Below are 144,179 nucleotides of genomic sequence, written 5' to 3' on the forward strand. Positions count from 1 at the left end.
TTAAGAATAAGCTGTAAAGAGTAAACAGTATCAGCAGAATTAGTTTTCTCAAACACATGGTTCAGCTGGGCTGGGGACATCTAGTTTCCCATGGAAGCAAATGGTGATATCAGATCAAGGATAAAGAAAGGGATATGTATATAAATGCCATAATTTCCTCAATAAATAGAGGCCAAATTCTGTTGTTAAATCAGCATATATATACTGAGTTGTGCCATTGCAACCACTAGGATTCCACACAAGTTTTCAGTTCCTGCTATCCGACAAAGTTTTCTTGCTTAAACAGTTCACAGTGGCACTGAGGTGAAGAATGGTCGAGGTAGGATCAAATACACTTAATTAAGGCTTCTCGAATGTTTAATGCTAAGGTTCTCCTAATTCCTTATATATTCATTATGGAAATGAAGTGCCTTCAGAGACCTCCAGAGTGGGAGTGCTGGCTATACCAAAACGGGGGCCTAGGAAGAACTTCCAGGTGCAAACACGTAACTCAGCCACAGCCTTTTCTTTCTCTGGGAAGGAAATCCAGGTATGTAGGTTGGAAGGGGGCTAGCAGTGACCCCTCTCACCTAGCCAAAAGGAAAACTGGGGCTGAGAGGCCCCTGCTCTACCGGCCTAAATTCAGCTCCACAGGGAAATCGGACATGTACCTAAGGAGAACCTGATCCCATTAGCAAATACATCCATCTTTCCCATCAATTAGATGTACCGCTTTGCTCCAAGATGAAGGAAGTTGAGCACAGCCGCTACCTTGAAGATCAAACTCAGAGTTCAGCCTTGCATCTGAACAAGCAAAGGACACCTCTCAATGCAATCCTAGAATTATGCTGAGATATCTTCATCTAAACATTTTAATGCACTTTTTTGACAGAAAACATTTTCATAACTACATATATTTCTTTTATCATTGAAATGCTGTACATGGGTTGCCTGGGTTTTTTTCAAATCAAATCCTTGTGTAAAGTGTTCCCATTTTTAATCTCCTTCTCATTTAAAAGGGTTTTTTTTCTAAAAGGAGCTTGGCTTTCATTTTTTGAGAGTCTTTTGAGATTTCCTTTTTTAAACTTCCAACGAAGATGATATTTTTAACAAGCAGTAATTATAAAACACAATACCTGATAGCTTCCCAGACAGATGGATCACAAGAGAGTGTAATTGGAGGTGGGTAGGAAATTACACCCCTACCATTCACAGATGCCTCTGTTCCTTAGACAGAGACACGTCTTCTGATCCTTGAGAGCTCTTTAATCTAACAAGCACATGGGGAAGAAAATATCCTGCTTATTTCTACATTGAATGTTGTTGACTACAGCTCTGTCAACCAGTGCAACCCATTTCAATCAGGTTTTAGACAGTGGATTTTGACAAATCACTGCCTATTAGAACAAAGTTGCTATTGGAACAAGTTGCTAAACGGAGTGATGCATTTTCCATTATTTATCCAGTCCTGACTCAAAGCCTCTATCTTTCTAAAATATGTGCTGTGGTTTCACCATAAATCGTTATGTTGGGAGCAGTTTTCATAGTACAAAATCTATGGCTTGTGCAAGACTATTCAGAACAGGAGTAAATTGGCCCCCTCTTCGCAAGCAACTTGGGACCATGAACAGCAACAATTTTTTGATGAGTTTTACGTTCCTAAGTATGAAGGAAGGACACGAGGCTGCTAAGTCACTCCAGCATTTCTGAACATGCCTAAGTCATGGCTGACCTAGGAGTAATCTTTGGTGTTTCTGGACAATTCCTTGTTCCAGAAATAACCTGTTAAGTTGTATGATGAAAGGCTGACCCCCACCCACACAGAAGAGCACAGAGGGACGGGGGAATCACAGAATCATGGAAACATGGAATTTTTCAGAGTTGGAAGAGACCTCTAGAGATCATCTAGTCCAACTCCCCTGCTAGAGCAGGATTGCCTAAAGCACATTACTCAGGACTGCATCCAGGCGGGTCTTGAAAGTCTCCAGAGAAGGGGACTCCACAACCTCCCTGGGCAGCCTGTTCCAGCGCTCCGTCACCCTCACTGTAAAGAAGTTTTTTCTCATATTTGATCGGAACTTCCTATGTTCCAGCTTGTGCCTATTACCCCTCATCCTGTTACTGGGAACCACTGGAAAGAGTCTGGCTCCATCCGCCTTAAACCCACCCTTTAGATACTTGCAAACATTAATAAGGTCTCCCCTCAGCCTTCTCTTCTCCAGCCTAAAGAGTCCCAGCTCTCTCAGCCTTTCCTCATAAGGGAGATGCTCCAATCCCTCAATCATCTTTGTTGCCCTACGCTGGACTCTCTCCAGTAGTTCCCTGTCTCTCTTGGACTGGGGAGCCCAGAACTGGACACAGTACTCCAGTTGTGGCCTCACCAGTGCAGAGCAGAGGGGGAGAATGACCTCCCTAGACCTGCAGGCCACACTCTTCCCTATGCAACCCAGAATTCGTTGGCCTTCTTGGCAACAAGGGCACATTGCTTGCTCATGGGTAATTTACTGTCTACCAAGACCCCCAGATCCTTTTCTTCAGAGCTACTTTCCAGCAGGTCCATCCCTAACCTATACTGGTGCTTGACATTCTTCCTCCCCAGCTGCAGGACCCTACATTTGTCCTTGTTGAACCTCATTAGGTTCTTCTCTGCCCAGCTCTCCAGCCTGTCTAGGTCATGCTGGATGGCAGCATGGCCCTCTGCGGTGTCAGCCATCCCACCCAGTTTGGTATCATCAGCGAACTTGCTGAGCATACACTCTGTCCCCTCGTCCAGGTCATTGATGAATACGTGAAACAATACTGGTCCAAGTATTGACCCCTGGGGGACACCACTGGTTACAGGCCTCCAACTCGACCCTGCTCCATTAATCACAACCTTCTGAGTCCTGTCACACAGCCAGCTCTCAATCCACCTCACTGTCCCCTCATCTAGTCCACACTTCCTCAGTTTCATAAGGAGGATGAGAGACAGTGTCAAAAGCCTTGCTGAAGTCAAGGTAGATGACATCTGCTGCTCTGCCCTCATCTAGCCAACCAGTTATAACATCATAGAAGGCCATGAGATTGGTCAAGCATGATTTACCCTTGGTAAATCCATGTTGACCACTTCCAATAACTTCCTGCTCTTGAACATGCTTGGATATGACATCCAGAATGAGTCGCTCCATTACCTTCCCAGGGACGGAGGTAAGACTAACTGGTCTGTAGTTCCCTGGGTCCTCCTCCCTGCCCTTTTTGAAGACTGGAGTGATATTGGCCTTCCTCCAGCCCTCAGGCACCTCTCCTGTTCTCCATGACCTTTCAAAGATGATGGAGAGTGGCCAGGCAATAACATCTGCCAGCTCCCTCAGCACTCGCGGGTGCATCTCGTCAGGGCCCATGGACTTATGGATGTCCAGTTTGGCCAAGCGGTCTCTAACCTGATCTTCCTCTACTGGGGAAAACTCTTCCTCTCTCCAGACCTTCCCCCTTGCCTCCAGGGCCTGGTATTCATGAGGTAAGCCCCAGTCAGAGACAGAAAACCCTGTCCCAGCCACCCAGGGCTGTCGAGAACATCAGCCCCATGGGTTGAGTGAGACCTAGCACCGTGAGTCCATGGGGTGGCTCTCTGGGGCACCAAACAGACTTGGGGGGGGGTCCCTGCCCTGGGGGGTAGGGCTCTTTATGGGATGCAGGGGAAAAGCATGCTGGGATCGTGCGAGACTTATTATGGGGTGTTTAGGGGAGGAACCAAAGGCTGGGAAAGGGAGGGACTGATGTATTTTGGGAAGGAACAGATATGGGAAAATAGAGGGAAAAAGGCATCAAAGGGGTCAGCTGCACATAAAAAGGTTTCTGATCAATATACTCGTCTGGCCATGCTACGGTCCGTCCTATTTTCTTAATAAACTCAATGTCTAACTCTCTTATGAGAGTGAGGTCTCTCTTCTGTGTACATAAGGAGGTCTGAGTGCAGCAACTGGAGTGGGGCTGTGGCCTTGGGACCTCACTTGTGCATGTGCGCCAGCAACTGGGGAGATTGGGATCTAGTCTGAGCCCAGCTGTTGGAGGGATCCACCTTGTAGTTATATACACCTATATGTTCCTACCAATGGACCTCCATCCTGTTAAGCCAGAGAAGGCGATGAGATTAGGTCATTAGAGCAATCTGCGTTTGCATATTTCCATCTGCTTTACTTTGCATTGCTTTTAGGCTGTGCACATAGGTACACGTGTGCATTCACGTGCCTACTGGGAACACATGCTCAGTGTCGCTGCTGGCTGGGCCAGGGGTTGTGGAGCTGCAGCAGCCTCCCCTCTATGGGGCTACTGGTTTTGGCAACTCCTAACATAAGCCTTGTGGATATTCTCAGGCAAAGTTTGAAATTAAGAGTCCATTATTCTTAAATAAATTGTGAAATGTCAGACTGAAATAAAACATGAGCTGTGATGGCCATTAGTACAGGAACCATGGGGAAAGTAAATAACAATACCAGATCCTCTTAATAAAAGCCACAGTATCTCCATTTCCAGCTCAGTCTTGAGCTCCTCTAGCAGTGAAAGAGATAGACACAGCATGGAAAATGACGGAGGGAAAGCCAAAAAGTAAAGGAGGAGACATCCTGGGAGGTCTGAAGGCTGTCAGCTCTGCCAGGCCAGAGGACAATTAGATCGATGTAAGGCATATTTGTAAGTGTCCTGACCAAGCAGATCAGCCTTACGAGGACATGGCGCCCTCCCAAGCCACTGACACCCGCTGACCCAGAACAGAGGCAATCAGGGAGGCACGCAGCAAGCAAGAAACATGCGCGGAAATACACAACCAAGCCCAGAGCGGATGGGATGACAGCGTTTCTCCTCGTCTCTCCCTTCACCAACATCAAACACATCCAAGAGGAAGCATTTCTAAAAATATCATTCACAAAATTAGAAGACAAGGGGGAGGAAGAGGAACAGAGGGAGTATTGACAACGTCAGTAGGACAGACAGACATGTAGAGCACTGCCAGTCCCAATCAGAAACTGGTCCAGACAGTCTTTGTTTGTTGGGTTAGTTGTTTGGTTGGCTTGTTTGTTTATCTTAATAATAATAATACCCTGTGGGTTTCTTCTTCTTCACCTTTTGGGTTTTGAGCCTTGAAGTTTTTCTCTCAAGCTTTTCTTCAACAAACTTAAAGCATTGCTTAGAAAATTGCCTCCTTCTAATACAAAATGAAACCTGAGGTTCTCCTGCGCTCCCAGGAAATGACACTTAAAGAAAATAATCATCATCAAGAGCCACACAAGAAAATTGCCCCACCATCACTTTTCCAAGTGACTACAGGGCAGTTCAAGTTCCTACAGGTCAGGTGAGGAGGTTTCCCCTCCCCATCCTCTCCTTTGGAGAAAAAAATCCTAAATGCTCAGCTGTGTGGGAAGATTTAGTTTTCCTTAGCTATGGGACAGGCACGGCATGAGGAGAGCACAGAGGTCCAACGCTGCCCGCACAAACTCCGCTGCGAGTCATGGACTTGGCAGGGCAGAAGGATATTGCTCCTCAAGTAGATTTGCTGTTGCTATAACCAGGAATGGGCTGCAAAGTGCCTGAGGCAAAATAGCAGGATCCCTAGGTTTTAAGGAATGTGTGTGTACGCTGAGTATATAAACCAGATCTGACATCCAAAGCGGCAGACAAAATTAAAAGAAAATGAAAAGAATGCTATTTATGACAAAAAAAAAAATCACTTTAAGATTAGGAACAAGCAAAAGAGAGACGGAGAACTATATAATCCTGTTGCCTTGTCTCTTCCAGTGTTTTGAAACAGCAACAAAACCAGCTGCGACACCAATGTTTAAAATGTAGCGTGTGCCCCAAAGGCTTTTACGGTGCCTGTTCACGAGCGGGGTTAAGCTCTACTGCAGCGTAGCCAGATTTATCACTTCGGCCAGTTACCCACGGAATGAGATGTATGTACCCGAGAGATCAAGTATTACAGCCGATCAGCCACTCCTGAAAAAAGCTGGCCTGACCAAACAGATTGAAAGCTCGGCTGCTGGGCGGTAACCTGCTTGTTAATTACCCTTTTCACAACTGACTTAAATTTTCATTATGATTATCATACCATTCCCCAGCTTTCCTGGGTGCCTGCACCCTCTGTTGCTCTGGGGACTGCCCCACTTGCAGGTGGATGTGGGGAATGGGAACCCACCACTGCTACAGGGCTGCCAAGTCTCAGCATGAAGCCAGAAGCTGTGTATTAAACCCCGGTACACGATGCCTTCTGGGGGCAAGAGCGGCTTTTTCTTAGTGTTTGCCCAAGGCCTCGATCCCAGGAATTAACGGCGGTTAATTCAGTGGTGTAAATTAGGCACTTCCCGCTCTCTGCCCTGGCCACGCATCCTCCTGCCAGACCCCTGGTGACTCCTCCTTGGGAGAAGATAGGTTTTTCACCTCTGTGCTCCCAATTTAAGCTGGTGACCACCAGCTAACACCTCCTGACTCCAGTGTCCACTGGCTCTCACTGATCTGATGCAACAGAAGCGAATGTCCCCCAGCTGACAAGGGTACAGCAGCAGCACACAGCGCTCTGCAGGGCAAAGTCATGCAGGCCAGCTTGCCGGTCTCCTGCCAGAGTTCCATCCATCCCCAGGAAGGACCTCGCAGTTCCCTGTGAAGCAGCAAACCCAGCCAACCAAGACCACACTGAGCTGGCCTTGAAGTCCAGCTCCTGTGAAACTTTATTTTTATGCTCATATGGTTAAAAAGAGAGCATCCGCCTTCCAATTTCCTGTCTGCAGCCACTCTGAAGCTGGCCCATACTGTTTGAACATATTTTTAAAAAGTTAAATTAAAAAATTCCTTCATTTAATACACAAAAATTATTACAGATGCTGAAAGGTTTCTAATGTTTCACCTGAAATGCACACGGTAGATTAAAACCTTGGACGCAATGTCTGAATTAATGTAGATCATCGAAAAGAAATAATCGCTAAATTTAAGCTTATACAAGGAAACTATTCAGCGAAGGTGGATAATTGCAAAACAGGGCGTGTAGGACTAGATAGGAACACAGAATCTACCTCGGTCACTTATCAATATCAAAGTGCTTGAGACAGAGGCGATTGTTTCAGGGAATATATGTAACAGCACATAAATCCTTCTTCTATAATGTCTCCGGTGCAGCCTAAATTCGTAAATAACAGTCATCCAGCTCAGCATCGCTCCGGGGGGCCCATGGGCAACCCGCAACCCATAAGGCACCAGAAGGTGGTCGATGAGCTGATTGCAGAAAAATAATTAAGAAACTAAACCAAAACACACACATGCCATCCCACGCAGTTGGCAGGTGCTTATGGCAGTGCCTGCCCACAGGCACCGTTCGCTCCCTGGCTGCTGGTGCTCAGATCAAAAAGGTTTGTTGGTTCTTTGATTTTAAAAGCTTGAGAAATGTTCGTTTAGCTTCTCTGAAACAGGGCAGAGCTGTGATTTTGGCTCCCAAAGCCTGCGCTTTCTCCCACCGCAATCAGAAACGTGCCACCTCCTCCCCACTGTCCCTGCGCCATGCAGAAACTACCAGCAGGATTTTCCCTGGTCCAAGCTGCAAAATCCACATCTTGAGTCAAATATCCTCAAAACTCTTCCCCGCCCTGCTCCCAAACCCCCTGGTTGGTAGCATTAGCAGGGGAGAGGACTGGACCCTGCCGCGCTGAGGTGCCCGGTGGGCAGAGTTACCGCTCCAGCAGCGATGCTGCTCCATCTGCCCTCTGCGGGACCAGCCCACCCGCGGTCCCCTGCCCGGGAGGAGCAGGACAAGAACTGCCTGAGCTGAAGGGTCTCCAGTGCAATGGAGTTAAGCCATAGCTGCAAGCAGAGGGATGCGGCTCGTCCAGTAGTTTAATAAAAGGTGAAAGGATCCCATTATTTATAAATTTGGCATCCTGACATCACCAAACGAACGCAAAGATTGAGAAATAATAACATATAAAAAATATTTTCAAGTACTACAAGACCTCACAGTTTTGCAGTGAGCAGTTAGCATGACCTGCCAGGAGTTATTGGGTATGCGCGTTTAGATGACTGATAGATTTTATTAGTAAAGCAGATTTTTCTGTTTCAAGATCTGTTCCAGCCTCCAATTAGGGGTATGAGAATGTTGTTTCTCAGCAATAAAGAAACCAGCATCTTATAATTGCTCAGACAGAAGAAAAATGTAGTTTGGGGATTTATTTTTTTTAAATGACCCTTCATTTAAAGAAAAGATGTGCTTCCCCCCGCCTACTCGTGTGCAGAACCAGGACCAGCCAGCTCCCTGTGTCTCCTTGTTTGGGGCTAACATCAAAAAATTGCCCGACGGTTTTTCTAAGAGCCAAGAAAGGCAGCTAGTAATCATGTGGGGTTGTGTGGCCAAAGGTACATAAACCGACTTCACATGGGACCAGCAGTAGATCAGATTGCATTGGGCGGAATGAAATAAAAAAATCCCAGAAGTCTAGTTTCTTTGGAAAAGTACCAAAACTGTCTCACTATACCAACCTGGCACATCATATGTAAAAAAGTGACTATTTCCTAGTACAGTATATGGGGTGTTTTATAGAAGTCAAAAAATCAGAATGGCCTTAGTTTGACATCGTAAACACAATATACTGTAATGTCATTGAGAGACTACTTGTTAACCTACTTGTCCCAAGATTAAATGCTGAAATTGAGCACACAGACCTACCTACGGTTCCCCCACCCCCCCGAGCACAGACATGCCGGAAAAAATCTCTTTGCCATACAACTTGGAAATAATTACAATAACTACGTAATAGTAGAAACCACTTCTGTTTAATTCCCTGATATTATTTACATCGGCCCAGAGAATTTAAAGAGCTGGAAAGCGAGGCTATGAGAACGACACCTTCCTGGGCAGCAGATCTTCTCCCTGTCTGCGCCTACAGCTATTCTCACAGAATCACAGAATGACTGGGGTTGGAAGGGACCTCTGGAGATCATCTAGTCCAACCTCCCTGCCAGGGCAGGTTCTGCACTGTTTCCAACAGTAACCTGTGATGACCAGTATGGCTGACAATACCGCACCATCCAGAAACCCCGTAAGATGGAACACGGCAAGTGTTGCACACAGACAGAGCCCAGAACTCACTCTAATGCTTTGGTCTATTGCTGCACGATTCTCCTGCTTGCTTTGGGTGCAGTTGTAGGCTTGGCAACAGGGCAGGAGGCAGAGACCTGCCGTTGAAGCCCCTGAGCCCACAAACTCCAATTGTTAAGGTTACTACATTCTTAATCTATTCATATATTTAGCAAGACTAGATTATCTTTTTTTAACAGGTTGCACCACATAAGGGAGTCAGTGCCTCGCTCCTGCTGAATTAGATATGTTGCCTCCAACGTACCTTACAGATCACCAGCAACCTGGAGGCAGGGATTATTTCTTTTTCAGGAATAAGAAACAATGATATTAAAAGGTGTTGCAGACAAAAAGCTAATATGATTTTATGCAAATAAAGGGTGGGTTTTTTTATGTAAACCAGCATTTGTTAAGATTATTTTCTCCTAGATTAGCTTGTAAACTCCGAAAGAAAAACATGGTGCCTTCACCCCTCATGCGAGATGCCTAGCCTTTTAGAGCTATAGAACATAAAATGAAACAACAGCGGTTAGATCTGATGACGCTTGCTCTGTCTCCAGATATTAAGTCACCAGGTGCCCATAGGCATGGTCCCCTCCCAAAAACATGAAAAAGCACTAGGAAACTAGTACAACCAACTGACCTCCTAGGCAGCACAGGACCTGAACCCAGACGGCTCTGCCCGCAGCTCCTGCATGCCTAGCTCTCAAAATAACTTTCTGTAGCTACATCCAAGTGAGGACAAATCAGTCAGGCCTGTAGGAGAGCTGCTCCCACAGTCAATGGTTAATAGACGCATGTAATGACAGTGGCCTTTCTTGCAAAAGTGATTCAGGCACCGAAAAGTCTACATTCTACTTATGACACTTGCTCCTAAAGTCCAAAGGTATTTCCGAAAATGGGAGTCAGACACAGATTTGCACATGCTTTTTTTTTTTTTTTTGCCTTGTATGGCTATTAACATGTAGCAATTAACTCAGCCGCATTCTCCTTGCTGCCGACTATCCCCAGCGAGAGTTACTGGGTCTCACAGTTTGCTCTCCTCGCTGCATTCCTCAGCTGAACCAGATGTCAGTCCCTTCCTTTCGGAAGGGCTGAAAGCTCATTCCAAGAGAGACAACGTCCACAGCCCTTTTTAACCTCTCCATGTCTGTCTTGGGTTTTTTTTTTCCTTCTCTTGTCATGAAAGGACAGAGCACCGATGAGCTTAACCCAGTACAAGGTTATCCAAGTTATCTGCTTGCCATTAGGTATCACCGTGCGGCGCTGAATTATTTATTCCAGCTTCCTAGGCAGGTGTGTGGCAAATTTCCATATAGCTTTAATGGGAATCAGATTGCCAGCTTCAAACCCAAATTCTTCATCTGCACCACAGCATGACTGTGAAGTGTTGCTGAGCAAGGGCGGGGTGAACAGCTATGTAGGAACAGACCGCACGGTCACAGCTGGAAGAAGTATGTGGGTCTCACTTAATAAAACTTGATAGAAAATATTTGTAGCTATACAAAAATATCGACAAAGCCAGCAGCATGATACACTTCATGTAACCGGCACGATTCTCTCCCTAGGACGGGCACGTACCATAGTTTGAAGCTTGATTGTCAGAGGGGACTCCGTTTTCAGAGGAGGTAGGAGTGCACACGCAAAGCACCTGCTGGTAGATGCAGCTGAGGGTGACACCGCTCGGCGAGGACGTTCCTCGCATGTGGACTTCCTCAGTTCCCATTTCCAGGTGGAAAGTCAGAGTAGCACATGCCCGGGATGAGGAGATGGATCTCATCTACACATAAAGGGCGTACAGAAAAAATGGATGACCCAGGACAAACCAGGTGGGACTCTCAACCCTAATGTGATCTCACTGGAGGTACCAGAGGCTATATTCATTCGACTGGCAGTCTGTGTGCACCTGAGCAGGTAACCCCGCGCCTTCTCTGCAGTCAGCAGAGCTCAGGGCACAAACGTCTCATCCAAAAGTAGGTGCTGACATCTGGTCCCCTGACCATCGCACACTTCCCTGAGAAGCTCTCAGGCGATCAAGTCCAACACAGGCAGCAGAAGCCAGCTGAGATGAATCGCGCTGTGGGCGAGTGATACACAAGCAGGTGGTAGCCTCTAGATGAAAGCCAGCTTGTGTGGCCTTATCAAAGGGCTTGCCCAGGCCAGCAACCGGCAACCCTGGTGGCACAGCAGCCAGGATCTCAGAGGTACCGGTACTGCTGGATCTGGTCGAGGAGTAGGTGGTGGGATGCTCCCTGGGTGGTGTCTCCCAGCAGCCCTTCCCCTGCCAAGTCAATTGCTAAACATTCATCCTACCCAGCCCACAATTAGGAAAGTTGCGTGAGGAGCTATGGGATGCACTTTCTGAGGAGCACCGTACTCACCTGAATACCCAGGGGAAAAAAAAAAAACAACAGAAAAAAAATCCCATTTCACAGGGAAACAACAGAATGCCTGTATTTATTCCCTGCCAATGTCAAACACGACTCAAAGCCAGATGTTAAAATAAAATGGCCTGATTTTTACTGCCACTACTACTTTGTGCTGATTTGGTCAAAAATAAAAACCCCTTAAAAACAAGAAAAAACTGCACAGCTCTGGAACAACAAACCAGATCAGTGCGGAAGAACAAAAAGTTGGTACAAACCGACAGCATCTGAATTTGTTTCTTTTAATAGATAAATGTCTGTGACTATCACAAAAGGGGTAGAGCCAGCAGTTTCACTGAAGAGTCCTCGACTGAAGGGTCCTCACTCTCCCTAGGCCTGCACAAACCCAACGACAGCAAGGCCAGTTTAGCTGCCAGTGGGGCACCGAGGGATGGCTGAGAACTGATGGCCTCTGTTACAGATGGGGAGAGGGGAAGGCTGTGCCCGGACACTAGCTGAGCTTGTGATGGCATAGTTTGAACGTGTGCCAATGGCAGGCGGACCTTTATCACAGCCGAGCAGACAAAAACATTCAGTACACCTGAAATCTCAGAGCTGTCTCAAATAACCAAGGCTGTAAATGAATTTAAAACACCTCTAAGGTGGCTTCTGTGGGCCCAGTTGCCCAGGATACCAGGCATCTCAGGTGGATCAAGTACTTGGGGGCAACCTGCATCTTAATTACTCACTTAAATGAATAAGAAAATAAAATCATAATGGAAAGAACAAGGTAAAGTTCCATTTTGGTTATTATTTCGATGCACAACACAGAATTCACTACCTGCCGCTGCCTCATCTGGATCTATCTCCAGATGAGGTGCTTCAAACCGTAACTACCCTTGCGAATTAACTCAGTGAGTTGCATATTGAAAATCGAGTGCAAAAGTGACGCGGAAGCTCTGCAATGCCATTAAAGCTTATTCAGAAAGAGACTCGCACACGTGAACAGACACAGCAACCACTGGACAACACAGGGTGGTGCTGGGGGATGTGATGAACACAGGGGCCTTAGTGAAGGAGTTGGGCTCCGGGTTTTGCAGACCTAACTGGCAAGGACACACTTGGATTCTCCAGGAGAAAGTGTCATCTGTGAACTAAATGACTACTACTTGGGAAAAAGTTTCCTATCCCACCAATTTCCTTTCCTTTTAGCGTTACCTCTGCTCAAATCTCTACTTTCTCTTCCCAGTTCACCAACACCGTCCAACTGCTTGCAGCAGACTGCTCGTTGCTGGCTCCAGTCTGTTCACATTCGTGATTTTTCTACCTAGTTTCAGCTTCCTCCATGCAGCTCTCCTCCCACTCAACAATATGAAAATCCACATTTGCATCTGCCTTTAATGTCTTCCTCACATATGGCCATTTCTTCAAGTCAGCTAATTTGCTCGGGCAAGTAAATAGCTCTGCGCCTTTCTCATTCCTGCCTTTTCCTCTCCCACACCAACTGACTGTCCTAAATGATCCCCCCTTTGCTTATCCTCTAAATGATCACTTTCCTACCTGTGCTTTTGAAACATAACCTGTTTCCGAGGCTAACCCTGCATCCCCATCTCCGGTGCCCTCCAACACACCGGGCTGGCCAAAGCGGAAGCTCTCGCTTCCCCCCAGTCCTCCCAGTAACCTCCATGTCCCCCTGCCGAAAGCGCAGCACTCGTGAAAATCCAAGTCTAGAAACATGGGCCTAAAGCCGATTTTTCAACCCTTCCACGCCAGAAAAGACCAATATTCTCAAATAACCACTAACTTTGTTATACCGTCTTTATAGAGTTCAAATTTCACTTCATGTCTTTAGCGAGACAGACTTTTTTAGGCAATCTGTGATGGGCGCTCAAGCTTATTAAACACCATAGAAAGTCTTGGCTCAGAGGTAGTAAAGATTTTCATGACCAGAATGGACAAAATCACCCTTGCTGAAAAAAAAGAAAAATAAGTTCAAAACAAAGGCCATTAGAATAAAACATCGTCGTCTTTTTTTTTTTTTTTCCTGTCGTCTGCTATTTGTGTTGGACTACAAAAGACCTGTTATTCCTGTATATATCACTCATCAGAGACAAACAGGATTCAGGCCTGAAAAGACCACAAGACAGCAGAAGACCAAGGTATCTATCTTCATAAGAGATGAGGTACCTACATGTCAGAGGTTTCTTCTCCCATGGGGCAGACATCTCTGCCCAGCGCCCCTCGAAGGCTGCTTGCCATCAGCACGTTCCATCCCTTCACAAACCACCTTCTTTTACAGACTGCCTGACCTGAGCCCACTTTTGACACTTGGGGAAACCCATCGTTTTAACCCATCAGCTGTTGACATTTGTTCTTAAGCAAAGGGAGTTATTTTCAGTTCTGCAATCCCCAGTTCTCTCCTGGCTTTTCTTTCTTCACTCTTTCCCCTGCTCTTATTTAGGAGCCTTTTCCTCAGTCATAGAATCACAGAATGGCAGGGGTTGGAAGGGACCTCTGGAGATCATGTAGTCCAACCCCCTGCCAGAGCAGGGTCACCTAGAGCAGGTTGCACAGGAACGCGTCCAGGCGGGTTTTGAATGTCTCCAGAGACGGAGACTCCACCACCTCTCTGGGCAGCCTGTTCCAGTGCTCTGCCACCCTCAAAGGAAAGAAGTTTTTCCTCATGTTGAGATGGAATTTCCTGTGTTCCAGTTTGTGCCCGTTGCCCCTTGTCCTGTTGCCGGGCACCACTGAAAAGAGCCTGGTCCCATCCTCCTGACAGCCACCCTTTAGATATTTATAAGCGTCGATGAGATCCCCTCTCAGTCTTCTCTTCTCCAGAGGCTAAACAGACCCAGGTCTCTCAGCCTTTGATCATCTTCGTAGCCCTCCACTGGACTCTCCAGCAGTTCCCTGTCCTTCTTGAACTGGGGATCCCAAAACTGGACACAGTACTCCAGATGTGGCCTCCCCAGGGCAGAGTAGAGGGGGACCAAGCACCGCAGCAGCTCATTCTCAATGCACACATGCACCTTCCCCAGCACCAGCCCGGCTGCTGCTGCTGCACCCTCCTTCCCACCACGCTCGCTGCCTGTAGGGAAGTGCTGAGTACAGCTGGATTTCCAAAAGCAACGCCAAATTGTGCTGAGAAACAGCATCGCTTAGCAGCACCTTCCAGCGCTTATAATGAAAAGCAATACAGGAACTGATGAGGTCTAAAAGATTAAAAAAGGAAAATACTTCTCTGCATCAGGGTCCCAATAACTCCTGGGAGATGGGTCCTGGCTTTTTTTGCCATGCTGAGCAACAGAGATGGAGGAAAGGACGAGCGGTCATCTCAGGGCACGGCACAGAAGAGGCAGTTATGATCTTGAGATGAGGAGACTTCAGTCAAAGGGACAAATAAAGTAATGAATTAGGGTATCCTGGTGGCAAAAGGGCTATTACACATGAAATAAACAGCTTTAATGAGGTTGTAACCCTAGATTTATAGTCTCATCTCCATGCACAGGACTTCAGGTGCGTAACTCCATTAGCACTAATGGGACGTGCACAATTAAAACCCCACACATCGAGATGAGAGTGCTGCTATTAAAATTGGCCACCAACAAGCTTCAGAGAGCTTCTCCCATTTAGCTCAGCAGAGCGCTCCCAAAGAGAGATGCTCATTTGTAGCTGATCTGATCACTTTGCAGGGCGGTCAGGTACAAGCATGCGCTGTGAATTCCCTGTACGATGGATACGAGTGTGTGGATACTCTATTTTGGGTGAGGTGTTACTCCCATCCCTGCACATACGCTGGGATATCAGCCATCGAAACAGGATCCTGCTCCCCAGGCACGGTCAGTAAAACTCTTGACTTCAGTCACCGCCTCCTCTCGCTTTCAAACCGGGGAGGAGGAGGCACAGACTTCCCACGCCGGGCATACCAAAAACCTGCCACTTCCATCTCTACTCCCTGGCACATCGTGGGGAACGAAGCACAGGCTGAGCAGAGCGGCCCAGCTCACAGATACATCCCATTTTGCCTGCGGGGATCTCAGGCTGAAGGCTGTCCATACCACCCGCGGTACAGCAGCGCAGAACTAGTCCAGGTAGTTGGGACATCACAGCAGCCCAACGAGGCGAGTTACCTCATCCCACTCAACTGCTTGCTCCCAAAGCCAGCTCTGGTCTGACCCATGCCCTGGCAGGGCAGGATTTAGCTCTGAAAAAAAAAAAAACAGCCTCTGGGAACTCAAAACCAACATGAAACCAGCACTGAAGATACTCTAGACTTTCACGGGGATACAAAAAAATTGCCTAGCACAAAAAAAAAACCACAGGACAAAATAGCTCAGTATTTTAAATCTATAAATGTCTCACCTGTATGTAGGAGCACAGCACGTATTGCTGGGCCTGAGCGGCAATACGCCGGCTGAGACCCCAGGACGCTGCTTGTTTACCTGCTGTTTAATAGTGGCACCGGGCAGCAATCACCAGTTGAAAAGGGCAGCAGCGTATATTATCGTGGTTTTTAGCAAGCAATGCAGACAATATTCTTGGAACAGCTTTCTCACCAGTGAGCGGTAAAAGCTGTTTAAATCTGAATAACGCCACGGTATAGCCGAGGGTGATGGAATAAGGTGCAGCGGCTGCGAGCAGAACCACACAATGATAAAACATTAAATACCAATATGACTTTAGATATTGTATTTTGCTCTCACGAGAGTTGTAATTCTTCAGATATATGAAGCATTCAGAAAAATGGAATTGAACCCTTCATCACACAGATATTTTTTTTTCTACAATATTAAAAATGTAATTTTACCGGAAGCCACAGGGACTATGTTCTTAATATACTTAAAGATTTTTACAAGCTATCATCAAAACTGACTGAAACGCCATACACATTCTTGGTCACACTTAAGTCTGGTCTGAAAGCTGTTCACTTTAGTTTTGCATTGTAATGTTCGTATTTGTAATACACACAGATTTCAACAGTATAAAATTTTGACATCATTCCTGAAAAGTCCACGTTCACAGAGAATCCAACAGTTTTACCATCAGTTTTAGTGGCAGCAGGCTTAAGCCCAGAAGTCTTAAATCTGATAGACATTAAACACGGAGAAAATTTGCTGGTTAATCTAATTTAGCTAACGCAAGAATATTCTCTACAAGGCCAAGGTTATTAATGGCAGCACAAGTAGCCACATTTATGCGGAGGCTACTTAACTTTTTCCATTGTAACACTCCGCTTCAGGATAACTTTGAACAATTCAGGCTAAACATTCCTGATGTTAGCTGTCTGACTAATAGGATCTTTTTTGGGAAGCTTTTGCTCAAGGGATTCAGCTATTTCCAGGACTGAGGTTACAGAAATGAAAAAAAAAAAAAAAAAAAAGGAGAAAAACTTGTTTCACATGAAAAGCTCTTGTGCTCCCATAAAGAAAAACAAGAGTTTTGATCCTCACCCTGCTGATAATTCAAAGAAAGACCAAGGAGGAAGGCTGAAAATAAATAATGTGATGAGCTAATTGCAGAATTAAGAGACATAAGAAATCAAAAGCAGGTGCTAAGAAGAGGGTAGGCAGAACAACCTTGTCTGCCTGGTAGGGTCACAAGGCCAGGAGGGTTCATCACATCTACACGTTTTGGCCTCACCAGTGCTCTGCTGTTTGGCAAGTAGCAAAGAAATCCATTAACACCTCTCCGTGTCAGGTATATAGGGCAGGTAATTGCATTGTGCTACTGGTTTCCACTCTCTTAGCTCGGAGAGAAGACAACTCCGCTTCCAATGCAACCTCAAAATACAGCCAGCACCGCAGCCTACACAGTTTCATACGATAAAACCTGCTTTACTAAACTTCGGAAATTTGAGCCCTCCAGAGACAGGAAAAACTTGAATTGTCAGCGCAATCTTCTTCCAGTTGCTCAGCACACAACCTTTTAATGGCCTAATCATGTACTATTTTCTCCATAAGATGTAATAATCAGGCAATTATACTTAGATTCTCCAAATTATATCAAGGACCTGCTGAGCATGGGCCGGATTGAGCTCATGAAGCACTTGAAAGGCTTATGACAGACACGACATCTGTCTTAAGGAGCTTACTCTCTGAAAACACAAAAGAAACAGAAGTGTTCCGTATTGCGCTGGAGGAGTGAAGTGCTGGGATTCAAGGACCTGCTCAGGGCGTTTATCCAGATCTACTGAATCCAGGTTTAGACACAGGATTCCCCGCTAGGCTCACGTCTGCATTGCCGGGCCGTTGTGAAGGATGAAGCAGCTCACATGCTTCCTATCAAGAAGAGCTGTCGTTTACGTAAGGAAACTATTCACCCACATCTACCAACATCTCTACGTACACTCTAGTAACAGGAGCGGCCAGTTCACAGCTACTGCCTGGGCGGCAGGCAGAGGTGGTGACAAGGAGAGCCCGTGGCTAGCGGGCCACAAGACAGGGAGAAGCGTCTCTCCAGGCATGGTGGTTTCCTCCTTTGGGACTGCTCAGCCCATAGTCCAAGTCGCCTTTTGTTCCTTCAATAAGGAAAGCCATCCTATATCATGTAGGAGAAAAGCAAAACCTTGGTTGTCCCAAGAGAGGAAGCAGCAGCCACCTACGAAGAGGATGAGAAATTTCAGATAGATGTCTAATTTGTACCACTTTAGTCAGTTATTTTAAGACAGAAGAAAAATACCATAAATAAACAAAAGAAGGTTCTTCTAATAATGCTGTGATCTAATGAAAATTCTTATGACTTGAGAAACATTCATGCCAACAAGTGCTATAGGATTTTACTTTTATGCCAGCACATGTAATTTGCAGACAGTCACAATCCAGTCACTTTGTGACCATGTAACTGGTTTAGTGCTCAATTCGGCAGCCTCTTTTCTTCTCATAGATCCCCTTATTTCCCTTCTACATTACAAAGGGAATGAAAATGTGTATCTTTCCCAAGCAGAAAATATTCCTTTCAGAGTAGGGATTCATTAAAGATTCATTGAAGTTTTATGAATATCAATTAGCGAATGGGAGAGTTTTTCATTTCCAAGTAGCTTGTTGAACTGCAACCTGTGCTGTCCCCCCTTGGACGGATGCTGGTGGTCCACGCGAACCTACAGCTCCCTCTTCGCACAGCCCCCGTGAGGTGCACAGCTGTTGATATCAGCGTAAGTAAAGGGTTATGTTGTGCTTTTCTAAGGAAACAGGGCTTGTGTAGTTACGCTGTTGCTTACACTCCGCTCCGATAACTTCTAAACTCATCGGCCAAGTTCAACGAGACAACGGATGGGTGGGCTGAGCCGCTGAGAGCAGACCTGCCCCACATGTGGGGCTGGAGCAGGCAGCCATGGAGAGTCCATGGCATGGCCCACCGGGAGCCAGGAAGCCCAGGCTGAGCACAGACCAGCACACGCTCCAAAGAGGGAGAGGAAGAAACTCCTGGAAGGAGCTGAAGATACAATGTGGCAGTTGTGTGCAGGAGTTATTGTGAACAGCTATTTGTGGTTGAACTAAAAAGACCAAAAAGCCACAAGAAACCAAGTCCATGACTGTTTGGGCTCACATACATAACACTGGAAAGTGCTCTTCTATGAATTGAAACAAGTTTTTTCTCCTCCTAATAGACAGTCTTACAACACGACTTCAGGAGTCACGTTAAAAATTATTAAATTGAATTTGACCTTGTAGTCCGTGTAAACAAGTTGTTAACATCGTTGAAGCTCGTAATTGCTAATCCTTTTGGAACTAGTTTTTCCATAGCTAGTAACAACGTATTTGCTTGACTACTGTGTTATGTTAAATGTTAAAGCAATTAATATGACCACGCTTTTTGCTTAAGGTAAGCTTAAAAAAAAAATATAAAATAAAAAAATCAGTGTGTAAGTCACATATTTAGTCCAAAGCAGAAATTGCTCAAGTGTTACAATCTTCTGTAAGACAGACTAGCCTTGATCATCCTACTGTTTACTACTTCTCCTAAAATATATAAATTGGTCGTTATTAGACTTCGCTTTCAGGCGTATTTGCCACCACAGTTTGAAACAGGCAAGCCTATTTACCACTGGTGCATTCCAGTTATATGTTTTCCTGCCTTAGATGCATTCTGCAAGCTAATAATTAAATCACTAATGTTAAAGAAGCCAAGTGAAATATTTGGGAAGGAAAAAAAAAAAAAAAAAGAAAACCAATTCTGTGACAGACCAAACCTGCTTTAAATCCTTCAGTGACTTCTTTAAAAAACGTCAGGATACACGAGCAAGCAAACATCGCACGTGGGACGAGACCCCTGAACCTTTTAATCAGCTTTCAACTTTCTAACCCATTGGATATGTTTTACGGGGATATAAAAGATTAAATCACACACTGAACGCTGAAAACAGGAAACATTTTTGTGTATAAGACTAAATGTGTATTGCTCAAATCCAGAAGAAAAAAAAAAAAGATCCAAAGTTCGATGTACTGTATGATATTCGAGGAACGCCACCCTCAGTAATGGTGACAGATTAATAAACTGATCATTTCAACTAGAATGGAAACCCTCGTCGCACGCATTCTTTTCATCTTATAAAGCTTTTGAAGTCTTTAGCTGTGTTTCTGCTGGCTAAATGCATTGCTACCCTTCCTTGCTTATTTTACTGACACCCTAATGCCTTTTAATATCATTGTAAAATGGATCTGGCCATTTTTCCTCCCATATAAATGTTTGCTTTAATTGAAATAAGACATTAACTCTTCTCTCGCTACGGAGCCTTTCGCCAAAGCTGTTGTTTTTAGAGACATCCTCAACAGCTCTGTGCAACGCGCCGCCGCTCGGCACGCGATGGGCCGTGTCACCAGCTACCTGCTCTGGCAATTAAAAGATCAAAAAATAAAACGCAGGCCCAACTTGGTGTAAACCTCTTCCCAGTTGTAAAGTTGGTACGAGAAGCTTCTGAATCGCTGCCTCTGGATTAGTCCCGAGGAGCAGCATTCCGCGCCCCTGCGTTCAGTCCCCGGCCGCTGAAGACCAAGGGCATGAACAAGTTGAACTGGGGGCCGCACGCGACACCGGAGCAACCAAAGCTTCCACCATGGGAATGATGTTCAGCTCGCAAAATGTAAAGCGTCTTTCCAACCGCAGACAAAGCTTTCCCGAAGAATTAATGGGAAAGTAAAGCGCAAAATGACAGAAGGCGCTGGATTTAGAGCAGCACACTCCTTTTGCTTAAAAATCAACAAGCTGTGGGCAAAATCTGAAGAAAATTAAAAGGAAGTATAAAATCCCGGGGAAGAAAATGCACAGGCATGGAAAATCACGAGGGAGAGATCTTTCACCCCAGGGCTGGCAAATTAGATGAGAAGCAGTTCTACAGAGAGCAATTCGATTCCTCTTACTGCACACATTGCACATATTTCGGCTGGTGATATTATTTGCATCACCAGCTCCTAACGACTTTTTAACGGAGCACCAGGAGTCCTTTGCCTACCAAGTGAGAACCATTAAATAGTGCCTGCTTCTTAAAGATGTCTCAGATTGCCACCAGTGATTTGTCACACCAGACGTTTATCAGAAGGGAAAAAATCAGGCAAGACTGACCAACGCGAAGAGTAACGAATGACTCCGCGCTCAGGAATTTGCAAAGCATAAAGAGCATAAACACAAAGATATCAGATGTTCTTTACAAGTGTCATTGGTTGCCATGGCCAATCCCATCCAACGGCTTTGTTAGCACCAAAAAGGCCATCTGACACCTCACCCGGACCTTCTCTGTCTGTACTCTGCTGTTGTTCACAGCTGCGCAGACGCTACCCTTTCTCACCTGGCAGAACCTTGTCCTCGCGCTGTTCAGCTCTGCACAGAAGTCCAGACGCTGGCAGGGCTCAGAGGAATAGAAACGCAGGTTCTAAAAAGTGTAAGTATTTGGGAGAACAGCATGCGGAGCTGAGAAGAAAGAGGACACGATAACCTTACGTAGAATAACTGGGGTAGAATAAAGAACGTAGAAGAACAGGTTTCCTCCATGAGGGCAGGCAGCGGCAGAATGCTCATAGTTCAGACGGAGTTCGGGCCAACTTTGAAAACTCCAAAAGGAGACAGGAACACCGGTACATATCTTGATGTCAACATAAGGGCACGCCAAGTATGTTTGGATTACAGAAAAACTCCCTCCTACTTGGTTTAATTTTCCTTTAATATTAATATAAAGGATTAGTCTCTGATAACGACAGTTAACCGTATCTGAGGAATTATACATATTTTCTTAGATAACCAAGTAGGTGATCCAAAGTTTAGCACCCTTTCCTATTGCCTGTCCTGAAGATAACCTCCGGGCTGTCAGTCTAACCAGACACACTTCAGGCTGCCAGAAAGGCTCAGAGATGAATCTCCTCCACTTTGCGTTGGGACCGAGTAGGAGCAGGCACCACCCATTACTGCGACCCCTCAGCGACAGCGTTATCTCGAACTACAGCAGCACTAACTTTCTATCTATGCAACAACAAGTTGCATCCACCCCAGCTTACACCAGCAAAGCCCTTATGTTTTGGCTGCAGATGAAAAGGGAGTTGGGACAGAGGATCCCACCCTCCCGTAAGCAGGCAGCCAGGGCAGTATGACCAAGCTAGGGCTAAAATTAAGGGAGATGGCACTTCACATCCCACATCGGCTCAAATTATTAGAGCATTTTACAAGTGGCAGGGGAACAGAGGCAGTAAATGTCACAGAAAAACTGGAGCTACACTGGTGAAGATCCCAAGTATTGACCACTTCAGCATCAAAACTAAAATAATCCCCCCCTTTTCCCTCCTTTCAAACCTCACTTTTGAAAGACTTGTCTAACATCTAGCTTAGAAGACTTGCCTGTAAGACTCAGGCCAATTAGTAACTTTTTCTCTTAGAAGGATCCTGCATCCTGGGCTGCATCAAAAGAACCGTGGCCAGCAGATCCAGAGAGGTGATGCTCCCCCTCTACTCTGCTCTCGCGAGACCCCACCTGGAGTACTGTGTCCAGCTCTGGAGCCCTCAGCACAAGAAGGACATGGACCTGTTGGAGCGGGTCCAGAGGAGGGCCATGAAGATGATCCGAGGGCTGGAGCACCTCTCCTATGAAGAAAGGCTGAGAGACCTGCGGCTGTTCAGCCTGAAGAAGAGGAGACTTTATAGCAGCCTTCCAGTACCTAAAGGGGGCTTATAAGAAAGCTGGGGAGGGGCTGTTTGCAAGGGCATATAGTAATAGGACGAGGGGCAATGGCTTTAAACTAGAGCAGGGTAGGTTTAGATTAGACATTAGGATGAAGTTCTTTACAATGAGGGTGGTGAGACACTGGCACAGGTTGCTCAGAGAGGTGGTGGAGGCCCCATCCCTGGAGACATTCAAGGCCAGGGTGGACGAGGCTCTGAGCAACCTGATCTAGTTGAAGATGTCCCTGCTGACTGCAGGGGGGTTGGACTAGATGACCTCTAAAGGTCCCTTCCAACCCAGCACACTCTATGATTCTGATTATAGTTCTGCACAAATGAAAAACAATTACAAAACAGTTACCTCAACGGAGACCTGCACGGAAAGCATGACAGAAGAGACGATGGCTAGATGTGGACTATGTGTATAACTAATGGCTGCAGGAAAGGTTTTCCCTCACATGCCCACATTTTGTCTCCCGTGTGCATGTGTGTTACCTGTGGACACATGATGGAGAAGGAAACACGGGGCAGAGGCCTTGCTTGCCTCTGCAATGACAACAGGCTGGCTGACCAAAAAGAAGTTCTAACTTCTTTAGAGGCGATTTTTAAAGACTCGTCACTACATTTTTATTAGTATACAGAAAAGCCTTTCACAGCCAAAGAAGGAGAAAAAATAGGTAGTGCTATGATAATTAGAAATGGAAAGGACATGTCTTACGGTGAATGAGCTGCCAGCTCCCTCACATTAGGAAGAGAACATGTAAAAGTGAAGTTCCAGGAATGTAGAGACAGTAGGGAAAGCTCACACTGAATCCAGCACAGAGACACAGCCCCATCCCTGTTAATTCCTAATCTCCACAGCTGTTGATTCTCAGTTGTAGATCAACAGCTCCAACTGACTCCACCTCCCTCGCCCGGGAGGTTTCCTCTAGGGATTTTTGCAATCGAAGACCAAAGTGTGATTCAGAACAAAATAGTCAAAATCATTGCCAAAGTCTACTTACACCTCACCTACTTTTGTATCTCATTTCCCTGTTTGACTCAAACCCATACCTTTAGAAGCCACAAATCTTTACTGAAGTCTTCCATACTTCTTCATAGGCTTTAACTGACATTTTGCACATTGGATTTAGCTATACACAATTTGCTGTTCTTGTTAAACTCTAGCACAGTAGAATATTACTGCCCTCTCTCTCACATTTACATCCTCAATCTTAAAGAACTAATTCAAACCCCACAGCTCGTTTTTAACCTATTCCGGGTATTTATTTTGCCAGCCCCTCCTCTGCAGACCTATGTACGATGTTCCTGCTGCTTCCTTCTACACACAGTCACTACAGAGTCAGTCTTCTGTTCCCAGTTACCCAGATCATCATTTCTTCTATCTCAAATGTCTCATCTTAGTCTCATTATCTGCTCCTACTTCTGTTCCCTGGTGGTTATTTTGGTGGTTCAGAAAACTAGAAAATTAACAGGGTCTGAATATTATTTGTCCAGGAAATGAACCTCAATCACGTGGCACTGCAGCGGGGTACTTAACTAATCTTTGATTTCAGGGAAGTTAAACGTAGGAAAGCTAACACAAAGGTTCCCAAAGTTTCCAAAACAAAAGGTCAGACTGACAATTTGCCAGATATGTGAGGGCTGAACGAAATTTGCATCCATATTTACGTAAATCCTGCAATCACTACCGTTTAGAGTGGAAAAGTTCTTAGTCTAACCCCCAGCTTTTACATACTTAGGACTTTCCAAAAATATTCACCTTAAAGGCTGAAATATTCCATGCTAGGTCCATACTTAGAGGATGTTTTTTTTATTTTAAAAGACCAAACCACACTCCTTCAGCCATTTTAGACTCTAGGAATTCATCACACGATGATGTGCAAGAACGAACTCAAGAAAAAAAAAAAAAGAAATCGATGACAGTGACACCTGTGAGTTGCCACGTACTAAATGTTTAAATTAGCATTCTTGTTAAAAAGTGAAGTAGCGTGAGTTGGGGAACAGAGGCGCATCTAGATGGCAAAGTTAATGCCGAGTGGGTCTGGTGTCCCTTTACACCACACCAGCTGCTCCAGGTTAGCTAACTTCCACGGCTTCTGCCGTGAAGACTTCAGTAGCGTCACTGGATTTCAATCCAGTTGGTGGTGGCGACAGAACCCGGGAGCACAGTTTAGCACGTAACACTACTTCTGCACGTTCCAAACGCAACGTCATGTCCTTCTTCTGCAAGATTAACTATTCCTTACCATTCTCATTCCCCTTTGATCTAGTTCCATCACCTCATCTTTTTCCTCAGCTCTTGTGACTTTTTCATTTTTTCTTGCTCAGAAGGATATTTCTGATACGGAAGGTCCGCGGCACCAGACTGTCCGAACAGATTAAAATAAAAAGGAGGAACTGCTCCAAGTGACTAGCACATTATGGTTGTAAGTTCTCAACCAAAACTGGGAAATCTTAAATTTCTTCTGTGAAGCCAGCTGTACTGAACATTTGTAATAATTCGCTTTTATTTCAGATTCCAAGTTAAATAAAATCTGTATTATTTGCTATGACTAAACACGAGTAACTGCCAAACATTTAGAAAACCTGAGTGACCACAGAAAATTCCAGCCCAACACGGCCAACAAATAAGGAAATACTAAAATATCATTAAAATTTGCCTTTATTTTTCTTACAGGAGAATTCTACACAAACCAAGGTGACTGTTTTACATGACTTTTCCCAATATACTGAATTTTCAAGAGGATCATGAACAGCCTAAAACTGTAAATAACTTTTCCTGTTGAGGGCTACGGCAAAATTTCTTCAGTTGTTGTAATCTTGGAGAGCCTGAGCCATAAAAAGCTTTCCCAGGTTCTGTGCATTGAACTCCTTAATATTCTGGCAGTAGGTATTAATTTGCCCTGTCAATAGGAAAGAAGAGTAAACCGTTGTCAGTTTCGAAATTCAGAAAGAGACATCCTAGAACATCATTTTTAAAAAGCCAAATGTGCACCAATCATTCCGGATTTACACAGAAAAGCAACCAAAACAGCTCAACTACTCTCCACTTAGGAATTTTACATTTCCAGTATTCCCAAATAGGTTTCGGAAGAAGAAGAAACTAAATTAGCAGAATAGGTAAACTGGTATGCTCAAAACCCCCTTAATTTTCCTACAATTCTATTACGTATACTATTTCTGAAAAGACATATGACAATAAAAAGAATAAACAATTCTTGCTGCTTTATTGGAAGCTTAATCACATTAATTGTTCAATTTAGTTGCTCTAAAAATACTTCAAGACTGAATTTCAGTTCTGTTCTTAGGCATCTGCTGTCTCTATTGAAATATTTGTAACAAATATTTTTCAGTAGCAGATTGAAAATTGTGGTACTCCTGTTTCACATTTTGCTAGCCTTTTTTTCTACCTAATATTTCACTTTATTAGCTATTTCAAAAATCATCAGGGTATGAAGACTTGTCAGTGCTTTACAAATCAAATGTGCCCATCAAAACATTTTTATACACGTACTGCTCAAGTTATTTCCCTTGTTAGCTAGGAATAGCAAAACATGAAGCCAGTTTAATCAAAATTAAGACTGTTTAGAAGGCCAATAAACTCTCAGTTTAATGCTCTATTTGAAAAGTTTTTAAATGCCTCCGAGACAAAAGAGCTAAGTTTTATTCTTTATCCACAAACTTTACTTCATCTAAGTTGAAGTGGATGCTTTCAATTCTTCCCTTGACTATGGTAAAAGAACAAACAAAGAGAGTGCTTTGGCTGAAAACTGTTTTTTCCTTTAAGTACAACAGTTTTCAATTCCTCCTCTTATAGGAGATGATTCATCCTAAACTATCACTTTCATAAAACACACGTGTACACACACACACACGCTTCTGTTGCATTTTTAAGCTATACTAAAGCTGAATGTTTAAATACGCTAATGCTGCTAGGATTCATGAACTGGTAAAAACTGTCAAAACAACAGTTTTTTTGAAAGACTCTGGAAGGAGCAATAAATCAAGAACTCTATTTCTTCTAAAAGGAGAACTTATTAGCAGTGTGAAATTATTAATATTAAAATAATAATCTCTTGGTCACTCCAAAATTTAAGAGTGGTACTTCAAATTCTTTCCCCCCCCCCCCCCCCCCCTTTAATGTCAAAGCACTCTTTTCTATACACTAAACTACCAGGACTTTGGTTTAATTTTCTCTCAGTACAAAACAAGGCGATAGCTAACTGATCCCAATGCCTGCTATGGTTAATCAATTTGCTCTCTCATGACGTTTTCCAGATCTAGATCACTTAAACGGACATCTAAGGTTTTCTGCCCTCTGTTGCCATTGTGAGATCCCAGATATTTTTACCCTTCCATTGACTAAAAATCAGTTGAGGGAAGAGCTGGGACACGAGTGCAGGGAGCAGCTTATTGCCTGCAGCAGTCGCTACGCCCATTCGCGCAGAAGGCCGGCTCCGTGGGGTATTTCTCCAGCTCTCCTTTAAAATCCCATTTCACCCGCTGCGAATGGAGGCAGGAAGAGGCTCCGGTTGCTGCTCCTGCCCTTTCCCATCAACCCAGGAGGCAGAGATGGTCAAGCAGAAGATAGGTACCATGGCAAAATAAGAACTAAAGGGATAAAGTCTCCACACATCAAGTTTAAAACTTTATATGGCCATTCTGGTTAAACACAATGACTTGCTTTCAAAAATCTACCTAAGTTCATATCTGCATGGGTAACATGCCTCTGTTACGTACCTAGATGGTTTAAAATTCTTTTATGTGTGGAAGCTTACTTTCTACCAGAGGCAAGGACTGCCTACTAACAATAAGGCTGTTTTTCTTAGCTACTTTTTTTATTTATTATTAAAATACTTCAGACACCAGGGCTGTAGATCACAGGCTGAAACCATCGCCTTCGACTAAATGAAGGACAGTTTTTGGAATACTACCAATGCCAAGACATCACACCATAATGGTAACGAAAAATTAAGATGCTTTCTAAGGTAACAGCTTCACTTTTTCCCAGCCTAACATTCATATATGAAAAGCTGAGTGGAAGAGGCTGCTAGAACGTTACCTGCAATAAGGAGTGACTCCATTCTTGGAGGTGGCTGTGGTGGCTTAAAAAGTTTATTGATGTCCTCCTCAGGAAGAGGGGCTTCTCCTCGGCTTTGACGCTGTATGTTTTCTTGCTGACGTCTCTGCTGGTACTGAAAATAAAGCAACAGAAACCGAATGCACCAGGACTTCCAAAGCAGTGAAAAGCTCTTCGCTTTAGATGCTCTTTACCCAACCAGCAAATATGGTTTTAAAAATTATACTTATTTAATGTAATTCAGATTATTTCAAATCATGCATACTTTATTTCAATTCATTGGTAATAAGCATTTCCCCCACAAGTTGTCACCTTAAATAAGCGAGGCACTGGAAAATTATGTGGTACTGACACGGTGGGGTTAATTTTAAAAGTTTTTTCATAAATACTGTGTCTGATGGAAAGAATACAGAATGGTAGATAAAGGCCTCCATTTCACCACACGAAAAAGGAAAATAAGGTCAGAATATGTGGGTATGAGACGCCTTTACCTCAAATAGTTATACAAACCAGAAATACTCAATTTTAAGCAAGTTAAAGGTCAAAACAATATTAATGTGAAAGGAGAAAAGAACTTGATTAAATAAGGTATTTTAAGACAAAAAATATTAAGCCTAAACTGAGAACTAAGCGGTGGCTGAAACAAAGCATAATGGTGCTTTTTTCCATTCCAGTTATTTAGATATTCTGCCATTTTGACGCCCTTTCTTTGTGGGTTACCAGAGGATATACTAGATTAAGGCAGGCCATTTCTTCATCTATTAGATAAATATTTGTTCTTGCAGAAGTACATACACTGAAAAACACGTACGTGAGATTTCGTACTGTATGTCACAGCCAGGAATTAGCTGTAAGGTTTGTCTATCGAAGCCCTCATATTCGACACAAGAAAAATCTTTGAAATAAACAGGCCAAAGAGTACGGGGTGTTTTCCCTCACTTACTTAAATGTATCTGTGCATAAGAGTCTGAAAACAGTTCATACTTGGTGGCATACTCAAATGAAGTAATTTTTTTTTCCAGTAGTAGTGACAAATACATGTTTTTGGACAATGTTAAAAATAAAATCTTAAATGCCCATATTTGTATGTGAATTGCATGTAGTTTCTTCTTTCTTTGCGTTACCCCATTCACTTCTCAGCAGTCTGCCTATTATTCTCTATTGAAACGGCTTGCTCTTAATCACAATTGCTCCATTTTAAAAATGAAGTTAAGACCACTAACTATGCCGCAATGAGCCACTACTAAAGCAGCTATAGTTAGTAAAGAAATGAAGTGAGACACCATGGAACCTACTCTGCTCTGGTTTTCAAAATAAATAGATCCCCTTGTTATTAACAAGAGCCTTTGAAGTGGATGCCATCTTTCTATTCAAATTAGGCAGCAAAGGAAAATAAATTTTCTGAAGATAACATGCGTGAAGCTTCTATGGCCTCAGGAATCACAAAGCCAGGAGAGACCACCGATCATGTGCTGCTTCCCTACAGTGTTCCCTGTTCAAGCTACACTTAAGTGAAAAAAGCTGATTTTGACTTTAAAATAGTCAGTGATGAAGCATTTCACATGAACCACAGGTGCTCTTTTTAATAATTAGCTACTTTGTGTAGCAACACCTGTAATATTTTATCTTTAAAGTGGCCTGGCCCATTATCAGGTGGCCGATACTGAATCTTGTCATATCTCTGCTGGATTAAAGAGTTCAAATTTATTTTTCATACAGGTACTTCTTGAGTAAGCAAGTCACTCGTTAACTTAATTTATCAAGAGAAGTTAATTGCGTTCACGAAGATCTGCTTTGCCGGCTTTTAAATCATTCTCATAGTGCTTTTTTCCATTTTACCAGCATTCTTCTACAATGAGACACAGTACTGCTTTATCAAACGCAGCAACAGCAAATAAAGTAATACCGTCTCCAAATCTCACAACGGTTGAGGCTGGAAGGGACCTCTGGAGGCCACCTTGTCCAACCCCTCTGCTCAAGCAGGGCCACCTAGAGCCAGTCTCCATACTCACTATTCTCTAATCAGGCTATTTTGGATTTGAAAGAGGCCCTTTGGCATCAGGAATTAAAAGTCAGCACCACACGATCAGTATTACTATCTACTGATACAAAACATGACTAAAACGTCATTTCTGATCAGAGAACAATCTGCTGTCTTTTAAATATGGACTACATTTCTTTATTTCCAGACATATGACTACACGTATTAAAACACGGTTTGTTTTGGAACAATTCACTTTAGTTTCAGCTCTTTCATTTCATTTATTAAACCTCTAATCCCTGTGTCCACAGCGTATTTATCAATGATTTTGGTTTATCATAAATCCCTATCAACAATGCAAAATAGCAAAGAAAGATCAATCCACACTACACGTCAGCAGAAGTGAATTCATTTGATAATTCCCCACTGCCTAGTACGTTTTATAAAGCTACTTAATGGATATGTTTGTGTAAGAATTTTATCTTGCTTAAATCCAAATTCATCTCTCTCAGATAACATCATGCAAACCTTATTGTGCGGAAAAGAAATACTCTCATTCAGGTTTTCCATGTTACCAACCTGGTGTTTCTGCTGCTGCTGTTTGCTCACGTTCCTCAGGTAGGTATTGTATTTAACAATGTCTTGGCTCATCTCATCCACTCTGTCCATCAGCAGCTGCAGACTCTTCCCTAGGTGATTACTGAAATACAAAAAACATTCATGAAAGAGTCAATTTATTAAAAAAACCCAACCAACCAAACAAACAACATTTAAAATTTAAAATTCATTCCAAGTCACTTGACCAGCATTTCTGCACTAATGGCACAGTTTGCAAATTTTTAAGTTCCTGGTTATTTTTGTTCATATATTTATTTGATGATACTTTACATGGCATCTCCTCCTCTAGCATCTTTGCCACCTTGCGAATACCCTATTTAAGTGTTTTGGTCTTTGCAGGGAACCTCATCGTTATGAAAAAACAATGCCTTGCGTGATTTTACTGATATTACAGATGCAGGTCAAACAGAGTCTGATACTTTTGTGATATGCAACCCCGAACAATGTTCCAGGAGATGTGTTCAAAGTTTCAAGTTTCCGCTAGCTTTTTCACAAATATTTAACTATCCCTCTGTGGGGACAGTTAAATATTCTTCAGAACTCCATCTCACTAACTGGTCTATCAAACCACGCCTGGAAGTTCAGCAGACATCACTTGATCTTAGCTGTTGAGAGGGAGTGCGGCGTCCAGTCCAGCCAGCTCCACATTCCATACCATAGGCAACATGGAAGCAGCTCGGCTGGGCGCGTCCAGCTCCAGTTATGCGATCTACTGCCTTGGCCAGACAAATGCAGTCTGTTAAACAACTTTTATTGTAACCATTTTTAGCAATGGATTCAGTATTTTGCAGGAATGTTCAACTCAAGGTATAGCTTCCAAGTTAAAGTTTTGGAAGTTTTCAGGTTGGTGCCCATGGAGACAGTATTCATCCTTAACGGTGTTTACAGGGTAGTGCAGTAAAAGAAGGATACTTACTGCTCGCTGTTGAGCCCTTTGATCAGAAGCTAGTTTGTTGGCTCAGATCTAAGCTTTACCCAGTCCTACTTGGCTGAAGACCAGCGACCCAAAAAGCTAAACTCCATCCTTCTCCTCAACTGAAACCCACTACTATTCGTGAGAGTTTCTTTCAAATAGAAATTGTATCCTTCAGTTACTGCTTCTCCACATCATCTGAGATTCCTTCTTCCTTTTACGATGCATTCCCACCGTCCTACAGCTTATAGACTGGGGAAACTCTAACTGGAACAGGCGGGTATAAAGTGAAAAGGGAACCACATACATAATACTATGCACATGCCTTTTTAAGAGTAAATTATGTCCCAAATCCATAGAACTCATAGCTGGAGACACAAGCTGGTTACGTACTGAGGCACTAGAGGATACCTGCTGAGAACGTAGCTAAAAACACCCTTACCTCCGAGTACTAGGACAACTATTTTACCAGCCAAGCTGCCTGCTCACTGAACAAAAGACTGTATCAGTAGCTTCAGACAACAATTTATTTACAAGCCAGAGTTTTAAATCTCAGCTGCGTACAGGGGCAGATGGTGAGGAGGACTTCAGCTACACAGCAGCAAGAAAGGCGCCACTATAATAATTATTTTTAAACTTCGTGGGGTTTTTTTAGTTGAACATTTCAAGCACATGATATTTAGAACTGTGGAATATTGCCATGGCTAGGGGTGTGCAGATTTTCAGTTTTTGATAGAGTTTATATTATACAGAGTTAGTGTTAGAACTGGATATTATCAGAAATGCCTGTGTAGGTACACACTAATAGCCTTGTAGGGTATGTGGACATCAGGAATACATAATTATTTTACAGATAGTGTCCATATGAAATATAGCTGGTTACAAAGAATGATTTTATGTGAATCTCTTTGGGACCAGCTTAGTACAGCAGAATACAGAAACAGAGAGTTATTGTTAGAAGTTGCAGTAATATAGTGTTTGCTCTCATTGCCAGGGAAACAAAGAGCTAAAAACAGATAACTTAAACAGATGTGAACTGAGACATGAAGTGATAAGTATGCTGTGAATACAGGACCAGTTTTTTCACCAGTTCTCATGTGGCTGATAACCTTCTTTGCTCCATCTCTTAAAAAAATAGAAAGACCAATAGGAAGCAATTTTTAAAAATGTATACATACAAAGTCTAAGCAAGTTTTATTCAGCTGAAGTTTATTCTGGTGAGATTTAGGAAGTTAAATCGCATTGCTCCAGTCCATAAGACTCATCACACACTTACTTATCCCAAAGGCTCTTTTAGGTACCTCCTTACCTTGCACGCTCCCCTACAGCAGATCTCAAAGATCATGCTGCTAGCTACCTAAATGCTCCCTACACATCAACCCAACTAAGAAATTAAAAAAAATAAAAATAAGGGTGAGGCATAAATGCTGCTCATATCCCCCTCAAGGCTCACTTTCTTACAAGGCTCTGTGCTAGTGAAATGTAGACAACGTGGAGCTCAGCACTTGCATTTGTTGTTGTTCTGAGGACAACGGTAATAACGAAACTGCATTTTCAATAGATGCACTTCAGTCAGCTGATTCAGCGAATGAGTCAAATCGAGTTTACGTGCAGATTAGCGAGTGGTGTAGACCAACAGGAACAGATCCATAAAGAAAAACAGCTGGTGCCGAGAAACCAGTGTCCATGCTACTACGTGTGTTTCACATGGGTTTCTTATCACTAGGTCTGACACGGTCCAGTGATCTGAAAGCCCATTAGTGGCTGAAGCGCAGTAGGTATCCCCCTGAAGTCTATTTTCAGTTTAGTTTCATCTGAAACAAGTCAGGTCTGAGATCACCCAGTGGTGATGATCTGAGCACACGCTTGAATTGAACTAAAAGACATAGCTTGACCTCGAGATAGCACCAGGAGACCACCACACTTCAGGTATCAGTGAATCTTCGTGGGAGAAAAATACCAGCTGCAGAATTGCTATCATACTAAGCATCAGCACGTCCACGCATGGGGACTCTGTTCTTTTTTTGGTAGAAATACAGATAATAAAAGGGGAAAAAAACAGAATGGAGCTTCTCCTGCAGTTAGGACAGTCCAAAAATATCTCTCATGTGGATTCTTATTCATCGAATGAAAAAATAAACTAATGTGAGAGCACTCCTTCACTAGAACTGTTATTAGTATCACTAATATTAAAATCAGGATCACCTGTAAAACTTCTACAAATTTATCATTTGCGACTTATCTATGTAGCTTAGATGACATAATCAAAAATGCCAAAAAAGGACAAACAAACGCATAAAACTCTCAAAGGGAAACAAAGTCCATTTAGAAAACAAACAGACCAGAAGGTATAGCCTGCAAGGCAACTTCTCGTGCTGTGTGGTTTTGCTGGAACAGCCTTATACTCGATGGGGTATAATCCTGCACCCAAAAGGGCAGATAGGAAATCAAGTCCTTGACACACGGATTACTTCCGATTCCTTGTTTAACCATTATCAAATATAAAGGTCAAATAATTCTGAGGGTGAGAAGTAGAAACCTGTGAACAGAGTAGCCTAATCTGCAGATGACAGTCACGGTCCTTTCTGTCTTGCTCTTCCCGCTGGCGAGCCTTGCATTTGGCAGTGTTAGAGTCCAGCACACACAGAAGGAGAAACCAACAACTATACGTTAACTAAACTCATGGATCACTCACTACACAAGGGCATCCTGTTAGGATACGGATATGGCTAAGAGACCTGAATCCAAGCCTCCCTCTTCCTGCGGGAACGCTCGTACCACCAGAGCCTCCCTGTGCAGATGTATTTTCAGGAGAGCAAAGGTGCAGTTTGCTGTTGCCAGCAAAGCCAGTTTAAGAGGTTCCAGCATCAGCATCTTCCTGCCTCTCCCTCCCCCTCTGCCCAAGGATTACAGCACTCTCAGCTGTATGGATTCAGCTGTTTGCGTGGGCACACTTCAAACCCTTTCAGTGAAATAGTCTACTGTAAATGCAAAACCACCCTCTGTTGGGGTTTCTTTTTTTTTTTTTTTTTTTAGGGAAGCTGAGGGAAAGGCTGGGAGGGAAGAGCGGGAGCCTGACTTTTTCCACCAGACTATTCCACAAAGCTATTTGTACTGCCATATTCTGAAACAGATGAGGGAATAAAAATCTTCGAGGGTGGGAGGGGTGTAGAGATGAAATGGGGGCAGTGGGGAGGAATGATGCAAGCAGCTGGGGCTGGAACCTCAAACTGGCTCCGCTTCTGTGGGATTCATAATGGGGAACTACACATGAAGCCCACATTTACTTCAGCATCTTTAATCAGGAAAGGACCCCAGACACACACTCGCTAAAGGTCTGAAATACCCAAAATGCAGCCTCGAGTCAGACTCCAAAGCTTCAAGGAGAGGCAGCAACTCCTATCGTTCTCGGCTTCCCGTGTCCTGCTCACTAGTTTTAACTCTCTCCACACCCAGCTTGTGGGCCTCAGCCTGCCCTTTTGGAGACGCCCACCTACCTGCGCTGGCCCGGGAGGGAGCAGAGGTGCCCAGCCTCTGAGATCTGAATCCCTGTGATGTACCCAGGCACCAAATTTTTTGAGTAAACAATTCTGAAGCTGGAGGTGTCCAAAACAGATGGTTCCCTAAGCTTGCCTACCATCACTGTAAACGGATCCCCTCGCTTACTCCATCTCACTTTGCTTGCACCCTGGCTAAGGAAGATGAGAAAAGGGAGCAGCAAGAGCAAGCGTAAGAAAACACTGTATCTGTCGCCTCATTTTTCCACTTCCCATCATCCCTACTGAGGTCCCTCTCAGTCACTGTTTTTTGGGAAAGGTGCCACCCTGCGCAGCGTTTCTCCTCCTGGTGGGAGCAGCTTTGGGTGGATTAGAGAGATACTGCTGGGCAAAGCACATCTTTTTGATTAAATATTTCTAAGGAACGCTCCCACCACTTAGCAGAACTTGTTTACATCTCAGCATTTCAGCCCGGGTTCAACCTGTGCTCTTTTTAAGAGGATTTTGTTTGAATGAGATATGTTAAGTCAGGAGTCCTGAGCTCCATTCCCTTTTCTACTCCGACTTTGATGTGTGCCTTTGGGCAACGCATTTACCCTCTCTGTGTCAGCTTCCCCCATCTGCAAATTAGAGATTTTCATAATTATCTTAATAAACCATTAAGCACATTGAGATTTCTGAATAAGCAGTACAATGTATGAAGGTTAATACTGTTTTCAAAAGCCAAAGTAACCCTCCTTATGTCACTTTTGCAAAAATACTGCATCTGATGTTTGAAAAATATATCTGCCAAGTAGATGTTACTGCAGTAAATGTTCAGCACATGTTTGCTTCTACTGACGCACACTATTAGAAAAATTGCTTGAGACAAATTGAGATATTATAGAACAACCCTATTATGAAGCTAGACCACAAAAAAGCTTTTTTTAATTTAAACTAGATCATCAATAGAATAGGGAAGAGATGGATGAGAATGGGAAAGTTGGTTGTAATTATTTCTCTGAAGATCTGGAACATTATCTGACAGGATTTTAATTCTTGAGTCTCTATCAAAAGACTGGCAGTACTCCAAGGTCTTCAAGACATTTTGGTCCTTAAGGGTAGCAGGAGGATAACAGTCTGAGTAAAAGGCCTTTACTTGCTATTACTTGCTACCCTCATGCTATTCTGCCTTCAACTTCTTTCCCTAGAATATGCCAGTCAATTCAGATTTCACAGGAGAAACACAAATTTATGCCCCAAAAAGTAAACTACTTCATACAATTATCACAAATGTACTTCAAAAGGAGAAAGATATTAAGGTGCAGACAAAGTACCTCAAATAGGTACAGCTTCAAACTCAGACAAGGTGGGTGGCTGAACATGTGAGAATCTTGATGAAACAAACTCTCCAGAGGAGAAGAACTATGGGTAAATAATTTCATTGCCAAGACCATTACTTCAGAAGATTAAAAAAGGTTCACGGATGCTCCCAAAGGACCCAAATAAAATCCAAAAAGCCAAACCAGCACCACCCCTTCCCCCCCCCCAAAAAAAAAGTAGCCTTAAAGTTACTGCCAACTAATTCTACGACAGCAAATTAAGTGAGGGGGACATGCACCAAAATTAAAAGTTTGGTATCTGAAATGCTTTAGCCACAACTATTCAAAGACAAAAATAAGGAAATGCAAAGTGAAAATAAAATTCCAGAATAGTGGGGGTTTGAACTCCTCTACTTCAGGCAATATATTCTTTGACAAAGAAATCTTCGTAGCTGCATTCAAGTAAAAACTAGTTAAATATTTCAGCAGGCAGTTTAAGTCACCCTACCTTGAATAAACGAACATTAAATGTTTTAATTTGCTAGCTGAGTTATACCAATGTAAGATATCACTGAACATAACCTACCTGGTAACTAAAAGCAGCTATCAAATATTAAAAGAAGAGATATACAGAAACCCCCAGAATAAACCCAATTGGGGTAATTTCCAAAACTTTACTCTCTTCAAACCAAACTAAGCACCTTAAGTGCCTCAAATAAACCAGGTGAGCCAGAAGAATGCTGCCAGGAAAGTCAGGTCAAGAGACATAATTCAGAAACACCTCTGAAAACTGATGAATCTGTTGAATTAATTCCCCATTAGTGGGAAATTTTAGACTTCAATAAGCTCAAGGAATTGCTGCCAGTTTATAGGATAGTAACTGTGTAAGTTCAAAGAAACACACTTAATTGAAAAGGCACTTTTAACCACGTTTATCAAAAATCCAGTTCCATCTGTGTCATCATCAAGAACAGCACTGCTCCAAGAAAACACCCATTGAAAAGAACCCTTGATTCTCTAAGAAAAAAGTTCTCCCTTTTTTCCTGTTGTGAAGGATTCCTGAGCACAAATGATGGAGTTTTCTTTTTCTTTTGGGTTCATGTTTTTCTTCTTTGGTCTCATCTCAATTACTGATGCAAAGACCAACACAAAAGCCTGTCTTGTACCAAGCTATTAACACCATCATTGCAGAAAGGAAATTAATTTGTACAGTTCTTATCTTTTATCTTGAGTAGGAGCAATGGTACAGAACAGTTACTTCGTAAGATGTAAAGCTGACAAAAAACTTCAACTGCGGTTTGTGATTTGTTCAAATTAATTTTCACTTCCAGAATTGTATCGCATGACCAGCAGCAGCCCGTGCTAGGATCCAGGCTGCTGGGTAATCCCAAACCTTTTTACAGGAGCAAACCCATAGAAACAATCAAAGGCAACACTGGCAGTTCCCCTGAAAACCTGCTGTATGCCCATGCATGGTCCTCTTTCACAGCACCATGGGAGAGCTCAGGAGGAATCACCGTCATCTCCTACATCCGGTGCCCACCCTCTTCTCAGATGGTAAAAGCTTTGTGATCTTTGACTAAGGAAAGAGCCTGACAGAAAGCCTGCAAAGTCAATCAGACTGAACATCTCAGCTAAAATTCTTCATTTCGTTAATTCCAAGGTGCAAAGTCATAACTTTACTGGACAAAATTATTGACTAAGTATCTCTTGCAACACTTGCAAATTCCCTGGCAGGGTTCAACCCTTACCTGTTCTCTCTTGACCATTTTCTCTAAAAGTGATCAGATCCCTCAATGCATCCACATAAGCTCAAGAAAAGAAAATTGAGTGGAAAATTCCTGCTAACTCAGGCAACATGTGGACAACCAGCAATATATATGGATCCATTAACAACAGCCTTACATGATGGGGGGGTGGAGAAAAGAGGCCACTAGTATTCAGTTAACTTGGTTGTCAGAGTCAGACAGGATCAGAAGCTTTGTCAGACAATACCTTAAGGTAAAAAGAAAGTGTTACACCCCAAAAACCCATTAATAAATACGTCCCAGCTTCTAAAAGCAACAAGATACTGCATCATTTTGTGCATCTGGTTATTTTGGTCAACCCAATAATAATCCAATTAACTGTACTGTGTTGTGTAAGATTTAAGCACCACCAAATTTCTGATCTTACTGCTAGAGGTCATGCGTACTTTGTTATCATAAATGTATTTTCAGGGCAAAATGCTACAAGAACAAAAAGTTATTCTTAGATAAAAGTTATGGGACGATCATTCTAGAAACTCTTAAACAATTTCTGACATCATGAATGCTGGCTGTCATGGCAATCAATCTGAGCATTTTTGCCAGTTTCTCCGACAGAGGCTTTATTATTGCATTTTATTTTCAAATGCATTCTGCTAGCAAAGTAGAACAAACGTGATTTACTTGTTATCAAAATAATTTATAGAATTGCTTAAAAAATATTTCACAAAACCAATTTTTATTTCCAGCTCTATTTGCCTGGATTTTCTGAATGCCAGTATTTTCTTGACGAAATCCACACTACTGAAAAGACTATGCAGTTCAAGCAGAACAGGTATATGCGGATTACAGACTGAATTTAGTCTTGAATCTAATGCTATAGTTTTACCATGCAGTTTTTCCTTCAGCAAAAGAACATGAAGGGTAAAGTCTTAACCCCATCAAAAGTCAAGGCAAAGCTTCCATGGACTGTAATGAGACTGGGATTTCACCCAAGGTGCTAAACTGTGGTTTGGGAAAGCGAATAAAAATACATCCATTATTGTAACAAGTACTTACCTGCTAGCCAGACTGAGCAATTCATGTCTATCGGCTACTGCGGATTTCTTTTCCAGTTCCCACAACATCACATTGATCAGGTATGAATTCTTAATTACAATGGGCACTTCTTCAAACATGTTTTCATAAGCAATATTTGCTTTTTTCAAGCTGTGGAAAAAGTTTTTAAAAAATTAATTAATATAAACAGTAACTCGCTTGGGTTTTTTGTTGAATTGTTGCTCCCACAACAATTGGCGTTTTTGTAAAAACTCTTGATTTTTGTAGTTCCACAATCAAACAAGAGTTAAGTTTTGGTAAGAGAGCATTTGCATGGCAAAACCTCACGTTTACAAAGACTAGGAAAAGCTGCTCTAGGAAAAACTCTCAGAAGTCAAGCAGCCGCTTTGCTTGCTAATACATTACTTACATGAAAAAGCCTCCAGCAAAAGACTGTACTGGCAGGATTAACTCTGCCCCTTCCAAAATATTTTACTAATTTCCCTGCAATCAGGTTTCTTAAATAGAAGCGAACAGTTAGTTAGCACATGACACTGAAATACTCTTCAAATCAGAACTACTACAATGAAAAACAATTTCCCCAATAGCTGAATAATTAAAATTTTTACTGACCAAAACTCAGATTGACAAAATAGTGTGTGTTTTGGAATAATTAAATTCCATGGTGGATATTAAAATATAAATTTCCAATGCATTTTTTTTTTACAATATACATATAAAAACTATTGTTATTGCTTTATTATAAAAGTATACAGTTAATACCTTTCATAAAATCTGGAAATATAGGCATGACCTATAAGTTTCTAAGGAAACATATCCTTAACTTCTCTGTATGCATATTGAATTTTGGAAGAAAAACTTTTGGGTTTTGCCTTTTGCCTTCCGCCTCCCCCCCCCTTTTTTTTTGACTAAGCACAGATTCATTTGTTCATCACAGAAATGTTATGTTTAGACACCGAGCAATGAAATGATTCCATTTTTCCTCAACGTAGAAAGTTTAACAAGTGCTTCTGCTTTTGCCGTTGAACACCAAGCTGTTTGAGGAAAAAGATGACAGCTAAGGCCTACAACTATTACAAGTGGCTAATCTTTTGAAACAGAGTAATTATCCTGCTTTACTCCACAAGATTGTGTGGAATAAATACAGAAGAACCGCTATTCCAGAATACCTGTTCAATTTTCCTTCTGGAAAAAAAAAAAGAGCTTAAAGACAGATCAGCTATTTCCCCTTCTCCATTTCGTTTTTTATATTTTTGACTCTGTTCCCAGATACAGCTATCCTCACCGTGGTCCTCACAGCCAGCCCGCTGACCATCCCCAAAATCAGTTCAAGTTCCATCACTTCAGCCCGTATTTAGATGCCCAAAGACAGACTTTCATGCCTTCTCAGCCCAGTGCACGTCTATCGCTACCCATATATATCCAGTCTCCCCAGCACACGCTATTACATGAGATTTTAAAACACAGTCCTTCATCACCCCAGGTACCCTTCTGCCTCCCAAATAATCCTGCAAAACCTATGAGAAAAATTCTTTTAAGTTACTTACGCTTCTGGAGAGAAGTCTTTTTCTTTGCAAACTTCCATCAGTTTGGGAGTCAGCCTATACGCCTTTAGTGACAAAGAGCCTTGGGCAGTTTTAATGGGATCTATAATTAAAAATGGAGGAAGCATATTATTAGTAACTCCAGATTGCCTTTTTTTTTTAATATCTGAATGACATAAACAGGAGGAAAATAACTAAGTAGTTTTATTAAAAAAAATTAAGATAACCAACACAGAAAAGACACTATAGCGGAAGGAAACCTATTTTACTGAAATGTAAAATACATCCAACTATATACGGTGAAGCTAATTAATAAAATTAGCTTGGAGAACATGTTGGGGACCCAGACCCATTCTACTCACAACGTTATTTCCCCATTTAAGGTCTAATTCACATTTTTATTTTCTTTCATATGAACTATCCACAGAACTCATGTACGAGCTGCCTCATTTAAATAAAGATTTTTCCCTCCAGTCATTATGCAGTAAATTAAAATATTCATTAAACTACATTTTATACAAAAAGCCTGTAATTTTAGAGTAGCAATAAGCTAATTCAGATCAAGTTGCCCTGCTGCTTCGTGCACAACAATGTAACTGGTATATAAAAAGATTAGTTTTGCCTTGACATACTCTACTGAATTTAGGGGGAAATTTTCTAAACAAACTGTTACATTCCTCGGACAAAGAAGCTTAACACTTGCAGCATGATAACGGCTGAAGCATGCCAACAGGAGAATAAAAGCTGTGTTAACATTCATGTTGTCTGAAACTTAACACAGTAAAACTTTTAGCAATCGGTGATAAAATGAAAACCAAAATAGACTGAAACAAGTGGAAAATTCATCAAGGTCTGATGATGCAATGTTTCCAGCCAATATAAGTATACTTTAACAACTTGTTCTTTACTGTAATCCAATTGTTAACATACTGAAACAATTTTGGGGCAGCTCATAAGATTGATCGTATTCATTAGTATTTTTTCTGACAGATACTCAGGACGTTACATTTACTTCTCAGCTGGAAACTATATGCAAGTCTGCCAGATATGGCAAACTGTGAGTGTTTGGGGAGGGGGAGGCTATAAAGCTGTTAAATTGCCTACGGTTCTGATACAGCACAGAACATCTGGTCTGGAGAGCTTGAGGAAACACCATTAAATAGGCAGAAAAGAAAAAAATCTTTGTGCTAAGAAACAGTCCAGGTTTTGTATGCTTCTGTCAGAGGTATAAAAAAAAACCTTGGCAATTCGTGCGATGATTGGTCAGTCACGTACAGAGCCAGACACGCCAGCAAGCGGGGTTTGTTAGACATCTGGTCGGGTTCCACCAGCCCCTTCCACGAGGGAGGGGAGATGAAGGAATAAAAATGAAGCAGCTACTCCAGCATTCCAAAACGTACACATCAGGGCTCTGATAGCAAGAAAAATAAACAGAAAGAAGGAAACCCTGTCTAGACTTAGCTGCTGCTGAGGCTGCCGTAGACACAGGGTTGGTATTTACTCGAAAAGGCCTGCCAGGCTACTCTTACAGGCAAAAGACAGAATACAAAAATAGTAGTAATAATATTAAGAGGGGAAAAGAATAATAAAGGAAACCTCATACTAACCGTAAATGAGAACTACAGACTCCTCAATTGCATGCTGGTAACTGAACTGGGAGTCCAGGAGGGCACGAGTGACAAAAGAGCCATAGTATGTGGACTGGTACCAGCCAACGTGAAGATGATCAATGTTTACGTGGCGCAGGCTTCGCATCATTTCCATCTGGTATTGAACTAGATCAAATAAAAAGTATGTTTAAAAAGTAAACTTACACGGATCTGTACTATTTCGAGAGAGAGCTTGATACTAAATGAGTAAATTGTATTTTATTTTATTTTCATTTTTTGCAACTGCGTAGAAGTTTGCTTACTCACTGCTGGACCGTCTTCATTAAAACCCAGAGCTTCCTCCGAGAACTGACTTCTTTCAGTTAATTGCTAAAGTGATCAACAAACTGTTACACGCCATTTACAGTGTGTATTACCTTGCTCATTCATAAAAAAAAAATAATCTGATACTGGGTTCCATTAAGCAGCAACATTTTACCATTTAGTAACAAAGAAATATTGTGATTTAAGTTGTAATACTGTCCGGGATTAGATAACTTTTGGAATCCAAAGGAGAATTATTTAATGAGTATCTGAAGCAGAAGATTAACTATTTATGTCTTTCTTACAACATAAAACTACATTTTCAGTATCAGAGTTTGGGGGCCCAGCTATAGCTGTCAGACAGTTTTGATTGCATTTATCCTCAATTTTCCCAGATTTTTTCTTCTTTTTAGATGGCTTTCTTACGCGGTAAGTCACCTTAGAGAGCAGAGAACATTTTTTGTCAGGCTTTTTACACCAACAGCTGTAATGTTTCACTGTACCAACGCATAAATTCTGTTTCTACTAAATGCTTCATTCAAACAGATGGCCTTGACGGAACAGAATTCTATTCCGGAATGTTTAACATAATCCCATCGAGCAGATCAACACACCTTACCACTTATCAGACCTTTTAAACAGACAGACACACTGTGCCTGCTGACTAAATTTAAGGGAACAGATTTCAGTGTGATTATCAGATGAACCAACGCTCGCAGCCAACTGATAGCAAATCAAATGTAACAATACCACATGATCCTTCAGGGTTTTTTGCAGCTGAAAAGTACAGAAAGTTAAAAAATAACCCCCTCCTATGCATTCATTTTTGTTAATTTTTTTCAAGGCTTCTCCTTGCGCAGATGAAAATATGATATTCATTACAAAAGAAAGCAACATAAATTAATTAGAGGACAGAATGTGCTACGTTTTCAGACCCCACTTCATATCCTTTCAAGAGAAAAAAAAAATAATCCAACCATTTTCCTTAAAGACACGAGGAGACATTTTTCAAGATCGGACAAATATTTTTCCAACTTATCACGCTTACAGCACAAACTACATTCTGCAGTCTGCTGGCCCTTTTCATTAAATTGCCATATCTTTACTGACTGTATTTTTAAAGTAATATCATAACACTTCTATCAACCCTTGCAGACTTTTCCATCAGCATATGTTGGCGTTTGCGTTCTATTTCATAATATCTTAATAGAAATGACTCGCCATGTGTAGTTCATCCAGGACACCCTGATAATACAGACACCCCAAAGCTAATGCAGCAAAACCATCCAGGCCAGAGTCTGAAACCCCCCCAAGGCCGGCACCGTTTGGCTGTCCCTAAACCAAGGCAAATCTGAAGATGCCACTGCACTCTTTGGGAGAGCCAGCCAGTAGAACTGGTCAAACAGCTATTTGAAAGTCAGTATGAACACCTTGCCCCCTGTCAGATCAAAAGAAATCTTAATCCCACTTTTATTGCACAACTTGTAGAAATAGTGGCCAGTTTCACGCGTACTCCTCACACAGCTGCCCCGACGCTTTAGCAGGTGGCATCTCAACGTTTCTCACAAAAGCAAAGCTAAGATCCAGGTTGTCAAAGAAGTTCAGTCCTTAAACTTACAAGGTTTTGCTGGTTTTTTTTTTTGTTTTTTTTTGGGGGGTGGGGGGTGGGGTGTGGGGGTGGGGATGTAAAGTTTCTAAATTTTACAATTAAACCATAAAGAACACAAGATCTCCCCCAGCACAAACTAAAAGACTCTTGCTGTGACCACAGTTTTGAATTGAAAAAGCGTATGATCCATTTATTAAATGTAGAATAAACTATTTTGGTAAAAGAAGCTTTTCAAAGACATATCTGTGTGGAAAGCAAGTAAGACTTGCTTTTGACATGACGTGCTACAACATGCTAAAACAGGAAATTATGGTTAGAGCCTTTCTAGCCAAATGAAGTCATGAAAAGGAAAAACGAGAAAGGGATTTTCAAAAGCAGATGAAAGAGATAAAAAAATTGAGAATGAAGTTAAATGTGGATTTTTAGATAGCTGAGCTAGACTGCTCCTTGCAGTGGCAATTCTCTTGTAATTGAGGGCACTGTCAAAGTAGAGGTGGACATGTAATGATGGGAAAAAGATACTTATATATAGTCCTATGAAATCGTGCGGTTGACCCATTCAGATAATTTCCCCCTTAAGAGGTGTAACGTTAAAGAGAGAGAATACCCTGAGAAAACATCCAGACCTTTTACCAACTTGAATAAAAGCTTATCGTGCTCTTATAAGTGTTCATCTGAGAGGCAACTGGTAACCAAATTCCAGGACAACTTCTTTTCTTAAACACGGTATAACCAGCAATATGTAAGTGAACATAAGTGTAAGCGACACCATCTAGAAGAAAAAGGAAATCCAGATTTCAAGTCAGCAATTCCTCCTCTCATGACTGTTAGCAGTTAGATGATAATGAAGGCAATAGCGGAAAAATCTCAAAGAACCAATAAAGCATCAATAGCTAACATCTCTGCCTTGGGAAAACAACTGCAGAAATTAAAACATGATGCAGTCCCCACCAGGGAGAAATGGAAACTCTTTTAACCAAACATATATATTTTATAACATGTATTAGTAGCTAGATAGCTCCAAGCAGCTGCCAACTTGCACAAATGGGTAACAGCCCCCAAGTTGCTTTTGTTGATACCGTCACCACTGTTTCTTTACATCTTTTGCCCAATCTACAGAACACCATCTTTTTACCTAGAAGTTTAGCCGGGACTAGGCAAGAGCTGTCTCTTTCTACCCTGTCCTTGATCTGCTAGGACTCGGGACGGTCATGCACTACGTCTAATGTGGAGTTCAGTGTTAACGCCGCTAGAAAGTGTTACTATAATTTGTCTAAAGCAGAAAAAGTGCAAAATTATACAGGATGGATGTTTGGCTTGAATGTGACTGACTTGCGTGAATTTACACTACCAAAATCCCTTGAATGAAAATAGTAAACCCTACTACAGTACTTTGGTAGGTATTTTTCCCCCCGAATTCAAATATATTTTAACAAACTTGTTGTAAAAGATTAAATACTAAAATAAAGTAAACACTTTTTGCTTTTCTAAAATGTACTGGCAACATTAGAAGCTTTATCTGGGCTTTAACATATAGGAGGTATATACCCTACCTTACCAATAGGAAAATAACATCCCTAAAATTATATAATAAATCAGAGACAAGGCCAAGAACTGAACACTAATGTGATGACCCGTTCAACACTGGGACAACTCAGCCACGTTCTCTAAATATCCTCGTTCAATAACTTCACTATTTGAAAACCTAATTTAAGAAACGGCCCAATCAACTGAGGCACTGAAAAAAAAGGGGAAAAAAGGTCCACATGATGATTTTAAAATGCAAACAAATCTAAGACACCAGAGTTTACAAACAACTGGCAAATTCACATCCCTCTTGAAATAACAGCTTATTTCTAAAACAATTCCAAAACAAGTGTTCTTGTCACAACCTGATACATGATGCAATTTTATTTATAGCTGTATTATTTTTTTTCCCTTCATAAACCATTTATTAAAATCCAGCTATGAGGAGGCCACATATCGATGTACACGTTGCCAAAATTTAGTCCTTAAATAGTTATCGTTACCATCAGATGAGACACATTTCAGCCCAGCTCCATTCAGACTGCTGCTAAATATTATGACACGCAAAGCCCTGATCAAAGGTGGCCTGGAGGCAATACATTTGATGGCACACCTCAGATGCTCAAGGCCTTTATTTCCAAAATGTATTTTAAATTGATACGCCTTAAGAAATATGGTTTTAAGGGAAGCAACCAACACGTCTCCTAAAAAGCCAAGCCCCACCAAAAGGGAAGACAGTAGACCATAGACTGATTTTACGTTGCTGCTCACCAGTTGGCTGCAGCCTACACTGGACATGGGAAACACTACCAAAGGAGGTAACAACCAACCCTACGCTACGAACCACTAACATCTGCATAGCCTTCAGCCTGGATTTCACAATAGTGTGTTTGTCTTGACTCACGTTTCAAAAATTTGTCCTTGAACTATGAACTCAAATAGGAGAAGTTACACGTCTTCATGAGGGCAGGTCACCAATTCAAGAACAAGGTAGACCTGAACTGCTCCCTCACCCCCAACAGCCTCCTCAGGAAGACTCTCTGAACTATCTGAAAATGAATATTGTTTCCTCACAGAATCCTGGGCATCCAGAAGACAGATGAACTAAAACTTAGGGTTGTCACCAACTAAAATTTACTCAAGATTGGGCATATTTTTCAAGGGACACTAAAGTCCATCAGAAGAAACACCATCCAGCCTCTGCGCTAACACTTCCCTGAATTTAACTGGCAACATGAACACGGCAAATTTCGGTTATTCTGGTCAAACTATACTGAAAAACAGCTAAAATATTCCTTTAATAGCACCACTGCTAATGTGGATAGTATTTTTAAAGCAATAATTTGTCTCTTTTGAAGTGCTACCATGTGGTAGCATGCGTACTGAACAAGTGCTATACACTACACGGTACTTTTTAGCAGCACAAAAAATTTATTTTTTTCTATACATATTGAGCTTTGCCAAACCACATGTATGCTTCAGACAGTATCTTCAATGACTAAAACAAGTTAGCAGATGCTAGTTCAAGGAGCCAGCGTACGCATTTGAAAAGAAGGAAAAATTGATTTATTTAATTTAATTAAGCACAGAGAATTATGGAGACAACAGATTAATTCGTTTTCCTCCACACACACAATCTCAATTAATTGTCTAAAAAACTATGAATCACAATGACTGCGTCTATTGATAACAATTCCAATTGTGAAGATACAAATATAATTAGTACCACAACCAACTTATTCCGGTTAAAAAATACAAATTAAAAGGATGAGCAAAGAGAAACAAGAATTCACAGTTAATTCCGGCAAAGGCAATGTTTTAGCTAAAAAAGCCTTTACATACCGCTGAAATATATTTCTTAAGCTTAAGTGTGCAACACGTGCATGCAGATTTTTGCAGATTTTTATCTTTATTCAACCCCCCCCAACTCCTCCCAAGACAAATGCACAAGCCGAGTAACTCAACAATTCTCCTATTCAGGGAGAAAAAAAAACAAAAGTAAATATTGCCTTCCTCAATAATATTCATTTCCTCCTCTGAAATATCAAGTCAGGGTTACAAAACAGTACTCTATTTTATACACTTTTGCTATACGGGGCTGAAAGCACCTGATCTCCTCTAAACTTGGAAGCTAAGTAGAGCAGGGCCTGTGAGTAGCTAGATGGGAAAAAATCACCTGAAAATAGGCAAAAGTCCAAGAGTCATAGTCAATCATAAGACCACAAAAACAAAAGTGAGTCAAAAGACTTAATTCAATTCCATTTTAATTGCTAAATTCAAGGATGAAGAAAAAAAAAAATAAAGGCAGAAGGTATTTGTCTGAAGTGGATTAAATTTTTCTTAAGGAATTCTTATATTTTAATGAGTTAGCAACTGTGGTGGAAAAACTGCACACCATCTGAAAAGCACTCTTTACAAATTTGCCTTTTCTTTATAGACTATGGCATAAATTGAAAGCAAATCTGTAGCAAACACCTCCATTTATGCCACCGATGCTACTGCTCTAGTAAGAGCAAGACCAACCACCTTCCATGAGTAGACGCTCATTACAGCAACTGAGGCTTTGCTAGTGGCTTAATGCTTTCCAAAGCGAAAAGTCCTTCATTTTATGAGAAAGAGGAGGGAAACAGAAGAAGAAAAACTCTGAAGTAACTATTCATTGCGTATGCTCAGTGAACTCTTTCATTTTTAACCTGATCACAATTCAATGTTAGTTTTAGTACAGCACTGTGTGATATTAATTGAGCTCTACAGAAAAAGTATGGGGAAAGTACGGGACAAGGAGGTATCACAACCAGCAGGTGAACAGTGAAAAGTAACAGGAACAGAACAAAAATAAAACAACATGTTTGGAGTACTTCTATCTCGAGATACTTACCCAAGATATAAGCACGTATCTCCAGACTGTTTTTTATTACCAGTTTAGTCAGCAGTTGCCCGTGCATGGTCTCCACCAGAGCTGATGACCAGAGGCAGAGGTAAGTGTGCTGGAGTTTGGGACACCAGACTAGTGCAGGCAGTAACTGCCGATCACCACCTTCTTGCTTTACAAAGGTGGCTCCAAGACATGGGCCAGCACAAGGACATACTTCCTACCAAAGCAGGGCAAGGCAGCAAAGGGTAGCTCTGTCACTGGTGGGAATAGAGGAGGATGGGGACAAGTTTTCGGAGAAAAGGAGTAAAACAAGGGAATGGGGAGCATGGGGATGTGCGTGACGGGACAACGGGAAAGCAGCAAATGGAAGCACACCACTTCCTGCACATGTGCTGGCACTCGCCCAGTGTTTTCTGACAGCAAGCCTGGGGCTCTGGTCTAAGCACAGAACCACCGAATTAGGAGGCAATCAAACCAATCAGGCTATCATATCATTTTATTAACACACGAGCAAACATTCAGACGAGCCTTTGGACAAATTAAATAAATCTCACTGACCACATAATTCCCTACAGAACTCAAGATAATGGAAACCTGTAGCGTTTTTAAATAAACACAGAAGAACCTCATGAACAGTCTGAAGAAGATGGTCGGGACTGCCAAGATAACTTGCAAAATTGTCTTCTAAAGTATGCAACATTATTCCAAAGGATAAAAGCATTAAAATACTATCTTCCAGACACATTAAAACACTTGAGTCTTCTAAAAGCATTTTTTAATCCAGAAACCCATTTTAAACTAGCACCTCAAAATTAAAATCGAAATCAAGCAATATAATTTCACTATTTTGTTGATAATGATCTTTAAGAAGCAACTGCCAGAAGAAAACACAAGATATTTTGAAGGTTTTCTGCCATATATCTGGAGTAGTTTTCTTGACCTTTATACAGAGAGCTCCATCTTCACAGTATCTTACAAACACTCACCACTTAATCCTCAATCTCCTCCTATTTGGCAGGTAAACATCATCCGTACCTAAACGTCCATTTGGCTTACTACACTACTATTTTTGCGTCGATTGAAGATAGATTTGATACAAGATTAAAATCTTTATCAGGAAAAAAAGTTTCAGTCATCCTACACTGTCATGATAGGAGTAAATTATACTACTAAAAATGCCATCTGGGCAACTTAATTCTTGCTTTCCTTGTAAAAGACCAAGAAGATGCTATCTCATTTCCTAATAAACATCAAACGCCTAATGAAAGCATCAAATGTTTTCTACTAGGAATGCAGTCCCATGAACTTCTGTACCTTGAAGCCTTTACTTACACATTTTTGATCCCGTATCAGTCTAGTTGCTAAAATGCAAAGTAGGATTAAAGGCATGAGAAGAAATCACCATGGTCAACACCCAACTGTATGTTAGCGTAACCTCGAATGTGACTAAGCACCTCCTTTAAAAAAAAAATACATTTTAGAAAGTTTAGTAAGATTTCCTTAAGTTTCTTTATTGGCAGTCAATTTTTGCTTGTTTACTCTAGTGAGGATACATTAACAGGTAAAAGTTCTTTCTTTACAGAAGTATTATCAACATATCTACCTTAGTGCTACAAGTTACAAAGAAATTAAGCACACAATAACAGAAAAATGTCTGGTGAAAGATTTAATCCCTTTCCTACATAAATGTGAATCAGATTAATGCATTTTTAAGAAATTTTATATTACATAAGTGCTCAGAGAGCTTATTAAATTATCTGGAAAAAATCTGGAAACGTTTTAAAGATTAATTAATTACATGGTCATTTTTACTTTTTAAACTTAACACAGATTTTCATATTCAACGATTTGAAGGCAGAATGGGAACAGATACCAAAATGGAAGCAACTTAGCTATCGCTGCACTTTGAAAATCAGTAACATCATATAGTATGCATCAGAAGAAAGTCAGTCTCATTTTGTTAATAACTTTTCCATAAGCGAAGAAAAACAATAATGACTTCACACACGGGGTTTGGGGGCTTTTAAATCCCCCGCCTCCCCTTGAAGTGCAGAAAAAGATTCTTCTTTCGTGTAAAGCTTCAAAGTTTGAGTACCTTGTACCACTCTTAGTGTTTGGATTGCAAAAATTCAAAAGGCAGGGGGAAGAGGAGGGACATCTTCAACAGCTTGCTGAAAGCCAAAATGCCCATCTTCTCTCACCAGATTCAACGAGCAAGTGGTTTTCTGATGCTTTGGTATTAAATATCCACACGTCTGTTTCAAAGAACCTCTCAAACTGTTCTTAAATTTCAAGCTCACAAAATGTAGTCCGAACACTGAAGCAGACACGGCCCCCATAAAACAATTTTCATTAATTGCCCTTATAGTAAATCAGGATTCATTAAAAGAAAAATCGTTGCTACAGACTGTTTCTTCAGTTGAAAGTTACACCAGCTATTTGTTTTCTGTGACCTCCGTCAGCCCATCATGAAGGGATAACACTGTTAAACACTTGGCAGGGAGAACGCGTCAAGAAAAGTTCTAATTTTTGGCAAAACAAAAGAACAACATGGTAGCTACACCCATAAACACGTCTTTTGAATCAGAATTACACAAGTATCTAGCTTTCAAATGTGTTAAGTGCACTTGGGAAAAAAAAGAAGAGCGTGTCTTCAGCTTCAGCCTTACAGCTTCTTCCATCGGGGGCCTATTTGTGCAGGGCAAGATCTACCCATGTGCCAGGAAGGCTTGAAGCAGTTAACATCTACTGCTCCTTTAAGGAAGAAAGAAGGATCCCACACAACCCCCAAAATTCACATTAGTTTTACAAATTCTACCAGTTTTATCTAGCCCAGGTGCTGTAAAATGCAGTATTAACTTCTTTCTTTTCAGTAAGAATAGCACTTAAGTACCACCCTTCATTTAAAGCAATAACTAGGAGCTTTGTATAATCCCTAGATGAACACAAGGTCTCAAGGACGTTTCCATATACCTCTTACAACGCTCTTAAAACACCACCCGACAGCTCTCTGTAACACATCCCACTGAGCAGGTAGTCATTTAACTGTCCATGACACAAAGGAAAACTGAGACATCCCATCTGACCCACTTAGAGAGCAATGATTAAACACTACGAAAGCTCCAACCAAGGATAGCTTCATTTGGATCTCTGCTATACTACCGTCTACGTGCCCTCCTCCTCACTCTCAGCCAAGTCCTCAAGCCATGAGCAGCATACCTTTAATTCACACGAGGTACGAGTAAGTCAGAATCCAGGCAAAGTCCTACCCAGTAGATAGATGAGAAAACACCTCTCTCTCCACTACGAGATCTGGCGTCAGCCATTTGCTTTGCCAAGCGTTGACTTTGAGATCAAATGAATCAAGTCCTCTTGCTTTCAATCCCTGCCACAATAAAAATCTTTACCCTTCTTCAGCTTGCAGACAGAAAGATCTGAGAGTGATGGGTTCCCTGCTGATTTAGTTCTCCAGCTACAGATCCAACCACTACACAGGAGACAGACATATCCAACATCACTTATTATCACTCTTTAAAAGAAAGGGGGAGAGGGAATCGACTTTTACTATCTCAGTGCTAACGCAAAAAAATTGTTAACATGCAGGTTTCTGAAAGGCTAACTAAACAACCCCTCCACCTAAACATTTCTACAGATGAAGTGAAAGGCTTGTGTTGCACATGTGGAGGCTGTGGATCCATACTTAGCTGATGCCTAATGAGAGCCAGAACTGAGTATCTGAAATAACTTATTATTTTTTTTAATATATTAAAATATTCATAAGGGATGCACGTTACACTAGTATTTTATTGTAGCATGTTGGTTACCAAGAGCTGTTCTCAATTTTCTTAGGATAGTTTAGAGTTTGTGAAACAACATGAAGGAAACTGATTGTAGGTGGGTTCAAGCATAGAAGACCCTGATTAACATTTTCTAGGGAGCTTGAAGAAAAATATTCAATTTTGGAGGAAGAGCAAGACTAGTGGTTCAAACCTTGTGAAAGAATTTGTCCAAAAAACTCCAAAACTATTGCAACTAGATGACAAGACATTGTCATATCTCATGAAAACCTATGCCTTTTTATTAAGTCCTCCCTGCCAATGGCCACGGCACAATCATTTTGGAAGCTGCTGGCTGCACCAGGTTAAATCAAATTTTGAGAGAGGCATGTGAAAACCAGCCTCCTTCAATTCCCAAAGCCAAATAATATTACGTAAATGTCAATATGACGGGCAACAGCATTAGCAGGGTATGGGAGATGCAAAAAGTCATTTAGCGGCCATGGATGCTAGCAGGCAGCAAGAGCTTACAGTGATCAGATACATGACATTCTGACCAGAAAATCGTCATCCAGAACTGATGGCATCCAAACTTTCAACACAACTCACCCCATACAGTTAAACACTGATGTCAGAAGAAAAACAATGTGATAAGAATTTTAGAGCTAATCAATTGAGGAAGTACGTTACGCTTCATTAGGTGAAACCTTGTTTTTATGCCAGTTCCAATGTAGAGATGTTCAAGAACATCACTACTACATCGTTGTACTGTTTCCTTACATGACTGCTGCCACAACAGCTATCGATTAAGCAGCATGTGCAACGTTTAATTAGTGAAACGGTGTAAGGTACTTAACATTTTAAAAGCATACAGTTTCAGGCATAACAGTACAGGTTTCTAAATAATTCCAATATGATGGAGGTGCCAAGGAAAGCCAGCAGATAGAGCTTTGAAAGCCTCACTGGCTGCAACCACACCATTTTGACAGAAGAACCATGAAAGTAGTATTTTCCAGTCCCCACCTTTCTACCAGAATGTTCACTCCTTAATCTAAGGAAGAAAAATACAATTTAGCATGCCACGCTTGGGCGGGGGGTGGGGTGGGGTGGGAATGCCAGTCCTTGTTTTAACACACAAGAATCTACTGAAGTGTCTAAACAAGCTTTGTTTAGTCTTCAGAGGCTTTCCACATGGATGTTAAGAGAGTAAAACCTGGTACAATTAAATGACATTTCAACTGGCCAAGACAGAACCACCCCAACTGTGCTGATGCACCGACATTCTCCAAATCCCAAAACTACTTCTGTATCAGACTTCCAACCTTGTCTTGGACAACCTCCATAGTTAGCTACTACAGGTCCTGTTTTCTTCCCAAGGAAATCAGATTTCTCATCATCACTTACTGCTTTCTTGTTTTCACTTCTGTATGTATGTATATGTGCATATACGTACACATATACAGGGGCAGGAAAAGGAGGAGAGAGAGAGAATATACACAGCCCCCTCTGGATTAAATGTGCATTTAACCAAGAATCAAGGTGGACACCATGGTAAATGTTAATGCCTACAGCCAGACTTTCATATACGTGGAAAAAGGGCATTGCAAAGCAAGTTCACAAGTAGTAATGGAAAGGCAACTTCTTAGCAACAAGACACAGAAGCCTGAGAACATGTGTTTGTTCGCAGTATTACAAGGTTCATCTCTACACCACCACCTCCAAAAATAATGATAAATAAATCCAGCCTATGATTTCACACCACTGCCCAGATAATAAATGGACAGTTAGGGAATTTAGACCAAGGTAACTCAGAAATCCCCATTCCATTGTGCATTAGAGCTGCAGTTAAGAGCTGTAACTCTGCACGGTATCTGCTGAATGGCGTTATCATTGCTATTACTCAGTAGACTTTCTAAAGCCCAGGCTAACGCTAGCAACGCCTGTTGTTAGTATAACTTCTTCAATGTGTCCTCAAAGAAACAATGAATTCGGGCCAGCTTCAAAAAGCCTTTTCCATAGCACAGCAAGAGGAACAATAAAAACAGGAGTGGTTAGATATTTGAGGTGAAAGACAGCCATGCCTTCTCCCAAGCAGCCTCTGGCATCTAACAACTTGAGATCATGCACTATGTTCAAATGCAAAAGATAGCAAATAATTCAAATAAAACTAAAACCCTCAACAGTTTAAGAATATTAAATTTAGAAAACAAAGCTTGTGGCTTTTACATCAAGCTACACAAGACAGAATTAGGGTGAATTTCTCCCCTTTCTAGGGCTTGTAACATCATATGGCAGGATTCTGCAAGCCAAAGCTAATATTTCAGCAACACAGCACTTGCAACTTTTATATCTAAGTGTGGCTTGTTCTTTTAAAGTAGCCAAGAACCAAACTCACACCCTGTTTAAACAGGCAGAAAAAGTGCTCTGTGCCAAGGAGGAAGTTATAAACTTAAAGTAGGTTTTGTACATGGGAAACAAGTTGGGAAGCAGAGAGACAGATCCACTGCAATCAGTTCTCTAACGAGCAAGAGCAAAAGCACAGTGTAATGTGCAGTACGCTGGAGCCAGAGGCAGGAGGCTGCGGTTCCACTGCTCGCTCAGCTGAGGGACCCCCTGATGGGGGCTGGACGAGTCAATTCTTTCCATTCCTGCTTCTTCTCTGCAGATTGTAAGCCCTTGGGACAGCATTCCCCCATTTACTCTCAACACAGCCCCAAAGCAAAAGAGCCCCGTTTGAGGAAAAGATGAATCATTGAATCACTTGGTGGTACCTATATTTCACTGACTGCCAAAATGCCTTCATAACTAAATTGTATTTGCAAACCTAAATTATAGCTGGAGAAAAAAAGTTCATCAAGATTAATAATACCCAAACAGACTTCAGATAAAAGACACAGTGACGATGAGACATGCAGGATCAGCAGCACGAAGTCCATTCGGAGGTCAGTCACTAGTGGTGTGCCCCAGGGGTCAATACTGCGTCCAATATTCTTCTGTCATCTTCATTAATGACCTGGATGGCTGGACAGAGTGCACCCGCAGCAAGTTTTGCAATGATACAAAACTGGGAGGAGCGGTTGATACACCAGAGGTTTGTGGTGACACCCAGAGGGACTTCAACCGGCTGGAGAAATAGGATGACAGGAATCTCAAAGTTCAGCAAAGGGAAATGCAAAGTCCTGTCCCTGGGGAGGAATGACCCCAGGCATCGGCACATGCTGAGGCTGACTGGATGGAAACAAACTCTGCAGAAAAGCCTCTGGCCCGGGTGGACACCAAGTTGACCATGCGCTGGCAATGCACCACCAAAGGTGGCCAACAGCCTCCTGGGCTGCATTAGGCAGAGCATTACCAGTAGGTCAAAAAGGCACTGGTGGGACACATCTGAGGTGCTGTGTCCAGTGCTAGGCTCGCCAGTACAAGACAGACGTGGACTTACTGGAGAGAGAGTTCAGGGACTGGGGGCATCTGTCATATGAGGAGATCATATGAGGAGAAGCTGAGAGAGCCTGTCACAAGCCGAGGTTGTTCAGCCTGAGAAGGGAAGGCTCAGGGGGATCTCATCCATGTGCTTAAGTACTTCAGCAGGGAGGGGCAGAGGTATCAAGAAGGAAGAACCAGACTCTCCTCAGTGGTGCCCAGTGACAGGATTAGAGGTAATGGGCACAGGAAATTCAACTTAAACATAAGACAAAATACCTTCTTGGTTTGGGGGTTTGTGGGGTTTTTTGGTGCTTTTTGTAAAAGCTGTGAGGATGGACAAACTCCAGATCAGGCTGTCCAGAGAAGCTGTGGAGCCTCCATCCTTGCAGATGATCAAAACCCAAACATACAAAGCCCTAAGCAACCTGTTCTAGTTGACCCTGCTTTGAGCAGAGAAATTGGACCAGAAATCTCTACACATCCCCTCCAACCTCAGCTATTCAGTGATTCTATGACTGGAAAAGATGGTTTAGTAAGTTAGAACATGGTAAAGAAAAAAAATAACCAAAAAAATACCAAACCGTTACTCAAATCACACAAAATATTATTGTTCGAATATTTTTCAATGTATTTTTTTTAAAGGGGCCAAGATCCCAAAAGTTCTGCTATATACTAAAGAAAAATTATGGTGATCTAAGTAATGCAAGTTTGGTTTGAGTAAAATAGAGGCTTTTAGAAATAAACAACCATAGTGTGAAATTTCATCAAAGGAGACTTTTTGTGTTTCAAAAGCAGTTATTTTCATTCTGCATTCATCTTTTTGTTAGTTATTGAAAACGTTAAAAGCAATTATGCAGAGCACTATATAATTCTCAAAGGATTCAGCCTAAATACTTTTTCAAATGCAAACAAGACACTAGTCACAATAGGTAGAAAATCTTTGGTTAACAGCCACAGACTATATTTATTTTAGCCACTCTCATTGAATGTCAAAAATGCAACAAAATGGTTTCAGAAAATTAACATGGGTAAGCCAGTCCAAAAATATTTTGTTTCACAAACTGTGCTTAGATTTGCGACTGCAGTTCAATATGCTAAGCAAACACGAAAATACAGAACTGTCAAAGGACAGAAAGGAAACAAAGCCAAGGACTGAATAACACTGAACTGCAATGTCAAGAGGACTTGAAAAGAGAGGCCTAGAGAATTCATTTTGTTCAACAGATGGGGAAACATGGCAGAAAGAAATACAAATTAAAAAGCATCTTAGCACACTGCCCATGATCCCCTCTGTTTAAAATTGCATTTAAATCAAGAATATTGAGGAATACTGTTGCAGCCGTCAACAGCAAAGTCAGCAAATTCTCTTGAATAATAATATAACCAGGATAAAAAGCTGCTGAAGATCCTTTCTCTGCAAGATATTGCAAGGAATGCTGTTTTCTGAAGTATTTCACTGAAAAACAAAAATTTACATGCCCCACAGATATACATACATATCAGAAAACAGTTCAGTATAATAAAAGTTTAATGAGCTGAACAGTGGCAACTTTGAGGGACCTGGAAAGGTGATAATCCGCGAAGAGTAAACTCAATTTCTGTTTATTTAAAATAATTACTTTAAACTTCCCAATTTATTTTAATTTTGTGTATCACAATCACAGTATCATGTGCCAGCAGGAAATACTGCAAACTTTGTCAAAAGTCTTCTTTGCTTTAGAAGAAAGATGTTTATACTATTTTCAGTCTCCAAAAAACTACTTAAAAACTGCAATCTGTTTCCAACACCTCCTCCATATTATCATAAGAATATACTCAAAGGGAGTTAAAAAAAATCCTTCTTTCCGTAGGAAGACTGTGAGCCACAGCACTGCCTATTAGGGAGCATCAGTGTACCCACGTAGACGCAGAGCTTGTGGTGTGTGTGTGCACAGAGTCCTGAGCCATAAAACACCAAATAGATTGTGTTGGTAGCGTAATAAAAAAGATATATTTTTTTTTCTGCACAGTAAATAATTTCAGTTATTTTAGCTTAAGAGTCCTAAGACGCTTTTTCTACAAATAATCTTTCTTGAGTTTTTATACTTAGGAGTTGAGGGGTCTTGGAAACCATGTCCCGCTCCTTCGTCGGGTGGCAGAGAAGATTCCATGTGAAAAACGGCCCCGTCGGAGTCCCGTGAGTCCTTGACAAACTGACAATTGCACTACCGAAACCTCAGCGTGGGAGAGCCGAATCCACAATGATTTCACAAAGCCAGAATTACACTAGGGACTCAGCATCACCCAGTCCATGGTAAACTGCAATGGACAGCCCTTCGGTGAGATTTTTAAGCAACTGGTTAATTAGCTATATCGTCACTCCAATTCAACTGCAACTTTGCCCATTCCACTGCCACCTTTTAAAGGAGAAACAGAGCCCAGGCTATTTTCTCTTCTCTACTCCCCTGTCCCCACAAGGCCATCTGGCGATGAAAGCCTATCCTCGAGACCTCCTTTCTTCGGCATTACTTTAGAAGCATGAGGAGGAACAGAAATACTACCCCAGACTTAAAGATATGCCAATTAGCTTTTAAAATAGACTTCCAAATTCTGTTTTGGAGAGCAATTGCTGATCACATCACACTGGCTCTGGTAGCCAGCTGTTGTTTTAAAAGATAGCTATAAATATATGAAATACTCTCCTGATATTACTTTTCTATGTAAGCAATTGTAGCTGTTAGAAGGAGGCTATGTAATGAAGTCCCAGGGGGTTGAGACATTTACACAGCCACAAAGGAGAGATCCACAAATGGACGAGTATGTACACAGGATAGTCTCTGTTAAGACCTGCTCCATGTTACACAAGAGTTCACAAACTCTTGATCCAAAGTGTTTTTAAAATTACTCTCTCTTTTACTTCTCCTTTCAAGGACAAGAGCAATAAAGAACTTGTTTTCAAATGCTGCATTTCAGGTGCAAGAATTGTTATCCAATCTTTGCTCTGCTGACAATTTTCCTCTAGAACTCGTGTGTAATATTCAGATCTACAGAAGAGTCAGATTTAAGTGTTCATTTGGTTCCTACTTGCCTTCTAGTTGACGTTGACCAACAATTCGCTGTTTTTTTGGGAAGTTTCTTTTCCGTGGACCCAATACAGTGATGAAAGAAAAGGCAGAAGGCCGAGACGGGGCCTGATGAGCAACACCATTAAATGTGCTTGATGAACAAAATCACTGAACAGACTTTATAGACAATTCAGTCGCTGTCCCCTACAATTTTCACTGGTAAAACTTTCCAAAACGTGTTTTTGTTATACTCCTGAACTGTGAGTCACAAGTGGTACAATTTTCATTAACAGATACCAAACACACATCAGCTTTAGGAAAATCTTGTAACCAAACACGGCAAGGGCAGAGCGTGGTTTTGAGCGGGTGCAGGAACACAGAAGGTGCATTTCTAACCTCCCGCCCTGACCAGAGGCAATGGCCGCTCTGCAAAGACAGCGAGCCACAGAAGCGTCCCAAAGATCAATTGCCTTCAACAATTATGAACTTATTCACCCTCTTCTGAGGGGTCACTTATTGAGAGTCACAATTATTACTGAAAATAGTGAGGCTTCTTCAATGAAAAGATTATTTTAGGCTGTAAACGAAGTTATTAAATCATGAACTACATTACTACCTTAAATCACGTGAACTACTAATAAAGAAATATAAAAGACAATGAGCTTACATAAACAAACAAAACCTGCTCAGTTTAGGGTTACGTTATCTTTACAAGCAAGCTGAGTGTAAATCAAACTGGATCAATACAGAAAATTATAAGGTATCTTGTTGAAATATAGTTTAAAAGAAAAAGATATTTAATATGAGACATTACACTGCTTCTTCAGGTTATAAAAGGGTTCCTTTATCTCCAAATACCCATAACATGTTTTAAATAGATTCTGAATTTTGATTTCTCACAGTGTTTGATATAAAAAACAAACCAGAAGGTTGCCCTAAAGATAAATGAAACATCTGGTGAAACATGTAATAAGCTTCAGGCTCACATCTGCTACTGAAGTTAGTATTCCCGCACCATAGCTACAAGCTCCACGCAAAGCTCTATAAGAATAACTGAGAACAGCAAGGATTATAGGGAACACATTCCTCAACCTAAATTGATATTTCCTCTTCCATCTGAATCAACATTGTGCTTCCATATGTATGCATTAATGTCCAGCGCTAACCCTCAGTGGAAAATAATTTCTAAAAGCAAAGTTATCTCATTTAAAACCTATCCTATTATTTTATATCATAGGGGGGTTTAGGCAGTTTTATGCATATGCAAGCATTTATCTAGGCACATTTATATACGCATGTATATATAGCTTTCACTAGTCTTAGACCGCAAGCAAACTTACAACAATTCATACATACACCATTACATTTGACAAAACTTATTTTTAAAATCAAGAGTAGAAAGTAAAAGGCACAGTTACTGTAACTGCATAAAAGTGAAGCCTCAAGGATTTTCAAGCAGTAACTGATAAAACTGAATGTAAGATATTTCCTAAGGAATAAACTATGTGTAACTTGCATTCCTGTTTCTATAAGAAGGTTGCTCAATATTTATCTTTTTTTACCCATTCACTCCTAAACTTTCAATTTCTTCCTTAAACAATGACAGCAAAATGTTTACATTTAAGGCCAACATAAATTGCTTTGTATTTGTGACATTTTAAAAAGACCCTTTTGTGCCACGGAGAGTTTAGAAAAAGGCAGATATCTGTACAGCAGGGAAAAAACCCCACTTACGTTTTGCAACAGCTGTGAAAGATCAGTCCTCCAGAGTAACCGAAATCAACGGCAAACTGAGAAGTGTTTAGGAAATAAAATGTTTCCATCACCTCATACTATCATTCACTTCCATTAGTACTGATGAAAGAGAGACTGGATTTTACACAGTGTTATAAATGGTAGGAACATTACTGACAGTGGAAACAGAGCTTGGTCACTAAACAATTCTAACATCAAACCTGGGACGAAAATCAGGAGAATAAAGACCCTAGTGGGCATTTGGTTAGTCAAGCTTAGAAGATGAAGAAGTGATATCCAGACCCAAATGTATTTTTCCTGGATAAAAATTTCATAGTAGAACTGAAAGCGATTAAAACGTTTAATGCCATCACAGGAACACTGAAACTTTTCCACCGAATAGACCACACGTTAACACAAACTGCGTTGCAAAGAACCCTCAGTACGGGGGGGCCCTTTTCTCCCACTTACCTTTGCATAATAGCCTTTACTATAATAATCAAAAGAGTTTTACATGTACTTAATGCAAGACATGAGACAAAACCAGGGAACAGATGAATGTAATGTGGTCAACTAGGGAAAACTGAGATTAAGAACTGGCCATGGAAAATGTGGTTAAGCCAGTAGTGTCATGATATAAATCATGCACGATACCAAGAATCTATCACACAGGAATAGAATTGCGATACCAAGCATACCAAATTATTAGGTGTTGATATTCGGCTTGCGTCCTGCTCCTGGACACCCTGCAGAAAAGTGATGAAAGGTTCCAGGAGAAGAATGGATAAGGAAAGGGACCACCTCTCATGCAATGAAAACCGACGAGAGGCGGAGGGGCACTTGCGTTTATTCAGTTTTAAGAAAAAGCCAGCAAGCTTCAACTTCTGTTCCAAATAACTCTTGCAAATAGTCCACCTTGCAATGGAATTTTGAAATACTTTGAAGACTAGTGTGATACAAAAGCTTTTAATAACTCAAATCAGCTGGAGAGGTGTCGGGGGAGGGAGGGGGGAGTGGGGGCAAAACAAAAAAAAAACCCAAAGACAAAGAAAACCCAACCAGAGCAGTACAAATGACAAAAATGTTATTCTGACATGGACTGCCTTATGAAATTTGTATGCTAGGGTCTAATAAATCATTATTTGTTTACACTGCTTTGTCCATGTACAGCAGTTTGGAGGAATCTTAAGGAAAGTATCATTTAAAGAAAAATACCCAGCTAACCTGTCTCTGTGAGCTCAAATTTAGTTCTTCCCTTAATAAGAAACACAACAGTTACTCGGCTTTTCTACATGATTTCACAAATAAGCCTACAGCTGTGATACAGATAATAATTTTGCTCGGGCTTATTTCAGAATTACCGTAGCTGACATGTAATCTAGATATTAGCTAAGAATAAAACAAGTCACCCCAATAATGCTTACAGCTCTTGATCATTTTATGATAAAATAAACTCTCCGCTGTGTTACCAGACAACAAAGTAAATGAGATGGGAACAAAAATGATATTGTTTCATGTTACACTCCAACTTTAGCCCAAATTGCTGATGAAATGGGTGGTCCCTACTCATTCCTCCTCTTCCCCCAGCTCCGTGAGCTGCATCAACTTGTTGGATTCACTCTCCAGCGGATCAACAGACTACTCTGACTCACTTTGCCGTCACGCAATCGCTAGATCCTACGCAAGGGAGGAGGCAGGAACAGGCAGCCAAGCGCCCGGAGGAACAGTCGGGTCCCCTCCCGGCCCTCGGCTGTGAGATTAGATTACACGTCTTATGAAAGTTCACCTGCAGACAACAAATCACTCCTTCTAGAATGAACGGTATCATAACCAGAAACACCCAATCAATTTTTTTTGTTGTTATACATCATTCAAAAAACCTGTCCTACTAAAATAACAAAGAAAGGGTAAATTACATGTTACGGTTAATTTCCCATTCTTGAAACCATCCAACTTAATCAATACAGTGCTGCTTCCAGGCCACAATATAAATGGCTCTGTTACCTAAGATTTGCTTTGCCGGGGAGTGAGCTCTGAACGACAGATGATTGAATTACAAAATTTAACAGCCAAGAGACTGCTGTAAGAACGTATTTAAATTAAACACTACCTACAAAGGTCTCCCTGTAACAACGATCATTTGCTTCAGAAACGGCAGTGCAATGAAATGGTCCACTCCGAGTAATGCACGTCCTAATAAGAGCTGTAACTAGTTAGGAGAATCACAAGAAAGAAACTTAAACAGCATTAAAATGATTTAAAGTCATCCAGAACTCACAGAATTTATCAAATAATACATACGTACAGCCTTCCTTTGTTTTTTACATACGAGAAACTGAAAAAAGATTGTAAAACTCAAAGCAAGAGCCCCGTGACATTAACTGGAAACTTCAATTCACTAAAGTTTAGAATGTGAAGGAGGACAAATCCCTACTCTGACTGCCCTACGTACGGATCTAGGATTTATGCAGCAAATGATTAAAAAGGAGTGTCAGAATTCCAAAAGAATAGATCTTTTCTTAAGAAAAAAGTCTTCTGTGTAAAAAGCTGTGTAAAGGTTAGGCATTTGCTTTGTCAACTAAAATAGGTATTTTAGGGTTAGTGTGTATCAATACACAAAGTACTCTAATGATAAAGTAAAGCTCCAAAACAGTTTGAAATAGAAATACATGCAATAGAAGACCGCATTAATACTCAGGGTCTCCTGGCTGCTTGGGAGTTAGAATTACTGATTTCAGTATTTTTATTTAAAATTAAATTATTAGGGAAGAGTTCCTCTGAAAAGTTATACAGCCAAGTGGAGTTACAGGGCTTGGAAATGTTGACATATCTTGCTTTAAGTCATTGTGCATTCTTCTCCCCATCCCGCAGTGCCTGCAAACCACTCCCCCCCCACACACAGCTTTGTGGTGCTGTCGGCAGGTCGAGGAGGATCAAATTATGCAGAGGAAATAATGGTACACATTGTATTACGCTCTATGACCAATTAACATCTACATGAAATAAGGCAAGACAGGAACCATCAAAGCAAATGTCTTCCCCTCTGCAGAACTCTATATGGACAAGATGAATCACAAAGCACATTATTCAAACTCCAACTGTGAATTGCATTTCTTGTGAGAAAGAGAGAGAATAGAGATTTCCATTCTTGGGAGACTGGTAAAATAGTAGAACAATTAAAAGGATTGAAGCATATGTTTAATTTTGCAGCAAATGCAGGATCAAGTCCCCAAATTGAGCTTGATCCTCCAGATTAAATCACAACAGCATGAGCGTTTCTATAGCACCAGCTACACCTCTATGCCCCTTCTAAAGAGGTGACATCTTTGAGCATCTTCCTGTTAAATGAACATCACTTCACCAGCTCAGGCTCTATATCAACAGCCTGAATCGCCTTTTCCCCATTTCTCAAAGCCTCTCAGTTTCCTCTCTAAATAGGACAGCTGATAAAAACTAGCCAGTATATTTTCTTTTTCTCAGTTGGTCTGCCTCCTTAGTCTGACATTCCCTACGGCTCATTTTCTTGTCACTCCAAGCAAGCTTTACTTTACATGAAAAATCCCTCCTTTGAATACATCTGCTTTTACTGATTCATAAAGCTCACTAAATCTACTGCTTACAGTCCATACGTGGGGATCCTCTCAAATTCTATCCTAGACCCACCCTTCAGAGAAGTCATTCACAACTTAAAACAAATGAGCAATTAAATGAACCAATCTCTTGATGATATTTTCTTGATTATAAATCTGACATTTGCTTTCCTTTGGCTTTGACCAGCGTACCAATAATTTCTTCATATCAATTCACAAAGCTGATATAGACGGTTCTCCTACAGAAGTGCTTTAATATGCTCTAATAGAGTATTAAGACAACTGGGGTGGGCGGGAATATATATATCTATACCCGTCCCCGTTACCTTTTTGCAGTATTTCAACTAAACTTAGGAAGAAAAGCTTATGAAGAGTTGTCCAATACAAGCTGTAAATCCTTCTAATTATTCTTTGAGAAACCACTCCTCTGTCAGGATGCTAAAGGAAGCTTGATAAAAGTCTATTAATTTATCAGGTCTGGTTTTTAACCCACACTCAAGTTGCTAGCACTTCCAAGCAGGGAAACATGGCAGCTGGGGCATCGCACAAAGGCAACGCGACCACATTTGGGTTTAACAAATATCCTACCACAAAAAACAAACGTATAGCAACCCCTTTGGACCCACCTTTCTAATACAGGTTTTAACTGCTACGCCACTGATGGGAGGTTGTGGGGAGGAGGACACTTAGGAACTGACGGACCCATTTACAACTTCTGAGTCACTTCAATGTAATTTAAGGGAAAAAAGACTGAATTCCATGAAAAATTAGTGAGCAGTTTGTGAATGACTCTCAAAATCCTCTGAGACACCCAGCTTTTAGACACGTAAGAAACAGCAGAGAAAACATTCTTGTGTTTGAAGGGAGGCAGTTCATTAAACTGGACACTAGAAAGGCTGAGGTACCGTAATATTAGAATATTTTTTAAAAACTGTTTCAGTATATAATTTTTAAAAAAACAAAAACACACTCACAGACACAGTCCCTCCATCTCACCGGAACATAAAAGCGCTATTACAGTTTAAAACATGCTTAAACAAAGAACTCATGAGGGGGGTTTTGCAAAAAATCAAAATGTATCAGCTAAAGCACAGGAAAAAAATGGATTAAAGGCTAGTACCTTATTTTAAAACAAATGGTATTACACTGAAAGTTTGTTATACCTTGAAAAATAATTCCTGTCTCTTGTCAAATAGAAGATATCTCACCTTATCTTCTCTTCACTTGCATGCTTCTGTGAGGGTGTAACCTCAAGCCTTACAAACTTGGAATGAAAAATTATCATCTCCTTCAGTAAATACTTTCAACATTTAACAGGTTGGTTATGCACTGCTGTAAATATTTATTTTTACCATTTGTTGCTTAATTCCATTCAGTGATGTGCCTTTATTATGGCCAAGTCACAGGTACCTTCTCATTACGGGGTGAAGTGTCAGTCGAGATCGTCCCTGCCACCAAATTAGCTACTCTCTTTGAGCTTCTCCCTCTCATAAATGAAAAGCAAACCTAGGGACATCTGTCTCGATAGAATAAATTTAGCCTCTGAGATATTCTCAAGGGCCACGCACAAGCTACCGCCTCACCCCTCCTCCTCCACCTTTGTGAACTGCTGCTGCCTTTGTCTGCTATTGCCCACCACGTCCACAGCAGCTACAGCTACCAAGACACCCAAAAGACCAGAAGTTCCAGAAAAACCTACACATTACTTTAATGTAATTTTAAAAAGTCAAAAAAGGAGTTCAAAAAACAGTAGGATACCTTCTGTCCACAGTGTTAAGTGTTGAGTGTGACTACAGTAGGGTCAACCCAATTTGTCAGTGTCCTTTCCCTCAATTATCTGAGACCAGTAAAATTTTCGGAACTGGGTAGGTAGTTGTCTTAGTCTAAAGAAATACTTAAAAATCCTGCTTCAGTCTGTCCACTGCAAGGAACAGTGCAGCTACCAGACTTCATTCACCATCTTTTGTGCAATTTTACACAAAATAACTGAAAAGCTGAGGGATTTTTTTAATTTATTTTTTTTTTCCATTAGTCATAACTGACATACAAATTACATGGAAAAAAACTTTGGGGTCATTAATGAATTACACTTAGAAAAACAGCATGTTAAAATATTTCTAAAGATTTTACTCCCCCCCCAACCCCCCCCTTCAGTATCACAGTAAGAACCACAAGCTTTATTTATTTTGGAATGACTTACAACCTATTTTCCTCTAGCTGGTTATAATATTGTCCACTGTCTTTTAGTAACTGTGAAGTACCCTTTTTTCAGTAACAAATTATACAATCTATTAGCAGGTCAGCTGTTTTTCTTTCTTTTTCAACTTCCATGAAGGCCATCCAGCTATAGCAGTTTACTGCAATTTATTTTCTTCTTACTTGTAAAGAAAATAAAATATTCCCACAGAAAACAGCAGACAGAGCAAACTTCCAATACTGTGACTCTCCTATCCGTTCAGCTCTCGTTCTCCAGTTGGTTTTACAATGACTTAGTTAAACATCTCAGACAAAATTTTCAAAAAGCGTGTTTCTGTTGGGGGGCGGGGGGGGGGGGAGAACACTATTTACATGCCCAGTTTTCAGATAAATTATGTTTAAAATAAAATCTGGCCCGAAACATCAGAATACTAGGAAGTATGGTGTGCCAAAAAATGCATACCACCATCTGATGGCACCTCAAACAGATTCATCTAGTCATTAACTTCATATGTATCCTGAAGTGACAATATTTTGTATAAACATCTCTCTTGCTTAAGAAAATAATCTGGTTTTGTTGAGTAGAAGCAAACATCTTTCCTAGTATGTTGACAGATTACCTTCCATAACATCCCTGCAGTACACTGAGGTTTTGTAATCTGTACCTTAGATGTGTTTATCATGAAACACAGTCTGCCATGATGGAGCACATAATGATAAAAGTATTTTTTGGTACTTTTTAAGAAGCATAAAAAGCATGTTCCTCTGGAAAAAAGGGAGGTGGGCGGTATGGTTTAGCTCTTCACATAAAGAACTACTTAATGCTCAAGAAATTAGACATTTCACAGCTATTTCCTTCATTTTTAGGCAAGGAAAGCCATGGTTTAATATGAAGGGAAAGGAAGATTACTGCATGAAAGCCTGAGGAAAAAAAAATTTAAAATCTTTTTTAAGAGAAGACACAAACTGAATATAGAAATTACTATTAAAAAAGAAATCACCAAATGTTCTAGAACAGATGCCCACGTTTTGATTTTGTAGCGTTTATGTAACTGAAAAATTGAAAATCAGATTAGGTGACACAAGGCAAAAGATTATTATCATCTTCTCATCCAACGCACAGATTATTACCAATTTATGGTGAAATATAAACATTGCTGTCAGATGTTCAGCAATTGTGTTACTGGTAGCCACAGAAAAGCCTCATGAAACACCATATCTACATTTCTGGCATGACTAAAGGAACACACATATTAGGTTTTCATACGAAAGTTCTCTCTTTACTTAGGTTAGCAGCAGGAGTTGTTTTAAAGAATTACACATTTCCCTTAGTGTCAAAAACTTGCAGGCCCTCAGGGTCTCTCGTGGAGGTAAAATAATCACTTAGCACACAGTTCATCAAATTTCTCAAATGCTGTTTTTATGCACTGAATCAAATCCTTCGATTTTTACAATGCAGGAAATAAACTTACCCATTTTATCCTTATCTTTATGAAAAGAGAGACTATGCTCAAAAAGAAAGACCAATACTTTGCCTTATAACTTCTACTTCCCGACACCATTTCGGTCCCAGTAACACCAAATTACAACTCACATCACAGTAAATACATTATTTCTTCAGGTATAAATTCTCCTCTTCTCTCTCTCCACTTATTGCTGTGATCCCTCGCTCAGCCAATTTAATGCCCATTTTTTCCGTTGTCCCTGCTGTTAAAGCTTTGCCTGTTTACTTATGCAACACTCACTGAGTAAATACAGAAGTAGTAAATTATCATCTTGTAAATATAAAAGTAATAGTGATCATCTTCTGCTTTCTCTTAAGCATTACTCTTTGGGACGTTTTGCCAATCATGCTTCGCCTTTCTATTTACCACTGGGGACCGGGGCTAATCCATCTAAAATTTTCTCCAAAAAAACCTATTAAATACATTCTTTTTTGCCAGTATAAATTGTAGGTAAACATTACCTAGTAGCCCATTTACTACTTAAAATTAATAATAACCTCCTTGGTCTGTTCAAGTCCCAGCATGTAACTCCTTGGCGTGTCTCTACTCCTCAGCAGAATGGACCTGTGATACCATTTGACTGCTATGGTATCAATTAATTACCACGTAAGGTCTTCATGATATAGAATCATATAACATCCGTTACGTTATATAAAATCTATTTATTATCAATAAAAATAAGAACAGCTACTTCTACCAGCAGTGTTTCTTAAATAATGAAAATGTATTTATTTTTAAAGTATAACTTAATAAAATGTAATCTTCAAATCAATATTGAGCTGCAGCGAGACTACTGCAGTCTTACTCTGCTTGGGAGTAAAATCTAATTAACTTGCACTAAAAGTAGCCAGTTCAGTTAAAAAATAAATAAACTTAAAAAATCTCCTCCAGGGCTGAATCATTAAATACTAAAAACTTCATTTCCAGCCCACTGTGAAGGGAAACAGCAAATATGTGTTTCAAATAGGTCAGCTGGATTATTTTCTGTAAAGACAATAAAACTACCTGCAAAGAGGTACGTTTTCTTGGGCATTATTATTTTCTGAACTCTCTTGTAGATGAGAGAGCGCAAATAAATTTGTCCTTCAAATGAGCCATTCAAGCTTTTAAAAGAAGTCTCTTCATATTTCTGGGGTTTTCTGCATCTTTTAAAAATAACTGTGTAAAGCATTTGGGAGGCCCTACTACTTAGCATGATACCAATATAAAAGAAGGAAAGAACGTGTTCTTTTGCCAGATTCCAAATCAAATTGATGGCCCGGCCAGGAACAAAGGACCACCATGCTCTCAGATAACAATTTAATAAAATTTGTGGCATCTGAAGTAGCAATCTTTACCTCAGCATGATACTCACTGGCATCAAATTTAATAAAATGACCCCAATAAAAGTTAATCAGAAGTGTTTAAATGTATTGGCAATAAAGCAAATTTTATGGCCAGCAGAGTCAGTTATCTTCTGTGTGACAAATTAACTGAGCACTGAAAATGGGCGATGCATCAGTACCATTTCAACAATGAAAAACGCATGCAAGTCTGTCGGGAGAGAAACCTCACGCAGGAGGAGCCCATAAATGAATAAAAAACCCCACACCACCATACATTTTGTACTACACAGAAGAGAAAAACAACCATAGGTGTTTGTTTTTCTTTAAGATGACCATAATTTTACTGAGGCTACAGCAACAGGTACTCCAGCAATGCCTGCTTTTTAATTACACCCCAAACGCAGAACAAGTACCACTAAGCAGTAGAAGAAAACGCCCATCCATGGTCAGGAGGTTTGCAGGTACATTTACAAGACAAGGGATTAATCCTGCCCAGCTCGCCATCATGCGAGTTCAAATGCTTACCAGTATGAACCCCTGAAATTTGCAACACACCTAATGTGACCCTAATTAATTTCCTTGGAGTCAGGATGATAAGGTAGAGTGAGCTGGTTAATATTACATGCACGCAGTACGTTACAGGAGTAAAAGCATCACTTTTAAAAGCAGCATCAGCAGATGCATCTAGCTGAAAACCACTCAACATTTTGGTTTTTGAACTTAAAGCTGGTAAATTTTCTCCCTGGAAATAATCCATTACCTTTTCCATCACAACAGTTATCCTTGTGCCATCTAAAAAGTTTCTAAAATTGCCTCCTGTAACAAAGAGAAGCTTTGTACATCAGTTTCAGAAGATCTCTCTTTAAGAAACTAGTTAAATTATGTTCAGCTCTAGTTGCTCTTATTTTAAGGAAGTACCACCGTGTAGCTTTGCTGAAATAGATGCAGATCAGAAAAACAGAATAATTAAACAGTAGGTTTGGGTTTAAAAAAAAAAAATACGTAAATAACAAAAATTTTGTCTGTCTTGAATATTTGACCTTATGATTTTGCCTAGCAGCATGAGATGCGTTATTGCATATTAAGAAGCAGAAGAAAAATTACTTTATCGTGTGAGGTAACAGCAGCTGAAATTAAAGATTAAAAGCAATTATCAGTCTTTTCAAGTCTGAAGTATCTTAAGGGAAAGTCCTGTTTACTTTTTTCTTTTTCTTCTCCAAAGACACGGTCAAAAAACGTGTTTTGCTTATGGAGCTCATGGTTAATACCAGCTTTCTTTCACCACCTCTCATTGTCCAGTGTCTTAAAACTATCAACTAACAAGAACTGGCACACGTAATAAGGAAATCACGGTTCGTGAAGTTGAGGGTTGTGGGGGTGTGCAGGCAGTGCCCATTTTTACCTATCTATACTTCAAACCAGAATATAAATTGTCATAGTTCCAAAAATTTTTGAAGTACTTTTCTATCTTAAGAATTACTACTCTCAGTCACCTTTCTAAAGATAGCTTCTGATATATACTACTATGAAGGATGCAGCCTGTAGCACTGTTTCCCCAAAAGATAAATTTAATTTTCATATTCCAACACCTCTTCAACCAAATATCCAGTGTATCCTTTCCCAGCACATATTAAATTCTGCTTACTCCTGCCTTTATAACCAGTATAGAGAAGCAGAAGTTTTATAGAGACATGGCAAAAGCAATTAAGAAGATAGCCCCGATTCTTTTATTCCTAACGCGAAAAAGGCAAATTAGGAATAAACTAACTGTGAAAGTTTTCTTTGGGCCACAGAGGGGTGCGTTCATACACTAAAACAGAAATGTAATTTTATTTAATGCTTGTAAGTTCTAACAGAGACAAAAGCCATACCTTGACCTGAGCATTACTAATTAGCAATGTCGAGCTCACCCAGCATCGCCAGACCTCACCAGCAATACATACGTTTAGCAAATGAGCATGGTAACTCGGGCACTGCAGGATTACGGGTTTATGATTTCTCTAAGTGACAAGAACAATAGGGAACAAAGGGAGAAGCCTTAAGCCAGCTGTATGTCGAAGGGAACGGGAAGAAAGTCCAAAGACTTCAATTCTTTTCATGGTAAAACTCTGCTCTTAGCATCTAAAAAAGACAGACAAGTTGCAGTGCTCGTAACTCAGAGTTAAAAGAGCGCTTCGTTTCCCTTCCCAACAGTTCCCTACAGCTGCCACCTGTAAGCCCGCTGTTCAAAGGACCACAGGGGAAAAAACCACAGGAAAGGAACCCACACAACTGAAGAGCTGGAGGAGCAAGAAAGAGCGAGAATCAGTTACTGCCTTTTGTTTAGGGAAATCAAGTGTTGTGATGTTTAGACGTTCCAAAATTAGCACGAGACAAAGTTCACAGGTTTCTCCCACAACTACCCAGGCACCCCAAAGAAGTTACTTAAATCCTTCTCTGCATCAGTTTCTTTAACTGTAAACTAGTGATAGTTTACCTCACAGAGAGGTTATGAGGCAATTAACTGATCATAAAGCGTGCCAAGATCCTCAAATGAAAGGTGCTATGCAAGTGCAGGGTATTAATCTCACACTCCAGGTACAAATCATTCTCTTATCCCACCTTCTACCTCGTGTTGGCAGCTTTACAACCATTTAAACTCCCTACTACATACGCTGGCTTGGTGCCCCGCAGCAGACATCTCAGACACAGTGCACTTTTGTGGTTGGGCTACCTACATTTTCCTGCATGAAACAGGGCATTCGGTTCAAGACATCTGCAGCTTCAGGTCGGCTGCCCAAATACACAGCCTGCGAGCTGCACGCAGGCATCGCGTTTTTGGCTGCACTACTACGAAAGCCGTGAAACTTCTGTCAGCTGCATGTAACAGATACATTGCCAGATACCATCTAACTCACAGGAAAGCTGTAGCGTAGGAGGAGCAAAAGGATCACTGGCCATCTTTGTAAGTTTAACTTTTAATTGCATACTTTTCAGAACGTGCGTTGGGTCTACAACCAGTTCTAACGCTTACACTTCATCCATCATAATGTTATTTAAATAATATATTAGATGAAGCCTTCCGTCTAAATTAATAAAACAGATCTTAACTTTGGAGCAGGCAGCAACACAAACACTGGGAACTCTGCAGTCCCGATTCGCCGGTGATAGGGATCCAGCAGAGGCGGCAGAAAGGACGGTGCAGCAACGAGACGGCGCTTTTATCAGCCTGGGCTGCAGGTCAGAGGATCGAGGAGAGAAAAGGCTTCAAAGAGGAGTGCGGGGGAAAGAGCAGCGGTGCAAGCAAGGGCAAGTCTGCTCTGCGTTAACGGGACAGGCTGGGGGAAGGAAAGAGGAAGATCAAGGAGGGAGATGAAAATAGCTGTAAATCAACCGTTACCCTAACGCCATAATCTGGGTGGGAGATGGGAGAGACATTAGAAAAGAGGTGGCGGTAAAAATTAATTCACCATAAAGTGATATTCCATACGACAGACGGAAATAAAAAAATAAAAAAAAGAAAAAGCAAAACACTTTAGAAAGTTAAAGAAAACACAGCATTTGCAAGGTTCCAGATAGGACGGAAGAACAGCAGTTTCGGAGTCTGCAAGTGTGGGTGACATGACGACAACAAAGCTGATTCAAAGGCGGCCTGGTGGGACACTAGGAAGGAAATGCAAAACAAACCATAATGATGATCAAAGTTACACAACACTGGCCCTATCCGCTGTAGCTCTGCATTCGCTATAGCTCCTAGTGATGATTTACTAGTATAAACAAAGCCTTTTCTTTTTTCTTCCAGCAGCTCAGAAGTGCTGTGCAGTTCCCCAGGCCTGAAACCGAGGTCCCTTTCCATTCTTTTCTTCCAAGTCTCTTTTGAATATTTTTCCCTTTTCGCAGAGCCAACAGCAATAGCGTTTTATAGATGTTCAGTGCGCTATACACCTTTCTGCTACACAGAGACAAAGAGAAGCACGCATATACGTTTACAGAAGTCCTGACGGGAGAAGAAAAGTATTCTGGGAAGAAAAATACCAACGGCACTTCTAAATGTTTAATACTTTCTAAATTAAAAGAATGCTGAAGTGTTTAAAAGCACCTGATCAATTATGTTGCTCATGTCACGATGCATTAATTATCTTACTACCTAACAAAAATGGTGGGTTTTTGTTAATTTGTAGGAGTTTGAATGGATTTATAGACAAAATATAGTTAGTATTAGTAAATAACTTCAGTGAAAGCTTTATTTATTCAACCGTGTCTACAATTCTCTTAACACTTTTAGCCATTTCTTGATAAAACCAGAACGGTGATCTCATTTTTATCAAGATATGACAGTGATCTTCCATGAGAATGGAAGCTGTATTACTTTATTCCCGTAACAGTTTCCTGTAATGTTTTAAAAAATGGGGATGGGCCTTTATCTGAGCCAAAGATCTGCAAGACCTTCCGAGGAAACAAAAACAAAAAAGTCTACCTGAGACGAAGGCCCCGAATTCAGCAGCACCTTTCCCAACAGTGGCTTATACAAAAGTGCGCTGTTAAAAGTAACTACCACAATTTTTATGCAAATTTACAATAAACAAATAATTTGATCAACTCGTTTCCATACTTAAACACACATATTTGGCAGAAAGACTTAAGACTATGGTGGAAGTTGTGTCACTATTTTAGCTAACTTAAAAAAAAGAGTTAATGGGAATTGGGGCTGTACATTAATATTATGCTTTGACATTTGAAAATAAAAATTGATGGCTACTGTTTGCTTTGTTTGGCCAATACCCTTTTAACATTAAGTGTAATACCACGTTTGAAAACTGATCCAGATAGAAACAGACTCATTGTGTAAGATACCTGAAAGTCTCTTAAATACATGGGCTAGGTCCAGCTAACCACAGGCAGTCACGGGTCTATCCCCATTTCTACGGCACTTCCCAGTTCACGCCTTTGCAAGCAAGGGCTGGGCTCCAGATCTCACTGGAAGAGACGTGGAAGAGGACCCTACCCGCTCAGCCCTTGCTAATTACTGCAGCACAACTGGCAGGAGTTCGAGGACTTGGGTCCACGCAAGTCAGTCCAGCATCTCCTGCGGACATGTGTTTGAAGGTCTGACCAAGCTTTGAAGCGAGCTGAAGGACAGAGACACAACGATGAGAACTTCTGAAGAAAGGAGGTGTGAAATAAGGAAGGAGGGGATATATACACTGCACACGGTATATATACACTGCACTGAAAACACAGAACTGCTGCTATTTTAACTAAGATCACAACATTTCTTTGCATGCAAAAAAAATGTCAACATTAAAACTAATTAAATATTTAGCTTAATAATTAAACTTTATTTGTCCTGAAAGAGAAAACATGGCTTAATGAAACAGGTGCTTGCATATATTTAATGAACTTTAAATTTTACACTCAAATTCCTAAAAAATATCAAGGAAAAATTTGATCTTACAGAAAAAAAAAAATATATGAAGGCTTTAACATTTGAATATAATTTGGAAACAAGAAAAAAAATCAAAAGTGGGGAGGATTTGCCCTGTTTTCCACCTACCCCCCCATCATCCCCAAATGACATGTTCTGATATTATCATATGCCTGTGATCTCAAAGACATTTGGACACTGTGCTTACCATGTTCACATCAACTACTTTCCACTGTGTCAAAAGCGGAAAAACTGCAACATACACAACTGAGTAAAACACCAAATAATGAAAAGTAAAACATTTTTTCTCCTTTACGCAATTTTGAGATAACTTGAACTACAACTTTCAAGATGTTTTCATACAAAGTCCAGGTTTCCATTTCATAACTCTAAATATTTTCAGTGAAATCAAACCACCTTCCTATCAATCCCTTCACAAATGAAAACTTCCACATTGGAGGGTGGGGTGTGTGTGTATGGAAAACATTACCACACAAGTTGAACACATTACGGATGTTGAAAAGCATAGATTTTTGGTAATTTAAAAGTCTCTTTCGAATTCAGGATAAATAGGATATCAAAATCATAGGGACTGAGCTAAAAGTCATTTGATAGCTGTTTCCTTCCATTACATATTGTTCATAGCGAGCCCTTGGCTGACGTATCCTGTGAGACCTCCCCAGACCTCCCCTCGACCTGCCATAGCCTACCACTACCCGTAAAGTCTTTCTCCTCCCGACTCACCTCACCCTCCCTCGATATTATTAAGCATTAGCTGTTATCTTGTTATGTACTTAAAAAAAAAAAAAAAAAATAGAAAAAAAAAGTTATTTTCAGCCTCAGTGCCGAGTACCTGATAAACTCAGCAAGAAAAGTAGTACTGTTAGAGGCAGAATAATATGCTTAAGTATCCACAACAAAACCAAATGCACAGACACTATCAAACACGCAGTTCTCTTAACTCTGCCAATCAGCAAAGTCTCACAAAGTTACAACCTAGGCATTTTGTATGTGATGGTTTTATTTCAGAGGGACCTGGATAAACTTAAGAAGTGGGCCCACAGGAACCTCGTGAGGTCCTGCACCTGGGTTTCAGTACAGGCTGAGGGATGAAGGGATTGAGACAAGAAGGACTTGGGGGTACTGGTGGATAAAAAGCTGGACCCGGGCTGACAATGTGCACTCACATCAAAAGAAGCGTGACCAGAAGGTCAAGGGAGGTGATTCTGCCCCTCTACTCCGCTGAGACCCCACCACATGGGGTCACACAGACAGCACCCGGTTTTGTTCCACATAGGAGCACCTCTCTTACGAAGACAGGCTGAGAGAGTTGGGGTTGTTCAGGCCAGAGAAGAGAAGGCTCCAGGGAGACCTTATTGCAGACTTTCAGTACTGAAAACAGGGCTTATGAGAGAGATGAGGACAAATTTTTTAGCAGCACCTGTTGCGATAGGACAAGGGCTAACGGTTTTAAACTAAAACAGGGAAGATTTAGACTAGATATAAGGATGAAGTTCTTTACAATGAGGGTGGTGGGGCACTGGCACAGGTTGCCCAGAGAGGTGGTAGATGCCCCGTCCCTGGAAATATTCAAGGTCAGGTTGGACGGGGCTCTGAGCAACATGATTAGTGGAAGATGTCCCTGCTCATTGCGAAGGGGTTGGACTAGATGACCATTAAAGGTCCCTTCCAACCCAAACTATGCTATGATTTCATCTCTGCAAAACTGCATCACAGAATCATTTAGGTTGGAAAAGACCTTTAAGATCATTGAGTCCAACCATAAACCTAACACTGCCAAAACCCACCACTAAACCATGTCCCCAGTTGCCACATCTACATGTCTCTTAAATACTTCCAGGGATGGTGACTCAACCACTGCCCTGGGCAGCCTGTTCTAGCACTTAACAACCCTTTTGGTGAAGAATTTTTTCCTAATATCCAACCTAAACCTCCCCTGGTGCAACTTGAGGCTGTTTTCTCTCATCACTTGTTACTTGGGAAAAGAGACCGACCCCCACCTGGCTGCACCCTCCTTTCAGGTAGTTGTAGAGAGCGATAAGGTCTCCCCTCAGCCTCCCTTTCTCCAGGCTGAACAACCCCAGCTCCCTCAGCCGCTCCTCGTAGGACTTGTGCTCTAGACCCTTCACCAGCTTCACTGCTCTTATTTGACACGTCAAAATTTTATTAAAAATGAAGACAGATACTTCCCATATTCGAGTTATTAAGATGGATCAGATTTTATTAATTTATTAACAAAAATGAGCAGGATCAGAGGATGGAACTAAGTGTTCCTTCTTTCATGTTAAAGTGCCACTTAAATGCATGAAGGGAAACCAAAGGAAAATTGTAAGGAGCACATTCACGTCGTACAGAGGGCAGTGCTGGGAACCAAACGCTGGACCAGAAGCCGGCTGTTTCACGGTGCAATGCAGAGCTGTGCAGATGGCGATGCAGCCGTGCTTACTCGTGACACCAGCTCCTAAGGGACACGGCTGCAACACGCCAACGTACACACCTCCTTATTGACGCCCACCCTGATCCCTCCACCCGAGACGGCAGCGCAACCGCTCCATGTGAACTCCTCTGTCTGCTCCCAGCAAGCCTCAGTTATTACCACTGCTCTCCACGGCACGATGCAGATGTGTCCCACATCCGCTGAAAATCATTTACTGTTTCAGATTACAGGGCTTGTTTAACAGGTGCCTTTGTCTCAAGGTTGACAATTTGAACTAGCATCTCTCCCACACCAATTTCTGATTTGAGTACTGCCTTGGTTTTAGCAATCCCTCTTTGTATTGTGTCAGATTAAAATCTAAATCTCAGCGATGACAAGGAACATTGACACTATAAACAGACAACTCTTTAAAGAAAGTTGTGATCAAAGCATTGAGTAGCCTAATAAAACCCAGGTGGCTCTGGCTTATCATACGCCGTACTCATTATTTCAAGTGGCCCATTTAACAGATTTCCAGGTGACAACAAAAGAAGGTTTGTTGCCAGTTCTTTCATTCCTGGCTCTGCTTATGTATCTGGTGCCTTTCGATAAGAAGGTCTAATTTAAAAGAAAAAAAAAAGTTAAAAAATACTTATTTTAAGAGTCAGGCTTTTTGCCACAGTTGGCAAAACCACGGAAACCAATGTGGCTTTGTATTATTCACTATCTACATAAAGCTTAGCTAATTACAAAGGAGATACCAAATGACTCATGTTTGCCATAGTTTTCTGTGGGCCATTGTGTTTGTCCTGGAAAGTCCAAAAAATTTAATAGCAACTTTAACAGACTTAATACGCAAGTTTCAATTAAAACCACAGTCAGTATTTTTAACTACTTTTGAAAGTCTTTACCTTTAAAAGGAGTATAAGCTCTGCTTGCTGTCAGCAAGCAGACAAAAAAAAAAAAAGATGATTTGACATTTATTCCTCATTTTAACTTTGTGCTTTATACATCCAAATACATCAATTAATTTTTCACTTGAAACATCATTATAAGAAAAGTGGTTTGGAAGATTCAGTCAAACGTCACAGAATGGAGCACTGTGAATAACAGGAACCCGTTTTCAAATGTCATTTTAAAAAGTAAAACCAAGAGCTCAAATTTCTACATTTGAGGATGGAGGGACTTTTTGTTTTTAATTCTGCACCACTGCATCAAAGTAGAATTTTACAAGGAACTCTGTCATCCCTCACCCTGCCGTTCGTTATTTCAAGTAGCGTCTTGCTTTCCCTCCCCTCCAAGGACATTTTAATTTCTGACCCACTATTCCAATTCCTCTTCAAACAAAAGAGTGGATAAAATTTTTGCATGGAAATCAGGTTTCGAAGTCTAACATTTTTAAAATGCTATGGCATTTAGTGTTCCAAACATCCATTTGCCTTTCAGTTATAACTGAAATTTCAGTTTCCAAATTAGCCAGGTAGAGATGCCAATATTCCACTGAAAGCCATTAGGACCTGGACACCTAAACTCCTGTGTCGTTTCTAAAACGTTTGAGCAAGTATGTGTTTGTACAATGTTGAGGACACCCAGAGCCAGCTGACGCCTGCGGGCATGAGCACAGTAAAGCATAAATCACATTACGCTGCCCAGTGTGAGAGCTACACAGTTTTCAGGATGGGAGCACTAACCTTGTTCCAATTTACATCTGAACACTTCTTACTCCCAGCTCCTCACTCCATCTCCTCAGCATTTCTCTTGTCTTCAGCACTTGGTACCTATTGGAAATCGTCACTATATGACTCCAATTCTAGTTTCTGTAAATTGATTAATCCCAAACCAATCCTCAACTTTTTTTTCATCTAGTCTTCCATCAGTAACAAACCACTCACTCATTTTTGACACTGTGTTATTCTAACAAGCACACGACCAAAAGACATAAAAAAAAAAAAAAGAAAAAAAAAAAGAAAACCGACCACACAACAAAAAAAGACCAAAAATTTCCAAGGAGATATCTCATTCCTATTTTTTTGCTTTGGAAATTATTCTTCCTATTCCTGAGGAGAATTGCCATGTTTGGTCTAGTTTCTGAATACCTGGCCCTGCGACCTTGTCTTTTTTGTACATGATGAGAGCTATATAACCAGAGAGGAACACATCAAGTCTAGAAAATCATCCTCAGTAGAATTAAAATAATAATAAAAAAATCCTGCCCTTCTAGCTTTAATTACTCCTTGTACCACTCAGGAATATGTTTTTCAACTAGAAGAACCACTTGGCTCAGGGGACGAAGACCTTCAGAATTTCCTGAGTAACAAAGACCTCCATTTTTAAGCGTGCTGCTTGTTCCACCGCGTGAGAAAGGCTTTGGAGGCTCAGTGTGTACCAGGAGTGGCACCCAGTGTCCAAACCGCATCCTTACAACAGCGGCTGCAGTTCCCTTCTCAAACGCTCTTCCCTCAGCCCTTTCTCCCAGGCTGCAGCCACAGAAAATCAGCAGCTCTATGCTTACGCTGTACATTGCATAAAGTATACTTGAAGTAAAGCAATTTACATCAAGCTTTTGCCAAACTGTTTTAATCAACGGTGCATAGATGAATCAAATTCTCAACTATTTAATGTGGAGAACAACTATGAAGTCCGATAAAATTCTTCAATTAAGTCATACACAGCTATAGATCTAAACTCTGAATGAAATCAACATTTGCGTAGAATATGGTCTTTCAACTGTATTCAACAACTGACTTAATAGCCACCAGCTGATTTATTCCTGATCACTGGTATTGCTTTAATAGCCCAAACCAATTTTCCTAAACATGCTTTGCTAGAGCGGAACTAAAAATCACTTAAAGAATTAGGAAAAAGAAATATTTTCATGTTTTGCAGCTATGTGGGATTTTAAAGATCATCTATCGTACTTGGCTAAGACAACTGAGTAAAAATCAGAGCAACAAATCTAGCAAATAAATTCCTTTTGTTTCCTTACAAAATTGATCAGAGGGGTAAGACCAGTTTAAACAAGATGCAACACCTGGAGTAAGCTCTAAAGAAAGCTTCCCCTAACCTGCTGCAAAAGCTACAATTTCTACTTTTTTTTTTTTTCTTTCACTATCACAAACAGTTCAGAGTTGCACGAACTGGATTAAGATAAAACACTTAATGATTAGAACAGCTATCTGAAAGCACCAAACAGCTATGACTCTACTGGTAGATAAGAACACAGTACGGAGCAATACAAACTGCTAAAAAAAAAATGTAAAAATAAAATAAATAAATTAAAACCACCAAAAGACAACCGTCCTAGGGAGAAGGGGAAAAAAAAAACCCAAAACCAACGAGCATCTATTTCCATCTACACGTGGAAATCAAATTGCAAATACCCCTTTTAGTAATTTTGCCAGACTTCAGCTGGTCAGCTTTCCTGTTTCACCATATCCAAACCTAAACCCCACCACAACCTCTCTCCCCTCAAACAGCGAAGCCCGGAGTTGCCCATCTGCCTGGCTGGCTCGCATGTGCTCGTTCGAGGAACCTTTCGTGCACCTCTTCAGGAGTCAAACGCTTTACAGCTAAGTGAAGTTGCGAGTTCACAAGAACATAAAAGATTAGATCTCAGTTATACTGCAAATATCTCTGAACCAGCTTTTCTTTCCAAACCAAAGGCACAAAACTGGCACAATATAACAGTTTATCGAGATCTCTCAAATCCTCATGTTCAGTGTCTGTAGTGCCTCCCTAACTCACCCCTCTAATTTCTCTGCTGCATAAATGCACGGTATAAAAGCTCCAAGATGTATCACACAGATTAGAGTTTGATTGATATATATATAAAAAAAAATATATGCATCCACACACGTATATTTTTAAATATACATATATTCAAACACACATATGGAATAGCATGTTCAAATCTTGTTGAATTATTTCCCCCTTAAGATTTATTTTGTTTCAACGAGACTTCCACTTGCAAAAACATGCACACATCGCACAGCAAATATATCTCTGTGAGGTGCCTAATATGGCCAGGGAAACCATTATGATTATTCTGTGCCCGCTTATGCATTGTCCTACAAAACAATAAGATAGAACAGCAAGAAACTAGCAATTAAGAGAGTCTGAATGCACATCGGGAATCACTAAAATCCACACTAGCCAAGTCAGGAACAATATGACTGATGAATAGGCCATATTATATTAGGATTGTTAGCAAGTGTTAAAAAATTATCCTTAGCAGATGTCCCTTATGACCTAAATATATCGCACAAAGACTATGCCCGTCTTGTTTTCTAAAAAAGTTCTAAGAAATCTTTCCATTTCTATTATTGACTAAAACTCCACAATGCTGCATGTTGGCTATAAATATTTGCATCGCGGATTTATCACACTAAACCTACAAAAACGTACCAGTATTTTACTGAAGAGTAAACAATCTATTTTAACGTGTATTTTTCTACTGCATGAATTTATGCTGAACTGAAGCATGTAATCCAATAAAAGAAATCAAACTGTGTATTCAGCAAACAGTAAAACAAAAGACAAGCTGCATACTACAGCAACTTCTCGACCAACACACCACAAACCAAAATAAAGTAAATGTCTTGAAGTTAGATGGCCGAGAACAACCTTATCTGCAATAAATACATTTTGCAGATACAGTCGATAAGGAATTACATAAATTTAACCTACTATACAGTATTAAATGTGCAACTACGTACACCCGGTAGAGCTTTAAAGAAGTTTTTATTTCCTTAAATTTTACTGTTATTAAGATTCTATACTCTGTCTCACCACACTACAGCAAAATGCAAGATTTACTCAGTTTGAGCTTTTTCAGTTTCTCCATTCATTTTTGTTTGTACCACCGGATTTAACCACATATATTAACTATAAATAAATGAGGCTAAAATATAGATCTAAACTTAAACTCTATTAAGGTTTGGGTTTTTTTTTCTCTTTTCTATCAAAGACTAGTATTTCTCTAGAAAATCTTTTAAGTTTAGTAATCTTTTTGAATCCATATCTTATCCCTTCAACTCCACTGTTGCAGTAGGTTTCCCATTAGCAAAATGGATTTCAAGCCTGTTCCTCAAGTATTCGATATTCAGTACTGAACCTTGGCTCAGTAACTCATCTCTGTCTTTCTACCAATAAAATATGCATAAACACTGTAAAGAAAAGAGGTGCAACTTGGGTTTAATGTGTTCTATACCTCAAGTATGTGTAATTTTCTTCTGAAGAGAACAAATGCTACATAATTTTTCCAGATTACGCAGTTGAGAAATCCATACAACATTAGCGAGCAAGAAACAAGAACCAAAGAGATTTTTCTTAATTTACTACTACTTCTTATTTCAATCAGTTTCTATTATTTTTTACCCAGATGTATTGCTTTGAATTGTTGTTCAATAAAACTATAGGCATTTCCTTCATTTTGCCTCTCAGAATAAAATATTAGCACGTGGGATTTGTTCACTTTGCCGTGCTTTTCTTCAGCTCCCTCAAGTTTATTGCAGCTTTCTTCAGGGAAGGAAATAGCTAAATACTTGTATTAGCAAAAAAAAAGGAAAGGAGGAGGAATGGAAAGAGGTAATAAGAAGGTGTTAAAAGAGCACTCTTTTCCTCTTGGTCCAGTCACACTGGGTGAAGTGTTACCAAAAGAACAAACGAGCTTAGAGTCAAAATATCTGGGCAAAGCTACGGGAGGAACGCGGGGACCACAAGCAATCGGTGTCTTAAGAAAGGACGTGTCACAGAACAAAACAAAACACGCAAAAAAGCGCTGAGAGCGCAATCCAGGCAGCCCAATGCAAGTGTCCACACCTGGAGTATGTTGTCCAAGACTGAAGAGTCACCATCAAGGATGACGCAGAAAGTATCTACCAGAATTGACAACACTGACTTTACACGGTCTGGGTTTCCTTCTGGATAAAGCTTTACTTCCTCCAAACACAGAGGTAGACTAAAGCTTCTACTTTTCTAACTTCTAGGCACTCACGAAGGCACCTACCTCCATTGGGTAAGATGAATACAGGATCTACCAAGATATCTATCACGCGTTCTAGCAATTGCCTGAAAAAAACGTCTTTTTCCTGAAAATACAAATGGTTATACCCAGACTTTTTTCCTGAATTGCAGTACAGCAAAACTCAAATGCTCAGTAAATGACAGAGCACTTGGGGGGGGGGGGGCGCGGGGGAAAGCCAGTAAGTTTCACCTTTGCCATATGTTCACAGCAATATTATTTCATAACTTAACCTGTAGTAGAACAGCTAAAAGAATTACTCGGGAGTCTGTCCTTTTAATAGGAACTAGCATATTAGATATTGTTTACCATAATATTTCCAGAAGTTAATGATAAAACACAACCATGAGGTCATTTCCATATGTGTGATTATAAGTGTGGAGGAATATAAATATTTTCCTATTTCAAAGTCCTCGTATATTCCCAAAACTGAACAAATAATACATTAATTGAATTTGTAAAAAAATCAAACAACCTTTAGATTCTTTGTAACTCTTAAATAACCAGTACAGTGTCTCTCCCCTAATAAACAGTAAACGTAAGGCTTATTGTTTTCAAATCACTATCACAAACTATAACATAGGCATAAAATTCAGAGATTGATATCTGAAATCAAAGAACAGATATTAAACACCCGAATATACTTCTATTATTTAGTTATCCTCTTCTGTGCACTTTAATGTCTTTAGTCAGAGTTGAGTTGATCATATTAGCAAGAAAAATCAAATTCTGACTAGCCAATTTGTAGTATTTTACGTAAATTGCAGAAAATAAAAAAAAAATTGTACTTTCATATTGTTGATTACATAAAAATTAATGAGTTTCTGCAAGTGTTACAAAACTATATGAAATATCCATATAGCAAACTAAATGATCATACATCATGATTGTAAGTAAAGAATACCTTTAATATAGAACACAAAATATGAAGTAAAAAACCTCCTGGCTTCAAGGTCAAAACTTGCATATAGTGAAATGGCTGAATGCAAAACCGAGCTGGATGCAGTCTTCCAGCTCATTCTAACGCTGCTACAAAATAGTTACATACAGTAAACTACTTATCACTTAAAATAGATGCTTCTCTAACTTAATTTTTAGGATTACTAAGTGATTATTCTTAAGCATAATTTTCAGTAACATTCAGCATGAAAGTATTAGATATGTTAATATCCATTGCAATTGTGGGTTATTAAAAAAAAAAAAATCAAACAAACTATGACTGAATTTTTCAGATTTTAGGCAACCACAGGGTTTTTATGTTTAAAATTACTCAAGGAAAAATGCCATGAAATATGTTTCCTTAAAAAAAAAAAATGTGCAGCATTTCTGTGTTTAAAAGCAAATTACACTAACTACTTTTGCAGCAAAATCTTAATGGAACTGGATTTAAATAAAACTTTAATATGCCTGGTGCTTTAAAGAGCAACATGATTTCTCTTTTCTGATCCAAAATCAAACGTTGAACAAACGGATTTACCTACCACTTTAAAGCATTGCCTCTCCAGTAAAAATCAACTTGAAAATCCAGAAATGCAATAAACAAAGCATTTCAGGCATTTCATGCGATACTATCAGAAAAGGAATCGTTTATATGCAGTTTTTAAGTCTAGGAGTATAAACCTACTTAAATAAACTAAGAAAATCCATCACAAGTGCCATCTCCTCTTCCTTAGTTACAGGTGGTAGGATTGGGAAGAGAAGAGAACCTGCAAAACAAGAAAGCTCCTGTTCTGCTTCTGGGGTACATATAGACACACACCCCAAAGTCTCTGAATTGAATTCTACCCATCTCTCTCCCTCTATACATATGGTTCCTTAGAACAAGCAGCACATTTAGGCCGATTTAAGAAACGGGGGGGGGAACACCAAAACACTGAAGTCAGTGGAGCTGTATTTAATTCAATGCACTTTTGTATTTTTCGGAGTACAGTTGTATCGCCGATTTCATGACCCCGATGGGCAGAAGAGGGGGTTTACCCGCCCGGCGCCGCTCTCCCGGCGCGGCGGCCGCCGGTGCGCGGGGCGCGAGTGCCCCCTAACGGGGCTCCTCCGGCCGCCGCCGGGCCGGGGCTCCGCCACCCAGACGGCGACACCCGCGCCGACTCTTCACTTTCCTCTCCTGTACTTCGGGTACTTAACAGCGCTTTTTCTTAGGGCTTTATATTACAAAAACATACTTTGTGGGACGATGCCGTATCCGATACGGACAAGTCCACGTACGTGCCGTGAAAAGTAGCCTTTTATCTGAATTTCTTTGCCCGATAAAGACAAAAGCCTCCAGCAGAGATAAGTCTGCACAGTATGAAAACTTCCACAAAACCTTTGACGTGCTGCATGCCTGCTACTCCACTGAACCATTACAATTACGCAAACAGTGTCAATATTAGTTTCCTTTTAGGAAACAAATGAAGAATTGCACCAGTGACAGGTAAAGTACAAAATAACTCAGGTGTGATTAGCAGCTTTATTAAAGAATCTTGATTACATGATACATCTTATGACACGACAACTAAGCACACCTAATAACCAACCCCTCTGTCAATCAGTATATTCCAATATCAGCTCTGGCAACCCACAAAAAAGCCTCAAAACACAGAAGCCTAGACAAGACTGTTTTCCACGTTTAGCAAGTGACCATCCAGCCTGTATCAAAATCACCTGAATTTCTCTTATAAATAAATCCTTATCAAGTCTACAGACTATTTCATGCATTCTTTACACCCAAATGATACAGAAAAAAAAATCCACCTTACAATTCAATATTCTTTTCACATAGAGCACAAAGTGAAACATACAGCTCCATACTAAATTGGAGCCAGAACCAAGGCTGTGATTTAGGAGCTTTTGAATCATCTGTTCCCTGTCCTCAGCGAAATAAAACTCAAATTTCATATAACTGGATTTCTGCATTTCATAAACGTTCCATTTTCTTACAATAAAAGACAATACACACGACCTTCTCTATTTTTGCCAATTGTTATACCTAAAGAGAATAAACCTAAGCAAAAACCAGAAAAAAAATGGTCAGCTGAAGTTGCGTCTGCCTATTCAGAACACAGTTACAGCATGTTCAAGTTCTGTCCTGCAACAATAAAAGATAAATAAAAGATATGCCTTTAAGATACAACATTAAGATAAACCTTTAAGTTAAGTTATAATACTAGCAGATTTTAAACGGGAATAACTGGAAGCTGTTTTCACAAGAAAAACTGTAAGAATCTAGTGTTGACAGAAGCCTTTACGGAAAGGAGATGAATCAACACAGCTAGGGGGCTGTGATTTAATGACATCGGGACTTCTACAGCATTACTAGCAAAAGAAATCAACTTTTACGTAGTCCATTTGGCCCCTATAGGTATATATGTGCTGCCTGGGAGATTCTGGTTTGACCATACAGGGGTTTCAGGCACCTTAGGGGTTCCAGTTGTACTCACAAGGCTGTTTGTGAAGCTACTCTATTAGCTTAATAAAAGAGAAAATATCACTCTAGAAAACAGTAGCCTTTTTAAAAGATGCTTTTTAAAAACCTAAAACCACCCACCAAACACCACCACACCTGTGCACTGAGACACAGGATGCTGGAAAGCATAAGGACTCGTGTGACTTTGGTCTTGAAGCACCAATAACATCAAACCAGCCTAGCAGACCACAGGCGTCACTTCAGGAAATGCATCCCCAAGAACACGTCCTCCAATAAACCAGGAAAGGCCTTAACACAGCCAACGCTCACTTCATTCCCACTGCAGCAGGCAACACTTCAAAAGCACACATTCAGTTCATTGTTTTATCTTAAATTAACTTTTGCAAGCGTGTTCTTTCTAGCAACCTGAAGCCTCTGCTTCTGCAAGGATCACGTATCGCAGGTACGGGCAACACTGGAGGTAAGGCTCGGCAGTATGAATTGATGCTATCTCTGGCCCATCAAAACCCTGAAAAAGTACCCTATAGGAGTTAGGACGTGTTTCTCCAAATGCAACTGCATTCATTTGAGGTTAAATAGAAGCCACAAGTAAAAGAAAGGGTGAGTGTGTTTGTGGAAATGTTACACTGTCACTTCTACTCGTTACCGATGATACAACTAAATAACAACCTACAGCACAGAAAAATACAGGTATTAGGATTTTTAATCATCTAGATACTTCTAACCTGAAAATTGAAAAACAAAATTAACCTCAGGTAAGAAAGTAAAAATCATTTTGGGGGGCAGGAAGGGGTGGGAAAAAGAAGGCAGCATCACCTTTTCATCTGAAGCATTTCAGAAGGAATCTAATGAAAACTCTGCATAGTTACAAAAGAAGAAAAAGTTACCATAATCTAGAACTTATTTTGATGTATCATTATAGAACTGTCTCAAAGTTTCTATTGGCATAATTACCACAGCACTTCATTTATTATCTCAGCTTTGCAAGTAAGGTACTAAAATATATCAGGTTGAAATAGTATCTGTTTCAAAATACCTTATAAAATAATGTCTCACAAGACCTATAAAGAATTACAAGATGTATACTATATTTTTAACTGTTGCTTTCCACGAAAGCAATATAAATTCCCTTTAAACAGGGAGAAGAGCTACTCGATGAACAGCACTAAAGATAAAAATAGTGAAGTGCAAAGGACTGAACTTAACACGTCACTTAGAGACACCATTTAGTCAAGAATAATTAAAACATCTATTTCTTAGGAAGAAATATGTTCATGCATTACACCTTTTTTGTAAACCTTAACTGAAAGAAAGCAAAACTATGCTCAAACAAAAGCTGGGAAGTGCCCTAAAGAGAAAATAATTCTCCGAAAACTACCCTCACAAAGACAAGTTGGGGTACTGCATCATTTCACAGAAGTGCCTAAGCCAAAAATCCTTAGAGCATAAATCTGATTTTCCCTAAACAAGAGTTGAATCCATCAGGTGGAGAATGGAAGGGGTGGGGGTGCAAGAATAGGGCTTGTACACATAAGATAACTGAAAGCAAATTTTAATTTTAAGATCTGTGTTTTGAGAAATAAATTCAATACCTATGAGGATTTAAGTGCACTAGTAACAAGGCAACACAGTTACCTGAAAAGTAAATCCTGCCCAAAAGTCCAGAGTGCAGCCCCAAAACATCGTGTTGAAGCATCTTTTGTTGAAGACTCAACAACATACCCCCGTTCTGCAATTTTCCTTCATTACCTCACACATCATCAACTCAACTTCACCTACAGATTTCTAACACAGAGCTGGGTTGAACCCTCCCGCCCCCTCCAAAAATCTTGTGCTCTGGCAGCAGCAGGCCAACCTAGGTGTTTAAGACTTCCCTGACAGGAAAATCTTACCAAAAAATTACACTTTGTAAAACGAATCATAGGAAGACGACACTGCAGGAGAAACTTTCCAAGATGAAAAACACCTGTGAATTCAGAAATGGTAGACAGTCCTCCCAGACTTATAACAAGAATTACTTGAAGCTAAAAAAAACCTCTCATGTTTTCCGTAGTTTCTAGAAATAGTTCAATTCAAACTGCACTAAAAAAACGTTCTTGCGCTAAAAGAACAAGCTTGGGTATGTTGTTTGTTTTAAATCAAAAATCTAATCTTTGAAGGAATTCTGTTGCTTCCTTCAAAGAAAATAGATCTATTTTGTTCAAATAGACAAAACTTAGTATTATCTCAGGCATTAGCAGCAAGAGACAAAATGGCAGCATAACAAAAGCGTATCTAATCATATCTGAAGAAATGGTTGTTGCTAACAAGTTAGAAATACATCTTTATCAAACTGATTCTTAAATGTCATGCATACCTATTTCAAGTTCAAATTAAGGATACTTTCTTAGCACCCTCAAAAATGTGTTTTACATTAGATTCACTCAGTTTAAAAAAGGAAAACATGAGCTTAAATGTCTCTTGCCAATTATCCAACAGTTTATTTGCTCAAATATCACCCTCCTGTACGTAAGCTCAATTCCCTTGACAACAACCACCTCAAGACCACAAGGCAAATGAGTATTTTTCAGGAGACCTGTTCCTAGAGCTCCTGCAAAATGATATAGAAGAAATGATTTTGGGGGTGTATTCATTCAATTCTCAGCACAGCAAATTAGGGGTTTACCAACAAATAACTGCACCGTGGTTGCTCCCAGTTCCATCCCCTCAGGAGAAGGGCAGCTGAGTGTGGCCCTTCAGCCAGTGCAACAGTGCCTGCAGAAACATAACATCAAGTACAACCAACAGTCCACTAAGAAATGATTTCCACAGGCCCAGAAACTTGGAATCTCAATAGGATTGTTTCTATTGAGAATCTTGGGGGGGAGGGGGGGCAGGGATTTTAAAATATATATATGCACACTAAGCAAGAAGAAAAGAAAATACAACTTTATTCTGACCAAAGAGAACAATGTTAATTATCATTCTGGGTGATGGAGGCACTAAAATGCCAAGACCCTTATTCTTTCCTTCCATATCTCTGGGCCTGAATTTGTGCAATTATATAAAGCCAGTTGTGATACTGATGTAACCTACAAGTCTTAGGGGGAGGGAGGTGCCCTTGTTTGGTTTGGTTTTTAGCATCCTGAATTTTAAGGTTCTGAAATATAACAAGAGATTTCTCTGCTGGAGTACCTGTATCTAGAAGAAAAACAGAATCATCTGAAAATCTGACCAGATGCTTGCGTACAGAAACACAGCTCCAGGGAAAACAAACAAGAAGTATTTATAAAACATTAGTGTTTTTCACATGGCAAGACAGAAGACAACTCCATACAGAGCCTAAAAAAGTACCTAATGCTCATCTGGCAACCTCAAGAGCCATTTTGTTTGTGTTTTCACCTTCCCCAGCCTCTACCACGTAGGTCACAGGGCTGACCAGGCCCTAAGTAAAGGGAATGCAGAATGAACACGGGCACCGTGCGTTGCCCAAATGGTTCAGTCCATTTAACCGTATTTCACTGAGAAGAATACAGAGGCAACCTCTCTGTGATTCATACGGTAGAGGCTAGGGAAGATGAAAAGCAATACAAAACATCTCTTGAGGTTGTCTCACAGGGTTCAACTATCAGAAAGGAGTTTGTAGCAAGGCGGGGTTTGTCTCTTCTCCCAATTAACAAGTGATAGGATGAGAGGAAACGGCCCTGGGTTGCACCAGGGGAGGTTTAGACTGGATATTAGGAAAAATTTCCTCACTAAAAGAGTTGTCAAGCATTGGAACAGGCTGCCCAGGGAAGTGGCTGAATCACCATCCCTGGAGGTATTTAAAGGACAGGTAGATGTGGCAACTGGGGACACAGTTTAGTGGTGGACTTGGCAGTGCTGGGTTACTGGTTGGACTCAATGATCTTAAAGGTCTAAATGATTTTGTGATTCAGCACAGGCAAGCTCCCACGACCTGGCTGCAAATTCCCTGTCACTGCTAGAGGCGTGCGTTCACTTTCCACTCCGGCTACAGGTTGCTCTTTCTGTGCCTGCAGCACAGGAACAGAAAGTCAACAAGGTAACGCATCCAGGTGAGGGAAGCTCCACAAGCATTGCCTTTTGCACTGTACTTAATGACAGGATTATTGCCTATTTGCTAAAAAGGGAAAAAGAAAGACTGGTAACAAGAGTCACTTTCCTGGAATAAAGTTTCTTCCAAGTAGAAACAGCTGAACCTCGAATACAAGATCACAGGCTTACAGCTTCAGCATGGCAGTCATCTACAGCAATAATAATCCATCTCGGAAACTAAGAAATTTATTTCACTCCTTGCTTGCCTATCAGCTACACGGAAATAATTTAACCATTTTCTACAGAAAAAATTGAAGCATGGTCTCCAATTAAAAATTTAATTACTCCAATCCTTTGAAGAGCTCCAGAAGAGGAGGAATCTTTAAAACATCTTTTAGGCTTTAATAAAATACAGTTCTGACTCAAGCACCATTTTAATGTAGGAGAATCAAGATTCCCTTATGTTTTGCGTGGGTTTTCTTCATATAGCAAATTGTACAATCCCACAACAGAAGCAATAAACAGTTAAGAAACCCTACCAACTTGCGAAGAATTCTTAAAGTTACTTGTTTCAAAGGCAGAGTCTAAGATTCTCTTATAATAAGATAAAATATTAATAATAAATAACCTCATTATAAGCAAGAAAAAGCAGTTTATACTTTAAGTAATCTCACTTATACTGAATTATCAAAATTAGATAGACTCATGCTTCCAGCAACTACTTTGACTATATTGCGTCTTTAGTTACTGTTGAAGTTAAACTGTCTCTCTTTAAGGCCTAGCAAAGAAGCGTTTCTGCTAGTATCATTAAACACACACACACATTACCAAGATTAGAATTTTAAGCCTTTCGAGTTTACTTTATAAGTTTTACACCATTCTGTGTCAAGCCAATTATACTGACTTACAGTGGCAATGACCATCAAGGAAACACCAAGACAGACAGAAACCACTGATGCTACTTCTACCTCACTTGGAGAAGCAAAAATATCACCCAGATTTCAAGTTAACCAGTCCCTTTTACACTGACAAAGTTCTGCTCTCCAGGCTTTCAATGAGTACTTAACACACACAAATCAATCTACAGAGAGGCAATCTACAGGCCTGACTACATACATATGTGCATGTATATATACATACATAATACACACACAGCCATTTTCGTAAAAAGCTTTAAAATCTATACGAATTACAGACTGGAAATTTATGTAACTTCCTGTGTGCACAGTCTTACTCTAAAATAAGTGTATCATATAATACGGTATTTATCGCTGTTAACTTTTCTTACATAGACGAGATTTCAGCTGGACATGCAGGATGGCACTGTGAGTTAACCCATTGATACCTCAAGTCAAATAAAACCATTTTCTGATCACATAGAAGCTTCTGTCACTGTGGGGAACAAAATAAAAATCCTTCTTTGCACATAGGGATTTTTATTAATTTATTTTATTTTTTTTTTTTACCCTAAAGTTTTGCAAAACTGTAACCATTACCTTCATCGAAGTCTGCATCATCTTCTGTATGCTGAGGGAAAGGGAAGCAGTTTGTGATTTCAAGTCTGTCATCCACCACAAGACCCAGCAGCACTCCCTGGACCACTTCATTCCCCTGTCCTTCTTCTTGGTAATGTTTAATGATCTTTAACACAACCTAGGACACAAAGACAAGAAAATCATATTATGCAATGGGTTTTTTTCTGTCCTCAAACTATATATTTGGAATTTTTAAATTCTTGAAGTGTTGCATAAATTAGACCCCCAAACCAAGTGAACTACCGGCTTAAACACCAGCAATTTTAATACAGGTTGAAGAACTGGAGGATATCCTAATATTACAGGAGAATAAAAAAAAAGACCATTAAATGAACAGTCAAAATACAGTTCTAAACCAATTTTCTGCAACACCCTTCTAAAATGAAATATTGATCTTTTTTACTTTACCTTGTTGCTGTACCTGTTAAAAGCTATTTTGTAGGGGCAATAAGCTCCCCCCTGAGGGAAACACCGCACAAGAAACTACCACAAAACCTTGAAAGTAACTATGCAGAAACTGGTAGCAAATTTTTAAAAGCCATGAAATGCACCAAATTTCAGTTGTGTTAACCTTCAAAATTACATCTCATTGCAGTTTTACTTCAGATGATCATGTAATTTATATTTTGTAAACTATGTGTCAGAGAATATTTAAGAATAATGAATGACAGAAGAATGAAAAAAGGAGCACAAATTACTCAGCGTATTTTTAATAGTACAGTTCTCACTTCCTTCCCTAAGTCTGAACTCCACAATGAATAATTCTCATGAGATGATACCGTAAATTGAAACAGTATGAACAAAACCACTCAAAAATAGCCAATCATTTGACAGAAACACTTTACACTTAAGTAAAATTTTATGCTTAACAACAAGAACCAGAACAAGATAAGACACTAACCACAATCAGAGACTTGAAAGAACGTATACTTTGTCCAGCACAAGTGGGTTTTATTTCACTAAATCCTAATCCATCCAAGCAAAATGCACCAGAAAATGTCTGATAACTATGTTGTCATTAAAGCAATAGCACTTTAATGTCTGTTGGCAAACAGATTAGCATAATGGATTTCAGCTCAACCACCCTGAGAACAGATTTTGTACACATACTGGTATTTAGTGAACATTCTACAGGGGAAAAAAAAAAGTTAAGTTAATTTACATATCAGGAATATATATTTGTCGGTAGTTTTCTCCTTGGCTGCTTAGTAGAACTTTATGTCACAGTTTTGAAAAACAACACTAATGAATTAAAATGCCACAATATAGGTTAAATAGAAGAAAAAAGTGACTAGAAAACAAATTCTTTACAAACACATTGTCTTCTTGGGGTAAAATGGGAAACCAAGAGTTACGTATACAGGCTGCTTGTGAGGTGGAAGGAGAATGGAAAACAAATACCTTTTTCCAACTAAGTTGGATGTAAGTATTGAAAAGGACTAACACCCATCGGTTGATTGTTCATTCACAATACCAGTCACTTCTGCTTTCTCTTGCATCCGGATACACTCACACTGGAGCCTCTCAATCACAGGTAGAGAACACTGTTCCACCCCAATACACATTTACATCTGTCCCTCAGGTCCTTTGAGGACTTACCTTTTTATCCAATTTGTCAAAAGAGGTCTACCAAGCAGAGAGATAAAACGGTACTTTGGCTATATAAATCTCATTTCATGGGCAAACTGTAAAGAAATTAAGATCAGTGGGCAGTGAAGTAGAATTTAACAATGCTGAAAGCAGTACAGCAAACACAAGTTCGAGATCACCTAGACATAGAAGATGGATGCCTTCTACTACAGAGCCAGCATATAAATAATATTCAACTTGCATTTAGTGTGAAGTTAAGGTTTATCATACATTTGCCATAAGCTCTGTCTTCTGCAGTCAAGGAACCCATAATTCACTGGACAGAGTACAGCCCAGCATGCTCTCTGCCTAACTGCATAACTATTCTCAATATCTTTACAGTCTTGTAAACTTCACCTTTTCCAGTATTTTTCTCTTCATTTGCTCTTCAGTTTTCTATGTACATTGACTGCCCCTGTTACTGTGAATCCTGTTTGCCCGTTGACTCCATTCCAGGAGCGTTTGTGACACGATGTCAATTTTATCACAGCATTTCTGATGATAATTGCTCGCAGAAAGCAGCCACAAATGAAAAGAGCATGAGCTGTCATCGAGTACCAATGATTTTTCAGGGAGATAAAACTAAGAGTTCAAAACTCTTCAATGCTAACCAAACAACCCAATACACAACGAAGTAATCGCATACATAAGTCTGCCATTTTCAATCTCCAGCCTGAAGACCACAGCAGATATCATCCAGGGAGATAAAGACCCCAGTTTAGTCCTACCTGCAAGTCAGTTTTCTGACGGAGTCTGAGAAAGGTAGCACAGAAGGTCATGAACTCAATACTCTAAATTTCACACCCGTTAGCAAGCTGCAGAACTTCAGGTTTATGACTGCACTGGAAAATACATTAGCTACCGAAATCATTTATAGAAGATAAACAAACAAGTCTGAGAAATGCATCCAATGACATGCGATTCTTGGGTTTTGTTCTAGAGAGTTTTATTTAGTGCATACGACACGAGCCTTTAGTATAGCAGGCTCTTAAACTTGGATTGAAAAACCTGCCATCAAAATACTACCATATAACCAAGAGGGAAACATGCACTGGGACTCGCGCCTCAGTACTAACAACAGACCTTCAAGTGTGAAGTCAACCCACTTCTCTAGAGATAACAAGACCAGTTTCAAACACCTAAAATGTCGTTTCCATTTGTTTGTTAGTTTAGATACAACAGGACGAACTGATCACTATATAAATGACAGTGTCATGACATTTCCTGATTTCACTGCACAAACCAACACTTTACATTGATTAAACCATGCACGCACCCCCCCAAAAAAAAACCCTAACGTGTATCTAGAAATTTCCCCAAAAAGATGTTATGATGAAGCATAAGAACAGAATCAGAATAGTTTTATTGTTCTGAAAATAAATGTAAGAAGTGTTAATATAAATAACGCAAGTAACACAACACACTAAGAAATACAAATCAATTTTTCCAAATGACACAGGAAAAAAAAATCCCAGAAAAATCTAAGTGAACATCAGAATAACCCATCTTTCATCCAATGCTGATTCACTTTCCAAACACTACTTACAATTCCTATTTACCTATTAATCTAATAAAAGATATTGCCTCTTTGTACAAACTATAATTGTTTTTAAATACCCTTGGACCCTTCACTGCTACACCGTTGCTACATAAAATTAACAGTAACCAAACCACATTTCAACGGTTACTGCTATTTAAGTAATGCAGCTGGCTAACCAGGAAAGGCTATGTATTCAAGTAGAAAATATATCAAGTAATTTGACTTACTGTTAAAAAAAAAAAATCAAATTTCTAAATTCTGATACCTCTGAACACATAACTCAATGATTGTACGAAGCTTGATTTATTATGTAAGAAATATTTAGGTACACAAAGACTCTTTAGAAAAGAATATACAAATAGCTACTAAATAAAACTCAAGAGTCCCACAGCCTTGTAAATTTAGTGTTCAAAAAACCAAAGCAATTTAATCACTTGGAGTAGCCACTTGTGAGATTTTAATGGCCATTAATCCTCAATTAACAAAAAAGGCAAAAAAAAAAAAAAGTTTGCACTTCAGCTGTGTTTCTAATCTTCAAATCTTCAAAGCACTGCTCAAACATGAACATAGTCATACTACAAAAAAGAACCATTCTGAAACTATTAAAAACTTCAAAGATAGATATTTTAGCTGTAGGAGTATAATGCCAAATTTTAACTTTGGCTACATCCCGACATCACAGCTGTTAATTTCAGAAGTTTGTATCTCATTACAGAAATACCTGTAACATGAACTGCCAGCTGAAGTATCATAAGCCTTTGGGGCGGTCCTGGGAAGATTCCACTGTAAGGACACGAATATGCCAAGATGCACATTTCTGTATTTCTCTGAAGAGAGACAACAGCAAATCAAAGCACTGAAGATTCATTTATGAATGTGTCCCAGAGAGCTGAAAGACACCACATTGAAAGCAGATTTCCAGTACCTGTGCTGTGCCTTACAGATGCGCTATCAAACATGAGAGAACTTCTGTTAGCCCACTGGATACACGATGTAACAAGCTGATTTACAGTCTTAAATCAAGTATTTAAGCCCTTTTGAACGCTTAACATTTTTTCCCACCCAAGAAAGCTTTGTCGGCACAACCACTAGCACCAATTGCCAGCATCTGGGGAGAGGATGGGGAGAGAGTGTAAATAAGACTGTGTTATGTAGCTGTTTTCAAACCAACCATAACTGACACGGGCATCAAATGTGGGAGATGCCACGACGCCACATCCTCTCCATATTTAACACTACTGAAAAACTGTGATCAATATTTAGCTCTGCAAAAGACGCTTGAAAGCTATTACCACTAATAGTGTCTGATATATTTTGAATACATCCGTATCACACATGGAGCCTTCTCCATATGAATTCTTAAAACTCAAACCACAAACTTTTACATTTAAGCATTACAGCATGAGCAATTTTACTTAAACTCCTTGCACAGACCAAGTTCAAGGGAGAACTGTTAATGTAGTTTTGTAAATGGATAGATCTCAACAATGATTACTAACGACGACTCATGCAATTGAGTTTTAATTATGCTAAACTCAAGGATACCTGGAATCAAGACGTCTACCTGACACACATAAAATCATAGAACGGTTAGAGTTGGAAGGGACCTTAAAGATCATCTAGTTAAAGATCATGGGCAGGGACACCTACCTCTAGACCATATACAGCACCTCTGGAAAAAAGAGAGTTAATCTATTTAATACTATCCAAAAAAAGACATACCAAATTTTACGCATCAAATTTTGTGCTAATTTAGTGCCCTGCCTGCTTCCCTAGCTCACACTACACCAAAAGCAAATCTACAAGCTGCGTTGTGATGAAACTTTACCAAGTTAGCTACGCAAAAATGAAATTTGATTAAAAAAATCAGAGAGTTCTGAAATCCTCAGGTAAGTGCAGAACAGCTTTGCTTTTAAACAAAGACTTGTGGGATGGGAAGAGAGAGAAATCCAGAGCAAGATATAGTGAAACATGTACAACGTTAACATTTTTTAGTAGTTCCAGATGAGGTGGGGCAGGTTTTTTGGGGGGCTGGGGGTTTTGGGGGTTTGGGGTTGGTTTGGGTTTTTTTGCTATAGACACACTGCAAACAAATGCTTTTCCTACACTTACAAATGAGAAGTTCTGGAAGCTGACCAAGCAAAAACTTGCCTTGAGCTGATCTGTCTCCTGGCTATAGCACCACTTGATAAGGCAGTAACAAAGTCTCTCAACTTTCCTGCCAGGAGAAAAGGAGCTCTGCAGTAAATTAAAGATACCACTGCAATGGTCAAGAGTAAGAAAACATATGTCTAATACACATAACGCTCTCCTCTGGATGATTAAGGAGACAGATGTTTACAATGACACATAAAAAATTCCAACTTAATCAGCACAGTCCACAGAAACATGTTCTAGAAAGCACTGACAGATACCACGTCAAAAGCACAAAATCAGGTTGATACCGTAGTCCCTTCAGGTGTTGGATACGAAGCTACATGATGCAAGACTGCCACCACATAAAGTCATGCCATGAGGAGAACTGAAAATTAGAGGTGAAGTTGAATTTTCCATGTTATACTAATCTTGATAAATATGACAATCCCTAGTGACAATCAAACCTGAATTCACTTACGTGCATATTCTAGATCATCTGCAGAGATTTTTGAATTTTTTCTAAGTTTTCTTATTCAATAGTGCTGATTTTTTGACCATTCCGACATGACTGATGTCTAAACATTTATTCTTTTCTTCCTCATGCTCAACTTTGGAATAAAAGCTCTTAGAACTTAGACCAATTTTATGTCAGGAGAAGTAAAAAGAAAAATTATTGTTTTCCATTAGGACCTTCAACATCTTAAAGTAATTGTTTTGACAGGTATCTTCAACTTTAACTATGATTGGTGGCCAAAAATAAAGCTATTTTAATTCCCTGACAAGTAAGCAGAGAGATACTTAATCTGAACATACTGTACAAAATCTACGACCAAAAGGACAACACTGAGTAGACCTGAAAACCAAGGCAACTTTAAAAAAAGTGTTGTTTCTGAACAGCAAGTTCAGAAATAACGAGTCTTAGCCCTCATTGTTCTATCTAGCAAGTATAATAGTCATCCTTTGGACAGAAGGCCTCAAACGCCCCACAATGTTTTACCTTTATCTTGACTGGCTAGAGCCCCAACACCAACATCTACAAAGCCTTTGAAAATACAGTTCTTGGAATAGTATGCTTACATTTTATGTCACTCAGCAGGTAATAAACACCAGATGTTAAAATCTTATTTCTGAACTTGCCAGAAATTTGGGGCTTAAGAACAATAATTATATAGAACGCATAACAGAATGATGCGTGCCATTTCATACCATCTCAATCAGGTGCAAATATCAAAATCTCTTTTTTGACGTGAGAGTGGAAATTTCCTGGAGCTGAGCCTGAACTCAGCTGGTCTGAGGTGGGCCTCAAGCAGGGGACACTACATATATTTTAACTATTTTAACGCTGAAATTATAAAACATAGGATTCCGTTAGTTTTGTCTCATGTAGGTCCTCAGTACCAAATTGTTTTGGAAATCCATGTTGAACTGAAGGACTGAACGGAGAATATTCCATCTTGAACTGTAGGGCTTTTTTTTTTTTTTTTTTGGCTGGGTGGGGGGATGTTACGTGCTCCAGTATTATTTGAATACTTTTGATTATTAGGAAGCACACGAAAAGCACCTAAAGCTTTTTGTTCCCTGGGTGATTTATTACGTCAGTTGGTACCATATCACCCGCTTAGTCTGTAAACCTCAAGATTTCTGATTATTATGTACAAAAGGGAACATCAGTAACCTTCAAAAAGTAGTGCAGCTCCACAATATGTACATCAAGATGAAGAAAACTACTCAAATCCTAACAGATTATTGATTTAACATCAATATTTTCAGTTACTTCTACTTGGTTTAGGAACCCTACCAACCTATAATTATAGGAACCTTAATGGTTTTCCATATTACCTCCTGCCTCGTAATGTGCTTACAGCCATCCAACTCAACACTCTCCTGTGGTTTTGTTTTGCAAAAGGACGAAGTAGGTGATAATATCCACACATAGCATGAAGCAACATGGAATATACCGTGCTGTTTTATCTCAGTAAGCCGCTGACTCAAAGCACAACTCAAAGTCAGTGACAGGCCAAGAGGCATTTTATGCCTCCTTCCTGAACATTAACTGGTTGTGTGCACTCTTTGGGGCACGGCTGGAAAAGCTGTACCTTGCTCACCCTGAAGCTCAGTCTAGAAAAAGTAGACATTCGGTTCCTGTTTCACCTTCTGTAACTGTTACACAGATTACACGTATCTCAGCCATACCGTCAACACAAACTGCATGCAAAGCTTAAACCACCACCAGGTAATGTCCCACCTAAAATAAGCATCCACAGTTTCAGTTGTTTCGTTCCATTTTTAAGAACTACTTCCGAACTGCTGGAATTCAACAGCTCTAGAATTCCCTTCAAGCAAGAAGGACAAGTGGAAATGGCCCCAAGTTGCACCAGGGGAGGTTTAGATTGGATATTCGGTAACATTTCTTCACCAAAAGGGTTGTTAAGCACTGGAACAGGCTGCCCAGGGAAGTGGTGGAATCATCCCTGGAGGTATTTAAAAGACGGGCAGACGTGGTGCTGAGGGACACGGTTTAGCAGTGGGTTTTGGCAGTGTTAGGTTGATGGTTGGACTCAATGGTCTTAAAGGTCCCTTCCAACCTAGACAATTCTATGACTCTAAGAGGGAAACCCACTCTAACATGAACAGGGCCTTCCTCTATGGCGATGCAGCGACCTGCACCTTCCAGCAGCCCCAGCGTGGTCACTCACACAGGGCACTGCCAAGGGACTGGCACATACGCTGTATTTACTGAAGTACATCCAGCTGCTATACACGTGGGTTAGCTTCTCGTTTTATTACCGGGATACTTCAAAAGCTGTAGGGATTTTTTTATTTAAAAAAAAAAACAAACAAAAAAAACCCCATAAAGCCTATTAAAAAAAAAAAAAGAGGCCAAATTACAGAAATCACTAATTCTACATAAAACCAGACAGGACATGAAACAAAGCGTTAGTTAATACCTAGAACTAAAACAGGTAAAAATCTCATCTAAAACACAAAATTAAAAAGATTTTGCTACTGATACAAATAGGTAGGTGGAATTCAGCCTGAAGAACTGAAATAGTGCAGACACTAAACCTGTTTCTCGACAAATACAACATTAAAAGGGGAGATTACTGGGTTTTGGTTAGAGGTCTGTTGGTTTTTCATAGGCTGTGGTTTTCCTCAACTCTTATCAGGAATTTACGTTAATCAGCTAATGTCTTGCAGGTGCCATGAAACATCTGTTTAAGTCATTTATTTACTCACCTCCAAGCGAGCTGCTTGTTCTTGCAAAGGGAAGAAGTTAAACACAAACCGCAGTGCACCAAAGGAAATAGTCATTAAACAGTGAAGAAAAGCAAAGTTTATTAAAACGCAGAAACATAGAAAAATGTTACTCGAGGTGTGTTGTACCTAACAGGCCAATTTCTTCCTGATTTTTGTCCTGCTACATTTTCATTTTTTTCAGACTGCACAAGAGTTCAGGGTAACACGCATCTCCATGGCTGTTCGCAAACCATTAGTACACTTTAAATACTGCCTCAACGTAAGGAAAAATGCACCATTACATTTGTGTCTTTAAATTCTCCATTGCCCTGTTCGCACACTGGTATAATGTATTTCTCCGCAGCACAAAGTTTCATAACACATTTCACAGTACACGGGTTCATGCTCATTCCCATGGAAACCATCAGGGCCACAGGCACCGCAGAACCACTTCCTTGTAGAAACATTTCCGTAAGGCAGCCCCAGGATTTCAATCGTGCAAGCAGCAGGGCATTAGATGTTATTAGCACACTGTTAGGAGACAGCGATAGGGCTGTGTAATAAGATTAACATCCAAAATTCTGCTAGTTACAAGTGGGACAGAGCATTTCCCCAGGACTACTTACTGTATTATTTCTCCTATTTCACAAGCCTCACTGAACTCAAATCTTTTGAAAGCATTCAGTACTTCAGGCGTTTTTTGTAAGTTGCCAATACAATTTATATTTATTATTTTTAATGAATTCGATACCTAACCATGATTTCAAGAATGAAAGCTGACGAATACACTCCTGTAGAGCACAACATATGGAAATCATACAGAAGCAGTAAAGGCAGGCACAGTTTCAACATCTTCCACTTGACACACTAGAGCCTTACACTTACACTTCAACATACAGTCAATACGTATATTCTGGGTATTAGTGAATCATCATTGTTCAAATATTCACCATGCTTATTGAGCTAGTAGTGTATTTGCAAGTAAAAGGTTTTCTTGTCAGCATCAACTTCTAGCAGCTTCCTATAAAAAAGATTTAAAGATGACAGCCAAAATCAGCAGTAGCAAATTTTATTTAACGGCCTATTTTTTAATCAGATTGTGCCAAACGGTTATCATTTTGAAGTTGCAGAAAAACTGCAAGACAGTCACCCTTATCTATTTGACCTACAAAAATTAGGAAAATAGGACAGAGATAGATGGGGAGGAGGGAGTGGGGGGTGATCTGAGGCTACCGATCTTTTTCAAAGACCATACCCTACACAACAGAACTGGAATACATACGCTATTTAAGGGTGTGTCTTAAAATCATGAGTTCTATACGCATTCAACAGATGCTTCCAAGTAAGCAGTAAAATCCCTACTGGACATGACTTCCACGTCATTTTAATAATTTATAACCTTTTGTGCAACCGTTTTTTCCACATTCAAGCACTGATCCTTTCTGGCAAGTGCTTGGTTATGCGCTAAGGGGCTGCAACAGAGACAGATCCTCCTAGTAACGGGTACAGCAATCCAGGGAATGGAGGTGGACCAAGTCTCAGTCTTCCTGCTGACTTAAAGTATAAAATTGAGGAAAAAACCATGAAAGTCAGTTATTGCTGGTAAGCTTCAGCTTCCCCATCTTTCCTATAAAGATACGATTTGCCTTTGTACCACCATCTATCTGAACATGGCCACGTGAAAACCACTTCTAGAAGAGCTCCATTTCTAATAACAACTCTGTGACAGTAAGATTTAAAACAACCATTCTAATTTTATCACTGAAAGCACCAATGGATAAAGCAGTATAGCTTTCAGATTGTTCCCCAAAAGCCATAGGATAGCTGCAGTAAATACCCTGTATGGCATCCGAAGTTCAAAAAGCTTTAAAACAGTGAGGTTTCTGCATTGATGGTAATGTAATAGCAAAAAAAACCTGAGTCTTAAAACTCAACCCTACGTTAATGAAGAATTTTGTCAATGAGATTGCTTGTTTTCCTCAGATATGCATAGAAAAGAAAGACCGACAAGAAGCGACTTACACCTCCAACTAGCATCATAAACACTAAATGGGCACAACACCTCTTTAACAGGACTAGGTACAGATATTGTGTATTGCACAGACATGGGGCTCCACGGAATGGGAAGGATGTACAGCAAATGGACTGCAAAGCAGGATAAGACGTTTAAGCAGAACAAAGGCAGAGACTGACAAGCCTCATATGCTCACAGCAACATCCTAACCCTTCTTTTCCAGTAAAAGAACAAAGGTTTGTAGAAGAGAATTAGCCTGTTATTGTACGTACGCAGCAAAATTCAGGTGCATCTTCAAATTCCAGTGAGTAAATAAGCATCTTTATTAACTTTATAATTAGATTAAGCCCCCCCCAAAAAGTGAACAAAGTGCTTATCTTAAATATACATCCACATACAAGTCATTCAAGAATATTCCCACACTTACTCCTAAATAACCTTGTGTATGCATGTTACAAAAGACATTATTAAAGTTAAACCAGTTACACTGTTTTTGTTTTGCATTCTCAATTTTAGACTATCGGATAATCTTACAAAATACTAACAAGAATTCTTACTATACAGGCATGAAATTTTCCAATTTATTACATTAACAATGTATTTACTTTCCATTAACATACTATTATGCAGTAACATAATGTAACTGCTAAGCATTGCTGTTAAAGCAGGTATCACATCTCTGCAATCTTAACACTGCCTGAAGATCAAAAAAAAATAATATGAAAGGACAGCATGCTCAAGACTATCGTCATTGAGAATGTATTTTGAGCATGTGTTTAAATATAGAAAAACATACAAAGTAATCACATCCAAAAAATGTCTCTGGCAAAGATTAATTAAAAAAAAAAAAAAGACTACAGCAACAATAAGTTGAAAATGCATTCTCTTCTTTCAAAGACTAGAAAAAACAGAAGACTTGTTTCTCTTCTTACAAGACCTCTCCCAAGGCCTGCAAGATTAATTTGAAAGGTAGAAGAAAAAGTCCTAAGGCATAACAATGCATAAAAGATGTTCATTTTATACACACCACGAAGGGACTTTCAACATCTGTACATGCCATTTTTCTGCCCGTGGCCTGCTGTATCTCATACGCTTCCCTCAACTATACCATGCTGCGTGTCAGCTGTAAAGATTTAATTTAGTTACAATAAATTGAAAACCAAATGAGAATATTTAAGGATGTTTCAGCGTGCAAGAGGACACGACGCATCATCTCAGCAAAGCCAGCAAGTGTCACCTCCCCTCTCGTAGACACCCAAGCCAAAATTAACACCTAAATCAGACACAAAGGTAATGCTTATTGTCTCATTCGGTTCTGACGTAATATTTTAATCCCTAAAATGTAGTAAAGTATTTGAAAAATGGTTGGTTGAAATATTCTTTTCCTTAGTATTAACACAGCCAAATAGGTATGACAAAAGCACAATTTACTGTTTTCAACAGCTATGCATACATAATTACAAGGCAGGAGACCAGTTTGATATGCATATAGTTGGAACAAAAAATAATGAGATGTTTAACTGTTAATGACAGTAGTGTGGAGGGCAACACTTTATTTCTCCTTGCACACAGCAAAAAAAAAAAAAAAAAAAAAGGATGTTTTGAAATAATATTTTCCCCTTCGAGTCTTGAAGTGTAACGCTGCTCAAACATTTAAACCACCTCCACATTTAGATTAACTCCTTTTGTCAGCACACTAGTTTCACGGTATGAAGTGAGACCAGATGTTCTAGTTTTAAATGCCTCACTAGAGTACACTTACCATGACACTTAGTAGACGCTGAGTGCACCGATGCATTCTTACAAATCATTTAAAGTTTGTGCTCTGTTAGCAAGTATACCTGCTATCCATTGGCAGGGCACACTGAAATTTTAATCCTCAGACCACCATGATGTGGGTACTTTACCTGTTTCAGATTAAGAAATCTCAAAAGGGATAGTGTCTATATTTAAGAATTAAATCAATAGCAAGTACAAGAGTTTACAATTAAAAGCAAACCACAAATGTCTCTTCTTTTCTTCATTGCTAGAGGAAAGCACTCACGGATCCAGAACTGAAGGAACCTTAGATTAGCAAAACAACAAAAAAAAAGAAAAACCAACAGATCTTTTTTATTTTGCTTTAAATAGAAATGTGCCAATGTAAGAAGGGGCATAAAGAGCACAGAAAACAGATAATATTCTTGGCACACTTCATTCAGCTCTTTACCGCTTTGATTTGTACCACTGTCACTCTGGTAACGGACAAAGCCAACCCAGAAAATCCAGCAGGTCAGACACTGTGGGACGTTACCCATAGAGTGCCATTAACTGTCCTGCTGAAGTGTAACGAACGGAGGTAGCCAGCTGGAGGGGAGAAGGGGTGGGAAAGACAAACGGCAGTTATAGCCTCAGAACTTCACTAAGCCTGAAAAATGGGAAGTGTTATATTCCAAGGAGGTTCAACTTGCTAATACCCATCAATGCTTTCTCTTCTGAATGTAAGCACGGATTATATGTCAGAAGTTCCCCTCTGGGTTATATTCATGCAACTCAGTGTACCTGAAAATTAACAGAAAGTATATACATATCACCCAACTAATACAAAACACTTCTGTCTTCTCCACGGTTCAAGGTATCCGTGAACGCATCAAGCTAGTATTCAATTCACACACTAACTCTCAGCGTCAGCTTAGCCTGATCTAAACTTTTCGGGAAACCAATCAAGGAAAAGTCAAAGAGATTAAACTTCAAACTAAAATTCCATTCAAACTCCTTTGGAGGACACATACAACACCATACAGCCAGAAGGACGTCATAGCCTAAAATACCGTTCTACAGCTCTGCAATGTCAGGAAACCGTACGGAGAACAGCAGGCAGAGCACACAGTCCAGGCGTTTTTGCCAAGTCTTCAAAAAGGGTAAAGGAGAGGGAAAGAAACGACGAGAAAAGCTAGGAACAGCACAGTTATCACAACCTGAGAAAACAGCAAAATTTCTAGCCAGTTTAATATAGGCTTCCCTGGTATTACCAACTTAAAATGAGAGGTACCCAAATACTACCAGATTTGATTGTTTTCCTCCCAAGAGGGTCAAAATCTTTAAAAAAAGTGCTTCAAAGAACATTTTCAAGATGAGCCTCAAAAACTGATTTCCAGTAAACATGATGTTGTTTTGTTTTATTTACTATGATCAGACAAATCATCCTAAAAAAATTCTCACCCAAGAAGCTAACTAGGCCTCCCCTATCAACAGATGAAGGTATCTCACATGCACTTAGGACAAAAATGACTGGTAATAACAAAACAAGGCACAAGCATCTTAAATACCACAGATGTGAGTAGAGTAACTATTGAAAAACAGTTCAATAATTGATAGGATTTAGGGTTTGGGGTTTTTTTTGGTTTGGAGGTTTTTTGGTTATGGGTTTTGGTTGTTGTTTTGTGGTGGTTTGGTTTTTTTGTTTTTGTTGGTTTTTTGGGTTTTTTGGTTTTTTTTTTAAAGAAGGTAGACTCACAAGCTTTTACCTATGTTAAAAAAAATTAATAAAAAACCCTCTACATACCATAGATGAGAATACAAACCATTAGGCACACTACATCACCACGAAATCAACGATGATGTAATGAAGCTTACAGTAACAATGTTTAAGTAAATCAGTCATATCTGACACAAGAGAAACACCTGTACTATAGTCACACTGGTGCAAATACAAATGCAAACAAGGTCTACAACTTCTAACCTTTTTCTTGACATATTTATGTTTTGGCTAATGTGTGTTTATATTTAATTTAGATAAATTGACAAGGATATCTTAAGGTTTAGCTTAAGTCCTATACAAACTTTAAAACATGCAGCTAAATATATATTCAAAGACTCACAGAATTAAGTAGCTGGAACAAATATTACCCGGCATTAGAAGACCATCTTGAGTACTAACATGGCCTCTAACCCTCATCTCAGAGTTTGATGGCCTAAAGAATTAAGGATGCCTCACCCATTGCTACCCATAAAGGCTTTTGTTGAAAGTTCTAGCAATATTCATTAACTACAGTATAGCAATTTGTTACTAGTATTAAGGCTTTCCACATCAGCAGCTATGAAGATAAAGGAATAGAAACCTATAGTTGTTTCAAGAAGTCCACGTAACTTTTCATACTTTCTAAAATAAATAAAATCTGTGTGCAATGGGCGTAAGCGTAAACAGAATTCATATACAGTGGTTTAATTCCCATTAACAAAATAATAAAAGCAACGTGCATATTAATGCTTTAACATGTTGTTAAGACTCCAGATACATTATTATGCAAGAGAAATGTATAAGAAAACCTTATTCAGTCTGTCAACACTGTGTTCTCCGAAAGCTTCAGTGGATATAATTTTCTGAATGCATACATAAATTCAAGAGGTTAGGATTTTAAAAAGAAAAAAAAAAAAAAGTCATATATTGGTGCTTAAGGACTTAGTTCAATGAGGAATTATCTTCCTTCACTTTTACTCTCCTTCCTCTAATATCCTCATGCAGAGGATTTGCAAAGAATGAAATAGCTTCCCAGTAACAGCTATTTCCGTGTGACTACTCTGAAGGCAAACCTGATTAATAAAAAACACTTATTTGGTCTAGCAGCCAGCACACTTGCTTTGCTAAAAGATCCCCATCTCCCAACCCACAGCTGTTATTTTCCCAGAAGAAAGTTCCCATATACCCAGTATCTACATACTAATGGTCAGACATGACCCACAATCCACCATATGGAGTAATTGTTTTTGAATATTAGTTCAATTTCTATATTACATAAGCTTTTGTGTTCATTTAGTAAAAGTGTTACTTATCCTGTCTGATCTTACATCTCTGAGTGATACACGAGTTCATCTCTGCTTTTACAGTTTTTTATCTTGCCTGGTATCACTACTAAAATTGTGAGAACTGCACAACTATGCGCAAGAGGCCTTTACAAAGTGCAATTTTAGACAGTTGAGCAGGTTTAGAAGTTTCACTACAAAAGCCTTCTAGAAAAGTCTCCAAGCTTTGATGGAAATTCAGGGTCTCTTCATAGGACTACACCCTTTCCTGGTACTTCCAACACTAGACAATTTAAAAACTGGAGAATCCACAGGCTGCTTCCTTATACAAAATTAAACTTTTGTGTATCCCAGTAATAAGCTTACCCAAGAGTACAAGTTTGCAGGATGAGGCTACATAGTAATGGAAAATCTGTAAATGAAGAAAAACAACAGAAGTCTCACAACACCCTACAGCCATCAGCCTGCCACTTCCAGTAAAGCAATGTAATATTGAGCCTACATAATGTTATCATACATAGGATTATTTTGTTGAAAAGAACACTAATATTGCAAAAGCAAATGCTGAAGTTATTACAAACACGAAACAAGGTTACCCTGCAAAATTCCATTGCAATAATGCAGCAAACTGGATGACAAGAGTTTTTAATGACAACAAACTAACTCGCTCCATCTGCTCTCGGGGTCACAGCAGAGTTACTTTAGTACAAGAGTTCCTTCACCCTCTTTGCCTCATTTACTCACTTTGCCGTGCGAGAGAAAGGATGCAAAGGTACTACAGAGCACACGCTTGGCGCTCGTACAGTTAAAGGCTACAGCCTAGTGCATATGTACAAAAGGCCAAATAAAAAAATGCAACAGCAGAATAGTAATTGTGAAAAAAAAAAACCCTTACTATTTAAGAGATAATAAATATCAGGAAATGCAACTAATCAGGTTTGTTTATTACACTCTGTTCTATCATTATAATGGCTCTCATTTAAAATTGCAGATGCAAGAAATCCAAGTATCTTTATCATTAATCCAATAAGCACAAAATTAACACAGTATTTCCTTTTCCCCCCGCTCTCATTTCAAATTTTCCACTACAAGACAAGAAAATAATCGCATTTTAAAGACAAGAGCAATATTCCACAAGTGGGTTTAGATCTGAAACCCCGTACAACAGAGTAGTGCTTCATGACACAGTCATAACACCGAAGAAAACCAGAAATGTTTTTTTGTTACATTATCTCCCTGGCGTAATGCAGATCCCAAATGAGTACAGGAAAAAGAATTAAAAAAAAAAAGAGGAAAGATGATGCTCGTTAGCTTTAAGGAAACAAATACCAAGATATGAAAAAACCTGAACCAGTTGTTCATGATTCCATGAAAAGGTTATTTTCAATATAGCTATCTGTATAAATCAACAATACAGCACCACCAACCACATTCCCAGAAAATATATTTTTAGAGACAGATACAAAAGTTTTAAGTATGCAATCGCAGTTTAGACTTAAGATTCGTTTTGTAGAAACAAGGAAAATACCCAACTTTACAAATTCAGACTACCCAGACTAATAAATGTTCTAAATAAATTTGCTAATTTATGGATCTTATTCTGCATTTTGACACCACTAAATGCAATCAGTTGGCAACCCAGCCTTCCTCCTTGCAAGAAACAGCAAGGCACAAGCATCTTTTCTTTTCCTGGATTAACACAGAAGCTCACTTGACTGCACAGGTAGGTACTCTAAAAGAAAACTGCCATGTCGATTCAGCTAACTTGAAAATTTCTTTCTATCCAAAGGAATATCTGCTGCTAATATTCTAAAATCCATCAACTTTCAGTTTGAGATTTATTGCACCTTACCTACTGAAGGAAAAGAATGTAAGGTCAGTGAGCCAAATCTGACTAATTTCAGCAGGTGAATTCCAAAAAATTCACCCCCCACTAAAGAATTTCTAGAAATACAACAAACAAAAGTCCGCCAACACATCTTGCAAACAAAAGAGAAAGATAAGCAAATAATGCAACTGCTTTTCATTTATTTCAGAGAATGTGTAATAATTATTATGCCTTTGGGGGAAGATTCTGAGAGTGGCTTTTGAGTTCTCTGCTTTGAAGGGTCATACAACCATGAAACTGAAAATCTAGTCAGCTTATAAGCATTGAAAAAACAGCTCACAAAGTCCTGCACAACCTAGTCTAAACTACATCCATTAATTCTGTCAGAAATATGCAAACGTTCAAGCTATAATATGGTTCTCTTACATACCTGGACTTGACTATCTACACAAAAAACATCAGAAGGGCCTCCAGCAAGTGTAGTAAAAGCTACACATTACAACCCTTGCTTTACCTGTTGCTACGTCTCCATTCAGCAGGAAAAAGGGATTGTGTTGCACACGAGCAACCAGGAAGAAAGCCTATACTATTTCTTTCCACGCATCCCTCGCACACACACACCAGAGCCATGCTACCCTTTCTCCTCCATATGTGAAGCTTAAAAAAGGCATGTCCTCTCTTTCCATGAAAAGGCAGATTACAAAATTTTGTCTCTGTTCACAAGGGACAAGAAATCCTAGCTATCTGGTCACAACCGCACCTCTTCCAATCTCTAAGTGACATCCCTGCAATTAAATACAGTTGCAATCAACTGTGAATGCAGCTGGTACACCTCGAACTAGCTGCCCTGATCTACCAACAGCAAGGTGAGGGTATGCAGAAGTCCCAGAACTAATAATAAACCAAAGTAATTTTTAGTCTTCATATGTCTGAGTTTTGTCACATTCTCAAATGGCAGAAGGTGATCATAAGGTGATCTTAATCCTGTGTTTCTTTTAAAACACAACTACAAAACAGCTTGAGGTGACCACATCAGACACACATGTTCCAATGGTATAAGACACTGAGCCAGTGGAATTATGAGTCTAGTTCCCTATAGAATATAAACTTATATGATGTCCACGTTCATATGTAAGTTCTTCCACCTATACTTCCAAAGTTGCTGGTTACTTTACTAAACTTAAGACAGATACCTCTCTTGAAGAAATAAGTTCTTAGGGACTCCACCCAAGTAGATATCTGAGCAGAATAAAGAGACTATTTGAAGAATAAGCTCACTCATCTTCTAAAACTGCCTTTATAAAGCAATCCACACAAGGTAAAAAAAAAAAGCTTACAGGACTCCACATGGAGAAATGGCTTTAAGAAGGTGAGAGCTCTAATTACGTTCAAAAGCCTACTGCAAACCAAGCTGCAGAAACCCAGGCATGGGGGGTTTTTTCAGTTCTTACATTAAAAGCGTCATTTGGTCTTCTACAATTATTGCAAATGGACACGCACAACAAAATTTACAATTACTGTTTTTAAGAACTTCAGAAGGTATTTAAGATTTCTCGTAAACCTCTTTGTAATTGTAATCATCACAAGTTTCAGTGATCAGGTAAATGCTAATCTCGCAAAAAAAAAAAAAAGGAAATATGAAAAGGTTGCTTAACTACAGCCATACAGAAGGCCAAACATCCCTCCGCCCTCCCCCCTCAAAAAAGAACAGAAATATGCATATGACCACTACTGCTGTGAGCAGAAGTTTTCTTTGGGCTACTCAAAAAGAGAGAACACGATGGAATCTCTATCCAAATACACTGTTGAAATTTCCACAACAGGAAGCAAAGACAACAGAATGTGGCGAATTACACTCATCTTCCTATCTTTTTCCTCAGGATGGTAAAAAACTTAATATATGAAATCTTAAAAGAGTTTGTATCCGAATGAATCTGAATGAAAAAGCACACTATAAATGTGAGTTTATGGAGGCATTTTTTCACCCTGTGATTTCTAACATTTCTTGCAAAGAACTACTTTGGAAACTGCTCTCATTAGATGTTTATTCATTAAGTGTATAATTTTTCTGACACGCTGCTATATCAACAAAAGCTCAATGTAAAAACTTAAACACACGGGACACTTTGTTTGCTGAACCAATACAAGCTGAATCAGCACAAGCACTTTATGATAGCATAAATCAGTGACATATTAGGACTTTCCATAATATGCAACTAAACACATGTTATCCCTTACAGTTGTATAAATTCTTATATAAACTCTACATCCCTGCTCACTAGGGATGCGTTAAAACCAGTGATCTGTAGAACAAGCATAGGCTGCCACTACTAATCCTTATTACTAAATAAACCCAAAGCAAACCACAATATTGTCTTAAAATAACAGAAGTCTCCTATTTCTATTCATCACATAGTCTAAACTGCAATGCTCATTCAATTCAATAATTCGGAAGATGACCAGTTCCAAAAAGAGGGCACCTCAAAGGTACCTTACTTAACAAACCTCCTCAACATCAGTGGCTCAGAATCCACACACAATCAGTGTCTTTTTCTGTGTCGTAAAAACAACTGGAAAGAGACAATTTTCTTTGACACTGCAGTCGTTCCTTGTATTCCTGAGATGAATGAAGAACACCATCCACTTTTGCTCATCGTGCCTCACTCCTAATTCAACATTCCTAACTTGAAACTGTCAATACATCTGAATGCACAGATAACTTCTGTCTGCTACAGATCACTTCTGTGTGCTACAGATCTCTCAAAAATGAGCTGGAAAACAAAACAACATTCAAGCTATCAAAAATAGAATAAAATACTTAGAATCTTATTATCATACTGATACAGTAGCTAGCCGTATGTATCATTTGATGACTGAGACCTTAACTATCTAGCAGAAATGCTGATAGAAAAGGGTACAGACCGGTTTTTTTCCCGCTCCTTTCTGTCAAACTGTGAAGATTGGAAATTTAATTTAATCACATTTAATTTCAGAAGCATTTTATAAACAATCATTCAGGTACTCCAATCAAGTTATCAAGTGTCTACAATCTGACACAGTTCTCCCTTAATCTTCCTAAATTTTGGTGCTATTATTTTTGTGGAATATTCTAATAACACTAACATTTTAAGAAGTTATGCGGATTTAGTCTATCTTATTAGTCAGGGTTTCATTGTTAGCTTTTACTTCTGCCATGACAGTGCTTTTTAATTTACTATTGTGTTACCCGAAACAAAATTCCACTTGATCTAAATCCAAACTACACCATCACGTAATAAAACAAAGAATTAATCAGATTAAAATAAGAAATAAGTTAACTATAGCATGGTCTACTTGTACCAAATTTAAAAGGATGCCAGAAACGTAGGTATTGCTGCATTGTTACGTATTATGTTTTAAGGTCACATACCTTAAAAGGTACCCTAAAAAAGAGATTCAGAACTTATTCTCTTCATTACTAATATGATTTTCTTTTACTTTACTGCTCCTCTGAAATAACAAACTTCCTAAAAGTACTTTCGCATTCTCATATACGCAGAAGACTGACGCATCTTCTATTTTGCATACACAGACCCCCCCCAAAAAACTACATAGTGTGTCTTTGCTTTCAAAGCAGTCCCATTTGAAAGGATTACTTCTGTCACTGCCAAGAGATGTGGCGCCAGTGGAGAGAAAGAGATCACTAATTTGCTTGACACCCACCAAAGTCTGTCCCCTGTTTTGGCATGTAGTCACCCTGGTCATCATCAAGATGACTGATGAAGTCTCATCACTTTCTGAAAGTACAGATGAGACATTTAAATAAGATATTAGAAGCATTTTAGCAGAATTTCAGTAAGAGATTCTAAGGACTTGCAATGGGAGCCATTTTGTTTACATATCAAGCACATTTATGCCAACACTTCACCACAGGCGTCATGGAATTTTGTGAACCACACTGTTAAGTGTCCTGAGAATGCTTTGTGTAAGATCCATTGAAAGATGTCTTCTGCATAGTGGAAAGGGGAAAGCTTTCCACTGTTTTCAGTAAGCCACCTTCCTCTGCACAGACTCCACTCAAGAGGCACCACTGTGCTGTACCAGAAGAATACACAAGGACATGGAAAAAACCAAAAGCATAAAGCAAAAAGTATTCATAGGTATTTGTTGGACTGTCAGAAGCAGACCACCAGGGCCACTCATAGTTGATTCGAATGAACAGTAGTACACAAAGTAGATTACATATCCAATAGAGAACTGTTCTCTTTACTTCCTTAAAGCAGAAACAAAAGAAATCAAATATAATAGTTGTTATTAAGTCCAAAATTGATAAAACAGCTTTTACACCAACAGAAATGGAGTTAAAGGTGCCAACCTGTATCCTGCTCTTAACTATTCCCTTTTTCTTTGTTCCCTCAAACTTGCTAGTAAAAAGCCACACAAGCACACACCACTGTCCATCTGGCACTAGCCTGCTTGCAACAGCAGCAGTTTGCTGTCAGATGATATGTTTTTAGGGCTACATTTCATGACTGGTCAGTTTTCACCACTCCTTGAAAATCCTAAGTGCAGCATAGCCACAGATACACAGACAGATGAACAGAATACCACAGAAATACTCTAATTAATTCAAATTTTCTCTTTCACAAGAACAACTATAGACAAATAAGTTATTCTTCCTCTTGCCAAACATTTACTATACCGCGTAACTCCAGGATAATGAGTGGGGACTATCACTAATAAATGCCAATTGGGCTTCAAAGCCCCAAAATTACGATTTTCCTTCTCACTACCAGTATACTGATTCTCCCTCACACTTCAGCCGTACAGTGTTCTGGTGATATTTGGGAAAGATGATGCAGAAGTAACAAATAATGCTTCCAACCTTAAGGAGTTTACATAACTACTTTTTCCCCACTTCATGTCACTGTAATAACAATTGTATGAAACATGACCTGACACAAAAACATCCAGCACCAAAGCCAAGAACTGACTTCTTCCCCTTGAGGTCTGCATGGATCGCCTCTATTATAGAATCACAGAATGGTTTGGGTTGGAAGGGACCTTAAAGATCATCTAGTTCCAACCCCCCTGCCATGGGCAGGGACACCTCCCACTAGACCAGGCTGCTCAAAGCCCCATCCAGCCTGGCCTGGAACACTTCCAGGGATGGGGCATCCACAGCTTCTCTGGGCAACCTATTCCAGTGCCTCATCACCCTCATAGTGAAAAATTTCTTCCTAATATCTAATCTAAATCTTCCTTCTTGGTTCCATTCTCTGCTAAACCCTTCAATCCCTCCTTTTCTTTTATTTAGTATTAATAAAACACAGTAGGCATCAGCAGTCCTAACAGAGAAGACAAAAAAGCACGATGGATGAGGGAAGGACCCACCGTGCTCACCTTCTCTCACACCTCTGGAGTTTTCAACAGCCTAAGCTACGACAAGCAAGAACCAAAAACCCGGGCACCAGAGTGGAAGAAAAAAAGCAAATATTTAAAAGCAATTAATTCCTGTCCCGTCCCTTCGCTTCCAGGAGGGAGGGAGCCGCTCCCCTCCCAGGGACAGCACAGGGGGAGCCCGGCCGCGGCTCGGGAGAAGGATGGAACTGCTCCCGCCTCTCAGGGCACCACGGCAACCCCGGCCCCGGGACGGGCACAGGCCCCGGGACGGGCACAGGCCCCGGCGGCGCCACCGCCGCACGGACGGGGCCTGCCCCACGCGGCCGCCGCCGCCCGCCCGCCCGCCCGCCCCCTCCACCAGCGCCCGCCCTGGCCCCGCCGCTCACCAGCCCGTCGATCTGCACTTGCTTGACGGCCGAGTCGCCCGTGGCGGCAGCCTTGCCTTTGCCTTTCGAGGCACCGAAGCCGCCACCGGCAGCGCCGGAGCTCTCCTTGCGCGACGCCATCTTCCCCCTCGCACCGGCCGGAAAGAGAAAAACGAAACACCGGAAGCAGCGGCGGCGGCGACGGTGCGCGAGGAAACGGCTCCGGGCGGAAACCCGCGGGGGAGGCGAGCGGGGCGCATGCGCGGTGCCGCCGCTCTCCCCCCGGCGCCATGGCGGCGATTCTTCAGGGCCTAGGCGCTCCCTCGGGGCCCGGACGGTCTCCGGGCGGTCTGGCCCGGCCCTCCTTTGGCTTTGCCAGCTGGTACGGCGGCCCCAGGTGGTGCTGGAGCAGGAGAAACCCTGTGCCTTGCGCCAGGCAGCGGCGGCCACCCCGCCTCAGCCGGGACGGGAGAGGGGCTGAGGGGCCCTGTCTCCCCGTCTCCCCATCTTCCTCCCCTCATGGCGGTTGGCGCCTGGCAAATCGTGTCTGGCAACTCGGGAGCCGCAGGCCGTGGCGATGCTAACGGCCACGTAAAGCCACGGCTGTGCCAGTGGGCCCAGCCAGCGGGACGAAGTGAGGGTCCCCAGTAGGGCTGAGGGCAGGTCTGTGCATGGAGGGCTTTAAACCCAATAAACCAGCTTCGTTTCGAGGGAGGAGCACTTTCAAGAGATAATAGATTTGAAAGCTTTGGATTTTAGCTTTAAAAAAGCATACTGCTGCGAAGTCAGGTGAATATCTGTCTTGTTTTGAGCATGAATAACAAATCATGTGTGCACTGGGAGGGGATACAAAATCTTAGCATTAGATGTAAAACCCTGAACTATCAACTACTTCTGTTGTTCCCAGGAAAGCGTTTAAGTGTTGTATTAGAAATTGTTGGGTTTGCTTTGCTGCTCTTTGTTGGTGTTTTTTTTAAAGAATTTCAAACGCTACACGTTCTTCTGAAAAATGAAATGGGCTGTGAAAGGTAGACATACCAAACACCCCAAAGCTGTCCAGACGCTATGCCAAATATGTGACCTCTTAAAAATTCACCATGAACCTTTTCAACAATGTAGTTGACACTGATTTCTCACTGAGGGAAAGGAACATACCAATACCAAGATGTATCTGCATTTTCCAGCAGACACAGACCCAGCATTTGTCTGCTCCTATAAAATGGCCTTAACATCACAAGAATATTCCCTGCCAGCTGCCGGCATCAGAGCTGGAACAAATTCAAGCAAAGAATCTAGAATAATAATCATCCCCACTAGGCAAACCTAAATGCCACCAGTGTCACTGACCAGATCTGCATTGACTAACGAGACCTGGATACCCAGCTTAGCTAAGAACACCTCATGATAGATGCCTACAGTTAGGTGTGATGAATCCCACTTTCAATTTCCCTTTGGGAAAAGTTCTATTACACGGAGATCAAGGGTGAAGTTTGGAATCGCAGCGTCATTGAGGTCAAATGTACCTTGTGCCCCAAAGAGACTGAAGTGAGCATGAGCCGTGGGATTGGGGCGTTGTTGTAAAAAATAGATTTGTAGAGAGGCTGATGCAATAACGACGCGGAGTTTCAAGGCAGTGCGCTGTGGCCAATGAGCTCAACCATCACGTAGGTGTTGCAAATTTTGAGTCCTGCCCTTAGCACGTTTCCATGGCTGAATGTTGCACTCCCACTGGTGTTGCCTTTTGAAGTTTTTCTAGAGAACAAGGTTGCTTGATTCAATGTTAATATTTCACTTTGCTGTTCTATACACGGGCATATCCAGTTTTAATTTACAAATATGATCAAATAGCTTTAATTAAAGAAAACTGAGATTAGAAACCAGTATTATGGTAATATAGTGGTTTTCAACTCCCGTCCACGGACTGCTGGAGATCTGTGGGCTACTTCAAAGATGTCAGTGAAAGGTATTTAAATAGACAAAACATGCCTTCTGTCAGTAAATGCATGGTGCCTTACCACTAGCAAATCGTTAGGGGTCTGAAAAGGAATGAAAACCTCTGGGATAAGACAAATGTGATACGTTATGTCCTGCCTGTCAGTTTTTGAACAGAAACTCAATGTAATTTAAAAAAAAAAGAAAAAAACAACACCCAAACCAACAAGTAGCTACAGTACAGAACATCAGCATGTTCAAAGAGGTTGCTGTGGGCACCCAAAATAGCCCTGTTTGAGGGACTGGCATAGGGCTCGCATTACTTAATGCACTGCCAGAATAATTCAGTCAATTTGGTTAATTATGCTTAACATGAAAAATGAAACACAAATATCAGCTTTCTACTTCATAGAACTTAGCAGATCCAGGCAAGAGGCCACAGAAAATTTTGCCATTGAAAACACTGAATTCTTGAAAAGGAGGACATAAAAAGGATGTCAGACTTAAAAATTTTATTAACGTTGCCCAAGCTACTCCAGAAAACCACAAAACAGACGACTTCCATCACAAAAGAGTTTAGAAAATTCAAGTAGTGCACAAATTCCATTAATCATTTTTAAATGATACTCCAAGTCAAAAGACAGCTGGAACCAAACAAAACCCTTTTATTCCCCAGTCCTGCGTAAGTAAAAACCTTGGTATAATTCAGATGTGTCATTTATCTGTATGGCACTGCTGCAGCCTATCAGTGCGACGAGCAGAACTGATGTTGCTAAATGGAAATGATCTGATCAAGGGTTCAAAGATGTAATCCCTTCCAAATTGTCAGACCGACGTTACCTTAAGGGCGAAACCAACTTGAATTACGTTTGTGTGTGCTGCAGGCTAAGAACACGCACATGAATCGTAACCAAAGATGGGATAACCTGCAGTGACTTGTTACCGCGTGGTAAATGGGTCATGTCTGAATTCCATGTTCTTCCTCCCTACCCTCTCAGCAATTCCAAATATTCCTAAGCATAATGAACACCGTAATTTAATTATCACAAAGTACAGAGGAATAGGGAAGAATCACTTAGGATACACGTATAGCAGTCTGTACTTGCACTGAGACCCAACAGCACCCCAAATAGCAAGTTGTACTAACTACAATTGCCTAAAACAACAACAATTATCTAAAAAAAAAAAAGTTTCCAGTAAAATAATCTCCAAAAGTTGGTGGCAACAGATTCTCCTAACACAGACTTAAAATTGTCTTGTAATATCTTGCACCCTTACAGAAGTCTGAAGTTCAGAAAAGCTATTTACTGGAAGAGATGAGGTATTCAGGCTTAAACTTTCAAACATCAAGAAACAGGGGCACGTGGCACATCTCCCTGTGAATCTATTGCTGACCTTTTTCAATGTGCCTTTATACGTAACGTACCTACTCTGCCTTAGCAGGCGGGTGCATGGCTTAAAAATGAAGTAACTAACTTGCTTAAAAATGAAGTAAGTAACTACTTCTTAATCAGGGAGTGTAGTGATAGGATGAGGGGCGATGTTTTTAAATTGAAAGAGGGGAGATTTAGATTGGATATTGGGAAGAAATTCTTTACTGTGGGGGTGGTGAGGCACTGGAACAGGTTGCCCAGAGAAGCTGTGGATGCCCCTTCCCTGGAAGTGTTCAAGGCCAGGCTGGATGGGGCTTTGAGCAGCCTGGTCTAGTGGGAGGTGTCCCTGCCCAGGGCAGGGGGGTTGGAACTAGATCATCTTTAAGGTCCCTTCCAACCCAAACTGTTCTGTTCTGTTCTATTCTATTTCCTATTCTATTCTATGGAAAGTAAGGCTTGTATTTGGGAGAACTGTAGTGAATATAAGGCTCTACTTAATCCCTATGTTCAAGTAAAAAGCTTATTCTACATAATTCTACACATGGCATGGTTTCTTAGCTCCTTTTGAAATCCCTTTCTTATTGACAGGATGCCTTTTGATAGTAGCCTCTCCATTCCACACCACTTTCACATCCCACAGGGAGAGTGAGAATCCTTATGACAAGAAGGTCTCTCTGTGTCCATGGTATCTCAGGGGGGTTGACCACGGCCAAACCCACCCAGCCTCTCGCTCCCTCCCCTCTCCCACGGCACGGGGAGAAAGCAAGAGGAAGGCAAGAAGAATTGAGTTTCAGAAGCCATGGGAAAGACAAGATCTCTTAAATGCTCATTCTTTTCTTTCCTTTGTTAAAAAAAAAAAAAAAAAAAAAGCAGGTGGGAGAAGATGTAACAGGGACCCTCAGATGTCCCCAGCAGACACAGTTTTGCCAAGTGCAGGCATTACTCCTCCACTAACTGCAGTTATGTTCCGTCGCGCTGCGTGCCATGTGCAGGCAACTCCAAATACCGGCTACAGCCTCAGCGAGCAGCGTCGTGTATAAACCTTGTGGAATTCAGGGGTTCCAGCCGGTTATGTTCTGCTGACTGCAGCATTTTAAGTCTAAAGGAAATGAAATATCCCCTCGCGTATCAACCCATGTTAACAAAAGTTCTCCCTGATAAATAAGGTAGCACTTATTAAGTGCTTCTACACCCACTTTGTTCAGATATCACTGATTGCTTCACCAGATGCAAGTCACTGAAGTCAGACCTTTGCGTACTTATTTCTGCAGCTTCTACAACATTCTGTTTCACTGCTAAATAATAATATTCTGAAGGGTCAGATAGTCATCCAATGCTTTCTACTTTCCACAGAGGAGCTCAATATGAAAATTTAAGCTTAGTCTCCATAACTGCATGGGCATTTTGTGCCAAAGAATTTTTAAGTACTGGTATTTGTCATGAGGCTAAATGTGATTTCAGAAGTTATTGGTGCCAATATGGAAGTTCATTCCGCTATTTTTTCTAATTTTCTTCAAGAGAATCAAAGTGAAGAAATTGGGTTTATTGGATTTTTTTATTTGAAATAGGAAATGGAAAGTAATAAGGTGCAGGAGTGATAGAAAAATGGTAAAGGTGGGAGCTGCAACAGCATAGAAACCCCCAGGGACAAACATCAAATGCAACAAAGGAACTACGGGACCTGAACGTGAGCTTTGAAAATTCAATTTATTTTCTGTAAGAATGGAGGTTTCAGAGGCCATGCTCTTAGACAGGCAGCCTTTTAGCATATGCTTGACTAAATGTAAAAGCTTTGCTGTAAAAAAAAAAATGGAGTGGCTATCATGGACACTAGCATAGTAAGGTATTTCTGCATGTTAAGGAAACATTTAAAAAATATAAGTTCTTTTTTTGGGAAAGTTGGGTTTTTTTCACTGCTCAACTTTTTCTCTGCTTTTTCAATAACTGTTTTCCAATAAATGTTTTCAGTTACCTTCTATTCTTATCTACTATTTTTACATTCCAGGTGGTTTATAGCTATTTTTTATTATTAATGGGTCATTTACTATAGCACCTCTAGACCTTTAGCATACAACTAAGAGGAGCAAAAAAGTGACACAGGAATAAACAATAAAATCATCTAACGGAAAATGTATTTGATAAAAAAGCCCGAGACATTTTAAGTGCTAATTTTGGCCTGTAAAACAAACTTATTTGCACAAAATTATTATATGTTTCTAAGCAGAGCCAGACTCTTGCTGTAGTATCAAGTTGGAAATTTATGTGAGCATAGAGAGTATATATCATTTATCACCACACTGTAAAGATTCCACTTCTCTGTTCCCAGTTAACTGATTTCTCCCTGAAATCAATGAAAGGGTGAAAAGACACGAGTGGCGTCTCAGGTGACAGAACTGAATTCTCTTGCACAAATCAGAATTTTGGCCATAAAGTTAATTTCTTGTCTGAGATGATATGCTTCCCACGTAATTTCTCTTTTGATGTCAATTTGTTCTGCCGTATCTTCATAGCAATGCATCTTCCGATTCTTGATGACGCACAGGCTATCACATGCTGAAGATAACAACCTTCTCTAAGGGGAAAACAAGAGATGGGGAAACAAATGGAAGGAAGCATACCAAAAGTACAGGATGTCTTATGTCTTCCAGCCTCCTGTTATCTCCAAAGTAAAACCATGTAGTTGTTTAAAAGAACTAAAATGGACCTGGTATATTTACTTTCTATCAGAAATACTAAAGAGAGGAGAGGGATGTTCTGCTCAAAATGAAGCAATGGATGCTTTCATAGGCACAACAGGAGACAGGATGTAAAGCATCACTCTGTTCGTCCCCTCTCTCTGCCTAGCACATCAGCTATCACATAATCCATGTTTGACACGGTATCTTCCTGTCCTCTGCGTTCTTCCCGCTCCCCAAATTGAAGTTACAATTACAGTCCTGGGTACTCCAGGAAGGCTTCCTGTTTTTCTAGATTATGGCACTTTCACATCACTCTTAAGTGCTCGTACAAGCTCTGCAAGTACAGAGGGAGCAGAATGGCAACTAACTAGTGCAGGTCTCAACGAAGAGTGCAGGGAGGAAAGGCTCCTCTCAAAGGATGCCCTTGTGTGTCCTTACAGCTGCATGAAACCAGTTGTTTAACATGTACATTGTAAAGAGCTGCATCAACCAAAAATGCTGTATAAACTAAATGATGTGTATCAGTGATGTGTATCTATTCAGAAAGACAAAAGACTTAGTTAAATTAGATAAGATCTGATTTTGCTCACCATTAATGTGAATTTAGTGCAAGGTCAAAAAAGAGAGAAAAGCTGGTATAACACTTGAGAAGTTCTCAAGAATCCCACTGATTATTTTCAGCCCTATAATTTCTTTCAGCTCTACTAAGAAAGCTAGTTGCCCGCGAAACCGTTTCCTCCAGAGCATTCTCAAAGTATTTGCGACTATAAGCAGTCACTTAAAAGCTTATAGAGATATCCGCTGTATTCTATTTCTTGCCCACAGAAGCCACCAGCATGTAGTTAAACTAAATACCCTAACCTCTACATTAAATGTGTACATCCTGTGATATACAATTTACAAGACAGTTAATGTGGGACACGCTGTGATGGGCAGTTATGGTATTAAGCCCGAAGTAATTTTCTAACTAAGGATTATGGTAAGAGTAGAGCCAGAAAGGTTCAGAAAGCTTTATCACATACAAAATTCACATCTGCTGAGTTCGTAGCAATCCATAACGAAAATGCAGGGCTTGTCACAGCCGTGTTTATTATAAATCCAGATGCTGCATTCCCATGAGATAATAGAAAAATAGGTACTGTAAAAGATGAATGTACATGGTGAAGGCTAAAATGCAAAAGCTCAAAACCACTCCTAAGGCGATGAAAGGAGGAGCCAGCCAGGAATAATAAACATTCTGACAAATATAATTTAGTATATTAAATGCTAATTAATCTTCTGTGGCCTATACATACCTCAGAAAAATTCAAAAATACACCTAGGAAAATATTTTCAGACACACTCCAACAATCTTTTGCTGTCCTGTGTTTATTTATTATGGTTTTGTTTCCAAATGTTCTAATTGAAACCCCTGCCCTTTTCTTTTGTGTAAATCAGTTTATTTTTCATATTTAAGCATGTCTGGTGCTAAGACTTATTGCAGATAACCACAGAGCACAACACTTGCCCAAAAGCAACACATTTGGATTAAAAAGGTCTGACACAGGACAAGTTTGGGAGAATCAGGAGCTGAGATCTTTTTCTCGCCAAGCTACAAGCACTTGCCAAGTGCCAGCCATTAAGGGAAAACTTTATTATTAGGCCGACATCAAAGCTCTTTTGATAAAGAACAGCTTTCGCTTCAAGTAATCCACATGTCACAGCAATTTTATGTTATTTAATTCTACTGCCGCATTACCTAGCATCTGAAAACCAGAGCTGGACTCTTACATGCCAAGGGATGCTCTTCCCTGCAAAGAGCCAATACTCTGCTGAAGGAAGTTTTGTGCAGTGCAAGAGGTGAAGGCAGGTTTCCCGTGATGCTTCCCATTGCTCAGATTTGGCAAGTTCAATATGAACTTTGGATATATAGAAGGCCTCCTTCAGTGTGACACCTTATTTTCATAAAGACTGTATATTTACCAACAAGGTATTAATATTATTGCTAAAGTCACAGGAACAGCTTTGTTAAATCAGAACTGTACCCTAGAGCAGTATCCTGTCCGGCTGCAATCAGGAATGATAGAACCATAGAATAGTTTGGGTTGGAAGGGACCTTAAAGATCACCTAGTTCCAGCCCCCCCTGCCATGACCGGGGACACCTCCCACTAGACCACGTTGCTCAAAGCCCCATCCAGCCTGGCCTTGGACGCTTCCAGGGATGGGGCATCCACAGCTTCTCTGGGCAAATTGTGTTTCAGCAAAACGCAAGTTCCTCATTTCAAATTCTGGTTCCTGGCATTGGAAAAACAAGTCACGTTAACAAAAGTAGTGCTTCAGCACCTTCCGCGCTCCTTCTCAGGTTCGCTTCCCCAATGATACTGCTGGCAGGCGCTCTACCCGTACTGCAAGTGGTTTGTTAGTTCTTTGATAAAATGTTCACTTTAAAAAAAACCTAAAAATCTTTTAGCGGTGCAGCCAGATAACTGATGAAACTTCTCAATTAAAAATATAATTGCAAGTAATTTCAAACAGGTATCTTCCTCTGAGCTTTATGACAAGCTTTGCTGTGTTACAGTTCCTGTAGGGGTGTGTGGAATGCGAGACTATTTGGTTCATTAAGTCATCTGGTTAAGGATCATTCAGTATAAAACAAATAAGAAATGAGAAGGAAAGTGATATATTAAACACACACAAACAAAAATTGCCGAATGAGCAGATGGTAACAAAGACAACAGTGAAGAGCAGAATTCCTCAGGCCATTAAAGGAGCTACTGAGGAAGCCACCCTGAAGACAATCAACCTGAGCTTCGTCACTGGTAAGATGGGGGAAACATGATTATCATGAGTTTTACAATATATTTGAGGGGGTGTATGGCACTGTGCAAAACTTTTTATGGGATATCAGCAGGGGCTTGTGGGATTATGCAAAATTTACTATGGGATGTTCACAGAATTGGCCAAAGGTAGGGAAAGGAAGGATCATGGTGGATCTAGGGGGACGTTTAGGAAAATGGGGAGGAGGGATCACAAGTAAGTAGGCAGCAGTCCACTCACTGGCTGTGCTTACATTATATATGTGTTCTCTGTGTGTGCGTGTGTGTGTTGCATACGCTTGTCCAGGACACATGCGAGCCTAAGACCCCTCCCAGGTCCAAAGAGTGGACATGGATGGGCTTCAGCAGCCAGGAGCAGTAACCTCCGCTGGTCCCAGAGACCACTGAATTCAGCAGCTCCCATAAGATCCTCAGGCTTATTTTTAAAAAACCCACTCTACAGACTGCTCATGGGAATAGTAAAATAATTGAACTTAAGAGGAAAATGGTGAATTTTATTATATGTAAAATGCTGTCAAAACATCAAAGAAAACGTTAAAAAATTATACTTCACTGCATTGCTATAGTATTCTTACAGACATTACTTGCACAGAAGTGAAACGCAATTTGCAGAATGGTGCTGCAAGTAGTTTATCATAGAATTAATGCTAGCTTCTGCACAGTGAAGGAGCAGAAATCTGTGCGGTAGTTTTGCCTGCTAGCCAGCCTTCTGAACGTGTTTTACCATACCAACGGCATTACAACCTGTCTGTGATGGTACTATTTCCCAAATGAACAGTGAAGGACTATCTCATCACAATGGTATTTAACACCCTACTCTGGATTATATCTTACGTTATATTTAGTTCAAAGTGATGACTAGTTCAAGCTCTCATTTACTTATTTCTCCTTTGTATGTCCATTCTGCAACAGCAGCTGTTACCATTGCAGATTCCACGTTCTAGCTGACAGTTCCACTGCAAGATGTGCTGGCAAAGTGTTCTTAATAAGGAATAACTGCCTGTCTTTGGGCAGTTAATTTGGAAAAAAGAAGAAAAAGAAAAAAAATCATCTAATAAGGTTTTTCTTTGGAGTCTTGCTGAGTGTTATTGTCTGTTTTTTTAAATAATGAAACCACAAAGTTAGATAGAGGAACTGAGACACCACACCAGTAAGGGAATACGTTGGCCACAGGACTGAAGTTTAACAAAGACCAATTAATTAAATTTATCACTTAGCTCATAGAATAAGAGGTGTATCCTTGTATGTCCATGATGCCCATGAGCACGCGCAACTGTGCCCTGAAGACAGCTGGAAAGGTGGATTTAATGACAGAATGTGGGAATTCAGTAGATAAAAGGTTAACAACGCTGATTAGCGCTTATCTCCTGTGAGAACCTTGCAGGGGGGAGAGCCAACAGCCGGGTGTGAAAAACAGCTGAAGGAGGGAATCCTTCCACAGCAGCATGGCCCTGTTTTGGCTCAAAGTCGCAGGAGCCAAGGAAGAAGCAGATAAACGGCTTCAGCACGGAATCTTGAAGGCCACGCTGCCTGGAGTGAGACCTTTGGCTTAATCATCCGCAAAATGAATATTAAAGTTGACGCCCCTAAGTATGATAATGAGCAAAAAGAGAAACATGCTAAACATACATGACTATAGCACCTGACTCTCCACCCAAATCATGCTAAAACATCACCCCAGGGAAGGGATCAGATAAGGTTAGGATATAAGGGGCAATGCAGAGGGTACCTGGATCTACATACTCACACCAACACACCTAGACACCTACACACCATCACCGAGAGATCTCTCCGAGGAAGAAGAAACTTGAGACCTAGAAGGGACAGTCTGTGCTCCTCTTCCTCTACCAAGACAGGGACACCTTCTTGGTAAGCATCGCACCTTCCCCTCTTGGTGAAAGAACTCCCGGGATAGCATTTATTCATTTACTCATTTATTCATTCGTTCATTTACTCAGTTGTTCACTTGTTCATTTATTCATTTATTTTCCTAGCATTATTGTAGTAAATTAGCACTATTGCAGCTAACTATTAGCACTATTGCATTTACCAACGGCAATCCCAAATCTGTTCTACCTGTCACTTCAATGAATCTTTTTATCTTGTCACCCTTGCTAATTGTCTCGGTGAAAGTCCTTTGCAGGGCTCTGAAACAGGCACATGTTGAAGTGTTTCAGCAAAGGCCATTAGCAGGGCTCTGAAACGGGGAATCATTTATCTTTACAGCTTTGTGATGCTGTCCCAGTGAAGGCCTTGGGCAGGATCTGAGACAGGCACAGGCTGAGGTGTCTTACAGCCCTCGGCTCTGAAATAGACACAAAACTAACACCCTTTTAACGCGACAGTGAATTAGCATAGTCGGCAGGATTGCCGTGGATAAACTGCTGCAAAAATGTAAGTGTGCGCCTTCCCAAGCAGGAATAGAACGGGCCCAAAAATTCTGGAAAAAGGAGGATAAAGTGGTGGAGCGGACTGAGCTATGTAGAAGTGATCAAAAAGTTAGAATAGGTAAAGGCAAAGGTATTGTCTGTGCAATACTGGGGGCTTGCTTGTCGTGCACGCTAAAGGAAACCAGAGAGTCCCCTCGTCCCCAAAAAATTGTGGATGTAGAATATGCTGTTTTGAAATCAGAAAATGAAGTGTTGAAATTATCAGTGGAGAACTGAGAGAAATTTGGAACACAAGTAGATGCCCTCGTGACTGAAAATCAAAACCTAAAAAGTGAAGTTGGAGAACTTAAAGTGCTGTTGGCCTCGGCTGAAAGGCGAGACAGGCAATTACAAGAAAATTAATAAAACATAATAAATCAGATACCATCTTCGGTCTTAGCTAAACAAATCTGCAAATTAATACATTGTGCCGATCCTGAAATAGGGGATGGGGACATCTGGTGCGGTGATGACACTGATGAACTGGGGGGAGATACTGGCTATGATTTTACCCCAGAACCCACACCCACACGGCCGGTAATCAAGACCAAAACCACAAATGAGGGAGATAATGAGGTCTGTACTACTGTGCGAACTATTCCGTGGTCTCCTGCTGAATTGGCAAAGCTGCAGGAAAAATATTCCAGGCGTCTGGAGGAGTCCGAGACAGAGTACGTGTGGCGAGTTTCCCTTATGGTGGGGGGAAACCGAGTTCTGTTAAGTGAGGAAGAGGCAGGAGGCTGCTGGGGCCCTGGAGTGTTTTTAGCCACTATTGCTGAGCCAAAGAATTGATCCGTTCACGGGGGGGCAGCCTCCTGCCAGACCTGTTCCCTCGGCTCTGCAACAGCAGGACTTAATTGATTTAACAGACACCCTGCCAAAAAACATACATCGCCGGGAGGACAGTGAGCCATCCTGCCCGGTGGGTGCTGGCTACACAGTGGCTCTCTGATACACATCACAAACCTGTCATTGCTACACCAGTAGGACCAAGGAGAATTTTTATAAATTTCCTCATTGATATGGGTGCTCAAATATCAGTAATTTCCAAGGAGACTGCAGAAAGCTTAAATGTGAAGCCCAGCCGCTGTAAAGTCAAATTTACAGGAATTGATGGAGTTATAAATGAGTGCCCCACAGTGAAAATCACCCTGTGGCTCCTGGGGGAGACTAAATTAACCCGTGCTGAAGTGCTGCTAACACCAATATATTAGGATTTGATCTATTGTATGGCAGAATGTGGAAACTCCCTGAGGGGTTAGTTTGGAGTTTTGCTGGATGATTAATGCAGGGGAGGGTGAGCCTAAAGGTATACATTTATTGGAAATGTGTATACCCTTGCCTCCATCAAAAACTACCAATGTGAGCAGTACCCCTTGCCAGCAGCCACGCATTTGGGCATTGACGGGGTAGTAACAGATTTGGAAAAAAGAGATACTATCATTCGCGCTCACTCCCCGTATAATTCTCCTGTCTGGACAATGAAAAAGCCGAATGGACAGTGGCAACCTAAGATTGATTACAGGTGACTGAATGCCAATACTGCACCAATACTGCCGCTGTACCAAATATTGCAGAATTAGTAACACAAATTCAGGAGGCGTCTCACACATGGATGGCAACCCTGGATCTAAAAGATATGTTTTTTATGATTCCACTTTGGAAACATGACAAGACCAAATTTGCCTTCACTTGGAAAGGGATACAGTACACCTTTAACTGACTGCTCCGGGGATATAAACATTTCCCCACCATCGCCCACAACGCCTTGGCAAAGATTTTAGATGTTTCTAGCCCACCGGGTGTCATCATCTATCAATATATCAATATCAATATATCGATGATATATCAATGGGGAGACAATTCAGAGGAAGTCAAGCGCACTTTGGAAGGTGTGCAAGAAAAATTAATAACCTTAGGAATAGACATTCCTCCATCTAAGTGCCGGGGACTGGCACAGGAGGTTAAGTTTCTAGGAGTCTGGTGGATAAAAGGAGCTCCTTCCATTCCTTCAGATACTCTGGGAAAACCAGAATATGGACAGAAACCATCTAGCAAAAAGGAGATACAGCAACTGTTAGGAACTCTAGGCTACTGGCATTAAGACATTCCTGGCTTTTCTGTTACTGCTCGTCCTTTGTATAATTTGCTTAAAAAAGGAAAACCATGGGAAAGGACTGAACAGCATGAGAACGCGTTAGAATTCTTAATCAGAGAACTGCGGCTATTTCAACAGCTTGGCCCAGTACACCGGTCCGAGCCCATCCACGCAGAGTGGGGATGCAGTGAGCACGGCACCCTTTGTAGTACCTGTCAAAGAGGACCAGGAGGACCCAAAAGGCCACTGGAGTTTAGCTCTCAATCCTTCAGTGACACCGAAACAAGATACTGGGATCTTGAAAAAGGCTTGCTGTCTCTAGTGTGAGCTGTGAAATGGAAATAACAAGGAAAGGACAGAATGTGATTATCCGTGGATCCGTGGGCCTTTTCATCTCCTGGATATAGTGCATAAGGGTACGGCATCGCCTGCCGGCATTGCCCAGAAACCTGCAGTTCGTAAATGGTACGCTTATTTAGAAGATATCAATGAAATAATGCCTATCACAGTACACACTAAACCAGGAGAATATCCTGCTGGATTTTATACAGGCCAACCCGTAGTGGTTAATATACCTCAGACGGGAATGGTGGCAATGGTACTAACAACCCCAAAGAATTGGTATGCTTGGGAAGTGAGAGACAGTTCTGGTAAACTCCATTGAATCGGCACTAGGTGGATAATACCCACCTTTTAACCTTACATCTGCCAGTGTGATGACAACCAAGCACCTTTTTCTGTGTTTACAGGTATTTCGAATGCCAGAAACTGAAAAGACGACATCGGATCATCAAGAATAAGAAATCAAAGTATAGACACCTTGATGTGATATGCTCCTTGATAAACATACTGTAAATTGACCAAGTCAGGATTACAGGTTATTGTACCTAGGGTGATTTGGAACATTATCTTGATTTGGAGTGTGTTACAGACTTAACTGTATGTATCATGTTCTGTTTGTATTACTGATTGTTATTTGGAAACCTAAATTTTAACATGGGTACAGCTACACAGATCATTATAATCATATTCATAGGCACTGCATTCGGAAAACCGGAACCTACAAATCTCATGTTACAATTAATTCCAGCTTTTGGGCATATGCATAATGTTAGTCAAATCACAGCGTGCCTACCCCTTCCCCAGTCTGCCACTGCACCAGTTCCCTGGGGAATACTGACCACGGCTCTGAACCACACGTGGGAGCCTATGTGGAAAACACAAAACCGTACTGATCTAACATGGCACACTGAGGGAAGGAAATATGTCCTACAGTGGACTCCTAAGGGAATGGAAGCATAGGCAATTGTAGCATCACTAAGCCACTGATAAAACTTAAAGCTGGTGGTGAAACAGTCAAGACGATCTATTGTTCTCCTGGGGAACAATGTACCAACGTACCCTGGGGAGCACCTATACCCAGGGTGTGGGGTGCTCCACGTGGTGACTGGCATTATATGCAAACTACTGACTGGTGCATTGATTGGGACGGGACTATTGGATTCCTGTACGACCCCATACAGGTCAATATCCAATATGCAAACTTTAATATCTCCCACTCAGATAGTCCAAAACGTTACAATTGGAAGTGTACTAGCGTTTATAATTGTAGCAGCCGAAACACTGACATTCAGAGATTGAGCTCGATAGCTCAAGCTCTCCGACTAGGCTGTGTTTGTCATAACTATACCACCTCAGCCAATGACACTTGGTTTCATTTGGCTATCAATGATATCCACTCTGATATCATTTGTTCAGAACTCAGTATACCATCTATGGGACATGCTGTGTGGGTTAGCAGTTATGGAACGTGGACTACGGATTTACTTGTGGGGACCCAGCAACGCCAACACACGATGGGACTGCTAACACTTTGCCCCCTCTGGAGAAAACAGCCTCTGACCCTATGGGAATGGATCAAAAGGGAACCAGAAGACCCCTGGCAACACCCAACAACAGGAACTGTGGTCAGATGGACCCTGGAATCGATTTTCATGCCTCAATTAATGGCATTTCAGAATCAAACGATGCTGTATAACCTCACCAGACAGACTGAGGCATTGGGTAAGGCAACTCGTGTCAGGTTGAAAGAACTGAACATGCAACCACAGGTGACATCAAAAATGCCATTACAGAACAGACTGAGATCACATTTGTCATTGTTACATGAAAATGGTGTGTGGTTATTTGAGTTTAGCCAAAAACACTTGCTGTATCCATATACCAAATGTAACACAAGACCTTAATGAACAATTAGAGCACATGAAGCATGTGGCAAAAGCAAGTAGGGACCTTAGAGAAAGCATGGAGGTTGGATGGTTAAACAAATTTCTGCATGGATTAGGATTCTCACTACCAGCATGGCTTGCTTCTCTATTGCAATCTGTATTAGTAGTAGATATCATGTTTACTGTGCTCTGCGTGTTGTTAGCTCATGTCAAATCCATGGTAAGCCAAGTGTTCATTCACTAACTGCATGTAGTGTCAGGTGAGGAGGAAGGGGATTCACACGTAAGAGATACCTCCAAGATTGATTTTCTATGAGCATGATTTCAATCTCAACTTGGGTGACCATAGTCACAGGGTGGATAATGTGGGACTTTAGTAGATAAGAGGTTAACAACACTGATGAGCCCTGGTCTCCTGTGAGAACCTTGCAGGGGGGAGAGCCAACAGCCAGGTGTGAAAAACAGCCAAAGGAGGGAATCCTTCCACAGCAGCATGGCCCTGTTTTGGCTCAAAGTCGCAGGAGCCAAGGAAGAAGCAGATAAACGGCTTCAGCACGGAATCTTGAAGGCCACACTGCCTGGAGTGAGACCTTTGGCTTAATTATCTGCAAAATGAATATTAAAGTTGACGCCCCTAAGTATGATAATGCGCAAAAAGAGAAACATGCTAAACATACATGACTATAGCACCTGACTCTCCACCCAAATCATGCTAAAACGTCACCCCAGGGAAGGGATCGGATAAGGTTAGGATATAAGGGGCAATGCAGAGGGTACCTGGATCTACATACTCACACCTACACACCTAGACGCCTACGCACCATCACCGAGAGATCTCTCCGAGGAAGAAGAAACTTGAGACCTAGAAGGGACAGTCTGTGCTCCTCTACCAAGACAGGGACACCTTCTTGGTAAGCATCGCACCTTCCCCTCTTGGTGAAAGAACTCCCGGGATAGCATTTATTCATTTACTCATTTATTCATTCGTTCATTTACTCAGTTGTTCACTTGTTCATTTATTCATTTATTTTCCTAGCATTATTGTAGTAAATTAGCACTATTGCAGCTAACTATTAGCACTATTGCATTTACCAACGGCAATCCCAAATCTGTTCTACCTGTGGCTTCAATAAATCTTTTTATCTTGTCACCCTTGCTAATTGTCTCGGTGAAAGTCCTTTGCAGGGCTCTGAAACAGGCACATGTTGAAGTGTTTCAGCAAAGGCCATTAGCAGGGCTCTGAAACGGGGAATCATTTATCTTTACAGCTTTGTGATGCTGTCCCAGTGAAGGCCTTGGGCAGGATCTGAGACAGGCACAGGCTGAGGTGTCTTACAGCCCTCGGCTCTGAAATAGACACAAAACTAACACCCTTTTAACATGACACGGAAAAATACTGTCAACAGCACAGTCATATCTCATGGAAAATACTCTCAATCACCTGTTCTTCCCACATTCTTCCCCCAGTTTATCCTGTAGCACTTTAAAACATCTTCCCATTTAAACATTTCAATTTCTAGGACAGTAATTAAATGCATTATTATTCAGTTTCTCTTAACACTATCTAACCTGCTTGGAAGCAGATGTTTCCCATGTCTATTTGGTATCAAAAAGACCGATATGACAGGTGGGTATTTGCTTAAATCACCTTAGAGCTGTATGACTGATTACAATGAGCTAACTGGCAGGTAGCTGTGAATTTCACCTGCAATACAATTGTTCCTGGCAGAACGATGTGTGTCACTGTACCTGCACAGCAAGACAGATGTCTCTAATTATCATTTTGATGGTATTAAAATGTCACATCCCCTTGCCTGCCTAAAATGCAGGCATTAGGTTCAGTTTCTTAACTGCCAGATGCCTGGTATGCTCATGTTTCCCGTTGGACAGGGAAGAGTGTGTGCAATTTAGCCTTCTGAATGACAGCCATTTCCCCAGGCTTCAGCAAAATTAAATTTTCTATTTGTCATGGAAAAAAAAAGTAGTAGTATTAAAATGTAGAATATATGCTTTTCAACTTCAATTTTGTGCACATAGAGGTTACACTGATGTAGCCAACACAGGCAAACAATATAAGCAGGCACTGAATAAGCCCTTCCTAAGGAAAGTACGCTGATGCGTGATTAAACTACAGTCTCTGGGATGGTAATTGTAATTTAATCATTATAGTGAATTAGAAAAAAGAAAATTGAGTGTCTTTCTGACCTTAGCAAATGGCAAGAGCTAGCGCGGCACTGCAAAACACAGGGTAATCATAGAATAGTTTTGGTTGGAAAAAGACCTTTAAAATCATCAAGTCCAACCATTAATCTGACACTGCCAAGTCCACCACTAAACCCTGTCCCCAAGTGCCACATCTACATGTCTTTTAAAAACCTCCAGGGATGGCGATTCCACCACTTCCCTGGGCAGCCTGTTCCAGTGCTTGACAACCCTTTCAGTAAAGAAATTTTCCCTAATATCCATCCTGAACCTCCCCTGGCGCAAGCTGAGGCCGTTTCCCCTTGTCCTGTCGCCTGTTACCTGGGAGAACAGACCGACCCCCGCCCAGTCCTCAGGTGACCGGTGCCGAGCCCTGACGGTGGCCGGGCCGCCCTGCAGCCCCTCGCACGGCGGGCAGGACCGCGGGCCGCTCCCGCACCCACCGCACGCACCGGCGGCGGAGGGGAGACCCCCGCCCGGCCACCGGCCGAGCCCGCCCCGGCCCCGGCTCCCTCAGGCCCCGGGAAGGGCGGGAGGCCGCCCAGGCCTCGCCCCGCCCCGCTCTGCCGCGGCGGCCGGGCCCGGCGCAGCTTCCGGGGGAGCCGCCATGAAGCTGAAGCGGCAGAAGCACGCCAAGAAGAACATGGGCTTCTACAAGCACAACTTCCACATCCGAGAGCCCTTCCAGGTGCTGCTGGACGGCACCTTCTGCCAGGCCGCGCTCCGCAACAAGATCCAGATCCGGGAGCAGCTGCCCGGTTACCTGGGCGGCGCCACCCAGCTCTGCACCACCCGGTAAGGCCGGGAGGGTGGGCCGCCGGGCAGGCCCGGGGACGGGGGACGGAGACCACGGCGGGGCTGGAGGTCGCGGGGCGCCGTGCGCATGCGCGGGGGAGCCGGTGGCGTGTGATGGCGGCCGTCCGTCCCGCCATCTCCCCTCAGCCCGGGCCGGCGGTGGGGGTGTGTGTCTGTGGGCTGTAGTTGGCTTGTGGAAAGGCAGGAGCGTCTGTCAGACACCGGCTGCCGTGCGGACGGTGGCGGTAGCTGAGGGCTGAGGCGGGGCGAGGGGTGGCCCCGGTGGGGGGCGGGTCGGGGTCAGGGTGGGCCGCTCCCCCGCGGAGCGAGGGCAGAGGCATGGTCGGGTCTCCTGGGCAGGGGGGGAGTTGCTGCTTGTCTGGCGTTTCAAGCTGCTAGCAAGGGGTTGTTTCCAAAATAGCTGTTCTCAAGGGAGAGCAGGGATCACAGAAGCATGGAATCATAGAATGGTTCGGGTTGGAAGGGACCTCAAGAGATCATCTCGTTCCAACCCCCCTGCCGTGGCCAGGGACACCTCCCACTAGACCAGGCTGCTCAAAGCCCCATCCAGCCTGGCCTTGAGCACCTCCAGGGATGGGGCATCCACAACCTCCCTGGGCAACCTGTTCCAGTGTCTCACCACCCTCACAGTAAAGAATTTCTTCCTAATATCTAATCTAAATCTCCTCTCAGTTTAAAACCATTACCCCTCATCCTGTCACTACACTCCCTGATAAAGAATCCCTCATCGTCTTTCCTGTAGGCCCCCTTTAGGTACTGAACAGCCACTATAAGGTCTACCTGGAGCCTTCTCTTCTCCAGGCTAAACAACCCCAACTCTCTCAGCCTGTCTTCATAGGAGAGTGCTCCAGCCCTCCGATCATTTTTGTGGCCCTCCTCTGGACTTGCTCCAACAGGTCCATGTCCTTCCTGTGTTGGGGGCCCCAGAGCTGGACGCAGTACTCCAGGTGGGGTCTCACGAGAGTGGAGGGGCAGAATCACCTCCCTCTCCCTCACTTGGATTTCTGCAATGACAGAATAGCTAACTGCCCATCATGGAGGCAAGCACTGAAAATATCAGTAAGACGCGTGCCCTAGGATACAGAAGTTAAACAGTGAGCCATCTTGCAAAGCATACAGAATGGCCCGTACTCCTAAACAGTAGAAAGTATCGAGTCATGACCTTAGCTGTGGAAGGTTTGGGAATCACTTTGATTCAAAATGTATTCCAGTCATGTCTAAATGTCACTTCTTGCTTACTTCTTTCAGCAATATCTGGTGGTCTTTTTGAACTGTTTTCACTTAGGCTGGCTGAATGGACTCGTTTTCTCTGCTGTCAGAATGCTAAGTTGGTGAGGCAGCACCTCAGTGGCATGACCAGAGCTTCCCTGAGGAAATGAGCTGGCTCACTGCGAGGGTCTTTGCAGAAAGAACAGTCTCAGGTCTCCACAAAGACTGGCCTCAAAGGCTAAACTTTCTTCTCTGGAAAGAAAAATAGTTGCTACCATATCCTTGAAGCTGCGTTTCAAGGCCATATGTTCCTGCCACTGTCCACGTTTAATAGGAAGACTCAGTGGCCGGAGTAAGTTAGGTTTCATCTCCTGTTCATTCCTGAGCGTCCAAGCTAGTATCCTCATAGACTGCTACACTGTCGTGTGTGAACGTCTGCTCTGAGTGCTGCTCTAAGAGGAGGATTTTACGTTTGCATTTTGTCTAGTTGGAACATTGCAGATTTGGAACTTCGAGATTTTTAATCATATGGACAGTGTTTTTTCTTCTTTTGCTTGAGTGAGTTGGAATCTAATAACAAGTTTGAAGCAAGGTGATGGACGCTAATACAGAGTTTAACTTGCAGGCAGTCATTAATCAGTTTGTGCTAATTCAAGTAATTTTATTTGTTAAGTAGTAGTTCATTTGCTAGGTGATAGCCGAACATAAATGTAAGGACTTAGCATTGTCACTGATAGGAAATATTTTTAATATAACTTAATATTGTTACTGGTTAATCTTGTTTGGAACCGAGGAAATCTTGCTGTTGTCTTCAGATGGGCTACTGCTTTCAGGTTACTGGCTGCCACTTAGAAATCATAGACCCTGAACAACAGGGCATCACTCGTTCCTAATTAACTCACGTCAACGTTTTGCTGTTGTAAAAAATGTGTAGTTATTTTCACATTTAGAAATCACTGTTGGTTTTGTTTTTCAGATGTGTTCTAAAAGAACTGGAATCACTGGGGAAAGCACTGTATGGAGCAAAATTAATTGCCCAAAGATTTGAGGTTCGAAATTGTTCTCACCACAAGGATCCTGTGAGTGGTTCGGTCTGTTTGCTTTCCATGATCGAAGAAGGCAACCCTCATCACTTCTTTATCGCTACACAGGTAAATGCTTGTGGGAAACATAACTCCATTTCATTTGAAGTGATCCTTTGATACCTAAGGATAAGGAAACCTACAGAAACCTCGATTATGATATTTTTAAATAGCTTATTGGAATTAATCTTGTAAAGCCTTACTAGCTCTTAAATGTATTTGCTAATTATGAAGTAGGGAATCTTTTCTTACTTGAACAACTAGATTTTTTTACCCTAGAAGGATATTGCTTAGTTTAGCAGAAAGTGTGACTTTCTGATGACTTCTGACTACCTGTTGATGTGTAAGAAAACAACCGATGAATGTTAATTTGCTTATTGCTTGTGTGTGCACCCCTGCCCCGAACTCTTTTGCACAGTAGTCTCAAAAGTGAAATTAAGTGTTGAACAACCATATAACTTCAATTTTAAGAAAGTTTGGAAGCTTTAAATAAATAATAAAGGTGGAACTTGTGCACAACTAAGAAAGGCGGGTTTTTTCTTAGGTCTGTTATTGGGACTCTATATAAATAATATACAATATATATGAAATGGTTTACAGTACAATTCTATATACTTACGTAAGATATAAGGGGTTTAAAATGGCTTGTTATAGAAGAAATTATGTTACTTCTTGTGAAGTGGTGGACTGCATACCAATGAACTGGTAATTTTTCCTCAAAAAAGGAATGTATGCTTACACATGCATGAAAAAAGGAAATGTTAATAAATTTTCCATCAGAAGTACAGCTAATCAGAAGGAGAGAAATTGAAATTTAAATTGCTCTGAAAGGCACTGCCACGTATATCTGCTAGATTAAGTTTCTTATCTTTTTCATAATGCAATTTATCTTCATAGTTTTGTATTAAAAGTAGGTTCATTTGAATTGCAAATATCATTTAATCCCAAAATATTGACTAAAGTATTTAATTTTACAGGACCAGGATTTAGCAAACAAAGTGAAAAAGAAGGCTGGCGTTCCTCTCCTCTTTATTATTCAGAACACTATGGTGCTAGACAAACCTTCTCCTAAATCTTTGGCATTTGTTCAAAAGTTGCAGATGAATGAGCTTGTTCCAGAGCACCAAAAACAAAGCATCGTGCAGCTTAAAGAAAGAGAAGGACTAGCAAAGCAAGAAGGTGAAAAGAGAAGAAAACGTAAAAGGGCAGGTGGCCCCAATCCTCTCAGCTGTCTGAAGAAGAAAAAAAAGAAAACACAGGAGGGTCAGGAGCCTTCTGCTGAAAAGAAGAAAAGAAGAAAAAGAAAGCGAAATAGGGTTAAAGGAGAAGCCGTGCAGTCAGTGCAGAAGAGTGAAGAAGAATAAACCCATCTTTGTAAACAGTGCAGGACTTGAACACTGTTTGGACTTGCAAAAAGAAAGATTAATATGCACTCATGTGAAATCGAGTTGTTAATATTAAAACTTATTTTTATAAGGTAGTACTGCTTATTATTGCATCTCAACATTTGCAGGTTATTGTCCTAATAATTTATTCTATTGTGTAGTAAATGAACAACAGACATATCAGCTCACATGGAGTTTACAGAGTAATTTATGCTGTAAGGGACTTCTTGAGGGCATCCGGGCACTTTGCAATGCGAAGAGTTAACTTTTGTACTCAAACAATACAGATAAATGAGATACTTATGCTCTTTTAGATCAATTCCACATTCTGTAACAGAACAACCTCTCACCACAAGAGATGGAAGCAGCATGCAAAGGTGCTATACTCGAGATGAAAGCTTTAATTAAAAACAGTCACACTCATCGTGGTGTCATTCCTACATTGATTGCTAATAGTGAGTCCTGACGAGAAATTTAATAACTCCTCAAAATCCCTTAATGCAGCATATTTGTTTAATGTATATCACCTTTCTCAAGCTGTCATATTCCCTTTTCCTTCACTTATTTGGGTACGGTGCCATGTTAATGTGGTTTTGCCTCCCATCCCCCCTTAAATATTGCTTGTATTTCTTCCCCCTCCCCCAGCCCGCCCACAGAAAGCACTGCTGTAAGTAGAGCTTGGGGCAGGCAGCAGAGATGGTTCATCTTCAAAATCTCATTCTGAGTCAAAAGTATATTAAAACCCAGTAACTTTACTAAAAATACCATTTTTAAAAATCGAGCAGAAAAGACGCACTAATTATTTACAATAGTCCCTTTCAGTGCATTGAAACAGAGCTCAAACATACCTTTTTTTGAAGACTATAGACAGACAAAAACATAATTACTGCAAAAAAAAAAAGATTATTCTAACAGTCCTCTAATGGCTCCCACCTTGAGGAACTGAAAACAATATTTATCTGTGTTTCCTTAGCATTTTGTTAACACAAACTGAGTCATGGTGTTGCCGTTGGGCAGAACTGGAAGGAAAAGGGAGTGAGCTCTTCATGGAAAAGCCATAAGATTTGTCTGTGGGGTAGCAGCAGCTCTTCTTCAGCCAGGTAAGTAACTCACCTTTCACGTTCGGAAGAGAGCTCCTGCCCAGGCAACACCAGTTTGAAATTTGAAAAGAAAACCCACCCTAGTTTCTAAGTAAAATAATTCCGCCAGTCCAAAGCTGCCGGGCTGTGTTTATAGAGGTGAGTGGGGAGCGGTAGGAGCCCCCTGTGACGCCCAGCCCCAGTGAATGGGGAGCGATGGCAGCAGCCTGTGACACCCGTCCCCGCTGGCAGGGGCTAGCTCTCCAGGCTGGTCTCTGTCCGTGCCCACCGGCGCGGCTGCCTGCCCACGGCCCTCTGCGGGTGCTCCCTGGCCGCACTGCTGCTGCGTGCCAGGGTCTGGTGGAGGTTTGGCTGGTCCAGGCTAGAAACCATGTTGGGGTCCCTCTAATCCAGCACTGGGAGCATCACTAGACATTGGTTAAAACGCCGCAGTGGAAATACCTGCAGAGCTGACTCTGCTGCTGTAGGTGTTCAACTCCACGTTCTGCCCAAAGCCGTGGTGGCCAGTCCCACTCCCCTATTTATCAATAAATCCTCTGGAGATCTGGCCACATCTCTAGTATAGATGGGGTTCCCAAAGTGATTTTTTCTAATAAAGTTTAGGATCGTTTTGCTGTTTGTGGCTTGTTTTGGTTTTGAAACTACATAAAGCCAGAGGTAAATTAAAAGGAGCTTGAGCGAGAACTTCTTTGGGGCTATTGATTTCCTCCTTTCTCAGACAGGATAAATGTATACCCCGAATCCTATGCAGTACCTCACTAAATCTTTTTTTTCTAAAGGGGAAATAACCCATGTTGTACAGCACAACGTATGCTACGTCTATAGAGTAATAGAAGAAGCAAACAATAATGCTTCAGCCGCAGTCTGTAGGGCATTAATACTGAATTTGGGACAGAGTCTCATCTACCAGCAGCAGAAGATATTTACCCAGACTGCCTGCCAGTTCCATTGGCTGGATTAATACGTTGGTGTGATCCGGTATTGCACAATAAATCACTCCCTGAGCATCTGTTAACGACACTAAATAGATGAGTTAATTAGAAGCTTCTGGAACCTGGGATGTTTATGAATCATTAAAGTAAATATGAATATGGTATGACTGGAAGAATAAATACATTCTGGTGGTGAAAGGAAAATAGGATGTCCAGAGCAGTCCTGCTCATTTGTTTTCAGCTACGCTGATACGGTGCAAATGACTTCTCCATCAGCTTTAGAGTGTTCCTGGGGTTTCTTGAACATGTTCTGTCAGGTGCAAGATGAAGAACATCAGAACAATACCGTTATTTATACTCATTGCATCCTTCATATAGAAGCTTCACAAGCAGCTACTGTACATTTCGTACCTCTGTGTGGGCGTAATATCTCACACAGGGAGCAGCCTGAGATACGGGGAATGAACAAATAAGAGCCCCAGCAGGTGTTATCATTTACAATCTCAGGGAGAAAGATTGCAGGGGTACCGAGAGAGAATGACAGAAAGCAAAAGTTTTCATACCCAGAGAGTCGGGAAAGAGAGAGAGAATGCACCTTGTGATTTAGGAACAGCCTAAATAACGCCAGGGGAGGGGGTTGTGATGTGTTTCTGGTAATTATTATGTCTGCGCACTCTGCGCCCCAAATTTGCCCAGGAGAGCTCAGCCGTCTGCCCACAGAAGCAGTCATTTTGCCAAAGTTGCTTTGGCTTGTTACAGGCTGGGCTCTCTCGGGGGGACTTCATTTTTCTGGTTTCTTCTCCGGAGGCTGAGAGGGAGAGCAAGCAGCTGCGCTCTCTCTATGGATACAGGGAAACAACCGAGCTGTTAACATGGGTCCAACCAAAAACAACCCAGAGCCGAGAGCTGGGAGGAAGAAAAGAGACAGCACATTAGTCACTGGGATTTAAAAGAAACCAAGGAAGAGAGAAAAATATATATGAGGGTTTCTGGGTGTTAACTCGGGGAACGAATTGGTCAGTAGTGAAATATGAACCAGGAATGGTTTAGTGGTCAAGGAGAGTAGGGAACATAGCAATAAACCATAAACAAATAATAATAAAAAAATCTTTCTAATTCCCTCAAGAAAACTTCATTGCCTTTTCTGACTCAGTTTCTGCCTTTCCAAACCAGGGAGCTGGACTGACTTACCCGCTCGCAGACCCTGCCGTGGCAGCCCGAGACTTCCCGCAGAACGCAGGTCTCACGGTGCCGAACTCTCCCTGTCCTTACGGCTTTTCAGCATTACACACTTTGCAGCGCTGGCAGGTTTGCGGCCAAATCCTTCTGTAGAGCTCGCCTGACATTGCACATGGCTCGCTGCCCAGCATGCAGATATTACATCCAGGAGCAACCTTACTCATGCCATTATTGATAGGGTGAATCCACCTAGTTAATTGCTCCTGAGAGTACCCGCAGCAATAGCCTGGGATAGACCGAGGCTCTTCTGGCAGTGGAAATCATGACCCAAAGTGTGGTATGGGTTTTTTTTTAAGTCTAATCTCCTTCCAGGAACTCGGTAGGGGACTTTAAAGCTTCTCGTTGCAGCCTTGACTTCTAGTTGATCCAGAATGATCTTTTTGCCATGTTCATTCCGCTGGGGCCAAAGACGCTACTGATTTGACTCTTTGGGGCGGTTATTCTTTCAGACTGTCTCGGAGAAACACTGAGGAAATTTTTCACTTTGTGAATTGGCACCCGTTTCGACAGGCAGGTTTTCAGAAAAAATGAAGAGAGCAGTTTTCTAGAATTCCTGGCTCCCTCTTTCCTCCCCTGACCTCTCTGTCAGCTTCCAAGAATACAAGCAGGGCTGCTCCCGGATGGTCCAAAAATCTGTCTAGCCCAGCATCGCGCCTCCAATAGTGGCTGAAAGCTGTTCCTTAGGAATAGGATGAAAATAGATAAAACTTTTTTGGTTTTGTTACTTCCCCAGGTGGCTTTCCAACTTTCTGTCACTTTGTTAGGGAGTTTCTGACCCAGGAAAAAAATTTTGGTTTTAACAGCACACAATGACTTTCTGTTTCACTAATTTGTCCAGTCTCTCGAGACCGTGTAAAATTTAAGCCTCTAATTTTGTGCAGTAAGGAGTTGCACAACTTGAACACCTCTTAAGAAAAATACTTTCACGTGTCTGTTTCAAATGCACAACCTACCAGCTAGCCCTTGTAATGGATGAAACATGAAGCAGTCATTCCTCAGTCACCCTTCCCATGCCACTCGTGACCGCATAGACCTCTGTGATATTTCTCCTCATTCATCTCTTTCCCATGTTGAAGTGTCCTCTGCGTCACAAACAGCAGCACCTAACAGGAGACAGATTTCAACTTAAGCCCACTTGGGAAGACCAGAGTGTCCCTGCTTTCTGCTGGATGTTCTTCGAGGAAGAGCATGGACGAGAAGAGTTTTGTGAGAAAAGGCGCAGGACAGGATCTCTGCATTCAGCTCTTGGTTTGCCACCGACGCCTTGGGTGCCTGAGCTGAATGCCATTGCCTTGGATGTGTCCTAGCTTCTCACCTGTGGAATGATGGTGTAAATATTTCCCTGAGCTCTCAAGCTCCTCAGAGGTTGGGATCACTAGCATGCAGAAATCAACTGGCTACTGTGCTGACACTATTGTAAAAGCCCAGTCTTCACCCAATACACAGTAAATCCTAAATAAAACCCAGCCATACATAAGACTTACGGTTGTAAACCTGTACCCTACAATTAAGATGTAAATGATAATTTGAATCATAGAACAGCCCAGGTTGGAAGAGACCTCAAAAGATCATCTGGTCCAGCCTCTAATGGGAAAGGGAGCCTAGATGAGATAATCAATCACCCTGTCCAATTGCATTTTGAAAACCTCCAGTGATGGAGACTCCACCATGTACCTGGGGAGGTTGTTCCAGAGAATGATTGTTCTCAGTGTAAAAAATTTCTTTCTTATGTTGGTATGAAACCTCTCCTGGTGCAACTGGTATCTGTTGCCCCTTGTCTTCTTCATGTGGCTCCTTGTGAAGAGAGAGCCTCTATCCTGTTTGTAGCTGCCCTTTAAGTACAGGAATACTGTGATGAGGTCCCCTCTGGGCCTTCACTTCTCCAGGGAGAAAAGACCTAATTCCTTCAGTCTTCCTTCACAGGGCAGGTTCTCCAGCCCTTTTGTCATTTTGGTGGTCCCCCCCTTGGAACCTCTCCAGTCTGTTCGTGCATTTCTTGAATTGTGAGGACAAGAACTGGATACAGTACTCCAGGTGTGGCCTGACAAATGCTGAGTAGAGCGGGATGATCATGTCTCTCTCTCTGCTATTAGTGCCCCTGTGGATGCAGTCCGGGATCTGATTTGCCTTCATTGCTGCAGGGATCACTGCTGACTCATGGTCAGCTTGTTGTCCACCAGGACCCCCAGGTCCCTTTCAGTGATGCTGCTCCCCAGCCACACAGATCCTAGCCAGTACTGAGCGTTTTGCTTATGTCATCCCAGCTGCAGGACCTTGCACTTGTCTTTGTTAAATTTCATATAGTTCTTGCTAGCCCACTCTTCCAGCCTGTCCAGGTCTCTCTGTAAGATGGCTCTCCCTTCTGACGTGTTCACCTCAACACCCAGTCTAGTGTCATCAGCAAACTTGGTGAGGGTGCTTTCAGTCCCATCACCTAGATCATTTATGAGGATGTTGAAGAGCATGGGGCCCAGTATCAGTCCCTGGGGGACTCCACCTGTGCCAGGCTGCCAGCCTGAGTAGAAACCATTGATCACCACCCTCTAAGTTCAGCCTGTTAGCCAATTCCCTACCCATCTCACAGACCACCCAGCCAAGCTGTACCTTTCCAGTTTGTCCAGAAGGCGGCTGTGGGAAATGGTGTTGAACATTTTGCTGAAGTCCCGGTGAACATCCACTGCTTTCCCATGTTAAGAGAAGATGTTATTTTGTTGTCGAAGGCAATCAGGCTAGTGTGGCATCGTTTGCCATTGGTAAATCTGTGTTAACTTTTCCCAATCACCTGCTTCATTTGATTAGCGACATTTTCTAGGAGGACTTGTTCCGTTACTTTCCTGGGAACTGAAGTAAGACTAGTGGGCCTGTCGTTTCTTAGGTCTTCTTTTGGGCCTTTCTTGTAGATGGGTACGACATTTGCCCTCTTGCAGTCATCAGGGACATCCCCTGATCTCCGTAACTTTTCAGTTATAGACAGTGGCCTTGCACTGGAAGTACCTGGTTTCGCTGCCCTGTTTAGCAATGGCCCTACATCTTCGCTGTGCTTCTGCTTACTGCTCATGTATCTGAAGAACCTTTTCTTGTTCTTGACATCTTTGCCCAATTTCAGTTCTAGACAAGCCTCAGCCTTCCTGACTGCATCTCTGCATGCCCTAGCAAGATTCTTGTAGTCCTCGATGGCTATTTGGCTGCCTTTCCATAGCTAGAATCTTCTCCCAAGTCCTGTGACTTTTAGACCTCACTACTCAGTATCCACAGTGTGTTTTCAGAATGGGAGCTGCTTATTTATATGAGATTTTTTTAATTAATTAACCTGGATATTAAATAATGACATATCTGCATCATCAGTAGAATGCTTACAGAATTGCAGTATTCCCTTTTGTGTCGTTTAGAAAATAAGTCAAATATATTGTTGCCCTATACCAAGAACAATACTGTTGGTGTCAAGCTTGAGTCAGAGAGAAATGTGCACAAAAAATCCAAGCTCGGTGCTATCAAAACCCAGGCAGGCCTGTCAAGCTTCTGAGCTGAAGATAGTAAAATTAAAACGGGGATATGGCGTTCATACAAATCACTGCTCTGTGCCCATCAGTGGACTTCTTTCCATCTACCTGGCTTTTTGTGGTGTCTGGGGGACTCGATTTCAAGCCTGTATTTCTTTCTTAATGCTAGTGAGAACAAGTACATTGTTATTACGTATGCTTGACCATATCAAAATGACAAGCAATTAGCTTCAGTTATGCAGAATATCTGAGGGATGTTTAATTTATTAGGTTTTTAATTGGTCTCTGTGTGTAATGGACTAGGAAGAAGTAAGAAATAAGGCTGCGTAATTTATCTGAAAAAAATCTTGTTTCCTCCCCTCATTCTTTCTTTTTCAACTATTATTTTTTTTTAATATGTTTGGTTGTTATTTATAACTTATTTAATTATCTGCTTTGGAATAATTTTTGGTGGATACTTGCCAGTTTACTAATATTCGCTGCCCACTACCTGATGGTGTCACAAACACACCATCTGTTCACTTGTGCCTTCCAAAAGTGTCTGAAGTAGCTAGCT

General features: G+C 40.9%; 2 protein-coding genes across 2 annotated transcripts; one reads left to right on the plus strand and one right to left on the minus strand.

The window, feature by feature from the left end:
• Positions 1 to 25,225: 25,225 nt before the first annotated feature.
• On the minus strand, positions 25,226 to 114,782 carry EIF3H (eukaryotic translation initiation factor 3 subunit H). The gene is made up of 8 exons (XM_063327434.1): positions 114,625 to 114,782; positions 91,652 to 91,808; positions 41,927 to 42,094; positions 40,323 to 40,422; positions 38,776 to 38,925; positions 30,222 to 30,342; positions 27,644 to 27,776; positions 25,226 to 25,484 (listed from the first exon to the last, which is right to left on the minus strand). The coding sequence occupies exons 1-8, from the start codon at positions 114,742 to 114,744 to the stop codon at positions 25,387 to 25,389; spliced, it is 1,047 nt and encodes a 348-aa protein (XP_063183504.1). The 5' UTR covers positions 114,745 to 114,782; the 3' UTR covers positions 25,226 to 25,386.
• Positions 114,783 to 132,926: 18,144 nt separating this feature from the next.
• On the plus strand, positions 132,927 to 137,726 carry UTP23 (UTP23 small subunit processome component). The gene is made up of 3 exons (XM_063324046.1): positions 132,927 to 133,155; positions 135,362 to 135,536; positions 136,445 to 137,726. The coding sequence occupies exons 1-3, from the start codon at positions 132,968 to 132,970 to the stop codon at positions 136,829 to 136,831; spliced, it is 750 nt and encodes a 249-aa protein (XP_063180116.1). The 5' UTR covers positions 132,927 to 132,967; the 3' UTR covers positions 136,832 to 137,726.
• The last annotated feature ends 6,453 nt before the right edge of the window (positions 137,727 to 144,179 follow it).

This window comes from Chroicocephalus ridibundus, chromosome 2 (assembly GCF_963924245.1).
Source record: "Chroicocephalus ridibundus chromosome 2, bChrRid1.1, whole genome shotgun sequence".
Classification (NCBI taxonomy): domain Eukaryota; kingdom Metazoa; phylum Chordata; class Aves; order Charadriiformes; family Laridae; genus Chroicocephalus; species Chroicocephalus ridibundus.

Bases quoted from the DNA above. Each gene is read 5' to 3' on its own strand.
- EIF3H (XM_063327434.1), bottom strand. From the start codon at position 114,744: ATGGCGTCGCGCAAGGAGAGCTCCGGCGCTGCCGGTGGCGGCTTCGGT. The intron at 40,423-41,926 runs GTTAGTATGAGG...TTTTAATTATAG, and splicing joins GTCTGTAGTTCTCATTTACG to ATCCCATTAAAACTGCCCAA. The intron at 38,926-40,322 runs GTAAGTAACTTA...CTTTTTCCACAG, and splicing joins AAAGACTTCTCTCCAGAAGC to CTTGAAAAAAGCAAATATTG.
- UTP23 (XM_063324046.1), top strand. From the start codon at position 132,968: ATGAAGCTGAAGCGGCAGAAGCACGCCAAGAAGAACATGGGCTTCTAC. The intron at 133,156-135,361 runs GTAAGGCCGGGA...TTTGTTTTTCAG, and splicing joins ACCCAGCTCTGCACCACCCG to ATGTGTTCTAAAAGAACTGG. The intron at 135,537-136,444 runs GTAAATGCTTGT...TTAATTTTACAG, and splicing joins ACTTCTTTATCGCTACACAG to GACCAGGATTTAGCAAACAA.